Source organism: Mixophyes fleayi, chromosome 4, assembly GCF_038048845.1.
Source record: "Mixophyes fleayi isolate aMixFle1 chromosome 4, aMixFle1.hap1, whole genome shotgun sequence".
Taxonomy (NCBI): Eukaryota; Metazoa; Chordata; class Amphibia; order Anura; family Limnodynastidae; genus Mixophyes; species Mixophyes fleayi.
This window is the reverse complement of record NC_134405.1, coordinates 255,735,078-255,879,256: the sequence shown is the minus strand read 5'-3', so window position 1 is coordinate 255,879,256 and position 144,179 is coordinate 255,735,078. Positions and strand designations below refer to the sequence as shown.

The following is a 144,179-nucleotide window of genomic DNA, read 5'->3' as shown; positions in this document are numbered from 1 at the left end:
AAGGAAACTTGGATTCCTGAACTCTGAACAGGGAGATTGTGGGGAAATCTCCAGAGTGAAGGCTCAGATGAGAGAGGTGCAATATAACCGATTTGCTTCCTTAGTTCTGGAGAGGGATTACCAGAAGTACCACTCGCCTGACCCTTACCTTAACTGCAGGAAGTCTGTAGATATGAAAGAGGTGAGGGGCCTGTACGATGCGGAGGGTGTTCTCAGGGAAGATAAGGAGGGTATCCTTGGTGTTGTGCAGTCTTTCTTCTCTTATCTCTTGTCTGAGAAATCACTAGATAGAGAGAAGATTCACCATTTCCTGAGGGAGACACCTGGTCTTGATGATCTGAGCAGTTCATTTGAGTCTTTGGGCAACGAGGTAACGGTGGATGAAGTCAGAATGGCCATAGATGAGTTGTCTAAAAAGAAATCTCCAGGCCCGGATGGCTTAACCAACAGGTTCTTTAAGATCTTTGTGGACATACTGGCTCAACTCTTCATGGAGGTGTTTAATGAGAGCCTGGATAGAGGCTTACTACCTCTCTCCATGAGGGTTTCCGCACTTATTTTGCTGTCCAAAGGGAAGGATCAGTCGCGTATTAAGAACTGGTGCCCTATAGCCCTTCTCAATACTGACAGAAAGATTTTAGCAAAGGTGCTTTTTAATAAACTGATGCAGATCTCTGGTCAAATGCTTTCCCCCTCACGGCATTGAACTGTGAAAAGCTGAAGTACCTTCAGTGCTGTCCTGGGGGTCCGGGAGGCTATTGAGCGGTGTCAGGCTGAGAAGTGGGGAAAGTATTTTTTAGTTCTGGATCAGTCGAAGGCCTTTGACAGGGTGGATCACAAGTACCTGTGGGCTCTACTTCTGAGGTATGGTCTTCCAGTGCGGGTGGTGAATTGGCTTTGTACTATTTACAAACAGGCCGAGACCTTCCCTCTTGTGAATGGTTAGGTAGGTTTATCCTTTGTGGTCAACTCTGGAGTAAGGTAGGGTTGCCCCCTGAGCCCCCTCTTGTATGTGTTTGCAATAGATCCTTTCATTCCAAGGATTGAAGGCGGCTCAATAGGAGGGGTGCTGTTGGGTCCAGAATGTCCTTTGAAGGTGGTGGCCTACGTGGATGATGTCGCTGTCGTCTTATCGAGTCCTGCTGAAGCAATAGAGGTTGCAACTCTGGTCTGCAGGGACTCCGAGGCCAATGGCTCGAAAATAAACCAGGAAAAGAGTGACGTTTTCTGGATGGGGAGAAAGGTTGTCAGTTCCACCTTCCGGACAGCAAGATCAAAATTTTTGGAATTCAATTCGGACCTGGTGATTATGTCAAGCAAAACTGGGAGATAAAACTGGAGGAAGCTTCTCGGAAAGTGGAGAGCTTGAGGAGGTGGAAGATATCTCTTAGGGAAAGAGTAGACCTTGTGAAGACCTACCTGATCCCAGAGTTTCTGTGCATTAGCTACGTGTGCCTTTTGCCACAGTCGTTATGGTCTAGGGTTTATGCAGTTTTCTTCCTTTTACTTTGGGGGAATAGGCTTAACCTGATCAAGCGAACTGTGACCTACAGATCGAGGAGGGATGGTGGCCTGGGTATGGTTAACCCAGTGTTGTTCTTTATAACAACTTTTTTAAAGATGCACCTCAGTAGTCTCTTTCTTGAAACTCCTCCTCAATAGGTGGGTGGCTTTAGGGTCTGGGTGCATCTCTTTCTTAATGTTTGGATGGAGGGTGGCAGGGTGAGGACCTTCCGGATCCGTCATGGGTATCTCCCGACCTATATGTCTCTGGGATTGAAAGTGACAAGGTGTTGGGGCCTCGAGGTGGGAGAAGTCAGGAACTCCTCTAGGAGGGAGTTGGAGAGAAGAATCCCCTCTCACTTCTGGGTTCAGCTGTCACTGAGGGACTGCCCAGGTGATATGTATTCGGAGGGTCTTTCCTTGGTTTATTCCGGGAGAGTTCCTCTGAAGTTTTGGGACATTGCCTGGCTCTCATTCCATGGGAGGCTCTATGTGAGAGGGAACCTGAGGTATAGAAGTGCCGATGATCGTGATTGTCCATGGGAGGAGTGTCAGGGGAAGAGGAGACAATGACCACTTCTTGCTTGAGTGCCCCTTTAACATAGAAATTTACAGAAGAGTTTTCAGGACTTTGGGCACACCTTGCCTTTTGGGGCTCAGTTACCCTTAATGGGTCTATGGTGCTTTCACGGATAGGTGGCGGGATTTTGATCTTGACACCCTTTTTTTTAGTTTGTTTAGTTACTAGATACTTCACTTGGAATGCTAGGTGTCAGGTTTCCATCAGACAAAAGGTACTTCTCTGTGAAGTGGTGGAGGGTGACATTTTCCACGAGGTGTGGAAGTTAAGGGATATGGAGAAGTGCGGGATGAACAATGCAAACTGAGTCAGACTCTGTCGGGGTCTGAGGCCTATGTAATGGGGGTCACATTCCGGGGACTTTCTCTGTCTAAGGCTTTCTATCCTTTTACCCCACCTAGATTTTCTGAGTCAAATGTGACTTTTCAAATATGGCTTTTCATATGTCTTGGTTACTTCTTCTTTGCTTGAGTGGGAAATGTTTGGTATACGGGTTTGTATAGGTTTGATATGTTGTTATGATTTGGTTTCTGTTGTTTATTTGATGTAGGCACCCTTTTTGTTTTATGTTATGGTTTATTGATTATTTATTATGGACTTAAGCCGTGATTTTAAGGGGCATTTCCCCCTAATATATATTTATGTTTTATGCTTTGAGTGCCACACTTGGTTCAGATTGTTTATATAAGGTTGTAAGATTTAAATAAAAAAATATTTCCAGCCTCGCATAGTCCATGAGCATCCACCATTGTATTGGTTCCCAAGAAGGACAAGACAACGGGGTTTGCGTAGACTACTGCCAGTTGAACGAAGCGACCGCTTCTGTTGCCTATGCTCTGCCCCGAATTACTGGAGCAAAGTATATTTCCACTTTGACTTGAGCAAGGGGTATTGGCAGATAGGGCTGACCCCTGAGGCTCAGGAATGGTCTGCATTCATCACCCCATTTGGCCTGTTCGAGTTTAAGTCTATGCCATTTTTGGATGAAGAATGCGCTAGCCATCTTCCAGTGTGTGATTGATTACCTGCTGGAAGGGTGTAAAGGCTTTGCTCCTCGGACGTACTTGGATCACATTGCAATTTTCAGTAAATCCTGGGAGGATCATCTGAAACATGTAGGGCAAGTGTTGGAGAAAATTTACTGGGCAGGCCTGACCATCAGAGTAGACAAGTGTCAATTGGGTATGTCAGAAGTCCAATACCTGGGTCATCATGTGGGGGGAGGTAGGGTTAAGCCAGAACCAGCTAAGTTTGAGGCAATCTGAGACTGGCCCCAGCCAACAACCCAAAGACAAGCACTGGCCTTCTTAGGGACCTCAGGCTACTAAAGACATTTCATCCCAGACATTAGCAATGTAGCGATGCCCCTGACAGATCTCACTAAGAAGAAACTCCCCAAACTAGGTAACTGGACACCCGCTTGTTAGTTGGCATTTCAGTCATTAAAGGAAACCCTGATTAGTGCTCCAGTATTGTTGGCGCCCAATTATGAAAGGGACTTTATTGTGCAAACTGATGCGCAGTATGGACTGGGAGCAGTCCTTAGCCAGGTGGGACCAGATGGGCACGAGCACCCTGTGGCCTATTTGAGCAGAAAACTGACTGCTAAACCGGGTTGTGGGGTATGCCACAATTGAGATGGAATGTTTGGCCATAGTTTGGGCAGTGAAAAAACTTCAGCCTTATTTGTATGGACGACATTTTACTGTGGTGACTGATCATAATCCTTTAAAGTTGCTACAACACACCTCAGGGGAAAATGACCGTTTGTGATTATATATATCATCATCATTTATTTATATAGCGCCACTTCCGCAGCGCTGTACAGACAACTCATTCACATCAGTCCCTGCCCCATTGGAGCTTTCAGTCTACATTCCCTAACATACACACATATATACACTAACATATATATATATATATATATTTATATATATATATATATATATATATATATATATATATATATATATATATTGTGGAAAGAGCCCGCTACTGCAGAAGCACACGCGAACAACTTCTTCCTTTTTATGGTGCTTTATTGTCAGGATGGTAAATGTTTTCACACCGTATACTTGCACAGCAATCATGGAGACCCTAAACACTAGCTATACATAGTCCAGCTCTCTCTCAGGACCAGCCAGCTCACCCAGCGTTGGTCTCCGTGCACAAATGCTATAAACAAGCTTTTATACCTGATACTCCTCCCCCAGCCTTAGCTTGACGGACAGGTGACACACCCACCTTCTCTTTAAAAGGAAACGCTCATCACTGGCTCTGTAATTCAAACAGACACACCCTGTCTGTTTGCTGAAAGGAAGGATTTCAAGTCATGTAAGTTAAACCAAATTTAAACTATTACTTTTCATACATAGGTCTTTACATTCAATCTAGGTGCATTACTGCACAAATGTTTTACTCTACTTCCCTGCTTTCTCTGCATATTGCCAGCTAAATGCCTCCTTTTGTTACATATCCCTCCCCCTAGCGTCTCCAAGAAGAGGGACACAGACTTCGCGAGGAGCGCATATTTTCGTGACAGCGCATCTGCATTTTAGTGTAGAATCCCGGGTCTATGTTCTACTGAGAACTTGAAAGGTTGCAGTGCCAAGAACCAGCGGGTTACCTTGGCATTTACCTCCCGGTTGTTCTGCATCCATCTCAATGGTGCATGGTCTGTTATTAAGGTGAACTCTCTGCCTAGGAGATAATAGCGCAGAGCTTCTGTAGCCCATTTTATGGCGAGACATTTTTTCTCCACAGTGGCATAATTTTGTTCCCTTGGAAGCAACTTACGGCTTAGGTACAGGACAGGATTTTCTACTCCATTCTTCTCCTGTGACAGGACTGCACCTAAGCCAACACCAGAAGCATCAGTTTGGAGGAAGAACCTCTGGGTAAAATCCGGTGCTTGTAGAACTGGGGAGGAACAAAGAGCTAACCGAAGATCAGACCAGGCAGTTTCTGCAGAGTCAGACCAGGTTAAACTATATGGACAACTTTTTTTTAACATGTCCGTTAGTGGAGCAGCTCTAGTGGCGAATTGCCTTACAAACCGCCTGTAGTAACCTACTAAGCCTAAAAAGGTTCTTAACTGTGACTTTTTCTCTGGTCTTGCCCAATTTTTGACTGCCTCCACTTTGTCTAGCTGGGGTTTGACATGCCCTCGACCAACAACGTACCCCAAATATTTGGCTTCTCTCATGGCTATGGCACATTTTTCTGGGTTAGCTGTTAACCCTGCTGACCTTAATGAAGCTAAGACCGCCTCAACTTTGGCTAAATGTGATCCCCAGTCTGGGGTATAAATCACTATATCGTCCAGGTAAGCGGCTGCATAAGCTGTGTGAGGTCGTAGCAATTTATTCATGGCTCTTTGGAAGGTGGCAGGTGCCCCATGCAATCCAAAGGGTAGGACTTTATATTGATAGAGACCATCAGGGGTGGAAAATGCAGTCTTTGGCTTGGCCGTGGAAGTCAGGGGAACTTGCCAATAACCCTTTGTTAGATCAAGGGTTGTCAAATAATTGCTACCAGCAAGATTTTCCACTAGTTCCTCCACACGTGGCATTGGATAGGCATCAAACTGCGACATACTGTTTAGGCGCCTAAAGTCATTGCAGAACCTAATTGTCCCATTGGGTTTCGGGACAAGCACAATTGGACTATTCCACTCACTAGTGGACTCTTCAATCACATCTAATTGGAGCATCTTCTCGACCTCCTTCCAATGACTCCTGGCGCAGTGACAATGTCGTGTTCAATTAAGGTAATGCGCCCAGGAATGGAAGAGAAGACATCCCTGTTCCGGCGAATCATTTCTTCAGTCTGTTGTCTCTGCTGAATGGACAAAGCTGGCTCTATGGGCACTTCAGACTTTTCAATGGCAGTACTCACGACCTGAGGAGAGGTTTCCTCATCATGCCAAGGTTTAAGGAGGTTAACATGATATATTTGCTCCTCCCTTCTCCTACCTAACTGGTGGACTCTGTAAGTGACAGGACCGACAGCCTCTAGAACTTCATATGGACCCTGCCAATGGGCGAAAAATTTGCTTTCCTGAGTGGGAACCAGGACTAGGACCTTGTCCCCAGGCTTGAAAGATCGAACAACAGCACTTTTATCATAACTTTTTCTCTGTCGTTACTGAGCCTCTTTTACATGTTGCTGCACAATGGGCCCTATCTTCCTAGCCTCTCATACATTTGGGACACAAGTTGTACCAGATTTGGCTCCTTGGGATCTTGCTGCTCCCACCCTTCTTTTAACATATCCAAGATACCCCTGGGCTGTCTCCCAAACAATAACTCAAAGGGACTAAACCCTGTTGAAGCTAGAGGTACCGCACGGATGGCAAACATCAAATAGGGAATAAGAGTGTCACAATCTTTTTTCTCTTGAGCCACTGCTTTCCTGAGCATGTGCTTTAATGTGCGGTTAAAGCGTTACACCAAGCCATCTGTTTGTGGATGGTATACAGAGGTGTGAAACGCCATAACCCCTAGCAACTGGCACATGTCCTTCATCAGTTTAGACATGAATGGAGTACCCTGATCTGTGAGAATTTCTTTGGGTATTCCCAAGCGTGTAAACATCAATACAAGTTCTCTAGCTATGGTGCTAGACTTTATGTTTCGTAGGGGAATTGCCTCTGGATACCTGGTTGCATAGTCAAGCACCACTAGTATATATTGGTGCCCACGTGCGGATTTTTCTAGTGGCCCCACAAGGTCCATAGCTATCCGTTCAAAGGGAACTTGTACTATTGGTATTGGAATGAGAGGTGCCCTGTACATGGATTTGGGACAGGTTCTCTGACAAATGGGACAGGACCGTCAATACTTTTTCACTGCCATGTGTACACCGGGCCAGTAAAACCTAAGCAGAACTCGTTCCCGTGTTTTATCTTCCCCTAGGTGTCCCCCACAGACATGTGTGTGTGCTGCTTTTAACACTAGGGGTACATGGACCTAAGGAACCATTAATTGTTCTAATTTTTCCCCCTGTACATTAGCAACTCTATACAGGAAATTATTTTTAACAATAAAATATGGTATACCTTCTGCAGGCTGGGTGGCTTTCGCTACCCCATTTACCTCAGTCACACTTTTAAAAGCATGTTCCAAAGTGCCATCATTAAGTTGGTCCCGAGCAAAGTCCTGCAGAGGAAACAAAATTGGTATTGCGGACCAGTCCGTATCCTCACCGACAGGCTGGGTGGGCTCATCTGGGACATCACCGACCAGTGCTAGTTTGGACTGTCCATGTTTCCCCGCAGGTGGATGCTTTTGTGGAACTCCTGCTGTGACTCCCAGGATGGCATTCTGGTTTGGCGGTATCCAAAGATCGATGTCAAGATGTTGTGGATTCTTAGGCAGTTCCTTTAAGACCGGGCTTCCGACCGTTGCATCAGTTGCCGGCATGTCCGGCCGGATCCGCTCAGCGAGGACATCATTAAACAGTGGGAAGTCTCGCCCCAAAATGAGTGGATATGGGAGTTTAGGTGCTATGGCAGCTACCACCATAACAATTTTGTCTTTAAATGTGACTGGTAGTATTGTTCTTTCATACTCCTCTGTCGTGCCATGTACGTAAAGAACCTTCACCTTGGGCAATCGAGAAGTTATGGTTTCAGGTAAGGCAGAGCTGGAAACCAATGAGAGTTCACTCCCCGAGTCAACCAACGCCAGAACAAGGTTTTGGTTGATTAGCACAGTCACCCGGAACAAACAAGGACTTCCTGATGTGGGACTCATGGTAAAACAGCTTGGAAATGCAGGCCCAATATGTGCCACGGAACAGTCCATGGGTTCATGTAGTTTAGGACACTCTGCCTTAAAGTGGCCTGGCTCACCACATTTGAAACACTTCAGATTAGACAGCTTTGCACCTGGCCCTCTGTCCGTAGCAGTTTTGCCATTGGGCCCTGTAGCAAGGATTGTCAAACCTGGTTTTTGGCGTGGCAGCGGCTTTGGCACAAATGCAGGTTCTTTAGTCATTTGCTGTAGCGCACAAAACCGTTCTACCACGGTGGCAAGCTCTTCATAAGTTTGTGGGTCTGATTGCAGAACCCACCTTTGCAAATCGCGGTTCAGCCCCTGGAAGCCAGGACTTCAATAATCCGAGAAGCCGAATTCTCCTCAGGCTGCAGCCATTTCTTTAAAATTTTAGAAAGCTCAGCCACTTGCGCTCTGACCGGTTTTTCTTTATCATAGCGCCATTGGTGATAGCGCTGGGCTCGGCCTGGCCCGGAAACTCCAATGTGAGCCAATATCTCAGACTTTAGGCACAAATAATCAGAGGCCCGTTCCTCATCTAGATCCATATAAGCTCGCTGAGCTTCACCAGTCAGATATGGCGCCAGTCTCTCAGCCCAATCTTTAGGAGGCCATTTTGCCCTTTTTGCAAGTCTCTCAAAGGACACCAGATATGCTTCTACGTCATCAGCTGGTGATATTTTTTTGCAGAACCGGACCAGGTGGCTCATTTCTGTCATGCCTCACCTGGCTTAACTCTTCCCTTAAGAGCCTTGTGTTTTCCACCTGTGCCTCGGCAACTCGTAGCATCTGAGCTTGCTGCGGTTGCTGCGCAGCGGCCACATTGACGAGGGTTTTCAGTACTTCCTCCATGTTGACGTCTACGCGGGTTGGGTAGCGGAAACTTGCTTCCAGCAGCATCCCACTCCTGACACCACTTGTGGCAGGAGCCCGCTACTGTAGAAGCACACGCGAACAACTTCTTCCTTTTTATGTAGTTTTATTGTCAGGATGGTAAATGTTTTGATACCGTACAGATTTCACAGCAATTCTTGGAGACCCTAAACGTTAGCTAGACATAGCTCAGCTCTCTCAAGACCAGCCAGCTTCCCCAGCGTTGGTCTTAGTGCACAAATGACACAAACAAGGTTTTATACCGGATACTCCTCCCCCAACCTTAGCTTGATGGACAGATGACACACCCATCTTCTCTTTAAAAGGAAACACCCATCACTGGCTCTGTTTGCACTAACAGACACACCCTGTCTGTTTGCTGAGAGGAAGGATTTCAAATCATGTAAGTTAACCAAACTTAAACTAATACTTTTCATACATAAGTCTTTGCCTTCAATCTAGGTGCATTACTGCACAAATGTTTTACTCTACTTCCCTGCTTTCTCTGCATATTGCCAGCTAAATGCCTCCTTTTGTTACAATATATATATATGGAAGAAATGGGTGTGTGGATCCGCGCTCCCAAGATATGTAGTGTGTAGCAGGTAAAGCTAGAGGAGGGAGGAAGAGGGATGCACTGGACAAATAGATAATGAAGTATGAGCTGCAGTCAGGACAGGGGTAACCAATCCCCTAAAGTTGTGTAGTCTGGATAGTCCAGATGCGCTCAAATACTAGTATCAGTATGAGGGTGCAGTGCAACCCTAAATGGGTAAATATGTCTGGTTGTTTATAATGGGAATGTGGTACAATAAGAAACCATGCAAGACAATATTATGAATCAACAGATGCACATAAATGCAATGAAAAGGATGAGTCTGTTGCAGTCTTGGACAAACCACAAGTAGATGTGGTGTGGAGGAAAAGTTCTAAAGCTATGCTTGACTGTAGCATAGCACAGTCAAGCATAGCTTTAGAACTTTTCCTCCACACCACATCTACTTGTGGTTTGTCCAAGACTGCAACAGACTCATCCTTTTCATTGCATTTATGTGCATCTGTTGTTCTAGCAGGTAAAGCTGCCTGAGGGGACAGATAGTGTAAAGGGAAGATAATCCCCTTGGTGCTAAGATGATCAAACTATTGTATACATACATACAAACAAATGAATTGTGCAATTTTATTGCTGGCATAAACAAATGTGTTATTTTATAGAAATAGGTTGCAACCTTAAGCGGAGGTAATGTTAAACCTTTTCAGTAGTGAGACATATCATATGTCAAACAACAACAAGGGTCGTCAATAATCAATATAGTAGTCCTTGGGTCAGACCCAGAATGTATGTGGTAAAACAGAGTATCCTCCATAGGTGATGGATATATCAGTTTTATAAGTAAGAGGCAGTGTGCACCAATAGGTTTTCCCAAAAGAATCAGGTGTTAGGTACCTGATGTTCAATCTTTCAGTCTTGGCATAGACAAACCAACAGGCGTAGTTTCCGCAGTTCTCAAAAGATAGCAATGTCCAGAATGCAGATATAATGTCAATATAGTTAATAAGGATCGGTGTCAAAAGCGCTTCCTCCGTCCATAAGCTGGAATGATAAGCAGGTATAGTCAATCTGGATAAAGTGGTCTCAGGACGTTAAACTTACCCTGATTAGGGCTAAGATGACGTTCCTCTTCCGTGGTCCCTCTTGTCTGTGCCGCCGCAGTGAAATGCTGAATGAATGGAAAAACTGCCTGACTTCGTCCGGTCTGCGCATGTGGTCGATGAAAGAATAATACTGGTTCTTCGTGAGCTCCAACCCGGAGCTTGTAGTTTAAACAGATGAAACTGGTTTGCAGTGGTTATCCAACAGTAGGTTTCCTCAGGGATATAGGAGGTCTGCAGGGGAGATGAAGAATTTATAAAGGCGCCTTGTTATACAATTGTCCTCCATGATTGGTCAGAGGAATGGATGCTTCCCATTGGTTCTAACTGTGACTGACAGTCCCCATATCTAATTACACTCGTGGCCTCTAAGTTGTATACTGGATTTCAGGCCTGCCCACCCATTCAGTAAATACAGGACTGAATGATAGTAGTTGCGGGCTATCAAATGAGCTCATAGTCCATTTGTTTATACCAGCAAAAAATTGTGTATAATGTATAAAGAAAACTTTGTGGGCCCTTCATGCTTGAACGCAACCTGCACAAAACTTGTGTTTAAAAAACGAGCACGGAACTTGAGCGTAGTTCCGACTGTATACAACTTCAAGCGGATCTCAATATACGTTTATGTTTGATTCTGAGTATGGGCTCTGACTAAATAGCACTTTCCATATATTAACAGACAGAACAAGTGCAGGATATGAGCAACATAAAGTCACTTCAGAGTGTATGCAAGTAAAATTTTAAAATAAAGTAACAACTCATAATAATATAATCATTAATAAACAATATGTATTTAAAAACTGTTACGAGCCGCGGCGGTGCCCAGCCACCGCGACTCTCCTACCTGCGTCCCGGCCGTCGCTATGGCGACCGGGACATCACTTCCGCCTATGACCCGGCCGTTGCCAGGGCAACGGAGGGACGCTTCAGCGCTGCGTCCCGGCAATGAGAAGCCGGGCGCATGCGCCCATCAATATTACTAGCCTGCGGGCTAATGAATTTAGGTGCAGGGGGCTGGATATTATCAGAGCCAGGCTCTGATTGGCTGTCCTCACTATTTAAGGCAATGAGGTCTGCTACCTCATTGCCGGTTATAGCTTCTGTGCTCCAATCTGCTGACCTGCTAGTTCCTGCTCCTGTATTCTGATACCACTACTGACTCCCCGTGTATGACCCTTGGCTTTGAATTGGACTTCGCTCGTGTTTCCTGTGACCCTGATCTCTGGCCTGTTTACCGGTTCTGCTATTCACCTGTGACCCCTGACCTCAGCTTGTTTACCGATACTGTTGTCTGCTGCCGGCCCTTGACCTCTGCGTGGACCTGACTCTTCTTGCCTGGGTTCTCCCCAGCCGGTACACACTTCACGACCCTCTGTCAGTCTGCGGCCTAGTCTGTCCCCACCATCAGGGGCTCCAGTGAACACCTGATTGGCAGAGTAGATTCCGGGTTGTGTTGTGCCAGCTGGAGGGGTTCCTAACATTATAACCGGCCCACTCACGGAGACGAGGTTGGAATGGATGCAAGTGGATCCACACCGTCTCCGGCACAAGCCCTAGCAGCCCATGTTGAGTCCTTGTATCAGATGATCCAGGGATTGGCTGAGCGTCTGTCTGTTCAAGAAGAAGCCGCAAAAATTTCACAACCCACTCCAGGTTCCGTCTGTGAACCTAAGATGAACTTGCCGGATCGCTTCTCTGGAAATAGGTCCCTGTTTCGGAATTTCAGGGAGAGCTGCAAGCTCTATTTCTGGTTGAGACCCCGCTCCTCCGGGTCAGAGCATCAAAGAGTCGGGATTATCATTTCCCTTCTACAAGGTGACCCCCAGTCCTGGGCCTTTTCTTTGCCACAGACAAGTCCTGCGTTGCAGTCCGTAGACGCTTTCTTTGAGGTATTGGGTCTACTATATGATGACCCAGATCGAATGGCCTCCGCGGAAGCTCATCTACGGGCCTTGAAACAAGGCCGGCGGTCGACAGAAGAATACTGCGCTGAATTCCGTAGATGGTCACCTGATAGTGGATGGAATGATCCCGCCTTACGTAGTCAGTTCCGTCTCGGCTTATCAGAACAGATCAAGGACACTTTGGTGCAATACCCATCTCCTACATCTCTGGAGGATCTGATGCACCTCTCCATTAAAATCGACAGGAGGTTTAAAGAGCGGAAAACCGAAAAGAAGACATCATCATCTCCATCCGCCTCCGTTCCTGTTTCCACGGATGGTGAGGAACCGATGCAATTAGGGGCATATCGTCTTTCCCCTGAGGAAAGAGTCAGGAGACAATCACAAGGCCTATGTCTCTATTGTGGCACAAAAGGCCACTTCTCCCGTTCCTGCCCAAATAAGCCGGGAAAGAGCATGCCTAGGGAACAAGGGGAGAGTTCACCTAGGTCTGTTTCCCTGAAAAATGGTGTTTTGATTCCTGCACAGCTCACCTTCAGTGCCCGTTCTGTGAAACTATCGGCCTTCATCGATAGTGGAGCTGCTGGCAATTTCCTTGACATCGAGTTTGCCCGTTCTGCTGGAATTCCGCGGATTAAACTCCAATCTGCCATTACGGTATGTGGTTTAGACGGTAGTCTGTTGCCAGGCGGCAAGATTACTTGGGAGAGCAGGTGATGAGTGGAAGACGGCATTCAACATGCTCTCGGGCCACTACGAATATCTGGTCATGCCGTTTGGCCTTAGTAATGCTCCTGCTGTATTCCAGGATTTGATTAATGAGGTGTTACGTGAGTTCCTGGGACACTTTGTTGTTGTCTACTTAGATGACATTCTCATATATTCCAAATCATTGTCTGTGCACCAGGGTCATGTCAGACAAGTCTTACAGAAATTGCGGGAACATCACCTCTACGCTAAACTCGAGAAACGCGAGTTCGAGGTTCAGAAGGTATCCTTCTTGGGCTATATAAACTCCTCAGAAGGTTTCTCCATGGACCCAACCAAGCTCCAGGCAATCCTGGATTGGGTACAACCCAATAACCTCAAGGCGGTCCAGAGATTCCTGGGATTCGCCAATTATTACAGGTGTTTTATTGGCGGTTTCGCTGACATCGTGGCTCCTATCGTCACCTTGACCCGCAAAGGAGGTGATCCAGCTGTTTGGTCACAACAGGCAATAACTGCATTCAAAACCCTGAAGAAAGCTTTTGTGTCCGCTCAGGTCCTCAGACACCCGGACCCTAAGGTACCGTTTATTCTTGAGGTAGATGCCTCTGACGTCGGTGCTGGAGCCATCTTGTCACAAAAAGATCCTCAGACCCACCGCTTGCATCCATGTGCCTTTTTTTTCCATCAGTTCTCCTCAGCGGAAACCAACTACGACATGGAAAACCGAGAATTGTTGGCAATTAAATGGGCCTTTGAGGAATGGCGACACTGGTTGGAAGGCGCTGCACACCAGATCTTCGTCATAACGGATCATAAGAATCTGCAGTATATACAGTCAGCCAAACGTCTGAACCCCCGAAAGGCTCGTTGGTCGCTATTCTTCACTCGGTTTAACTTTATCACCTATCGTCCTGGTTCTAAAAATATTCAAGCGGACGCCCTGTCCAGAAGTTTCCTGGCACATCATGCTCCGGTCACTAGCCCAGAACCTATTGTTCCTGTGTCTATGATCCACGCCGGATTAACTCAAGATTTGAGCTGTACCTTACAAAGGTTCCAGAGGTTGGCTCCTGATAATACTCCTGTAGGATGCTTGTTTGTTCCTGTTCATCTAAGAAAGGCAGTCCTTACTAAAGCACACAATAGTCAGTCTGCTGGACATCCTGGAGTCTTCAAAACATTGGAAATCCTTTCCCGTACTGTATGGTGGCCATCACTGTCTGCCGACGTCAAGAGTCACGTCTTGTCGTGTGAAGTTTGTGCCAGGAACAAAGTTCCCAGGACTTGCCCGGTAGGTCAGTTGGTTCCGTTGGCCGCTCCTGCAAAGCCTTGGACACATTTGTCCATGGACTTTATCGTTGATTTACCACCTTCTGCGGGACACAATACCATTTGGGTCATGGTAGATCGCTTCAGCAAAATGGCACATTTCATTCCATTAACCCGACTTCCTACTGCTCGAGATCTAGCCACTCTCTTCATACAGCATATTTTCCGTCTCCATGGACTTCCTTCTGATATTGTTTCTGATCGTGGATCACAATTCATTGCACAGTTCTGGAAATCCTTCTGAACCCTACTCGGAATTAAAATCAGTTTGTCATCCGCATACCACCCTCAGTCAAACGGTCAAACCGAAAGGGTTAACCAGGCCTTAGAGCAATTTTTAAGATGCTACACATCAGAATTCCATGATAACTGGTCCTCCTTGTTACCCTGGGCGGAATTTGCTTGTAATAACTCATGTCATTCATCCACCAAAGTCTCTCCGTTTTTTTGCAATTATGGCTTTCACCCCAGATCCAACTCCTTATACTCACTCAAATCTGCTGGTATCCAGGAGATCCGCTCCACTGCCAGGGACCTCAGACTTATCTGGACGAAGGTACACTCATCTTTGAGGCGAGCTTCATTTGCTGCAAAAAAAAATTCTGACCGCCACCGTAGCATCTGCTCTCTCAAGGTGGGTCAGAAGGTATGGCTCTCTACAAAAAATATCAGGCTCAGACAGCCTTGCAAAAAGTTGGGCCCTAAGTTCATTGGGCCATTCTCCATTATCAAGAAAGTTAATTCCGTAGCATTCAGGTTAAAAATTCCGGTTTCGTTAAGGATCTCCAACACATTTCATTGTTCATTGTTGAAGCCTGTACTGTATCCGAGCCAATCTCCAAGTGTGCCTGGGAGAAATTTGAATGGACCACGGAGATATGTGGTCCAAAGGATCCTGGATTCCAAAAGAGTGCAAGGGCAGGTGCACTTCCTGGTACAGTGGAGGAACCGCGGGTTAGAAGAGCGGTCTTGGGTTCCGCGGAGACAACTCCATGCCCCTAAGCAATTGAAGGAGTTTTTCAAGAGATTCCCAAGAAAACCTGGATGTCGGGGTCCCTCGACCCCTCCTCAAGGGGGGTACTGTTACGAGCCGCGGCGGTACCCAGCCGCCGCGACTCTCCTACCTGCGTCCCGGTTGTCGCTCTGGCGACCGGGACATCACTTCCGCCTATGACCCGGCCGTTGCCAGGGCAACGGAGGGACGCTTCAGAGCTGCGTCCCGGCAATGAGAAGCCGGGCGCATGCGCCCATCAATATTACTAGCCTACGGGCTAATGAATTTAGGTGCAGGGGGCTGGATATTATCAGAGCCAGGCTCTGATTGGCTGTCCTCACTATTTAAGGCAATGAGGTCTGCTACCTCATTGCCGGTTATAGCTTCTGTGCTCCAGTCTGCTGACCTGCTAGTTCCTGTTCCTGTATTCTGATACCACTACTGACTCCCCGTGTATGACCCTTGGCTTTGAATTGGACTTCGCTCGTGTTTCTTGTGACCCTGATCTCTGGCCTGTTTACCGGTTCTGCTATTCGCCTGTGACCCCTGACCTCAGCTTGTTTACCGATACTGTTGTCTGCTGCCGGCCCTTGACCTCTGCGTGGACCTGACTCTTCTTGCCTGGGTTCTCCCCAGCCGGTACACACTTCACGACCCTCTGTCAGTCTGAGGCCCAGTCTGTCCCCACCATCAGGGGCTCCAGTGAACACCTGATTGGCAGAGTAGATTCCGGGTTGTGTTGTGCCGGCTGGAGGGGTTCCTAACAAAAACCCAGGACTTAAATGGGTAAACCTACGTTGACACATCCTATGCACGAACTTACTGTACGTTACCTGTGTTTGTCCATTCCTTTTCTCGACCATTCCGCTTTTCAAGTCTTAGGCAGTCAAAAGTGTCATTTGCGTTCACACATGACCGCATTACATTGCGTTCATTGGCATAAGGTTCCTTTCTGAGCATACGCAGAGCTATTTCACGCAAGATACAGCATGCAAAAGGATGTCCGAACATGAACAGGCCCTTTATGTAGACACTAAATTACATAAATTTGTTATATGATTCTATGAAAACATAAATTTGTTATATGATTCTATGAACACACAATTTAGGATACACTTTTGGAGACACCTGTAATACAGATTGTTACAAACAATATAGCCTTAACTTTTTAAACATTTCTTTATCTAGCATGGTACATAGAAGCATTAGTGATCCCAGAGGCACCAGCATGATTGCTAGAGGCACAATGAAATCATTCATGCTTGACACTTTCCTGGTCCATGTTCTCAAATGTCATTGTAATGAGCACTTGCAAATGCATTTCCTGGCACAGGTCGCATATTCTCTGGCTGTGCTCCCCTCTGCTTTACTCTCTTTAACACAATGTGACACAGCACAGCAAGTGTACTTGCTGTCTGAACCATAGAAATGTGCCTTATCCAGTGACTTTCTGAGGGAAAGTTGGGTGTTATCATACGCTGTGGATTCAGTCCTGCAATCTATTATTTAGGTGCTTGAATATATTTGTCAAACCATTTTATTTTATTTTAGATAAGGAACAGATTTTGATGCTAAAAACTATTGTCAATGCCAAATTAAAGTATATCTAAAGGAAGTATTATCAAAGAATGGCATAATATAATAATAATTCTTGTTAGATAAAAGGGATAGATCACCCTTAAAATAACTTGCTTGTCCTGTTATGCACGTTTTGTCGCTATCCAATAACGATTGTCGAATCTCGATTTGTGTTTCTAACGCACAAATATTTATTCTCAAAAAGTAGCAGAATAATTCAAGCGAAATAATAATAAGTACGGCCGTTACTTATCGCAGGCACTCTGGATCCAGTGAACAGTCATTCAGGTCTGAAGTCTGTGGTCAATGTGACTGAACACTAGATGAGAGCTAATGCTTATATGCAAACAGAAATACAGTAAAACAATGCAGATGTTATGGCTTGCTTCTATTGGTCCAGGCTTCAGGAAGGTCCAGGGGGTTGCAGATCATAGGCTAGTTCAAACTAAAGAATCCAAAGGTGGGGGTCATCTCTCCAGGGGATGTGCTCCTTTCTTCCTGCCAAGACTCCAATTACAACTAGTCTATTAGCATTTTATAGTCAGCATCATATTAAAGGTTTATTCCCTAACATCAATAACTAAAGTATGCAATGTGCGATCTCCTCGCCGAATGCACCGGACAGCTGCTGATGTAAAGGGGATTAATATGATATCAGACATGACACATTTCTCTTAACCTGAACCATATGTATCACTAATATGCATATATGCATATAACTTATAATATTACACATAAACACTACTATATTTTGACATAAATAACTATGTGTTGCAACTACGATTAATGTGTACTATTTACAAATGTGTGTGTTTGTGTGAATGTATACAAAAGTGTAAAAACTGTTATTGCCATGTGTTGCGGCTGGATACGCCCTTCCACGCCGTAGCGTGCTCTACGCATAATTTTAGACAAAGACGATCAAGTTTGCTCGATATTAATTGAAACGACTTTATCCAATTTGCTGACTTCGACAGTCCTATGGTCCATGCTCATTTACATTTGAATTACAAATGGAGTATTAGTTTTCTAAAAATCTGTTGGAGTGCCACACTCTGATTTTTCCATTGAATACAGGAGAGAGCAGAACAGTCTGTGAAATGTTGCGATTCTAGTGGGACAATCCCAATTTTTAGTGAGTGTTCTGCCCAATGTAAGGGGCAGGCCAAGACTGTGAACTCTTTATGTACACACAGCATTATTTATATACTACACTATGGTGCTAGATGTCCTGAAAGTCAGGAGTGTTGGTACATATGTCACGCTCCGGCGAGTGGGCACTGCACCATTGTGCCAATGGTGTAGCCCCAATGATGCATAGCCATGCGCCAATTGTATGAACACACCCACTACCACTTTTAAAAAATGTTTTCAGTGCTCAACTATAAGGGGAGCCCATGATGTTGTTGTACCTCTTGGAAGCCCTGAGCATTGTTTACAAAGATGGCGTTCAACTCTTTTGCCAAATTAACACATCTGCCACTTTAATATTATAAATGTCCGTAAGGTAATGTAAGCATGTTGCCTTAGTGGGTAGCACTTCTGCATCCCAGCACCGGGGTCATGAGTTTTAATCCAAAACATGGCTTAATGGTCTGGAGTTTGGCCTTTAATCATTAAGGAAAGTAAATGTTCCACCATAATATGATACAGGGGCCTAAGTATGTGGCATTGGGGGGGGGAGTTACATTTCTAATCTGAAGACAGATTTATATTATGGGTAGGGCACCTCCTTGGAAAGCTTTGAAGCTAAAGTTTGAAACTATTCATAAAAATCAAGCAAAAATAAAGCAAGTGTTTATATTACAGTTTTTTTTTATCTGATTAATAGAGAACTCACATCTTATTATCTCCTCCCTGAGCTCCGCCAAAGGCTGGGGCTGGCGTCGGCGTAGGTCACTCCAGTGCCGCTGGAGCTGTACAATGCTCCACCAGTGGTTAAAACAGCACCAGATTTAGCGGCACACCCTCTCCTTAGATACTTTGCCCCTTTGTTCAAAATATTATATTTGGATTTTTGGTGCTCCAGCCCAGGATTTGGATATTGGTCAGTACTCTGTGCCATAAACAATGCAGATGAAGTAGCTATAGGAATGGAATCTGTCTGCTTTTCTTTCATTTATCAGGTCCTCAGAAGGGGGTTGAGGGCCGGTACTGATGGATGAGAAGTGAATAGCACTATTTGCAATTAGTACTGATGCTGTATAGGTTATTCTCTCCTTTCCTATTTGGTGATGTTGCATTTGCCAATATATAAGTATTGAATTTTCAACTATCTGGGGGTGGATTACAATGTAAGGTAGTTCAAAATGTTTTTTGTTGTGCTTGTAAAAAGGTGAATCTCTGACTTTTGAAAATCCACTTTTGGACACTTTACAGGTCTATAATTAAAATGCATAAACATTTATATACTAATTTTCATGTACTTGCAAACTATGTAAGAGCCCGAGGAATGCATTGTTTTTCTTAAGAATGCAATAAATTAGAGTTGGGGGGGGATTAAACAATGTAAACATTTTACATTTGTTGTTGTCTGATGCTGGCCAAAGCACTCATGGGGCAAGGACCAGACGGCAACATAATTTTAGCGGGCGTGAAATAGAAATCTTGGTGGAAATGACCATTGATATATTCCATTTGCTCACTAGGTGTGTGTCGGCCTTAGAAAAAAGCCGTCATTGGAAAGAAATCACTCAACAAGTGAACGCCATCGCTCCTTGTCAGTGGACGTCCAATGAAGTAAATAAACGGTAAAATTAGGCTGTCAAAAACCAAAAATAATTTGGAATTACTCTAAACATAGTACAAGACTGACGACTGTTACCTTGAAACATGTTTTACCAGTGTAAGTCATTTGTATTTGAATGCCAGATTTGTACCATTGTAGTGTCAAAGAGTAGTTGCACAAATTTACATGTTACTTTCAGACAATTATCCACTCAGGCCAAGGAACACACATTTAGCAGTGTGTGTGTGTGTGTGTGTGTGTGTGTGTGTGTGTGTGTGTGTTTTTTTGTGTGTAAATTGAAACAGAACAATGTTATGTTTCCTGGTCTTTAATAAAAAAAAGTATTTAAATTAATCTATTTATGTCTTTTGAAAAGCTGGTAAGACTATAAACAAAATTTTAATAGAGACAAGGAGGCACAAGGAACAGGTGGCCCACCACAGGACCGCATCTTATCCACACTTGCGACCCACCCCAACCAGAGGAGTCTCTGGTTGGGGTGGGTCGAATTGATACCGGCAGCGACACACCCCTAATACAGCTGTTATCTCCCTTAGGTACATTTGGACTATGTACAATTGGTATCTGTTAATGTTTATGGAATATGTGGCACCTCTATCAGTATGCACATCATACTGACTCTAATTTCATTAATGATTCTCAAATGTGTTAATCTTTTGTTACAATCTAATTCTAAACCTAAAATCAGAATCATCTTAATTGATGCATCACTATTGACATAAATTAAAAGTTTTTTTAAAATAAAAATTAAACCTAAACATCTTTTTTTAACATTTTTTACAGAGCCGGTGGCGGAGCATGAAAGTCAGGCTGCAAACAGAGACGTACAGCAAGTGGAGGCGGCTGCCCATGATGTTGAGTCCCCTCAGAGGGAGCCTGCAGAACTCGAGGCAGCAGACACTTTCGCACATAAGCCAACACTTTGAATCTGCCACTCAGTCCATTGACTTTAAAGTTTGTAATATGTCCAAAACCCTCACCCGTCTACAGCAAAAATTTGATGCACATGACCACTTTAAATTCAACCCTCTTGTCTCAAATCGTCATCATTTAGCAAACTTCACAACGCCCTCCACTAAATGTCACTCCTTCACCTACTCCAGACTCTCAGCTCACTAATCCTAATAACACAGGTCTGCAAAAAAAAAATTTTTGGACAGCTGTTTTGGTTTAGTTGACTGATTCTTATGTTTTTTTGGTGCGCTGAATCCAAAAATGACAGCTTTTTTGTCCTGGGACATCAGGTTTTCAAACAAACGGGTGGTCAACGTTTAAAAAAATCTCTTTACGCAAATATTTTATTTACATGAAAAATATTAACTCATTTGCACAGGTGACGACAAAATTAACACAACACTCAAGCAGATTTCTTGTGAAATCGTCTTTTTTTTAAACTCTAAACTTCTTTTTGAGCTTTTCCTCTTGTAGGTGGCTTCCGGAAGATCCCTGTACAACATCCAGCAGTAGTCAGCCATCATCGTAACACTCCATTTCCCTTGATACCTTCTTTCCATTTTTTTTATATCTTGATGGAAACGTTCTCCCTGCTCTTCACTCACTGCTCCCAAATTTTCAGGAAAATAGTCAAGGTGTGAGTGGAGAAAATGGACTTTTAAGCTCATGGAGCAACCAAGCTTGTAGAACGCTTTCAACATTGTTTCCACCATTTCCTTGTAATTTGGGTCCTTTTGGTTTCCCAAAATGTTTTTTATGACCACAATAAAGGCAACCCACGCTTCGTTTTGAGTTGGAGTCATTGAACTGATGAAGTCTTTGTCGGATATGAGTTTTCTAATATTCGGGCCAACAAAAACCCCCTCTTTCAGTTTTGCCTCCGTTAAACCTGGAAACTTGGATCCCAAGTACTTGAAGCATTCGCTATCTTTGGGAAGTGCCTTAACAAATTGCTTCATTAATCCTAATTTTATATGGAGTGGTGGTAATAAAACCTTCTCAGGGGGTACCAATGTATCTCTGAGAACATTGTTTTCACCAACAACTGGACTTCTTGGTGGCCAATTTTTTTGCTGCCAGTGATTTTGTCGGTCTCTACTGTCCCATAAACATAGAAAACAAGGGTATTTGGTGTACCCAGCCTGTTGTCCCAGCAGCATACACAATACTTTTAAATCCTCACATACCAACCAGTTTTGGTTTTGATAACCCACTTTCTTGAGTATCAACTCCAAGTTCTCATAAGTCTCCTTCAAGTACACCGAATGAACAACAAGAATGGACGCATAACGGCCACCATTGTGAAGTAAAACGGCTTTTAAGCTTCTTTTGAAAGAGTCAATGAAAAGCCTCCATTCAGAAGAATCATACTGAATGTGGAACTGAGCCAGCAACCCCTCTAAATCACCATGAACTCTGAACATATGAAACAGAAACTGTCAGGTGAATTTACACACTTTCTTGGAGGCATTGCACTAATTTTGAACCACACAGACGATAGCAGGATGACGACTGAAATGAAATACAAGATTGTGGAGGAATCAGAGAACAAGTTAATGCATGAAAGAACATGTTTGGGCAGACCCTAACAAGCACATTCAACAATGCAGTGATCACCATCAGGACCAATAAACATGTATTTTCATGTTTTTGGGAGCACTGGCAGTGAAAATAAATTTGTTTTTCCATGTTCAGTTTTTTTCCCCCAAGTATGATAAATTTGAAATTTAGCGATTTCCAGCTACCTGTTTGACCAAGGCACATTTCGATTGTGAAAAAAACTGACGTCCCAGGAAAAAACGGTGGTCATTTTCAAATTCAGCGCACCAAAAAACATAAGAATCAGATAAAATTATGAAAACAGCTTTTTAGTTGCAGACCTGTGTAATTTACCCCTTTCTGTTTCTCTGCCTCCTGTCCCTTCCCCTTCTCATCCTCCTGTCCCTGGCCCTTCTCATCCTCCTAGCCTTTCTCATTGTCCCGGCCCTTCCCATCCTTCCACACACCTCTCGGCACACCCCGCATATCCCCCTGCCTACCCCCATGCCTACTCCCCTGCCTACCCCTTTGCCCATCCCCCTGCCCCTTTGTCACGCCGTTGGTCCCACCCTGCTGACCAAGAGAGTTCTGATGCTTCCTCTGAGCCCACAATATCATGGGTGACTAGAAGTCAAACTCATGTTTCCGCATCAAAAAGGGGGAAAAAAACTTTTAAAAAATGATTTATTTTTTTTTAAAAAAAAATAATTTAATTTTAAAAATTGACATTGTCTAATGAAAATAAAATTAAACATTTATTTGAAAATGTTTGTTTGTAGTTTTTTCGTAAAATTATGCAGTGAGTACACTGTAAAATCAGTACACTGACTCAACATAACTTAAACACTAATATTCAAACCACAACACTACTGTTTACTATACAAGTAGGGATGTGCACCGGCGACTTTTGAGGTCTCGTGTTTTGTGTTTTGGATCCGGATTTTCGTTATTTTTGAGGTTCGGATTTGTCTCGCAAAACACTTGACGAAAGGTCTCGGTTCGGATTTAAGGTATTGGATTCGGATTTTTTTTGAAAAAAACATAAAAAGTTTAAAAATCAAGTTTTTGGGCTTATTTTCACTCCTAGGCTATTATTAACCTCAATAACATTCAATAACAAGCATTTCCACTAATTTACAGTGTATTCTGAACACCTCACAATATAGTTATTAGTCCAAAACGTTGCAACAAGGTATCTTTCTGGACTGCGTAGAGGAGTGGGTCACCACAATATATATTAAAAACCCTGAACTTTTATGATTCGCACCAATAAATGTACCTGGACTGTGTAGAGGAGTGGGTCACCACAATATATATTAAAAACCCTGAACTTTTATGATTCGCACCAATAAATGTACCTGGACTGCGTAGAGGAGTGGGTCACCACAATATATTAAAAACCCTGAACTTTTATGAATCGCACCAATAATTGTACCTGGACTGCGTAGAGGAGTGGGTCACCACAATATATATTAAAAACCCTGAACTTTTATGATTCGCACCAATAAATGTACCTGGACTGCGTAGAGGAGTGGGTCACCACAATATCTTAAAAACCCCGAACTTTTATGAATCGCACCAATAAATGTACCTGGACTGCGTAGAGGAGTGGGTCACCACAATATCTTAAAAACCCTGAACTTTTATGATTCGCACCAATAAATGTACCTGGACTGCGTAGAGGAGTGGGTCACCACAATATCTTAAAAACCCCGAACTTTTATGATGCGCACCAATAAATGTACCTGGACTGCGTAGAGGAGTGGGTCACCACAATATCTTAAAAACCCCGAACTTTTACGAATCGCACCAATAAATGTACCTGGACTGCGTAGAGGAGTGGGTCACCACAATATCTTAAAAACCCTGAACTTTTATGAATCGCACCAATAAATGTACCTGGACTGTGTAGAGGAGTGGGTCACCACAATATCTTAAAAACCCCGAACTTTTATGAATCGCACCAATAAATGTACCTGGACTGCGTAGAGAAGTGGGTCACCACAATATATTAAAAACCCTGAACTTTTATGATTCGCACCAATAAATGTACCTGGACTGCGTAGAGGAGTGGGGTCACCACAATATCTTAAAAACCCCGAACTTTTATGATTCGCACCAATAAATGTACCTGGACTGCGTAGAGGAGTGGGTCACCACAATATCTTAAAAACCCCGAACTTTTATGAATCGCACCAATAAATGTACCTGGACTGCGTAGAGGAGTGGGTCACCACAATATCTTAAAAACCCTGAACTTTTATGAATCGCACCAATAAATGTACCTGGACTGCGTAGAGGAGTGGGTCACCACAATATCTTAAAAACCCCGAACTTTTATGAATCGCACCAATAAATGTACCTGGACTGCGTAGAGGAGTGGGTCCCCACAATATATTAAAAACCCTGAACTTTTATGATTCGCACCAATAAATGTACCTGGACTGCGTAGAGGAGTGGGTCACCACAATATATATTAAAAACCCTGAACTTTTATGATTCGCACCAATAAATGTACCTGGACTGCGTAGAGGAGTGGGTCACCACAATATATTAAAAACCCTGAACTTTTATGAATCGCACCAATAATTGTACCTGGACTGCGTAGAGGAGTGGGTCACCACAATATATATTAAAAACCCCGAACTTTTATGAATCGCACCAATAAATGTACCTGGACTGCGTAGAGGAGTGGGTCACCACAATATCTTAAAAACCCCGAACTTTTATGAATCGCACCAATAAATGTACCTGGACTGCGTAGAGGAGTGGGTCACCACAATATCTTAAAAACCCTGAACTTTTATGATTCGCACCAATAAATGTACCTGGACTGCGTAGAGGAGTGGGTCACCACAATATCTTAAAAACCCCGAACTTTTATGATTCGCACCAATAAATGTACCTGGACTGCGTAGAGGAGTGGGTCACCACAATATCTTAAAAACCCCGAACTTTTATGAATCGCACCAATAAATGTACCTGGACTGCGTAGAGGAGTGGGTCACCACAATATCTTAAAAACCCTGAACTTTTATGAATCGCACCAATAAATGTACCTGGACTGCTTAGAGGAGTGGGTCACCACAATATCTTAAAAACCCCGAACTTTTATGAATCGCACCAATAAATGTACCTGGACTGCGTAGAGGAGTGGGTCACCACAATATATTAAAAACCCTGAACTTTTATGATTCGCACCAATAATTGTACCTGGACTGCGTAGAGGAGTGGGTCACCACAATATATTAAAAACCCTGAACTTTTATGAATCGCACCAATAATTGTACCTGGACTGCGTAGAGGAGTGGGTCACCACAATATATTAAAAACCCTGAACTTTTATGATTCGCACCAATAATTGTACCTGGACTGCGTAGAGGAGTGGGTCACCACAATATATTAAAAACCCTGAACTTTTATGATTCGCACCAATAAATGTACCTGGACTGCGTAGAGGAGTGGGCACTGGGCACCACAATAAAATATATAAAAAACCTTCAACAGATCTGCATTACACTACACATACGGCTGCTCCTCCATCCTCTCCATCATATACATGTTGGAGTTTTAGCGTGTGACAACCTCTTGTTTTTGATAATGTCAGTGCATTTTGAATATTTTTCAATTTGCCCCACACCACTGAATGTACTTTATCTATGATACGCAATACGCATCTATCTATCTTGACTGCGTAGTGTGGTGGCCCCGGTACACAATTTGGTACCGAGGCCACAATATAATTAAAAAACCCTCCACGTGTCAGAATTCCACCAAACAAGTATCTGGACTGCATAGTGGGGTGGCCCCGGTACCCAATTTGATACCGGGGCCACAATACCTCCTCCAAACATGGTACAGACAATTCGTCATTGAGATCCCAGACAGACAGAGTCAAAGTGTTATTGTTTGACTTTGTAAACCCAAAAAACTGTCCCTGTTGCACATAGTCGTGCAATGAAGACTGACTTTTTCATTTAAAGGCACGATCTTTCAAGTGTAGTGTTTGTAAGTCTAAGTCATAATATACTTTTGGTAAAATTGGTTTATTTTGTTCCTCTTTATGGTAATTAGTAATAGAATTAAAGTATGAAATAGAATTAAAGTATGAAATAGAATTAAAGTATGAAATAGAATTAAAGTATTAAATAGAATTAAAGTATGAAATAGAATTAAAGTATGAAATAGAGTGGTATATAGAGTTGTAGTGTGGTATAGATAGAGTGGTCCACACAATATAATAATAATAAAACCCTCAACTGGTCTGAATTCCACCAAACAAGTATCTGGACTGCATAGTGGGGTGGCCCCGGTACACAATTTGGTACCGAGGCCACAATATAATTAAAAAATTGGGCATCAACTGTCACCGTTGTTTAATATCTGATACACCTAAATATGGACTGCACAGTGGAGTGGCCCCGGTAGTAAATTTGGTGCCGGGGCCACAATACCTCCATCAACCCTCTAAATCCCACTCCACTGATGGCGGACACCGGGCGCACGTCTAACACCAACATTGCAGTTACAGCCGCAGTTATACGCTTTGCAATAGGGTGACTACTATCGTATTTTGTGGTCATGGCAAACGACTGTTGGACGGTCAATTGTTTTGTGAAAGACTTAGCGGTCTTACGACTTCCCCTCTGGGAAGATGACCGACTAACAGCAGCAACAGCAGCAGTGGCAGTAGTAGGCGTACCGCTGCAGGATTCCTCGGATGAATCCCGTATTGAGGAGGACTCAGTCTGGCTGCTGACTTGGGCTGCAGGACTGAATCTGATGGAGATTGTGGAGGAAGTTGACGAGGAGGGTGTTGCTGGTGTGTATCCAACTGGACCACGGGATTTAGGTGTCCCTGTACCGATGAGGGTCCTAGCCCCAGTTCCTGAACTAACCACTGAACTATGAAGGTTATTCAGGTGACGTATAAGGGAGGATGTTCCTAGGTGGGCAAGATCCTTACCCCTGCTTATTTGAGCTTTACATAAGCTACATATGGCCATACATTGGTTGTCTGGATTTGGATAAAAATAACTCCAGACCGAAGAGGTGCATTTTTTGGTCTTCTGACCAGGCATGACGATGGGCTTTTTCATCCCATGGACATCAGCTGTTTCCCCCCCTGGTGCCTCATTTACAATAACTACATCACCATCCTCATCATCAAGTTCCTCCACAGCGCCAGCTACATCATCAATAGCCTCCTCCCGAGCCACCTCTTCCCGTACAGTGATGGGAAGGTCAGGCTTGACAACCACCAACACCCTTGGACTCGCCTTGGGGATTTGTGATAATTTCTCTTTAGAAGGCAGAGTTGTTTGCTGTTTTGTTGCTGACAGCATAACTCTCTTCAATTTTTTGTAGGGGGGGGGAGGAGGAGGAGGGCTAAGATCCGTGGGTGAAGCTGAACCACTAGTCATGAACACGGGCCAGGGCCTAAGCCGTTCCTTGCCACTCCGTGTCGTAAATGGCATATTGGCAACTTTACGTTGCTCCTCAGATGATTTAAAGTTTCTCTTTTTGCTACTTTTTCTTAACTTGGGCTTTTTGGATTTTACATGCCCGGTACTACGAGATTGGGCATCGGGCTTGGAAGACGACGTTGATGGCATTTCATCGTCTATGTCATGACTAGTGGCAGCAGCTTCAGCATTAGGAGGAAGTGGGTCTTGATCTTTCCCTACTTTATCCTCCAAATTTTTGGTCTCCATTATATGTAGCACAAGATACTGCAGAATGTGTGAACTTGGTAATATTGCAGTACCAATGGACTTATACTGCTGGATTGGTTTTGCAAATTTGGTTATAATTATTATATATTTTTTTTTTTTTTAATTTTTTATTTTTTTTTACTTTTTTTTTATTTTTAAAAAACTTGGGAATAGTGGGGAAATAACTATGCCCTTAGAAGCACAGAGCACAGGACACAGCACCACTGGACTGAACAGGACACGGCACAGGACCCAGCAGCACTACGGAACTCAGCAGGACAGAGCACAGGACACAGCACCACTGGACTGATACTGCAGAATGTGTGAACTTGGTAATATTGCAGTAAGAAATGGACTTATACTGCTGGATTGGTTTTGCAAATTTGGTTATAATTATTATATATATTTTTTTTTTTTTTACTTTTTTTTTATTTTTTAAAAACTTGGGAATAATGGGGAAATAACTATGCCCTTAGAAGCACAGAGCACAGGACACAGCACCACTGGACTGAACAGGACACGGCACAGGACCCAGCAGCACTACGGAACTCAGCAGGACAGAGCACAGGACACAGCACCACTGGACTGATACTGCAGAATGTGTAAACTTTGTAATATTGCAGTACCACTGGACTTTTACTGCTGAATGTGTGAACTTGGTAATATTGCAGTACCAATGGGCTTATACTGCAGGATTGGTTGTGCAAATTTTGTGGTAATTAAAAAAAATTAAAGTAGTTTTTGGTATTTTTTTAAAAAACTTTTTTTTATTTTTTTAAACACAGGGGAATATTGGGGAAATAACTATGCCCTTAGAAGCACAGAGCACAGGACACAGCACCACTGGACTGAACAGGACACAGCACAGGACCCAGCAGCACCACTGACCTCAGAAGGACAGAGCACAGCACACAGCACCACTGGACTGAAACTGCAGAACACAGCACAGCACAGCACAGCACTAAACAGCACTAAACAGCACTAAACAGCACAGCACAGCACTAAACAGCACAGCACAGCACTAAACAGCACAGCACTAAACAGCACAGCACTAAACAGCACAGAACTAAACAGCACAGAGGACCACCTAACACACCCTCCCTCTACCCTGATCAATGCCCGAGTGAAGATGGCGGCGACTAGCGGGGAATTTATAGGATCCGAGTATCGCGAGATCCGACAACGGGATTATGAGTCAGAGCCTCAGTTTCACTTTTGAATTTGGCGCCAATACCCGGATCTGTCTCGGATCCGACTCGGATCCGCAACGTTCGGGTGGGCTCGGATTTCATAAATCCGAGTGCGCTCATCCCTATATACAAGTGGCCCAGCAATGTGTTTCCAAAGTTGCAATCAAATGATGATTGTTGTCAAATTGAGTGTAAACAAAACATACACAAGCATCCCCCCTCCCCCCCAAAAAAAACAAAAAACAATACAAAATCCAAGGTACATTTTAAATGCAAATCACTAATTTAGTTGTTTAAAATTGTTTCAGGCACAAGAACAGGTGTGTAACCTAAGAGTACACTTGAACTGTGAAAAGTGATAAGCATGGATGCTTAATTGTTGCATTTTTTACAAATAAAGATACATTTAGAGCTGTCTGCTCCTTATTGTGGGGTCTATAAATATGTGTGTACCTCTTAATGTAGAACAAGCAAAGGTTTTATTGACCTGGGGTCTGTGTTGTATGTACAGGTTTTTTTTAGTGTCCTTATGTGGCTAATTAAGGGAAGAAATGATTGATTATACAGTTTAGGCAAAACATGTTGTATTGTAGTGCACTTTAAATTTACTATGTGAAGTGCAAATGCTTTAAACATTACATGAATTGGGGAAAAAAACATACTGTAATTTATAAACAAAAGAGAGTACTCATTGGCGCCACTTGCAGTGTAGTGTGGTTTGATTTTTAAATTTACTTGGAGTAGAATAGTTTTTAATAAAAAAAACCGTAGGTAATCCAGGGAAGATTTTAAGTAGGGTTAAGACTTGTTCTAGTATAACTGAACCTATCATAGTTAGGTGTTTTGGGTGGCCCACGTGTTTTTTTTTTTGTTTGTTTTAGATTTAAATTTTAAATAGTTTATTGTATTCACCCTTTCTTTGTGACATTTTACATTGTCAGTTTGATAGTGTTTCCCTTTCCTTTACAACTCAGTCCCTCTAGGTCACAGCATGCCATGCAGCCAGGGCATATTCCTGACCTAGTAGTACTAGTGTTACTTAGGTAAAACCTGCCCATCCTTAGACCCACATTGCACCATTATGAAGTTATATTATTACATTATTTTACCACACACACACACTGCTTAGTGAAGGTAAATATGTTAAAATGCACATGGTTGTAAAGCCCTATATGTAGGAGAGGTGGAGGCAGTGTCGGACTGGGGCATGAAGGGCCCCCAAGGGACTGCTATGCTAGAAGCCCACCAGCGGGGCTGTGGCTAGCCATCAAAGAGGTGAGACCACAGACTAGAGGGGGAACTGGTCAGCCCATGAAGGACAACTAGCCCCATAGTGTAGTAGATAAAGAATGCAGTGTGTATATAAAGAGTACACAGTCTTGACCTGCCCCTTACAGTAGGCAGAACACTCACCAAAAATCGTGATTGTCCCACTAGACTGTCCTACATGTTCTTGTCACCACCTGTGGCTGCTGGTTTCTTTAGTTGCGGCTTGTCTGGATGCTGGAATATTGGGGGCCCTATTTGGAAAAAAATGGGTACATTTAGAAAATTTCAACCAGCCCTGGCGTTAAATCAATAGGACCTACAATACTTAGGCCTTCCTCCAGCCCCAACATTAAAGTAATAGTATTCCCATTTAATAAATAAACTTATTCCAGACAACTTACTCACTCCAGACAACCCCAGAAATAAATTAATAGCATTTACGTATAATAAATATACCTATTTCCCACAACCGTCACGGCCATTAAATAATTTATATTCACATTTAATAAATAGACCTCAGGCTCCTCAAACTCATCCCCACATTCAAATAATAGCCCCCAAACCATCCCATCTTAAATTAATAGTCCCCACTATAAAATTAAATTGCCCCACCATCACCCTACAAACAAAATAGCACACATTAGTTAGCGACCACCTACCATACACACACATTACATTGCCACAAGCCCACTGTGCCATCACACACACATTACTGTGCCCCTTAATCACCATGCTGTGCCTCCTTATGATCACACTGCGCCCTCCATGCTGCTTTTGCCCCCCCCTTTCTCCTGCCCCCCACTTCTCCGAGCCTTTCATCACCTTATGCCATGCTGCTTTGGCCCCCCTTCATCACCCTATGCCATGCTGCTTTGGCCCCCCTTCACATTCTGCCATGCTGCTTTGGTCCCCTTCACACTCTGCCATGCTGTCTTTACCCCTTCTCACTATCTGCCATGCTGTCTGTGCTCCCCCTTCACTCTCTGCCATGCTGCCTTTACTCCCCCTTGCTTCCGTTCTTGCACTTGCCTTTTCTATCGGCTTCTTTCTTCTCTTCTTATGTCTTCTCTCTTCTTGCCGACTCCTCTCTGCGCCGCTCCTCACTGAATGTCATGCTGCTTTTGTTCCCCCCTTCTACGGGCCCCCCTTGATCACCCTATGCCATGCTGCTTTGGCTGCCCATCATCACCCAATGCCATGCTGCTTTGGTCCCCCTTCATCACCCAATGCCATGCTGCTTTGGCCCCCTTCACATTCTGCCATGCTGCTTTGGCCCCCCCTTCACACTCTGCCATGCTGTTTTGGCCCCTCTTCACATTCTGCCATACTGCTCTGGCCCCCCTTCACACTCTGCCATGCTGCTCTGGCCCCTCTTCACATTCTGCCAAACTGCTCTGGCCCCCCTTCACACTCTGCCATGCTGCTTTGGCCCCTCTTCACATTCTGCCATACTGCTCTGGCCCCCCTTCACACTCTGCCATGCTGCTTTGGCCCCCCTTCACACTCTGCCATGCTGCTCTGGCCCCCTTCACACTCTGCCATGCTGCTTTGGCCCCTCTTCACATTCTGCCATGCTGCTTTGGCTCCCTTTCACATTCTGCCATGCTGCTTTGGCCCCCCTTCACACTCTGCCATGCTGCCTTTGCCCCTTCTCACTCTTTGCCATGCTGCCTTTGCCCCTTCTCCCTCTCTGCCTTTACTCCCCCTTGATTACGTTCTTGCACTTACCTTTTCTATCGGCTTCTTTCTTCTCTTCTTCTGTCAGCTTGCCGACTCCTCTCTGCGCCGCTCATCACTGAATGTCGGGTGGGATGACGTCATGCCCGACATTCTGTGAAAACGGAGCAGAGAGGATGGGGCGCCGGCGCCGCGGTCACGTGAGTATTTTTTTATATATATATATATATATATTTATTTTTAAGTTACCCGCTCCCCCCATCAATGAAGAGAGGAGTGATCAGGGGCCTACCAAGGGGTAGCACGGCCCCCCGTCAGCACAGTTTCCCATCTCCATAGGGAATGTATTGCAGTGGGGAGTACTCAGGGCTTGTTTGCCATTCTGGAGGGTGGACAGTATGCTGGGTGAGGACACTTAAATTGTTGTATGATAGCGTAATAATGTATAAACAATTTGCAAGTTGCTTCCAAACTAAAATTTGGAACACATGTTGAAGGTTGGTTTGGTTTTCCAATTGTAACATGTGCCCCAACGATTATTTACAAAGTTTCAGCTGGTGCTTGCAAATATTACCATCCAGATTCTGCATTGAGTGTAATGCAATGATATTTCCCTGATCAATCTCTTTGTTAATTTGTAATAAGATTAATTTCCACTAGTGTTACAAATATCCTATATAACAGCTGTGTTTATTTACATTCAGCATGTCCTAATAAACTGGTCATGTGATCCAGTTTAAACGTTAACACTGTATATTCTGGCTGGTAAAATCCTTTCCACTCTTAAATACAAATTAAATAAACACATACAAGGTACACCTAATACAAGCAGACCAGACAATAATTGCCGTTAACCATGTGGATAATTATATATAATAATAATTTAATACGTGTAAGAGACAAAGTGCAGTTTGGTTGTGCTTTCATGTGGTTTACTGTGACAAGATTCACCAAAATGCTAAGGTTACCTGTAACACAGACTTTTTTACACCAAAATACAGTTAAACAAATGACTGGTGTGTGCAAGTGGTCACAGATAACGATTTGTCTACGGCCACCATTTAGTATCTTTTGAATTGTGTATATATGTGTGGCATGAATGGAACATTGTCTGAGCGTACATAATTGCAGATGTTGAGAATTAGCAAATAATTTTATGAAGCAGGTAAAATTCCAAAATGGTGGATAGTGTCAGTGCTTTACTAGTGGACTCAACTGGACTGGGAGAAAATCTTGGTGTGAGGAATAAAGCAGAGGATGGTCTTGCATATGACACCAAGGTTTGGAACTTAATTGTGTGTAGTTTGTGTTTTGGGTTGGCTCGTGCGCAAGTTTGTTAGCAAAGTGCTGATTGTAGCAGGACCTTCAAAATTTAAACATGGTTTTAACATTTCCTGACCTAGGGAGCTTTGAAACATACAATTCTAACCTTTAATAATCCTACTTTGTCCACATTTACAGAAGTCAGGGGAAGATATATAGATTTTACTACTATCAGCTAATATGTGGGAGTAGCGACAAATTCAACTAACGCATGGCCCAAGAGAAGAGGGGTTAAATACTAACATCAAAAATATACCTACTATAAGCGAAATTTGTACCACTAAATATAGTGTGAGTTAAGAGGTGTATGTTGGTCAGGGCAAACCAATAAAGGATGTGTAAGAGAGATAGCAAGTGTAAATGTATCCCAAAGGACAATGGAGTTAATGGTGTGTATGAGAAGAGGATGTACAGCAGTGTACTAAGCAGCAGAGAGATAATTAGGAATGTTTGCTGAGACTACTGCCTCAAATTTTTAATGTATATGATACATTAGTAAACAATTAAATCACAATACATAGAAACTAAGACAATCCTATTTGATTTTTTGGTCCTTGGATGATGACCAAACAATAATGGCTAATTGAAGAAAAACATAGGCAGGGTTGTTTGGTTTTCAAGGTAGTTCAACGTGTGATAATCCAGGATTCTAAACTGTTTTACATCTTTTGCTGTTGGGAATAAAAAAACAAAAACAAAAAATGAGCTCAGAGATTACTTTAAGACATGTACTTTCTATACCCATTTGTACAGAAGAAGGTGCCCAGTGTAAAATAACATATAAAGTCTTGGGTTATGCTCTACACAGTAGTATTCAGAATAGTGGCTGGTGACTTCCATGTTTTTTTTTGTGTAGTGTTGACTGTGGTGGATTTTCAGAAAAATTTAAATTTGTGTCATCATGAATTAAACCCGTGGATTGCCTAACGTTGGCTAGGTGGAGAGACCAACGTCTGAATCCTACAAAATTTGAAAATTCCACTTGAATGCTGGACCCACACTTTAAATTATGATTAAATCTTAAATGTAAACAAACAATAGATACTTACATTCTTAAAATGGCTCCTAGTCCATGGCCACCTCCTCAGACTCCAACTGTCAGTGCTCCGGGCCCTTCTCCCTGCTAGCACCTTCCTGGTGGTGCTTGTGGGTGATAGACATAGAAGCTGGTCACACATTAGTTCTTTGACTTATGTTGCATGGTTCTCATTTACATCAAAACACTCTCAATATGTTTTAAATTTGGCATTTCTAACACTGTCGTCATTGTGTTTGGTAAAAAGTTTTAGCAAATAATTTGTTAAACATGTTATTGCCATTGCCTGCCAATAAAAATCTGAGATTTAATCAACTGATATTATTAACCCAGCATATGGGTCATGAAATAAGATTTGCAAGCTAAGCGTGAGATTTTAAACATCAAGCCGTTTTATAGTAAAACATTCAACATTAGTGAGATCATAGGTTGAAAAAAATATGTTATTTGGTTTGTTTTTTGGCCAAAATGCTTGTAATAAATAACTAAACTAAGAAATTGCCAAACATGTTTGAGTTGGGTAGTAAATCTTGTCTTGTCTTACACTCTATTTTGATTACATTTATTATGGATTCCCTTACTTTCGGACAATAACACAAGTATGATTTGCTAAATTTTTGAGTCCAAAATCAGTTTTTAAAAAAAATTTACTTGGGTCATTTAAAACTCAAAGAGCATTTGTGTATTACACATTTGACATGTGAAATTAAACACATATGCTAAATTATGTGCAGTACCGCAAACAGTTTGGTCAAAGTCGGTACTGTTGTCTGGATGTGGACCATTGGCTCCAGGCTACTCTGCACAATGCGCAGGGTGTCCAAGATGACATGAGGAGTGAGCCGATAGTGAAGGACAACCTCAGCATCTGACATCCCAAAGAGGCTGACACGTGGCCTGAAGACACGCTCTCTAGGACGGCGATGTTGTACCAGTTGCTGGTAAGGACGGTGTGGAGGATGATGTTCCGCGAGAAACAGATTCTCATCCAACACCAGAATCTCCTGTATGTGTGACAAAAGGATTAATTTAAAATCAAGCAAAATAATTAGCTGGGGCCTTTACAGCTTGGTATTTCCTACGTAGACTAAAAAATGCAAATCTACGCATCATTTTGAGGCTTCATTTATTAAAGTACAGTCAAATATGATGGGAAAAATAGAAAAAACTTGAGTCAATGCATTTAAAGTGCCAAAACACCACATCAGAAACATCACCATAAAAATACAGAAAGAAGAAACACAACAGACAGAAAAGTAGGTGGGAGTGGATACTTACCACACAGGAGATCCAAAAGTGGAGCCTTGAAAATGTAACCAAAATAATTGCACTGCAGGTGTCAATACCAAAATCATATCTGCAAATCTGGTTGGGGGTCCAGGTTAGAAAGAGAGACAAGAAAAAGGAATAAAAAACCCAGAGTCAATACTCAGACCGCAGTCAAAGTGACAAGACACAGTGCAAGAAGATTGTCAACGCCAAATAGTTTACAATACTTTACTGCCACGACACAAAACATACAAAAAGTGCAAAATCTAAACACATTACATTGAAATGTAGAGATGAGTATTGTTCTAATCGTCCAAATAATGCTTAGAAAATCATTTAACAGTTTGTTAAAGATATTGGCACAAATGCCTCTAGCCAACACTCTTCCGATAACACTACAGTACGCCTAAACTCCCAAAAAATAACAAGTGCAGCAAATGGTGTTTTGAACCGATTCATAATTAAAGAAGTGTCTGCAAGTTGACACGCTGCCGTGGATCTAATGACGACAGATGCAGGTGCGGTAAGAAAACAAAGCTCCCTTGTATGTTTGAAAAGTACCAAACTCATAGCTTGTATTCCGATTACTAAGAATGAAGTTGTAGTAAGTGTCTGTGTTCATTTGTGTTGTATTTATGGTAACAATATTTATGTGTTCCTTATGTGAAATGTAACAGTTGTCTCACTTGCAGACATTTTTTTTTTTGCCTTGGTCTAGTCTATATAGTGCAGAGCCGTAACTACGGCGGTGCGGGTGGTGCGACCACCCCGGGCACAAGCCCAAGGGGGCGCAGCCGCCTGATACCTGCCTCTGTGCCTACAATTCATTCAGGGCATCAAAAGCAGTGCCGTTCCACCGAAAGTTCGGCATTTGGAACGCATTTGCGTTCCAAATGCCGAGGTGACCTGGAAGAAAGTTGGTTTCATCCCCGCTGACGAGCGGGTCATATCCAGAGCCATGCGCTATCACGCTTACTACAGGAGCGTTTAGGAGATCCTCATAAGCAGGTCTGTGTTTTGAATTTTTCACGTGCTGTCTATTGTGATTCCCTCCGGAGGGTGAAGACAACATTGGGTAAGAAGCACGTTGTTTAGTTTGAACTAATTTAGTTTTAATTTCTGATCTATACTGGATTTGACCCAGAAGTGGTATAATTTGGAGTTACAGTCCTTTCAAACAAGACGTTTTTTGATTATATATTTTTATTTTTTACACTTTATTTTTTACTTTTTATTTATTTTTATTTTATTTTTCTACCTGTTTTTGATCTGTGACTGCGAGTTTTCTATCCACTTGTATGAGACTAGAGCAATTATTACAATCCATCTGTTACCTCAGTACTGAAGGTTTGTCTGTATACCGGATCCACTGGACCTAAATGCTGGCTGGTTATATGTTTTTTATACACTCTGTTTTTTATATATTCTATTTGTGTATAGATTCCTCCAATTGTACTGTCCGTAAATAAAACACTGTTCCTTTTGGATTGCCTATGTTTCCAATATTCTCCGTTGGTTCTTGACAGATTATCCAGTTATATTGATATAAACACCAGTGATAGAGGCTTTTCGCAGCGCAACCTGTTTTGTTTGTTAGGATCTTTACGAAGTCCTTGCAGGACAGATCAATAACCTTTATAATCAAGTTAGCAATGGTCTGTGAGAGGCAGCTTGACCCTTCCTGTCTGCTGAAAGGATGACAAATTCTGTTTTTCTCCACTGTTCTGTAACATCCAGAACCATAACTAGGCAGGTGCGGGCAGTGCTGTCACCCAGGGCGCAAGCCCAAGGGGGTGCAGTTGCCCGATACCTGCCTCTGTGCCCAGGCGAACCACAGCTCTAATCTCGGCAGCTTTCCCCACAAGCAACAATTCATTCCCGGCATCAGAAGCAGTGGAACGCATGTACATTCTGGGGTAAATGCATGGTCCTCTAAGGAACCCACAGACCGCAAGTGCAAATACTAGTTAACCACTGTGTTTGACATGTGGTGCCACTGGTATTTAACCCAGTGCCATATATCTATATAGATATAAATATATATACATGCATTTGGCTTTTCATGCATTTGCAAATATGTGTAACAGAATTTTTTCAGTAAAGTGCCAACCACACCCCCACATTAGGTTGGCCACACCCACTCGGCAAATGTCACGCCCACTTAGATGGGGGGCGCCGGTGCCCTGTCTCGCCCAGGGCACTAAAATGTCTAGTTACGGCACTGATATAGTGTATATAAATTTAAATCTGGATGTTGCCATAGTGGTTAGGCATTCAACCTACCAACATTAGAGTACTGCGTTTAAATCCAGTCGTGCCCATATCTGTGTGGACTTTGCATATCCCCATGTTTCAATGAGTTTACTTGAATGTGTCACTAATAGAAAAGTTCGCTAGTATATGTTTTGGTGACAGCTATGTCTACATAGCTGTGTTGTACCGTGTATGTATATTTATGATTGCGAAATATTAGCCGTTGATTTCACAAACACAATATGTGTGCATTTTTTAATTGTTTATCCTTAAACCTTCATGTTGTCAGTTAGTGCCTGTGTTGTCTTGTATGATTTTTCAGAGCAGTATTACCTTGCTTTCTGACTTTTGCACTCACATGTTATTATTTTACCTAATAGAACATGGTGGTTGTCATTCAAGTCTTTGTGGATTCAAATGTATGTAATGCTCAATCTGTGCGCTGGGTTAGTGGTTAGACAATCCACTTTTTATCAGTGGGTTCCTGAGTTCGATTCCTGACCTGTTTTGTGAAATGTGGGTAAATTGCATGCTGAAAGTTGTGTGCAGCTGCAACACGAAAATGCAGCTGTTCAATTTAACTTGATTCCAAAGAAATAGCAAATATCCACAGATAAAAGCAAAAAACATCTAAGTAGCCAAGAATAATTAAAATTAGACAAAAAATGTCAAACATTTTCAAGTCCTTATTAATATTATTATTATTATTATTATTATTATTAATATTACTATACTATACATGATTGATTTTACCTAGTAAATTATTTAAACTGTGCATGTACCACAAATTTAGGGCTATAATATTTCATTGTATAATGATTCACATTTATAAAAATTATAAAAGTAAAAATGTCTTTTCCTTCTAGTCTACATAATGCACATATTAGTTCCACTTGCATGCTGGCTTAGTGGTTAGGCAATCCACCTTTCAACAGTGGAGACCTGAGTTTGAATCCTCACCCATGCCCTTATCTCTCTGGAGTTTGTATATCCTCCCCATGTTTGTGTGAATTTCCTATGTGTCCTTTATGCAAGTTGGTTTAAGTTTGCACAATTTATCTGAACAAATTAAGCTGTTATGCTTTTGTATTATTATTAGCCGTTTTTAACAAATATCAACACCTGTTACACACATCAACCATTTTACATTGCAATTTATTACAACTGTGGTTGCAATAAAAAAAAAGATTGTTTTTAGAAAAAAGTACATTGTTAAATGTTTGATATAAATATAAAATTAAATGTAAAAAAAAATGTTTTTTTGAGTGGTGTATTCAGATGTATGTTGTGCGTATTTAGCTGGGAATGTTTTGAACGAACAATATTTTTTGATCAGTTTAGTGTTGTTATTCAGTGCTGCTCCTACAGCTGCTTTTTACTTAAACATGACCCCGATCTTCCTTAACTTGAAGCAGGAAGTTAAAATAAAACTCTTAACTCTGTACAGATCTCTGCCCATTCCCCTCTCATTCCCAACCCTTTTTTCTGAAGTGTTTGGAGAACTTCTTAAGTGCAGTTAAGAAGGATTATCAGTTTAAGAAATTCCTAGCATACGCAACAGATCTTCCTTCTTAAATTCCTTTTCTGGGCATGCACAGAGAAGATTTTCGCAAGATCCGCAAAAAACGGCAGATAAGTTCAGTAATGAATCCGGCACTTTGTTTTAACTTCCAACTAGAAAATTTTTTGAACAACAACCTCAATTACCATTATGTACTTTTTATAATACTATTTCTAAGTTATTTAAGAGTGACTCCTCTAAATGGATTTAGAGATGAGCAAACATTTGCTTATAGGGACTCAATGAGGCTCTGCAAACAATGTGAGTACACAGCAAACAATGTGCGCAAAAAAAAGCATACTTACATCCAAGGCCAGCTCTATTTGGGGCTTCACTGCACATGTGAATCTCCCCTGTACCCAGCCGCTTATTCTGATCCCTGCTCTGTTCAGAGTGCAAACTCGGAGGCTAAGGGGGAAGGCTCTTTTCATGTTCCACAGGCACTGCTTGCATAAATAGTAACCAACTTTTTAAAATGATTGGGGGTGCTCATATTAAACTTCCCTCTGTATGTGCTGATATTAGTAACAGTTCTCCAGTACTTACCAGGCATACACCTCCTGACAGGTGTATCTGCATCTTCGCTCACGTCTAATTGTCACTCAATGAGCACTTGGCCATGGAGAGAAATTTGGAGGCTGCATTAGTTCTCCTCTCTGGAGGTTTTATTATTATTTCCCAGCCACCCAATGCACCAATAAGGACTGTGAAAAGTGCTCAGACACATGGCAGAGCATGGATTATTAAGCCCAAGTCTCTAGCATATAGAAAATGCTCTTTCATCTGCTGTCAACCTTCTTCATTGCATTATTGTCAAAAACTTGCAGTATAATGCACTTTTAAATTTGAAATAAAGTGTTCTTTTCAAATTTTCTGAAGTTAATAGAATCTGCAGTTTAATGCTATTATATTCCTAGGGACGTAGTTCCATCATTACTTATGTTGTGACATTTGAAATTGTCTCTGATTTATGAATCACTATTTTGCTTTACCTGGAAATGTGAGCAGTCTTGTCTGTCAGAGTACTGGCCAGAACTCATCCTTCCGACCTTTTGTTGGGCTGCAATTCATAACCTTAACTTTTCAGTAATCACAGAGAGCTTGATTCGTTAAGTAAAACATTGAGTCTTACTCAAGTTTTCTGGACAAAACCATGTTGCAATGCAAGGGGTGCAAATTTGTTTATTATTTTGCACATACGGAAATACTGTCTCTTTTTTTCATGTAGCACACAAATACTTGATAGCTTATTTATACACTGAAATTTAAAGTTGATCTAGGACATGCCCTACCCCAACTATAAATCTACCATCATATTTAAAATTTACCTCCCCCTCCAATATAACATGGTTTTGCCTTACTTGCTTACTTTTGCTTAACTTTCCTTAATGATTCAGGCCCAGAGTCATTAATTATTCAGTGTGGACAATGAATATAATCTAAATCAGTCACCCATGCTATCAGTGGTGTTGGTATAATTTCAGACTCACAATTTATGGGTAATGCAGACCACATCTCCGTCCTGATTCAGAGTGAGATGTATGTCTGTTCGCATAGCGTATATATATATATATATATATGCATTTTTTCACGTTTGCTCCGGAAGTGAACATATGCAACTGAGGCTATTCAGACCTTTTAAGCACTTACAACTTCTTACATCTGAAGAGGTATGACAGGGAAGGTAAAGGTTTTTTACCGTTAGCATTCTGTATACTGTCTTTTTAATAATCATTGATAGGAAGTGCCCTTGTGGTGCAAACAAACCCAAGATGCTGGGGCCTTAATTGCCACTATTTATTTATTGAACACTAACATCACATTATACACTTTTCGCACATTTTTTTCTATGTTTCTGTGTGGCACATCTTGTGTTCTCGGGTTTGGGTACAGACTCTTATGGGCGACCCTCTACACTATTCATCAGAGGCTCCCTCCTTCTGGGGAGAACTGAAGAACCAGTTACCCTGGGAAAGCTTTGGTCTACCTGGGGGTGAAAGGGGCCTGCCCAAGCCTTGCGGTAGAGGTGCCTGCAGACCCTTGACTCCTAAGGTTGGGGATGTAAAGAGGTCATCCCTAGCATCCCTAGTTTCGGTGAAGGGGGCCTGAAAATTCTCTCTGGGGCCTTTTGGCTCCTGGGGATGGGAAGGAATGGGGTCCTTTAACTTTAGGGAAATTTCCAAAGTTCCAAGCCTCCAGCACTGGCTTTTTGCACAGCATTGTGTGATTGGAAACACTAAACCTCGGGCTTCAATAAAAAAATAAAAATCTGTTGCAAACATACAATCACATTAGTTTTCACATACTGATTATTGTTCTGTGTTTTGATAAACCTGTAACAAAACATAATTATTGTGTATGGCTATGATGGGCAACAGGCGGCCTTAGAGCCAAATGCGGACCTCCAACCCTTCAACTTCGCACCCCTTCCCTCCCCTGACTCACTATTGGTCCTTTTTAAAGCTTTATGTCCCGCTTAACCCATATCCCCAACCCAAATAAGGTTTATTGTGATAAAGAAATTAGTAAAACCATGGAGGGGAGGTGATTTTACAGCATCAATCTCGAAGAAGCAAAATGGATTTTTATTCTTGATACTTTGACACCTATGGGTCTAAACATCGATTTTGACCTAGGCTGCTTTTTAAAGACCTAGACTATTTTTAGTATTTTTTCACCCTTTAGTGGCCTCCGCACGTTTTCAGAAAGTAAATATGATACATCTGTACGTCACATATTCGACCCTAATTTTATCGGTGACATATATTATCTTTACTGTTATAGAGGTTTTATATACGCTGGCAATAACACTAATAACACTAATGAATAGATAATATTTTACTTCATTACATTATCAACTATTCCACTATACCTATTATTCATGCTATTTTACGTCTACACATTGATAGGTTCATACCTGGGGTTATGGACTAATAAGATGAAATGAGAACGGTCTTTGGGGGTTGTTCCCCATTCACATAAATACCGCCCCATTCAAACTGACTCTCTCTTTGCCTTCTATCCTGAGGATGTCCTGACTGAGAGCTGAAATGCGTTGAAAGAAATGCGAATATACATTGAACTTACTGATTTTATTGCAACTATTAACTGAGGAATAGATCTTTTCAATTTAATCTTTCTACTGTGAAATGCAAGAGAGAGTGTGCGTTACACATGTTGGAGCCGAAAAACCGAAAGTTCGGCTTTTGGAACGCAGGGTGCGTTCCAAACTACAGGAAGCCATGGAAGTCTATTGAAAGGGCACAAGCCGGCAGTGCATCGCACCAGCCAGGGCAGAGCTCACTACACAGAGTCCGTAGATGTTTGGAATGATCCTGCGCTACCGAAACCACTACTAGAGACTATGTTATGAGCATAATTACATATGTGAGTACTTGATTTTCATATTTTGTGCATGCACACATCGGACTTTATTTTTGGACTATACTTTGTGTTTGTCATTTCCACACACCACCGAGTGGGAGTACGGATTACGATTTACCCTAGAAGTATAACCTGGACCATTGGATATAGACTTTTAGGTATTGAACTATTGATTTATTTTTACCTAACAGAAGGCACCAATTTGATGAGACCATGCTCTATATATTATTCATCGTAATACCTCATTGTTTGATACACTAAATATTCTTTTATATATTACTGCTCAATTGAAATGGTTTATATTAATGGGGTTCGTTTTGTACAACATCAAATAGTGAGTTTTTCAGACCTATATTAGGTTTACAACAAAAAATAAGTTTCCAGTTGTTACATGCAATACATTTGCGCCGTGGGATGAGGATTGTTTTTGCTTTATATATATATTGGGGAAATTTCTGGAATTCGTCCCCCACAGTCCCACATTGGCAGCCACATATACTGTACACTTCAGAGGAGTGCTGTTGTCACTAATTCCACTTGCTACTAAAAACTATTGATATTTCGTAGCCATGTGAATGATATTTGCGCGTCATTGGTGTGATTCCTTTAAAATAACATTAATTTTAACAACTGTAAACTACAGTATAACTGTTGTTCATATGAAACTGTCAAATTACGAGTTTTCTGTTGAATACGATGTTGTGGGAAAGGGGGTTCATGAAGTCGGTTCAATATTGAAATTTTAATACCTTGTTTATGAACGGGTGTATTTGTAAAAAAAAGTCAATATCGACAAGTAGTTATTTACCTCCTAGCTGCATAGGTATATATACATAATTTGTCTTAAGGAAAGTATTCCCCCCACCGATATAGAATCCATGTTCACTGCTCAGATGCCATTTACCGCTGCATCAATAGCCGCCGGAAATGGGCGCAGGCCAAAATTCATGAACTTGCGCCAGATGCAAAATAATGACAGCTTTAAACTGGAAGTAGAGCAAAGTTTTCAATCTTTTATATATTAATAATCTTTGGGCAGTTCTTTCTCAGCTTTTGACAATGGGGTACTGTTTCTGTTTGTAGTGGATTTTGTGAATATTTGCACAGCGTGACAGTATTTTTTATTATCTCTGCTTAACAGCCCATCAAGTCAAAAAAGACCAATAGAACACTGAAGGAAGAAAATAGATTTTTTTTTAATGATTAGGAATTGCAATATTATCTTGTTTATGCTAAAAATAAGATTATTTGCTTGCTTTGTGATATTGCAATATTAACATTGAAGAAATGCAATCAGCATTATAAAACTCATAAGGACCATAAATATTTCAAATTAGAAAGAGAGGCGCAAAAGGTTGTATTGCAGAAATTCATAGATGAAAAGCAAAAACAATCCTTTCCAGCATCAATAAGATCTGGAAATAGTGTCACTGAAGCAACTTATGAAGTAGCTTATATATTCGAGTAAAAAAGGGAAGCCATTCAGTGATGTAGAAACTGTGAAAGCATTGTAGAAGGTTTAGACCCCGATAATGTTTCAAATTACAAACAACTGCCTCTTTCAAGGAGAACCAGCATGAATTAGGCTAAGTACACACATGTGGACATCTATACCAAGGCGGTTACTCAATGTGACAGGAATGAATGAATGCATATTGTGCTGTCATTCTCTACAAATATAGGACCAGTTAAAGAGCACAGAACTGAAGGTGTCACGGGCACTAGGAGTCTTTACCCAGTATCACCCGCTGATGGTCTTATCAGAGCAGTAGAGTTGGTATATGATACTCTGGTGGCAGGGTGATAATGGAACTGGAAACAGCAGATGGTTAGAGAATGCTCAGAAAGTCTATGACTAGCAGCACTGGTAAACAATAGGTAACTGAACACGAGGATCTGGATGGACAAGGACACGTGAGGGTAGTCAGTGGTCTGCGCACGGCAAGTTGTACCACTGCTATAGTGAGAAGAATGTCCAGGAGGAATAAGGAGGTGGAAGTCAGCGGTCTGCGTATAGCAAGTTGTACCGCTGTCTGTAGTGAAGGAATGGAATCCAGGTGAAGGTAACGGGGAAGTCAGTGGTCTGCGTGTAGCAAGTTGTACCACTGCTTATGTGAGAGGATATATGCAACTGGTGACACAGGGAAACAGGAATCAGTGGTCTGCCTTTAGCAAGTTGTACCACTGAATGTATATGTGAGGAAGGACACGAGGAGATAAATGCAATGCAGAGTCTACACGGGTACACTGAACTTGATCCCACGTTGAACTGCACACAATAATAATAATGAATGAACAGCACTGCACAGATAAACAAAGTCACTAGAATAGTCCAGCAAAAGGAAACACAGTCAATAATAGCAATAGTCTCAGAGGATGGAAACTCCGGAGGAGAACAACTCAGTCCAGATGGATATGCAATATACCAGCACAGTCAATGAGAAGTATGCATACCGTGGTTCAGATGAGCAGGCTGTTAGAGATAGGTGCAGGGATACCTGAGTGGCAGGGAACTGACGAGATGAGAAGTCCTTGCAGAATGGAAGCGGCAGGTAGGTGCAGCGCACTGTAGGTAGGCCAGCAAGGATGACAAATACTCAGGAAGCAGTAGTATATCGAATTGAACAGCAGGAGACCACGGGAGAGCTGAAGCGATGTAGCAGAGCTGGAAGCCGAGGAGCGTAGACTCGATGCTAACAGGCAAGTTGACACAAATGGACACACTGTAGAAGCAGTAGGCAGCGGGTCAGCAGACGGCAGGTAGAATGCAGACTGGAGCGCTGAGACGAGCAGGACTCTGTAGACACGCTGAAGTAGCTAACAGGAATCAGCTGGAACAGTAGCGATGTAACACAGGAGAGTTGGAGAGATCTGTAACTTGTTAGACACACGGAGGCAGCGGGTAGGAATCAGCTGCTGGAGTCACGATGAAACACAGGAGAGTTTGAAGTAATCTGTAACTGTAGATATACGGAGGCAGCGGATAGGAATCGGCTGCTGGAGTCACGATGAAACACAGGAGATTTTGCAGTAATCTGTAACTGTAGATATACGGAGGCAGCGGATAGGAATCAGCTGCTGAAGTCACTAGGAACACGAGGAGTAGAAGTGGTCTGGAAACCACAAACGGCAAACAGGAATCAGCATAAACTGAACACACGAGCAGGCACTGGAACACCTTCAGAGACTCATGAGGAATGAGACTCCAAGATCAGGCCACGTGGTATTGACCACAGGTGCTTAATATAGGGAGTGTTGCCTGATCAGCCAATTAAGTTAAAGGAACAGAACTGAAGGTTAAAAGGGACTGCACATGCGCAGTACCTCATAATAATGGACGGACACGGTTCCTAGCTACCTTAGAAGTAGCACTCACAGTCCGGTGAGTGACAGAAGGTAAATCATATGGAGTGTGTATGCATGAATTGCCCGACCGGTGATTGTAGGTACAATCATTGTAGATAAAAGATCGGTCTGAAAATTATCCAGTGTGTACCTAGTCTTAGTCTTCAACATAACAGAACAACTTCATGCAATACTCATAAAGGAAAATATATATTATTCAAACGCTTTGGATGAATCAACTGATACTAATGACTTGGTGCAAATTTTATACTTCATTGGGGCCATAACAGAAGATTTCCTTTGCTATGAAGAGTTGCTCTCTTTGGGCACTCTTGCCAGCAAAACACTGGGAATAGATATATTCAACAGCTTTCAAGATAAATATTGTGAACTAGGACTGAGTTTGGTAACTTTAATGAGATTATGTACAGACGGTGCACCTTGCATAACAGAAAAACATGAAGGGTTTATTGCACAGATAAAAAAAATTAGAGAATTATACTCACGTTAATTTTTTTTCCTTGAAATACTCCATGGCAGTCCTCACAATGGGTTAATACCCTACTGAGCTGAGTTGTAGACAGGAAAATTTTTGCCCACTTGGAGGGTATATAAGGTGGCTCCTTCTCCATCCTGGTGTCTTTAGTAACTTCCCAAGCTGTTCTTCAACGTCACTATAGAACACGGGTGGGAAATAAAGGGCTGCTATGGAGTATTTCAAGGAACAGAAATTAACGTCTGTAATTATCTAATTTTCTTTTTCTACTCCATGGCAGTCCTCACAATGGGATATACCGAAGCAGTAAAGAATAGTAGGAAGGGGGGGGGGGGCAAAAAATAGTCAACACATCAATAACACCCAAAATAATATTTAAAGTTTGTTGGAGGACATTCCTTCCAAACTGTGCATCAGCAGAGACTGATACATCCAGTGAATAACGTTTAGAAAAGGTATGCATTGATGTCCACCCGGGTGCCTTGCATATGTCAGTTGCTTATGTCTGGACCCTGTGCGCCCAGGAGGTAGCCACCACCCTTGTTCAGTGCACCTTCAGCAGTTCTGGTATTTCACGACCATTCCCGCTGTAATTGTGTCAGGCGCCGCCCGCGATCTCCGGGACGGCCGCCTGTATCGCGTCTGGTTGCCTAGCAACCAGACGCATCAGCCGAAGAGATCAGCCGAATCCTGGATTCCCGTATCCGCTATGGTCGACAATAGTTCCTTGTCCACTGGAAGGGGTTTGGTCCGAAGGTGGCATTCATGATCTCCCTCCTGAGCGGTCAAGCACTAGCCTAGGCCTCGCCCTTGTGGGAAAATGGAGACCCTCTTCTTAATAACACCGACTCCTTTATTGAAGCCTTCAGGAGAGTCTTCGATGACCCTAGGAGAGTAGCCTCTGCTGCCACCAGTTTGCTGAGTCGACAAGGCAACTTATCTGTCGGGCAATATGCCATCCAGTTCTGGACCTTAGCGTCAGAGTTTCTCGGGATCTTCCCTCTGACCTTGATACCCTGATTGCGCTATGTATTAAAGTAGATCTACGTTATCAAGAACGCACCCAAGAACGTCCTGTCTCTAAGCGGGTTGTCCCTCGTCTGGCTCCACAATTCCAAAACCTGGTGCTGCCTATGGCCGAACCCATGCAAGTAGGACGCTCTCGCCTATCTCCAGAAGAAAGAGAGAGGCGCTTCAGGCAATGCCTCTGCCTTTACTGTGGCGATTCTGGACATCTTCTCAAGGTCTGCCCTAAGAGACCGGGAAACCCGTCCTCCTAAACGGTAGCAGGGAGGCCGGTTTAGGAGAATCCACAGTTGCTCCCTACTCTAAACACACTCCAGAGCTTCTTATGGCAGTCACCCTGAGCACCCCTAGAGGTCCTTTCTCCACCACGGCCTTTGTGGATTCCGGCTCCTCCCCTGGGAACTTAATTTCTGCTACTCTCGTTGCTGGGCTTCAAATTCCAACACTCGCTTTGCCTCAACCATTATCGTTAATGGCAGTGGATGGAAACCGTGTCATCAGCGGCTCCATCTCCTCCGTCACCTCTCCCATTCGGTCGACGGTAGGAGCACTTCATAGCGAGATGATTCAGTTCTTGGTGTTGCCAAAATCCATTAACCCCCTTATCTTGGGGCTACCTTGGCTACGAAAACATTCTCCGCAGATGGATTGGGATCGTGCTCAGGTTACCCGTTGGGGTACAGGATGTCATCATAGATGTCTGTCTAGTGTTCAGCCTCCCGGTTCTCAAGTTATTACTCAGTCCACTGTTACGGAATCAGTCCTTCCAGCAGCATACGCCAAGTTTCAGGATGTATTCAGTAAGACAGAGGCCGAGTCGTTACCTTCCCACCGTCCCTGGGACTGCTCCATTACTTTGCTTCCCAATCAACCTATACCCAAGGGGCGAGCTTATCCTCTTTCTCGCCCAGAGACCTTGGCAATGTCTCAATATATCACGGAGAATTTTAAACATGGGTTCATTCGCAAGTCTACCTCTCCTGCTGGGGCTGGATTCTTCTTTGTCAAGAAAAGACGGGTCCCTTCGCCCGTGCATTGACTATAGACCCCTGAATCGTATTACTATCAAAAATCGGTACCCGTTACCTCTTATCTCTTTGACAGGATCAGTGGGGCTCAAGTATTTACCAAACTTGACCTGCGAGGGGCCTACAACCTCATTCGTATAAAGAAGGGCGAAGAGTGGAAGGCCGCCTTCAATACTAGGGATGGTCATTTCGATTACCTGGTAATGCCCTTCGGTCTTTGCAATGCCCCTGCCATCTTTCAGACTTTCGTTAATGACATCTTTCAAGATCTGTTGTACACCTCTGTAGTTGTTTATCTAGATGACATTCTAGTGTTTTCTAAAGACCTGAGTTCTCAGCAAGAACAAGTGAGGGAGGACTGTGCAAATACTATCTTTATTGCAAGTTGGAAAAATGTGTTTTTGAAGTTCTCCAAGTGTCCTTCCTTGGGTTTATCGTATCCGGCTCAGGACTACAGATGGATCCCACCAAGGTGTCTGCCATCTTGGACTGGCCTCAACCGCAGGGCCTTAAAGCAATCCAAAGATTCATCGGGTTCGCTAACTATTATCGGCAGTTCATACAAGATTTTTCTTCCATTATCGCTCCAATCACAGCGTTAACCAAGAGATCTGTCAACCCGAAGATATGGTCTCCTGAAGCTATTTCTGCCTTTGCTACCCTTAAGAAAGCCTTTTCCTCGGCCTCTGTTCTCTCCCAGCCGGATCAACAGCGACCTTTCTTTGTGGAAGTGGACGCCTCTTCTATAGGCATCGGAGCCGTGTTATTCCAAAAGACACCTTTGGGTACTCATTCTCCATGCGGGTTCTTCTCTAGACGATTCCTTCCTAATGAGATTAACTATGGAATCGGAGATAAAGAGCTTCTCGCTATCAAAGCAGCTCTGGAGGAGTGGCGACACTTACTAGAAGGCGCTTTATATCCTGTTACCATATTCACAGACCATCAAAATTTAACATTAATTTGTGAAGCTCGCTGTTTGAATCCTCAGCAGGCCCGCTGGGCATCATTTTTTGCTCGCTTCAATATGACTCTTACTTTCTGTCCATGGGCTAAAAATGGGCGAGCAGACGCTCTATCCCGCTCTTTTGATGATATAGACCGCCTGAATCCATTGATTCCTCAATGCATCATCGACCCTTCTAACATTGTGGCAGTTACCAATACTGTTAAGGCTGTTCCCCCTACAGGACGATCGTTCGTGGAACCACAGCTACGACTCAAGGTGTTGCGATGGGCTCATTCTTCTTGTATCGCGGGTCACGCTGGAATAAAGAAGACCACATTCCTTCTCTGTTGTCGTTTTTGGTGGCCCACTATACGTGCTGATATACGTGATTTTATTGCAGCCTGTACCATCTGTGCCCAACACAAGACTTCCAGGAAGGTTCATGCTGGATTGCTTCGACCGTTGCCCACGCCTATTGCTCTCTGGGAAAGTATAGCCATGGATTTTATCACTGACCTTCCCTGCAGTTCGGGATTCAATACCATCTGGATCCATTACCGAATACCATCTGGATCCATTTCCGAATACCTGCTCCTTAGTTCCAGCGGTGGACTCTCTCTATTGAGAATTCTCCATCATTTGGGCCAAAACCAGGGCAGCCCTGCAGAAGGGGACTCAGCACCACAAAACATTTGCGGATCGTCACCGAAGACCTACTCCTTTATTAAAGGAGGGGGACCAAGTATGGTTATCCACGAAAGACTTAAAACTAACGGTACCATCTATGAATATGGCCCCACGTTTCATTGGTCCCTACACCATCTCACAGGTCATCAACCCTGTCTGTGTCAAGTTAAAGCTACCCGCTTCATTGCGATGTCACAATACCTTTCATGTGTCCTTACTTCGACCATTGGTGATTAACAAATTCTTTGTACCTCCTTCTCGACCTCCTCCAGTTCAAACTTCCTCAGGAACAGAGTTTGAGATCAGCCGAATCCGGGATTCCCGTATCCGCTATGGTCGACAACAGTTGCTTGTCCACTGGAAGGGGTTTGGTCCTGAAGAAAGATCTTGGGTGGACAAACCAGATTTTCATGCCCCCCTGCTGCTCAAGAGATTTTTCCAACAGAGGGGAGGAGGAGGAGGGCATACTGTCAGGCGCCGCCCGCGATCTCCGGGACGGCCGTCTGTATCCGCTGTATCGTGTCTGGTTGCCTAACAACCAGACGCATCACTTCCGGCCGCCCGGCCGCCAGTTACTGCCCACAGAGCGTTCCCGTTGCCTAGCAACGGGACGCTATGCTAAGCGCGCTAGGTGCTAATCATGACAGCGCTCAGCGCTGGGTTCCCATTGGTCAATGGGACTATATAAGCCTTCCTAGTGCTCCCTTCCAGTGCCAGAGTTTCAGGTCTACCTGTCCTCCAGCGTTTCCAGCGTACCTGTGATAACTTGTCTCCTGACCTTTGCCTGCCTCCTGATTATCTGCCGTTTGCCTGTGACCCTTGTGACCCGGATTGCCTTGACTACCCTTTTGGATCTCCCTTCTGTACCACGCTGCCAGAACGCTACCGACCCGGCTTGACTCACTACCCCTTTGGATTCTCCTTGTGTACCTGCCTTGCCCTCACCATTGCTGAACCGGCCTGTCTGACATTTCTCTCGTGCTTCGCTATCTGACTCGTGGAAGGACCGCGACCTGCGTGTTCCCTGCAGCTGAGTCCATACCTCCTTGCGGGGTCCCTGGTGAACACCAGGGGCACGTTAGACTCTGCACCTTCCTTCGAGTAGTGCCAACGATAGCAGGTACGCTATACTCAGTCGTGACAAATTGATTCTTTGATCCACCTTGCTAACTTGGGCTTGAAAGAAGCACAACCTCTGCAAGACCACTCTGGAAGTACAAATAGTTGTTTTGTCTTTCTGAGACTCTATGTTCTAGTAATATATATAGATATTGCTTTGACCATGTCCAGAGTATGAAGCTGTTTTTCTTCTTCATTAGTTGTGCGCAGAGTGATGGCAGAACTATCAAGCAGAATGCTAAGACCAGATATCTGTACCTTCAATGTGGAGGGAGCTAATCCCTTAGCAAAGCCGTCTTTCAAGAACTCTAAGATCACCAGAACACTGGCTATCATGGGATCACCCATCCTGTTCTTTACCCAGAAAATGAATCTTTCCCAGACCCTGTAGTAAATTGTAAAGGAGTTCTTTTTCCTTGCTTGAACTAATATGTCTACCACTTCGTCCGAAACACCTTTGAGTCTTAAGAGCGACTGCTCAGTTGCCAGACCAATTGAAGGGAGTCTGGTTCTCAATGTAATAATAGGCCCTGATATATGAGGTCTGGTCTGCTTGGCAATGGCCATGGTTGCCCCTAGAGCATTCTCCTTGCTACCGGGAACCAGGGGCGACGAGGCCAACATAGGAGGACTGCTATCACTTCCGCCGGTTCCTTCTTCATTTTCCTCAGTAGCTGAGAGATGATTGGAAAGGAGGGACACGTACCGTAGATTTAAGTACCATGCTATCGAAAGGGTGTCTATCCTTGCTGTCCTTGTACCAGGAGTGAAACTGGGGTATCTTGTCCCCTGTTGCCATAAGATCTATTTCTGGAATCCCAAACTTTTGACTTATTAACTGAAAAACTTCCTTGTGTAAAGTCCATTCTCCTGGATGTATTTGGTGCCTGCTTAGGGAGTCCGCAATGACATTGTCCTTGCCCACCACATGGAGGGCTGAGAGCAATTTAATGCCCCTTTCTGCCCATCACATTAGGGTGATCACTTCTGCTGTCATTGCTCTGCTTATGGTTCCTCCTTGTCTGTTTATAAAAGTCACTACTGTTTTGTTGTCCGAGAATATTCTTAGATGCTAGGACTGGCCTCATTTCCAGGATGTCAACCTGGAGATGTCTCTCCTCCTCCAGTCAGGTGCCCTGCTTTATCTTTGTATACATGTGAGCTCCCCAGCCCATGGAACTGGCATCCGTTGTGACAATCGTTCACTCTGACTCTGAGAGAGTTACACCCTGATTTCTTAGGCCCAGATGCTGCCACCAATAGAGGGATCGTCTTGCCTTCTTTGGAAGGTTGAGCATAAAATCTAGTGATCCTACCGTCTGATCCCATTTGGCATAAGGACTTGACTGAAGGCTCCTCATGTGCCACCTTGCCCAGAAGGATGCCTATAATCAAGGAGAACATTCCCGGAAGGCAGAGGCAGTTTTGTGCTGAAACTCATGTTCCAGGTTGAACTTGATGTGCTTGAGACTTAATTTTGATCAGTCTTTCTTATGTGAGGCATACTGTCACGAAAGTCAGATAGTTGGAATAGTTTTGATCTCTGCTTGAGTGACAGCTACCCTCAGAGAGGTGCGGAATCTAACGGAGAGGTATTCACCAGGAGTTCCCGCAAGGGAATACCATCTTAGCTGTCCTCAACCGCAGTTCGCAGTCCTCTAGGGGGCGCAGAGCAAATAATACAGAGAACCACAAAGTAACTGTAAGGCAGAATGAAATGTAGCCTCAGGTGTATAGAATTGTGGAACAGGACGAATGCTGTGCGATGATCAGCAGTATAGCCACAAATCTCGATAATAGGATAGGCTGAGCAGGTTGTACTGTGAAGCCATGAGCTGCCGGACGGAAGAACTGAGGAATAGACTAGTGTAGAAATTCAGGAACAGGACAGATACTGAGCGATGCAGTATAGTCACAGGTTTTACCAGCGGAATAAGCTGAACAGGTATAGCTGTGAAGCGATGCACTGCAATGAGCACAAGTACTGAGATCCACACAGGTGTTAGAGCTCTGGAACAAAACTGATGATGAACGATACTCGGCAGTGAGGCCACAGGTCTTGATTGTAGAATAAGCTGAACAGGTAATGCTGTGAAGCGTTGAACTGCGAAGAGCAAAAGCACGGAGATCCACACATGTGTTATAACTCTGGAACAGGACCAATGATGAGAGAAGCCGTAGCCGAAATCGGGAAGACAAGAACAAAGGCAAGTATGAACACGAACGGGAGTCAGAGGAGATGCTTCCTATCAGGTAGGGAGACCTGCTGATCTGACACCCATAGAAAGGAGGAGGAACCTTATAAAAGGAACTAGCTGGTGATCCTCTTATCATCGTGGAGCAGAGGTTTTAAAAGGCTCCTGGGGTTGTGCATGTGCAGAATACTAGGCAAGATGGCGTCCGAGGATAGAGAAACGCCAGGCTGTACAACAGATAGGAGTAACCATGGAAAACTCATGTATACAAGGATCAGAATGGAACTAAACCGGTGAGATGCGTGATACATACTTTCTCCTGCTCTGTACCAATTCGTACCCCTAGAAACAGGAGTTGCTGTGAGGCTACGAGATGACTTTTTGATGTGTTGATTTGACAGCCATGTTGTTGTAGAACGAGAACTACATGAGCAGTAGCCTTTTGGGCCAACTTCTCTGACTTTGCTGTGACCAGAATGTCATCCAGGTACAGCCATAAAGCTATGTCTCACTCTCTGAGTGCTGCTACCAGAACTATCGGGACCTTTGTAAAGGTTCGTGGGGACGTGGCAAGCCCGAACCGGAGGCAAGTAAACTGAAAGTGCTTTCCAGGTATACAGAATCTTCGAAATTGTTGGTGCTGGCTTGTAATGGGGATATGAAATATGCATCTTTCAGATCTATTGCGGTCAAGAAGTCTCTTTTCTCTATCCCTTTGAGAATGGAACTGACTGATTCCATTCGGAAATGTCTTGCTTGTACAAACTGATTGAGGGACCGTAAGTCCAACACAGTCCTGAAAGACCCTGATGCCTTTTGAACTAAAAACAGCTATGAGTAGAATCCCATGCCTTCCTAGCCTGCCGGGACGGAGACAATAGTTTCTGCTTCTATTCTGCTTCCACCAGACTTCTGAGGCTGTCTGTTAGGGGTTGTTGTTCTATGAAAGATGTTGCACTCCGCGATTGGATAAATCTGTTTTCTTGTGGCCAAGTGTGAATTTGTATGGCGTAGCCCCTAACCACAATCTCTTGGACCCACCGATGTTTGATGGTCTGTTTCCAAATCACTGCAAAGCGCGCAATCCTGCCCCAGACTGGAATTTGCAGAGACTGGATCTGAAGACAGCCATTGGGTTCTCAGCTGTCCTTGTTTACCCTTTCTTGTTTTAAAGCGCCCAAAGGACTATCTTGCCATGGTATTCGGCTGTCTAAAATACTGTCTTCCAAGCCTATAGGCACGAGCTTCTCTAAATTATTGTCTAGAGGAACTATAAGGGAAACATTTTCTCCTGTTGTCTTGGGGTAGGCAATTAGCCATACCACTTGCTAGCCTTTGCATCATATTATCCAGCTTCTCACCAAACAGAAAATTACCTTTGAATGGAAGAGTTTCCAGATGGCTTTTTGCCTGCCATCCATGGACGTAGCCAAAGAGCCCTTTTTGCTACCACCGCCAAAGACATGCTCCTCTAAGAAAAGGCAATAGTATCTAAAGAAGCATTACACAAAAAAATCAATGCTAATAATTTCTAGGGATACAATCTGCTGATTTTATCCTCAATATCTGTATGCAAGGTGCTGATCCACAGTCTGAGGGTTCTGGCTACTGAGGCCATAGCTACCCCTCATTTAAGTGTGATCCCAAAGGATATGTGTAACCTTTTGAAAGAGCTTTCCATTCTCCTGTCCATGATGTCTTGCAATGGACCTCCATCATCCAAAGGGAGAGTGACGCTTGCTGAGAGACCGGCTATGGCTGAATCAACTTTAGGCACTGAGCACCATTTTAACACATCCTCATCCTGAAAGGGATACTTCCGATTTAACCTTTTCATATTAAGGCAACTTTTATCCATGGTTTGCCATTCTTTACAAATCAATTCCTTTACAACCTTATGGGCATGGAACACCCTAGATTTCTCTTTATGATCTAAGAATAGTGCATCCTGCAGTCTAGCGGGGGTTGGTACATCTTCGATACCCAAAGACTTATTTATGTGTTTCAGGATAACATTAGCTGCATTCAGATGAATAGTCCTAGGATCTTCTTCAATTTCATCCTTACTATCAGATATGGATTCTACGTTCCATAATGAGCTGACAGACTCAGTGGATGGGCCGAGTAACTCGTCCTCAATGTCCTCCCCCCTTGGTGCTCTACTCCTCTTTGTCCCCTGTTCTTGGGGCTGAATTTCCTGCATTGCTCTCATCATCCATGAGAAGAATTGTTTAAACTGCTCTGGAGGTTGAGGATCTTCCACAGTTTTAGGGGCACATGACACACATAAAGTCCCAACATAATTTTTATTTAAATTGACATCACAGGCTGTACAGACAATTTGTTAGCCTTGCTTGATCTATTTCCTTGCACAGGTTCCATAGGGGTACTGTACAAAACAAATCCAAGAACTTATTAAGCACCTAACTGCCTAAAGCAACCGCAAATAAACACCCATACTAAGGGCTTACCTTAGGGTGTCCTTCAGCTTTTTTGGGGCCTCTTTTGCGCCTAGTCCATCTGTGCAGGTATATCCAGCTTCTGGATGAGGTATGCCTGCAGCTGAAGACAACAATAAGCCCCTTGTTATGGGTGTGAACTGTTTATAAGGCTTGCTGGCAGTGACGTCATCATTGTGAGTCAAATCTGCAGTCGTCATTTAGTGTATATAAACAGTATAGATATACCCTATTTAAGTGCCTCTCTCCAGTAAGTCAAACTTTATTTTCCTCAGAAAAAGAAAAATCATGTTTCTTAAACACCGGCGCTTTTACCGCAAAGGGAGCGCACTGCGCATGCACCTGCACAGGAGCGTACTAGCATGCGCCCGCACAGGAGCGCACCACTACCAGCTTCCGACAACCACACTGTTGACATTCCAGCACTCGGGCCTAGTATTCCAGCATTCTCCTTGTTCACAGTTCCATTGCTGCTCTTTGATCCAGAGAGGGGGGCGACCACCATCAGGCTCCAGCACTGCACAGGCCCCCGCTACTGCTACTTCACTTGTAGTCAGGAAAGCGTCCCAGGAAAAGCCAGACCTATGCAGGTAAGCCTTGAGACAAAAAACACTACACTACACTACGCTTCACTGTTTAACTCACTGAGACAGGAAAAAAAAGATACCAGGGGGTAGATGTTCCGATTTTTGCAAGTCGCCGGAAATCAGTGACCTGTTAGGGGAAATTTAAAGCGGCGATGCCTTGTAAAGGCAAAACTTACCTTTACAAGGCATCGTCGCTTTAAATTTCCCCTGCAAATTTGCCGATTTCCAGTATCAGAACTTGATACATTTACCCCCAGGATGAAGGAGCCACAATATATACCCTCCAGGTGGTGAAAAATGTTACTGTCTACAATTCAGCTGAGTAGGATTTTAACCCATTGTAAGGGCTGCCATGGCGTAGGAAAAAGTAAAAAGTATTAAGAGATCCAGATGCTCTAATTTTTTTTCATTGCATTGCATCAGCAAAATCTGTGTGATAAGGTTACTATTTTAAGTGACACTTTGCAACATTGTGCACATGCAACACGGCATTGTCAGTTTCGTAACATGCTAAAGGTGGATGATGAGGTATTCAGTGCGGATTTGCCTTATCATTCTAAAGTGTGTTGGCTATCACAGGGACAGGTGTTAGACAAAATTTTATCTCTGCGAGAACAGATAGTTCAATTTTATGAAGGACAGCCAGGGCTGGTGCAAGGGTTCTCGGCACCCTAGGCAAAATGTCAAAATACCGCATGAACACACCATATACCCGCTTCACAGACCCTCACATGCTTGACTTTGTGCTTTTGTGCTTAAAAAAAATAGAAAAAAAGGCAAGCCTTACCTCCTCCAGTGGTCCAGATGCAGTGATGTTTGATGCAAAACGCTGTCCAGACTCCACTACAGACACAGGATTTCTAGAGGGGAGGTATCCAGGTGTTAGATTTCGGAACAAAAAACTTGACACAATAAGCCTAGGAATTATGCACTTGTTAAAGGCATGGGCCTCTTCTTTCCTTTATTGGTCCACATGGAAATAACAAGTAATCCAAATAGATGGCCCTAACATGTCCCTTCATCACACCACTTACGCCCCTCTGCATCACACCACTTACCCCCCTCTGCATCACACCACTGCCCCCCCTGCATCACACCACTGCCCCCCCTGCATCACACCACTGCCCCCCCCTGCATCACACCACTGCCCCCCCCTGCATCACACCACTTACCCCCCCTCTGCATCACACCACTGCCCCCCCTGCATCACACCACTGCCCCCCCCTGCATCACACTACTGCCCCCCCCCTGCATCACACCACTTACCCCCCTCTGCATCACACCACTGCTCCCCCTGCATCACACCACTGCCCCACCCTCTGCATAACCCAACTGTCCCCTCTCAAGCACACTGCTGGGACTCAATGTGCCCCCCCTGGGTCTCAATATCCCCTCCCTGGATCTCAATGTCCCACCTCTAGATCTCAGTCACCACTCCCTGGATCTCAATGTGTCCCCCCTGCATCACACCACTGCCCCCCCTCCCTGCATCACACCACTGCCCCCCCTTTGCATCACACCACTACCCCCCCACCACCCCCCCCATGGGACTCAATGTGCCCCACCGAGTCTCAATATCCCCTCCCTGGATCTCAATGTCCCATCTCTAGATCTCAATGTCCCATCTCCAGATCTCAGTCACCCCTCCCTGGATCTTAATATCCCCCCCCCTGTAGCCTACCAATGCCCCCCTCCCCTCTTTCCTTACCTGAAACTTGTCTCCATGAAGCTGCTCCTCTCTGCCGGGCTCCTGACACTGTCGGGACGTGATGATGATGTCACGCCCGACAGTCAGTGAGGGGACGGTGTGCCCCATCGGCTGTTGGAGGGGAGGGCGGCGATGGCGATCAATAGTCCCTTCCCCCTCCTTGTAGATTTATCTCAAGCTGTGCGGCGGCCCTGAAAGCTATGCTCAGCAGTCGCCGCACAGTATTACTCAATGTATTTAACCTCTGTGGTGCCCACCAGAGCCCAGCGACTTAGGCAGATGCCTAACGCTGCCTAATGGGAGCGTCAGGCCTGTGGACAAGATCAGCAATGTGTATAATTGAAAGATGATTTCTATAGGAATGCTGCATTTCTGTGTGATATTGTTAAATCAAAATTATGTTAATATTTCTTTACAAGATAAAACTAAGTATATATATATAATATGTGGCAAAAAATCCAAGTATTTCGAAAAAGCTATCTTTTTTCAAAACACTTCATCTTCACAAGGAAATTTAGGATGGACATATTCCCCAGTTAGCAAAGGTCACTGATGAGCAGGATGATATATGCAACTCCTTTGAAGAATAAGCAGCTGTTATAGACTTATTAATTTGAGAATACAATGAAAGGTTCACTGACTTTGAGGATCATGACATCACACTCAAATTACCATTTCAGCCTCACCTAGTTGATGTCCCCTAGGCACCTAAAGAAGTAGAGATGGAATTGATTGAGCTCTCAGTAGAAGGCATTCTAAAGCATACTTGCCAACTCTCCCGGAATGTCCGCCCTCTAGACATGCCCCCGTCCCGGATACAACTTGCCAAAAGTAGGCAAGTATTTTCTAAAGTCATTATTTGATGCTAAGAAAGATCCAATTGAAATACGGAAAAATGCAGTAGAAAACCCATGCTTTCGGCAAGCCCAAAAATACTTTTCAACCACTTATTGCTGCAAATCTACATTTTCCTACCTACCCCTTAAACAAGACACACTTAAGGATCAGCTGAAACTGTGGATCTCCATGCTGAGCCCAAATATTCAAATGCTTTCCAACAAAAAAACAGACATAACAAAGTCATTAAAAGCTTAGTTAACTTTAGATTTAAGTTAGTTTTACAAAATAATGGTAATTTTTAAGTATACTTAATTGAAGTTTCTTGAATGCAGCCTTATTTGTTTACAGCTAAATTAATGCGGAAATCCAACAAAAAAAGGTTCTCCATATCTGATTTAGCTGGTCAACACTATCGAAAGTGACAACAACTACTCAGCTGCTGTGGAATAGTAAATCAAAGACATGGGGCATATGCCCGTACTAGGGCCCAGCGGTTGTGCATTCTGCGCATGCGCCCCACATCCGCCAGTAGGAGGCGCTGGTGTCTCTCTCCACCTCGCTGTGCGTTTGTTGGCCTTCCTCTACAGGAAATTGTCACTCACAGTACCCGGAACCAACATTGACTGACATGTCCTTCAGCCAATAGCACCAGGGGTATGTCAGTCAGGTGGTCAGTGTGTGGGTGGAGCAGTCGTGAAGCGGTCGGTTGTTCCTGTAATGGCGGAACGCGGGGACTCCGATGTCGAGAGATACAATAGTGAGATTAGGTATGTGACGGCGGGTACACCGCTGCGGCTGTATGTGTAAGGGGCGGATGTGTGTGCTGGGTGGCTCGGCCACAGCACAGCCCGCGCACTGATACTGCTATATGTAACGTGTCCAGCAGTGCACATGTCTGTTATTGGGACACTGATTCTATTGGGGTGTGTGTAGGTCCGATGACCGGGTGTAATGTAGACAGTATGGGGGGAGGGATCCCAACAGTACCATCATTTATTACTAGATCGCCCTGTACATCTGTTCCTTTCACTTCTTACATGTTTGTTGTTGCTGATTTTGCGTCTTACTATAATCACACAACTCCTATTCATATGTGGGTTGTTGCATAGATTGCCCCTCCTCCCATAGTGGAGCAAGTACAGGAATTGTTCTTTGCTAGCATGGGAGGATCACACTGCCATAGCTCTGATATTATGGCTTTTAAACTCTGTGTGTGTATATGTGTGTATATATATATATATATATATATAATATATTTTGTAATCTCCACGTACAAGGCAGCTATCTCTTACACCTGAAAGTGGTAAATGAATGCATTAATTTAGCATTTTAAGCTAAGGTAGGTTTCAAAGGTGGTGTTTAATGTAAAAAAAATATTGCTAAAGGTTTCTATTGCAGTGGAGCTTATTTATTGGTTTATGGCTAGCAAATAAAGCTGTGTCCACATACTTTTTTTTTCTTTAACTACAGTTTGATAGTTTCATAGAGGGCCTCATTTATAGGTCTGTTAATTAAAGGACAAACAGTCCTATCTCCAGCGAAAATGGGTGTCTTTTGCTGGAGATAGGGCATCGCCCTGCCGGCAGTAAAATTCTGCAGGTCTCGCCGGAGATAGTTTTCCCATGCAAATCTGTACCTCTTCAAACTGGTCTGGTGAAGTGATAAGTAATTCATACCACTCTGGGCCAGTGGCGCTCAGGTGCCTCATCAAGATTTTAATGGTAAATTATGACGATATGCGATTTTCTTTCCGCGGCCATAGAAAATCTCATCGCTGCATTTTCATTAATAGACTGCAGAGAGTGAATTTAGATTTTACAGCAAATCCTGCCAAATGTTAGACTTACACTTGGACAAACCATGTTGCAATGTTTGCATGCAGTGAAAAAACTGCATGTAGCACCCACATACTGGACACTGCCATTTAGATTTGCGCTAGGATGTGCCTACTCCCAACTCTAATCTGTCCACACTTTTTAACCCAGCCTCACTCTTTCTTGCAGCTGAATGTGACTTTGTCAAGTTACAAAATTGCACACTTTAGCCGTTTTTTCTCAAAACTCTAAATGAGTCTTGGGGCTAGATTTACTAAGCTGCGGGTTTGAAAAAGTGGGGAAGTTGCCTAACCAATCACATTCTAGCTGTCATTTTGTAGAAAGCACTAAATAAATGATAGCTAGAATCTGATTGGTTGCTATAGGCAACATCCCTACTTTTTCAAACCCGCAGCTTAGTAAATCTTGCCCTTAGTGTGTGTTTCTTATAAAGGAAGGGATCCGGATTTCATTAGCAAACATGGCACACAGTCTAGTTATTCTAAATGCATAGTTGTCTGCTGAAGTTCACCATTCATGTCCTTGATTAGGAAACTTAATAAATATTGCAGCATGTAGTAAGTACCCCTTCATTAATTGTCTGATTGTCCAGAGCTGTGTTAATTAAATACTTCTGAACACTAGTGGGTATGTTGACATTGGTCTCATTGTCCGACCCGTTTAAATGCATTGGACTAGTGTTAAAAATCCTAGTAAAACCATGTCATTTAATGGCAGCGGGTAATACTTATTTACACTGTCATTTCATATTCTGTAGTTAACCACAGCAAGATACTCTTGTTACAGTTTACAGGTAGAATTGTTACAAATTAAGGCTACTTCTAAGTACTCTGTAGTCTCTTGCTTTTTTTCTAACATACTATTATTTTGTTACTACCCACCTATAAAATGTAAATTAGAAAAAAATAAACAGCTTTAGGTGTTATGTTTATTGTTTGTAAATATTTTAACAGTATTTTACATTTACTAATGTTTATTAGATACATTAACTATTAACTACTAATTACTATAGCATTATATGTATAGTTGTATCCACAAAATGCTTTCCAAATGCAATAAAAATATAAACAAAAATAAACAACTCTGAAACAACTCTGAATAGATATAAATGCTTTGATAGAGAACAACAAGGCACAAATATAAAGCACTTAATTTAACAATAGTTTGAAGGGTGCACAAACCAATAAATAAAAAATAAACATTTCAAAGAGTAACTAAACTTGAAACAATATATTGATATGCTGTAGAGTAGACTATACTGTCTTGTGTCTCCTTGTAGGTTGCTCACTACATGCTGCCAAGTCTGTCCCACATCATGCAGGTATCCATGTATACTGCAATTTTAGCATCCAATTTAGCTTTGTTTTTCTCTAAAGACATAAGTAGCTTAAATCTCAATGTGTGGGCCTCAAAATGCCATCAATCTGGATAACACATGGGGGTAAATGTATCATACTCCGGTTTGTACAAGTCGCCGTAAATCGGCTAGTCGACAGCTAAAATTTAAAGCGGCGCTGCCTTGTAAAGGGAAACTTCCGATTTCCGGCGACTTGTACAAACCGGAGTATGATACATTTACCCCATCGTCTGAGTTTAGCAGCTTTCCATCAGGATGCACAGAAACTGAAGTTGGATTCTTTGTCAGGTATGCCAGTGGTGTCCTGTTGGATCTCCATGTTTGGCCTGGCACTGAATGGGCAGAACTTTTGGATTTGGCCACACTTATCTGTGGGGCCATTTTTTACAGATATTTGATTGCCTGCTCTAACTTGCAAGAGTGTATATACTTTCAACTTTTGGTCATTACTCTTGGCGGTTTACATATTACTTTTCTAAAAAATAAATGAAAGATAATTAGAGCATAGCATTGCCATGGTTAGGAAATTATATATGAAAATACCACCTATGTTGAGAGAGTGAAACTTCTAGTCAGTTTAGGCAGTTTGTAAAGCTGATTTATGTCTGTATAAAACACATATTTATCTTGCATGGCATTTTAAAATAAGTGCATTCATGTTTTCTTTCACTTTTTTGTTTCTGTTATAACGAACATTTCCATATAACTTTGCCCTTAATTGTAAAGTATATTCTTTTCACAAATAGGCTTTCATAAAGTATCCCTAATATATGTAGTTTTATAAAATGACTGTAATCTGTTTAAAATGTTTTTTTTATTTCTTTCGATGTAGCAGTTTCACGTGCGTCACTCCACTGGACTCCTCCCCCCTTCCTCCAGCATTACCTTCATATCTTTGCCAGTCCTCGCTGTATACTGACTGCTGGGAGACGGCAGACCTGGAGCCTCGGGGACTCCACACATGGTGAAATATTCATTCTGTTTTGATCCGATGGTGTGTAGTGAAGGCATTCCTTGAGTTAATATCCATGACATCTGTCCAATCTGGTTGTTCTTTCACTAGACTCCAATCAGCCCCAGAATAAATGTTTGGTCGCACAAGGAGTTCTCCAGTGTTCTTTATACAGTGGAGAACAATGGCGATATGAAGGTAGCAGTGGGGAGGGCAATACTAATGGACATTTTCTTTTAATCTTTGTATATTTACTTGACATGGCAAGTTAACAGTTCATACTAATGAAAAAATACTAAAGTCCTACTATGAACCTGCTGGTTTGCCAGATGTTTGTTAAAAATACAACCTATTAAAGAACTTCTCTTGATAGTCACTTTTGCACATAGAAATTTGAAGAATAGTGTTAGGGAATTAAGCCTGTAAGCTCCAGTGAAGCAGGGACTGATGTGAGTGATTGCATATTCTCTCTACAGCTCTGTTTAATATGATTGGCACTATATAAATAAATAATAAAACCTTGTTAAATTTATTTCAGGATGGCACAACAACAACAACAGCAGCAGCAGCAGCAAGCCCTGCGATTTCGTGGTCCTACACCTCCACCCACTGCTGTCTTGAGAGGTCCTCCTCCTCTTCTGCGTCCCCCTCCTCCGTTTGGAATGATGCGTGGACCTCCGCCACCACCACGTCCTCCATTTGGACGACCTCCTTTTGATCCAAATATGCCACCAATACCACCACCAAGTGGCATTCCTCCTCCAATAGGCCCTCCGCATCTTCAGGTAGAAATAGCACATTCACAGCCAACTATTCTAGTTTATTTAAAATGTCTACATTGCTTTTTAGAATATGCATTGCAAGATGATATAAACATTTTTTTTTCTTCATAGCTAGTTTTTGTGATGGATCATTAATATGTATCAGGCAGTTTAAAACAGTCTTTAGTGTTGTGTGTAAATCTTGTGTAGAGGTGATCTATGCTCAGTAAAACAATTTTTGTATCTAAAGAATATAGAAGTCTGTACTAGTATGTATGTGTGTGTGTGTGTATATAAATATATATATATATAATCTTAATATCATATCCCAATATCATATAGGGTTTAACGTTTAATCATCTGTTAACAATTTAGCACTGGACTGCATTAACCATACTCGGACTGCATTTAAACTGGAGAAGCAGAGTGGTCACTGGGGAATTTGTTCCCTATGAAAAACTTTCACATTGGAACACATGATAAAGTGCAGTGACTACAGTACACATTTTGTTTTCAGCACATTGAAGTTTAACACATGTTATGGTGTGAATAAACAGGAGAGTTTGGCATTGGAAACAATGTTGCCTGTGACTACTGTATTTTACGTCTAAGTGCACTTTGGCATTGGTTAACGTTAGTAAAATGAACATGTGTTGAAGATGTGTGAGGAAGCTTTTATGCTTCACTTCTCAAACACCACAGCACAGAATCTCTATACCCTTTTAAGCTGTCCCTTCAAGCTTGCCCTTAGTCCTTGTCTCTAATAAACCTCTAGTCCTTCATGCCCTAAATATTTCTGTGGTCTACATACCTATCCGGCTGTGCCCACCCCTGCAATATCTGATTAATATTCCTGACTTGTGTTTTGTGCCTAAAAGGTCAGCAGAACAATCAAGTCCTCAAACAATCATCATTTATTTATATAGTGCCACTAATTCTGCAGCGATGTACTCGCATCAGTCCCTGCCCCATTGGCGCTTACAGTCTAAATTCCCTAACATATACACACACACAGAGACTAGAGTCAATTTAATAGCAGACAATTAACCTATTAGTATACCAAAAACAGAACAGCAAAATGGGGTATTTCTGCGCAGTAAAACCAAAGGCAGCCCTTCACCTTACAGTACACAATTCCCAATTGTACTCTCTTATCACATGTAAACAACAAACATAAGGGAAAGATGGCGCTATTGGTAATATACTTCTAGTCCTTGGAACCAAATGTTGAATGTAAGTCAATGCATAAAATGTCCTGAATTCCAAATACTTTTTTGGAATTCAGGACATTTTATGCATTGACTTACATTCACCATTCACCATTTGGTTCCAAGGACTATAAGTATATTACCAATAGCGCCATCTTTCCCTTATGTTTGTTGTTTAACCTATTAGTATGTTTTTTTTAATGTGGGAGGAAACCCACAAACACGGGGAAAACATACAAACTCCACACAGATAAGGCCATGGTTGGGAATTGAACTCATGACCCCAGTGCTGTGATGCAGAAGTGCTAACCACTAAGCCAACATGCTACCATACTTAGGACAGGAATCCGCTCCTCACTGATGACCTCTGGAAAATTGCTGAACATTGAACTTTGAGTCTGCTAACTAGTTGTACGTTAAAATTTTGGATCATTGTGGCTTCTTAAAAATAATCTCTATTGCAATACTTTGTAATGTTTTTATTTTGTATCTATACATTTGTGATAATGTTTTATCTTTACACAGCGACCTCCCTTCATGCCCCCTCATATTGGAAGTATGCCACCTCCTGGAATGCTGTTTCCGCCAGGGATGCCACCAGTGTCTTCACCTGCAACAATGTCAAATCCCAGCCAAACTACTGCTCCTACACAGGCACCAACATTGCCACTAAATGAGGAAATCTGGGTAGAGAATAAGACTCCAGATGGCAAGGTTAGTAATGCAACCATTTGGAATATGAATTCTGCATATTATAGGTGCATGTAGAATAATACCCACTTCCTGGATATATTACATTAATAATAAGTGGTGGTTTTGTTTTTGGTGTTGCCATTGTTTTTACCATTCTTTGTGTATGCGCATGTTGACTTGAGTTGCTCTTCAGGCTTAGATGAGGACCTGTTGGAGTTGGCACTTAACTAGTTAACTTGTTTAATGTATCAAGATGACCGACCCCTCCCCTCTGCAACCCCTTGTAGCTCCTCAGTTTAGATTAAGTGCCCAGGGGAGTTGGGCTTACTTTTTGTGCTAGTAGTTTTATAATTTTATTTTTCCTTTATTTTTATTTTATTTGGATCTGAGGAGTGTGTTCTACAGATAGAGAGCACACTCCTATGGGGCAGCGGCACTAATCTGTCTTGTGATAGCTGAATAGCTCTCACTGACAGAGCTGGCAGTGTTTTAACAGTGTGGACAGGCGGCTGTCACACTGACAGCCTCCCGAAAAAAGGCGCTGCCTTTACAGGCATAGAGTGTCGGTACTCGGAGCGATGGCGACCACCATTTTGCTGGGGTATACCAGGCTCCCCCCTCAGAGGAAAGAGGGGGGAATCTTGGCTTAAGCTGCAGGATCCGTTTTTTTAGCCAGGACGGAGGATAGAACATGTGGTGGCCGCCACAGTAAGGGGAGAACACCGATTCAACGAGCAGCACCAGGACATGGGGGGGGGGGGGGGGGGAAGCTAAGGACTATAGAGCTCCCTCACCTCTTCCACATACATGGATGAACCCATCTGCGCACCAAAGCAATTGCCCGGGAAGACAGACTTACTCAGCCTAACACTATCTTCAGGGGACACTGCTGACTGACTCCTCTCCTGCATGTCGTGCTTAGCTGGAATGCGGAGTACCATGATTATATACCTTTCTATTCATATTAGATAGAGGGATATTTTGGTCTATGTTGGCAAATAGTAATAAAATCAGTTTGTATTCTGCCAAATTTCAAGATACAAGACACAACTTTTACTGTATAGATTAGTTGCTATACTTATATTTATTCAAGCTATATCTTGTGTGACTGTATTGCTATTGCTTAAGTGTGTTTTTCCTCTTAAAACAAATGTCAGACAAGGGAAAAGCACCACTTACAAAATATTTCACTTGTTCAAAATGTAAGGTTAAGTTGCCTATTGGACAAAAGGACCCGGGGGCACTTTGTACTGACTGTGACGCAGGGACGGTCACTACGCAGGCCCAGTCTAATGTACTACCACTACCGGAAGAACCAGCATGGGTATTTTCCATGGCGCAGTCTGTTAATTCTCTGGTCCAACAACTTACTAAGCCTACGGGTTTAACAGCGGTTTCTGCTGTTCTCCCCGCTGATTCAGTGCAAACTGCCCTTCCTGTGGCATTGGAGATGCCAGTGACCGCCGGGACATCAGAGGTGGCTGTGGCAGGTCCATCTGCTGTCACGAACCCTGGCCCTACCTCTGGAGAACCAACGTGGTCCTTATCCTTGGTCAGAGGCCTGGATAGATAAACCGTTTTCTAGGGGCTCCAAGATCTGGACTCTAGAAATAAGAGGCTTCGGTCTACAAATCCTCTCCTATCCCTCTCTGATTCTGAGAGGTCTTCAGAAGAGGAGGACGAGGCCATTTTTGACTTGGATTCTATGCAGATAATGGACTCGGAAGAATCCTCTAAATATCAGGGCATTTGCGATCTGGTCTTAGCAGTGAAGCAAGCCTTGGACTTTATGGATTTGGATGATCCCAAGTCTTCAGATCAGGGTCTTTTCATACTAATGAGAAGACACGTTATCCGTTTCACAATTAGTGCAATTAAGAAACATAGCAAAAGCAGCTTGGAAACAGCCAGACCGGAAGTTTACGATTCCAAGGAGATTCCTTACCCTGTACCCGCTACAGGAAGAGGACCTGGCCTGCTGGGAACAGATCCCAAAGGTTGACACTCCAGTAGCTCGTTTAGCTTGCCACACTACGCTTTCGGTGCCGGGTACAGCAGCCCTGCAAGATGCCACTGACCGCAAGGTCGAGGCTCAGTTAAAAGCTATCTTTCTTGCCAGAGCGATGGAAGCATGGGCAGATCAATTGGCCGAGGGACTGCAGGATTCAAAATTGCTTCCCCTTGCCTTGCATCTAAAGGAAGACTCTGGATACTAATGAGCCGGCTCAAAATGCAGCCTCTGTTTCCTCCTACATACAGGCTTCTGCTGTGGCAGCGAGAAGGACGCTATGGCTGATGTCCTGGGACATGGATACAGAATCTAAGAAATCACTTGAAACGTTACCATATTCAGGCGCAAGTTTGTTTGGCCCTGAATTGGACAATATGATTTGCCAGGTCACGGGTGGTAAAAGCACTTTTCTGCCAGTGAACGTTATGAAGACAAAACCTCTTCGATTTGGCTCCTTTCGGCAGCACTTTCGGGGGGACTTTTTTGCTAGAGGTAGGTCCTCCCTCGCTACGAGACGGCAATCCGCGAAAGCTACGGAAAAACCAGCATCCTGACTGCCATCCACCCCTTCTTGCGGCAGCAGAACTGGGGGGGACAATTGAGTCTGTTCAAAGAACAGTGGGATAGGATCCTCCCAAGACCTTTGGATTCATGGGATCCTGACGAGAGGGTATATGATAGACCTGTCAGGTCCAGCCTCTCGTCGCTTCTTTGCAACATCCTCACCCCGTGATCCAGAAAGGAGACGGGCGATGCGGCTCTGTGTCGCTTCTTTTCTTTCTGCAGGAGTCATTTGCACGGTACCAGACAACCAGAAATGACGGGTTCTATTCAAACCTGTCTCTGGTCCCGAAGTCGGATGGATCATTCCGACCGATCACCAAGCCTGCTCTAGCATGACAACTTATCACTGAGTAGGATATGTCTCAGTTGGTTAATTAACTAACCAGACCATGTTCTAATATAAAATCTTTAATATTTCAATATTAATATGTCTATATTGATGCTTGTTTATATGTGAGAACTTTTTTTGTGTGTTTTTTACTCATCCCTATTTTTTCTGGTTTTTTTCCTCTAGGCTTATTTTTACAATGCTCGAACCCGTGAATCTTCATGGAGTAAACCGGATGGAGTGAAGGTTATCCAGCAGTCCGAGCTGACTCCAATGATGGCAGCACAAGCGCAGGCCCAGGCTCAAGCCCAGGCCCAAGCAGTTCAGGCACAAGCTCAGGCAGCCCAAGTTCAGGGACAAGCTCAAGTGCAGAACCAGGCTGCTCATACACAGGCTGTCACAGGTGCCTCTCCAACAACAAGCAGCCCTTCAATAATGGTATCTACATCGGCTTCTTCAGTTAGTCAGTCGTCTTCAACTAATACTACCACATCGAATTCTGTTTCACAGGTGGTGCCTAGTAAGTATCAAAACGCTGTACATTGACTGTACAAAAAATGTTGTGCAATGACCTGAAATAGTGGGTAAAGTTGGTTCTGCTCAAGTGAGCTTACAGACATTTGGGGAATACTGAATACATAAGTAATTATAGTAGTTTGTAAGCTAACTACAGTAAAAGAGAAATATCCGCCATTAAAGCAGCCATTGGCGTCTGACATCTTGGTGCATCTTTTGGTGGTGTGTATACAGTTGGAATGAAGGGAGACAGAGAAAGGTGGATTCAAGTAGATATGTTTATGGTGTTCATAGCAATCAATGATGTTTCTTTAATTTCCTAAAGTGTACTCAAAACACTGCCACAAAGGGCACATTAAACTTAGTGGACAAGGTGCATGGTAACGTGTCAAAGATGCAGGACGGTAGGTTGATGTGATAAGGCAGGTAGAAAGGTGGTAAGAATATTGGGAAATGAGGAAGGGGGAAACGGGGGACAGGATTAGGTACGGTAGCATAGTAGGAAGGAGAGGATAATTGTACTGTCGGTGGTGGCTTGGAAATCAGTCAGTGTAATGCAGGTAGATCATGTTGCAAATAGCCACTAATAATGTTTGGACAGAAGTCTGGCTAGTCTGATAGTCAAGAAAAAGTACAAGTTGAAAAGTGGACAAGGTCCAGTTCAAACTCCAGGTAAAACTACATGCTTGAAATGACATGATTTAAATTGCAGCATTGAAGATGCAGGCCTCTGCCATAGCTGGCTGTTACAATACAGATCTTAAATAGGAGTCAGTGAATTAACTGTTGCATATAGATGACTAGACAATTGGCACAACAATCTAATTAATAGAAAGGAACAAATAAAAAGTTGTTGTGAAATGACTAGCTATTATAAAGCTTTACCCCTTTTTAAATAGAGAAATCGAAATACACTTTACTACTATGACACCATAACATTTGAATTTACTTTTTGTATCCACATTCTGAGGACAGCATCTGCACATGCAAACGATCTATTGTCTCAACAAATCCTTTTTCTACCACACAGGTTCATCTGCTCCTGAGCAATCCCAGAGTAATTCTGTTTCTGTGACAGCAGCATCCACGATCAGTGTTGCAACCTCTCTGCCCACAGTTTCTTCAGTGCAAACTCTTCCTCAGCCGCTGTGCCAGACATTGCCACCCACTGTTCCTCATGCGTTGCCACAACCCACAGCAGCAATTCCAGCCTTCCCTCCAGTTATGGTACCCCCATTTCGTGTTCCCCTTCCCGGCATGCCCATACCACTACCAGGTAATGTATCCAGACAGTTATTAATCACAGCACACTCAAGCTTTATTGCTAATTGATATTGTCATACACATGGACTAGAGTGTGTGCAAGTGGAACATTGAAGCTGCACACTATTTTATTTTTTATTTTATTTTTTCCCCCATCAATCCTTCCTTTAGCACAGTGATTAATGATTTCTATTTAATGTTTGCTTAAATGGCACACACATGGCCTCATAAAAGAAAATACATTGACAGCAATAAATAATGCAAACCTCTAAAATGATACCCTAAGTTTGACTTCATTGTAAACCTGGTGTTTAAAGCTTTTTTGTTTGCAAATGTGAGATTTGCTCTTTTTACAGCACATAGTTTAAAAACAATACATATTGGGGGGAAAATTGTTTTGGTCATATTTCCATTCAACATTACTGTTGATCAATGTGATCAGACAGTATAACAAGTGACCGCTCTCTTAATACAGTGTTTTGTAGAATCTTTTTTTTTTTTTTTCTTAGTCTTGTCATTTTGTGAAATGACTGGAGGTGGCAGTGTCGTATCATTGTACGATCATTATTGTAAAGATTGGGAAAATGTTTTAATAAATAATTATAGCACACTACTAAATGTTAAGAGGTAAAGGCACTCTGGCTCCATTTCATTTGAGAGCAGTTTCTTGCCTGTCGGCATTACAAAAGTATTTTGGTCTTGGTGACGAAAGAGAAAAAAAATAAATCTCATATAATTAACAACAACAAAAAAAAGATTGAAGAAGTCCTTAAAACATCAGAACAGAGTCTAATTATGAGATGTGAAATGCTTGGATTATCTTTTCCCACAATTTTACCTTTTCTGTCATTTTGAGTGCCATGCGTAACATTTATAAACTAAACCTTGGCACCCCCCTCCTTTACGGCATTGCTCCTTTCAGTAATTGTAGGAAAAGACAGATTGTTTGATGCCATCACCAAACAGTAGCAATATTATGCTTTTTACATTTTTTTTTTTTTCTGTATAACAGATCCTACTGTATATCTGTACAGCTTTTTAAGAAGAATTCTGGTGATAATATTAGAACTGTGTAACCAAATCAAGAAAGAATTGTTCTACCTTCAAATTACTTAATAATTTGTATATGCCCTCTAGCATATTTTAGTAAATACTGTTTTATTGCTCTTCCGTCCATGTTTTTCACAAAAACTTTATCACTTACACGCTTATTTAATATTCTTAGCTCCCTGCATTGGCTATAGTTGTCATCTGAGCAGTTTTGCATCACATATTTAGTAAAAGCATGAACTAATTTTATATTATGGAATATATTAAACACCCATTATTATAGTAAATTATATTCTTCTTGTGACTAATTTTGTAATCCAGTTTCTACCAGTTTCTACCACCATTGCTTGTCACATGACGATGTAGAAAACGTATCAGATGATCCTATTTTGCAGCTGGCAGCTTTTCATTATCCAACAGGTGCTCTTGCCCGTGACATTTCTTTTATTAAGATGTGCTTATTTTTCACAGCTATTTTGCAGAAAATCCTTGCAAAACATACATTTTATATTATATTTTTATTCTTATTAGATTCCAACATATGTTTTTTGGGGTTTTTTTTTTTCCCCGCTCTGAAATGTTTACATTGATCTAAAAAGGCTCTATAAAGCATTACATTAAATTGTTATAACCTCCCATTAAGGGAAGCATGTACATTTGCTTTTTATATGGGAAAAGTATGTTATTGACCAATTTTAGTTCCCTTGCTCCTTGGTTCTTGCTGGCAGGTAGTGTGCATAGTGCTTGGATGCCTTAGGCTGGCTCCATGTAAATCTGTACACGTTGGCACTCCCTTCAAACTGCATTTTTGTTGTTGCTGAAAACAGACTGGGCGTAGAGGCAGTTCTCTTTTCAGTTCATGTTGTCCATCCACTTTTCATAATTGTACTTCTATATGGACTTTGAGCCTCCAGCAAACAGTTAGTGATGCCTGCTTTTTAGATAAGTTATACTGCATCTTTGAAAACAAAATCGGTTTACAGTAAAACAGTCTAGCATAGATTAGACAATTACAGTAACTTCAGATCCCATTTCATGGATTCATACTACAAAGCAACTTTACTTTCACACTGCTCACAACTATGAAGATGTCTGAAATTAGTGGCAGTGTGGAGGTGAGTCAATAATATAATGACTGCAGTGTTAGTGTTCAGCCCCAGTGGTAGCAGACACAGTGACAGCCAGATTCAAACATGTTTGCATATCCATTTTACAGGTGTAGCAATGATGCAAATAGTCAGCTGCCCGTATGTAAAGACAGTCGCTACCACCAAAACCGGTAACTTTTTAATGTTTTTGTTTGAGTTGGCATGGTAGTGAATGCTGGTGTATTTTATACCCATACTTTCAAGTGCAGTGTTTTGCAACCTCCTTTCCTCCTGCCCCTTCGCAGCACAGCAGTATAGTTACCTGTATTTAGAAGGTAATTAGACATGCTTAGATATGTTTTATGTTTTACCTGACTTCAGCAGTCTTAAAGTTTTAACACGTTTACTTGTTATCCCAACACTGCTTAAGTTTTGTTTTTCTTTTAAGTGTTACTTTTTCTGCATGTGTATGTATGTGCTTTGTTGCCTTAAAGGACAGTTCTACTTTCTAAAATGAATTGTTCCCGTACCATACCTGAATAATTGTGGTCCTTTTCTATGTATACAGTCTGCCAAAGCTGCGCCCCCTCACACACACAGCAGTCTGCACTAGTAACAATTGAAAGTCCCAGTGCATTCCAAATGTTGCCACTAGAACTATAGTATGAGTGGATTGAAGCTGTGCATTGTTTATGGTGAGGTCTGATTTCATCATTTTCTTATAGAAAGTGGAATTGCCCTTTAAACAATGTCTTGATGGCTAATTGCACCACAAGTCTCAGACATTGTTTGTCATGGCTAGTATATGTCCTAATTAATTCTTGTCCTCAGTAATTATGTAACTTTTAAAATATACAAGGAACTGTTATATTGCTATACATTGCTGCCTCGATGGTCTTTGTCTATACTGTACCGGTACCTAGGGAAGCAGTATGCTTGTATACTTGCAACTGTTTCTTTCACTGCTGCTCTGTTTTGCTGCTTAGCTCTCAACTCCTATCCAACTGGCTGTATGAAGTCATCACAGTAAATAATTGATACATCCAACAAACCCTGTAGCAAAATAAGTTAATATCTCAGCCCTGCAGCAGCTTCAGGAGTACCAGTCTTTGCACCTTGGGAAGTGAGACTCTTGTTGTATAGCAGTTGGTCACCTTAAGAATGCAAAACAATTGCCATTCAATCGATAATGCTAAAATCTGACTTGGGCCAATCCATTTAGAAGTTGGTAATGTGTTTTTAAAAGGGACACTGATTGTTTATGTTTTTATATATACAGTAGCATCCTGTAATGTTACAAAAGACCAATATTCGTTTGGAATCACTAAGCAATCTGCTAGGCTTCACTTGCTGGTATCTCTCGCTCCTTTACTCATTTGGTCTGGTACAGCATAGCAGTGCTATAAACACAGATACCTGTACAGTGACAAGAGGAAGTCATTGAGGCAAACTGAGAAAGGTTAAACTCTGGCAAATATTCTAGTAATAAAGCCGTAAACATGTACACTGTTTATTGGCATAAAATGTGTAACAATACGTTCTGCTTTATTTATGCCTCATTGTGAGGGTGTTGTTGAACTGATTTTTTTTTTTCTTGTTAGTAATTTGTGCTTAAATATTGTCTTAAATTACCTGTATGTATTTATATGTAACAATTCCTTTAATTTTTAGAAACCCTAGTTTGTCATCATAGCAAATATGAATGTGTTTAATTCACACTTGTTACCATGCACAGTATCTAAAAAAGTGTAATTTTAATCTAGTGAAAATGTCTGTAGGTGTCTTGCCTGGAATTGCTTCTCCAATTGTCCCAATGATTCACCCTCAAGTGGCTCTTGCTGCTTCTCCTGCAACGTTAGCAGGAGCAACGATAATGTTAGAGTGGTCCGAATATAAAACTGCTGATGGCAAAACATACTATTATAATAACCGCACTCTGGAATCTACATGGGACAAACCTCAGGAACTGAAAGAAAAGGGTATGCATCTCCCTCCCCCTTTATTATTCCTTTGACTTGGTGTGCCAAATATTGTTTTCTTTTTTGTTTACATTGATCATTTATGTGGACTTGAGAGTAAATGAAACACAGGAGGATTATAAATTCATATAAAGTGTTTGACACTGCACATATAAATACTGTTTAGGATTAATAATGCATGCAAGTAAAGTCCCTTCATTTTAAAGCTAGATTGTTTGGCAACATTGTGTAATGTGTGTTTGAATGTATTGTAACCTTTGTTTATGCTTAGAACGCCTGTTTTTATTTCTCTTTGTTTAGGGAAAATATATTTCCTTTGCCCCTAGGGTGCTTTTATGCTCCCAAGCATTATTCTCCATATCTTGTGTTATGAATTGTCCCATTCCCTCCGTTCTTGTTTTACTCCACCTTACTCGGTAAAGTTATGTGCACTATAGCAGGGAAATCGGTACCGTTTTCCCTGGTTACTTGTTTTGCTGCATGTAGACTTGATATAATGCTTTACTCTTTACCTGTAGTGAGATTACATGCATTCATGCTGTAGATCCCACTTCAGTTTGTAGGTGCTTGCATGGTTTCAGTTTGTTTTTGTAACTAGCACTGCGATAAATTGGCTATCAATGCAGGTTTGTTTTTTTCTTTTGTTTTTGAGGTCTCCAGACCTTGTATCTTGTTCAACTGTACCACCACCTTTTTCTACAACTTTGAAGTTGATAAGGCCACAGTTTGCATTTGGCTCATTTATACTAGCTCAGCCAATATGTTTCAGTTAACCAGATCTTGGGTAGTTCATGGTCAAATATGATACAACCGTGTGTGGCTCATATCTATGGTTTTGACAGATACTGGAGGGAGACTAATGCTAGTTTTACCTATTTATTCTGTTATCGAAATAGTATACTTATGTGTCACCATTCCATTATGTTTTTATTATGAAACATGACCAGACCACTTGTGAGGAAGTTGTTTTCAGCAGTGTCTAATAACTCTCTTTAGATAAAGAAGTTGAGAAAGTAAAAGAACCTGTTAAGTCTGAGCCAATTGTGGAGGAACCCCAGCCAATGGAGGCCGAGGAAGAGGTGCCAAAGGAAGAACCTCCCAAGGAGATAAAGGAGGTAAAAGCCTGCAACCAAGTCGCTTGGTATTGTCCTTTTTGATTACTTTTTGGCAGGGAATGGGGGGTGTTGTGTGTGAGGTTACGCTACACTTAGTAGTATAGGAATAACCTCTTGGGGTAAACAGTTTTGCCCGCTTATGATATGTACGTGTTTTCAGAATCATATTACACCTTTACTGAACCACAGGCCCCAATCATTGGATTTCATAGTTGTTCATGAGTACACAATCTTAAAATATATTTGAAGATCAGTGTACATATACTGTTACAAATGGCTTATTACTTTAATTTCAAATTTAATCTGGTTACTAAAACAACTTTATGTCAAGTGCAGTTTTCTCTCAAATATATCTATACATATTGGTACAACATGGCTAATATGAACACTGAAACTACTTTTATGATGCAGATTGAGATTAATTGTAATAATAGTTCAGTCTGCCATTGAGTTTTTGTGCCCTCATTTTACTGTTTGCGTGGTTATCTACTTTATGTATTTCATTTTATGTTTTCCTTATTTGACTGTTCAATATAAATTGTAATAGAATCATGTGTTTGCTTTTCTATGATTGTCACTGTTTGACATTTAATATTAGACTGCTCCAACCTTTATATTATTAATAAATAAATAAAAAAACAAACTAAGCCATGCACAATAGATAGATGGATAGATCAACATTGCTACACAAATAAGACACTTGTGTTCTGGGGAGTTCTCTACTGAATTAATTGGCTGCATTGTGAGTAACATACAGCTACAAATGTAGGCCAGGAACTATTGCTAATTGTTCCTACCTGCATGACCATTGTTGCACAGCATTCAATATAACCCTGCACAGCATATACAGAATGTGATGATACTTTATTGTCATTACTAGTGTTTTTTTGTTTTCAAAGAATAATATAGATAAAATATGTGAAATAACTTTCCCAGTTCCTCACCCATATGTAAGTAGTGTAGTAATTGTCTATATGATCCCAGATCTGCTTGGTGATTTTTGAGATCTTCGTTATTTACCATTTGAGGGTAAATTGTCACCTATTTTGTGGCCATTTTTTCCATTGTAAGTTTATCTTAAATATCTGAGCTATATTCGTAGCCAGAGATTTATGTAGAGCAGCCCGCTCTGCTCACATATAAATGAGATTCTCATACTCTTGAGCTTGACAACTGGAGTGCTTTTATATGCCCAGGCCATAAAAAAACACAACACTCACTTTACTATTATCTATGTGTTTGAATTCTAGATAAATTAGCATTTCAAACTAGTGTTCCAATGGTAGAAAAACTAGAGGGGTGGGTGACAGCCATTATTCTGTTTAGAAAGAGTGGAAGCTTTTCTACATAACATATAGCGCCAATTTCATAGGAAGTAAACATGCTTAATGTCTTAGGGTTTTCTTTTTACGTTGTTTCTCACCCTATCAGTATCAGTTCTCTGCTAGGTGATTCCCCTAACAGGAGCCAGTGGTTCTTGTGACAGCCTGGCTAACTGGGATAATGAGCAGAAACACCAATCGGATGCCTGGTCCTCCACCTCACACACCTCTTTCCTCACCATATTAAAATGGTGAAAGAGATAATAAAAAAAAATATATGCTTCACAGAGGCTCCTGCTAGTGGAATCATTGATACTAAAATGTATACACCAGGTCAGGTGTTGTGAAAATACAAGCTTCAGAATGCTGTGCCAGACAATAGCCAGCCGTTTGTCAACAGGGTATGTGGGACTTGTAGTTTCACAACACCTGGCGAGCCACAGGTTGTCCAGGCCTGCACAAGGCATTAGTGCAGCTTTAAGCCAACTAGTCACTTTGTGTTTTAAGAAAATTCTTGTTAGCGATTCGTCTGACTAATAAAGTTTTCTTTGTGTCATACACAAAATATAAGGTATCTCCACAAAATGAAGAACAGGATGTTTTTGGTTTTTTTTTTTCTTCTTTTAAAAAAAATTATGCCTCAACCGTGCCTTATTTAGAAACTTATTGATTCTGGAAGCATTCATGAAAAAATAGTTTTAAAAAATTATGTTGCTGTATTTAAAAGGATCCTGTCCTAATTTCAAAATCTTCCAGTATTTAAAACAAACACTTATTAGACAATGGAAATCTTACTTTGTGAAAGTCTGAAATTGAAAGGTAAAATATGGGGGGTGAAGCTAAATAAATAAATCTGTTCACTGGAAGATACGTAAATCTGAAAAAAAATTAGTTTATTTTACCGTGGGATGTCGTCCAGAGGGGGAGAGGAGTGCAAGGGGTATGAAACCAGTCCACGGATTGTCCTAAAGAAAGTTGAATATGGCTCTTTTAGAGTCTCTATTTATGCAGTTATTGGACTGTTGTAGGATAAGAATTATAAAAAGGCTTTATCATGGATACAGAAGGATGATTGAAGAGTACTGTGATAAGCCAGCCAGAGATCTTGGCATAGCAATGTAGAATTAGCCCTAAGAGTTGGGCAGATGGGTATTTGCCTCATCCAGGATTCCCTCTTTTTTGCTTGACTTATGTATATGACATATACAGTCATGGGCAATAATATTGACACTTTTTTTTAATTATTTTTTTTTTTGCTATCAATGTCCAATATCTGACAGGTGTGTCCACATGTCCAATGATATTATCTTGTAGCCACATATATTTTACTGGAATTTGGTACTTGAGGCTATATAACTATAATAATCTTGCTTAAAATAAGCCTATAACCATCCGCTGGTAATTAGTTAGATAGTAATATGTTGTAGCCACATAGTAGTTGGGTTTTTCCACATGAATTGTCTCTAAATCTATGTTGTGATTAGTACCTGATTTGCAGATTATATGCTGCTCATACCCAGGGATTTTTGTGTGTGTGATCTTCTCACATTGGAATCATGTCAGTGTTTTGAGTTTGGCACTATATATATTGGGATAATCTCATTTACCATCCTTGAGTACCCATATATTCACAGGGATTGTCAATCCCGTTTATTAACAGTATTTCACTTGCACTACCAGTTGGGGGACACTGCTCACCTTGGAGTATAGAGGATGCTGTGTGCATTAAGGCACTAAAGATCTGTCTAGCCTGCTCCCCCTCCCATCTATAACCCCTCCGGCCAATATCTTTTATTTTTTTATTAATTTTTTTTTTTTTTTTAATAATGCTACAGGGTTGGGCAGGTTTTTACTTTAGCTACTAGGTCACAAACCTTGTAACAGCACTCCAATCTCTAAAGACTGTTAAATAATCTGCTAGTGAATACTTAAAACAGGCTTTCAATGGCAAAAACAAAAGGACATTTAACACAGAGGAACGATACCAGTCACTGGAGAGGCAGAAGAGAGGAGAAAAGCAGCATGCAGCTGGACGATTAATGAGATCGAATATGAGGAGGGGGCTTGCCGGTCAGTCTGTCGGCGGGGGTAGACGGATCCTTGTATCGCTGTGCCTCAGTTCTCTATTTATACTTCCTATGTGGGGCACCTAAAGCCCTAATGCCCAAAATGAATAAAAAAAGAATCCTGCTAAAAGCTCATCTTTAGGGGATGTACTGCCACCAAGAAGTGCAGGGTAAGTGGGCAGCAGCCGCTTCTTACCTTTCGCAGGGACCCAGAGTGAAGGAACCAGCCGGGCTGTTCACCCCTCTGGGTCCTAGGATCAATCCCTGCGAGGTACCTTAAGGAAAAAGGGGTAAAAATGTTAAATAAAAACATGTAAATATCTAACTACACTAGGTATAGGCAAGAGCATATACCAAAGAGACCGAACTCCTAAGGCACTTAAAAAAACAAAACAAAAAAACAAACAAACCCTGAGGTATCCACAGGAGAGGGGGGGCATAGTAGAGGAGGGGAGTAGAGATAAAAGAAGTTAAGAGCCTAAACTACCATACCCACTACTATACCCCATTGTCTCCCACAAGCAATACCTAGTGAGATGGTATGACATGCTTTTTCTGCCCCTCATAGTCCAGTCAAACACACAGGTTCCACGGTTGCAGTTCTCAACTTAGAAGCCGGATGTTAAACTGGAGGTATAGATGAGCAAAATGTTGAAAAATACTTGCCTCATTTGGCTGTGAAATATCACATGTTTAACTGTTTAAGTTTGCAGTACAAAACAGGACAGAATGATGTGATGGCCATCCCAAATCTAGACTGAATTCTGCAAAATTACAATTACAGCAGAAGCTTTGTACATCTGCAAAATGACCTGTTCTGTCATTTGTCATTTAGCAGGAAATCTCACCTCCACTCTGCTCTTCTCTCACTAGAGAACGTTTCTGAAAACTGGTGCAAAGAGATACGTTTGTTTTGGCCAATCAAATTTAAACTGTTGTTTTTGATAGTTCTGTTTAGAAAAGGAAAACAAACGCCTGACTATTTGCTTGCTTTTAGTTAATGCATCCTTTCTTAAATACCCCCACTGTAGTTTATCTACAGGCAGTACATAGTTCATCTCATGACCATTGCACAGTGGGTAAAATTGATGCTGGCATCATGTTGGCTGTGATAGACTTGGAAGTTAGTGATTTTGATTGAACATCTATTTCTTTATCCTATTTTTGTTTTCCTCATTATGACAGATTATTTCAATTTAATACCTAGAAACAAACCTAATGCCTATTAATAGTATTCACATGGTCTAGTATATTACACTTGTAAGTTTAGTTTTGGATCTTTTTATAGTTGAGACTTTGGCCTTTTTCTCAGAAAGATTGTGTTCTATTTATTAGACTACAACTTAAAATTTTAAATATTTTGGAGACGATTGCCAACCTATTATCATTTTCTTAAGCAGGAGCCAAAAGAAGAGGAAATGACGGAAGAAGAAAAAGCTGCCCAAAAAGCCCGGCCAGTGGCTACGACACCAATTCCTGGCACTCCATGGTACTTATGACCCAAAGCCTGTTTTCTTGCCAATGTTTGCAGGGACTTTTGTGTTAGTCCTGGAATTTACATCTATACAGGCAAGGGCTTTCATTTTGTTACATTATTTGCTTGTGTTTGGCAAGAAGCTTGTTTTCTCTGGGTGATAACACCTTTCCACAGATAAATGAATCCATCGCGATCTGTTTCTGGTACAAACACATGTTATGAAGTATTTTTTTTATCATTACTTCTGCCTGATAGACCACACAAATACAATTATAACATTGATTTTGCAGAGTTAGGTAATATTGCAAAAAAGAGCAAGCTAAAGTTTGAGAAAAATAATGAGGTTGAGGTTATTTCCTCTTTGAAACACTAACCTTAATGATTACTGTAATTTTTTATGCAAAATGACAATTTTTTTCCCAATCACCGAAACAAGCAGAATGGTAAGTTTTCCAAGCTGGTTGACCATTGCACATATATGGCCTATCCTAAATGATCATAATCCAATCCAGTTGGATCAGACAGCTCAGAAAGCCATGTAATCTATAGCCCACCTGGTCTATTTTTTTGGTGCTGACCCAGAAGGGGTAAGATAGCTCCCCCTGTGAACCCAACATTTTGCCTCAACTCCCAGATCTGTGCATTTTGTCCCTCAATCCATATGGTCATGTTTGTTGCTCACATATTCCTATTGTAATGTGTGGCCTAAACATCTGTCAATCTCTGCAGCTTTCATTACTTTAGACAGCAAAACGCATACATTAGGAAATAGGCCAGACTTCCCCAAAGCTGACATAAGTTGATGCCTCCTGTTTCAACTTATGCAGTATAATACAACTACATACATTTGACTGTTCCCTAAACATTTTTTGTAATATATTTAATTAGAATATAAAGAGAAGTGAAAATATATTGGTTCTCTGATTACTGTACATTAATTGATGTCAATACATTATGTGAAATATGCTGCAGATTCAGCAATAGAACTTTTTTTGTTTGAACTAAAATGCTGTCTAAATGTACTGCAATGAGTCACATGTATAATATCACCTTATGACTGATGTTAATATAGCATTAAACAAGGTCTGTGGAATGTTTGTTCAAACGTGTTCATTGCTAAAATGAAATCCGTTGATCCACCAGTAGATGTTTGTTTTTTTAAAATTATGTTTTTCCACCTTTAGGTGTGTGGTGTGGACTGGTGACGAGCGTGTCTTTTTCTACAATCCAACTACACGCCTCTCTATGTGGGACAGACCAGAAGATCTGATTGGAAGAGCTGATGTTGACAAAATCATTCAGGAGCCCCCACATAAGAGAGGACTAGAGGATGACAAAAAATATTGTAAGTTAATTAAACCTAGATGTTTAATGTAAATAGTGTGCACTGTATAGCAAATTAACATGTTTAAATAGTTCTTTGTAAAGTTCATATGCACTATTATCCTAGTAATCATATTAATACAGATTTACTTTTTTTTGAAAGGTTTTATATTCAGATCAAAGTTGTATAATATAATTTATCCTATTTAATAAATGTAAATTTATTAGTTGGTGTACAATTCATTTGTTCTTTCCAGAAAAGAAGTTTTCCATACATGAAAACACATTTCCTGACTGTACTGTCTGCTCAGTCACACAGATTTTTTTTTTGCTGTCCTAATTCATGGTTGCTTTTTCTTAAATGTTGTGTATGTTTAGTCAAAGAAGATCATGATTCCACAGAAGATGTTAATGATGATGAGCCTATAAAAGCAAAAAAGCGGAAGTAAGTTGTATTGACTGTAAAATGAAAGCTGTAGTTTGTGCAGTTTATGCAGCATTTTTTAATAGTCTTTTATATTCCTATGATATGCAGCTTCCCCCTATCACCTCAATGTACATATCATTTCTGTATGTATTGTGACTTCAGTGAACCTCTCCATCCACTAAATGTTTGTCCATAATAATTTTAGGGCGCATAAACTGCCCTACTGTTGCTGCTTAGGGGGAAGGGGGGTTGTATTTGTGGGGTGTTTTTTTTTGTGATTTTATCTGTTTAGTGTGTGTTTACTTTTCCTCTATGAATTTAAAACAAAAATAAATTGTAGCCAATGTGATTTATATTGTTATATTCAATATCTAATGTGTGCATATATAATATTTACATACTGTATATACCCTATCTATATATTTGTTTCATTTTAACAGGAAAGAGGAGGCGGAGTCTGATAAGGAAACCACGATGGAGGCTGAAATTAAAGCCGCTCGTGAGCGAGCCATCGTTCCCCTGGATGCTCGAATGAAACAGTTTAGAGATATGTTGCTGGAGAGAGGGGTTAGAAAACCATCTTTTGAGATGTATATAAATCTTTTCTGATTTTTTTGCACACACGAGTCACTAAATCCTTAGTTACACAACAGGGTTTTATTTCCAAGGTAACAGGTTCCTCCCTTGTGATAAACTTATGAACCGGTGTTGAAATTCCCTGCTTCATCATATCCATGTTTAAGAGGAAAATAACATTTCTATATTTGTTTGCTAGGAGTTAATGTTGGTTTGTCAAATGTCTTGTGCCTTTTCTTTTGCAACAATCATACTGCCAATTAACTTGCGTACCACACAGCAGCGGTGAATATGTATAGGAAAGCACAGGAAGTCATGTCTAGCAGCTTATTTATTTTTGTTTTTCTCTTTGTAGTGTATAATGAATTTTGTTCAGATAGGTGTGCAGCATTAAGTGGCACACCCTAAAAAAATCATGCTTGATGGTAAAATTAACTGTTTAGCTTTCCCTGGTATGAGTGTGTAATTTTTAGATATAAAATTTCCACTCCCATCACAAATATTTGTAGCATTTAGATAATGGGCGTTATGTACTTCAATCATTTTCTCTGAATCCATTGAGGGGCACTGGAACCATGGGGCTATATAGGCTCGGCAATGTCACTTTAAGAATCTGACAAAGTCTGAGTTCATCCCTCTTTATATTCATTATTTTACTAACCAAGCCCACGGCAAAGAGAAGACCTTTAGAGACCAAGCCGAAGGTTTGAAAACCTCCAGGCAGTTCCTCAGAACCCTGACAACCTCAAACAAGAGAAAGGATCTCTTCAGATCTACCATAACCTAAGGTCACAGTCCTGATTTAGGTGGAATTTCAACACTGGTTTAGGCTGAAAGGAGGGCTATATCCAAAGAACAGCTCTGTGTTCTTGAAAAATTACATGTGGAGATGTGCAAGACAGAGCCCCTAGTAAAGTCTTCCATGTGAGAAATTGCAACTGAAAAGGAGGATTTAATAAGGGGTGTTTAAGACTAAGTTTAGTTCCAATGAGCTATAGGAATAAGGTATGGAGACTGCACATAGATCTCTATGCAAAAACATTCTGTTCTGTCACAAATTTCTTTTGAAAGAAGACACAGGGCTGAGATGTGAATTTTTAAAGTACTTAAGTCTCAAGCTTAGTCTAAACAGTGCAAAAACACAATAAGTTGGGTAATTTAAAACAAGAAACCCCTTCTCACACTGACAAGATATAAATTCCATACATAATTTTTTACTGAAACTGGGCCTCTCTCCTTAAGCATTCTCTGAATCAAGCGGTCAACCTTAAGAATCATCGCTTTAACATTCATGCTGTTAAAAACCATCCAAGCTAAGTTTTGATGATACAACAGTCCTTTTGTTCAAGAGGTCCCATTTTAGAGGCAGACTTCACAACAGGTCTGCTGCTATCCTTAGAATAGCCAGTCTGGTGCCACTAGGATCTTGTGTATACCTTCTCATTTTACCTGGTTTAGAGCCTTTTGAAGCATCTTTGTCTGAGGGAATAGGTAAATTATTTGAAAATTCCTTGGGACTGACAAGACATCTACCAGAAACACCTTGAATCCCTTGTCCTTGAGCAGTACTGCTCTACTTTGTGGTTTTACCGAGGTGCCATCATATCTGGCTCACCCCATTTGTTCACATTCTGTGAAAACACCTCCAGGTGAAGACCAATATCTCCAGGGTGTAGGGTGTACCTGTTGAGCAAGCATGCTTCCTAGTTCTTGATCCCTGGAATGAAAACCCCTGCAAGCTGAGTAAGCACTACAGTAACCTGGGCAAATGACTGGTTCTGTCAGATCGGCTGCACCACCCATGATTTTGCAGGTCAGCCTGCCTTCAGTCCAAAATTGCTGAGCGCACAAGTCTGTTAGGCAATTTTGGGTACATACCCAAAATTGCCTAACAGACTTGTGCGCTCAGCAGTAAAGACTTCACTCTGGGACAACTATGCAAGACTTTGCTCTGAAACTTTTCCCTTTATCTGACATGACTGAAAAAGATGAGGAGACAGTGGAACAACTGTAGTACACAATCATAGTTTAGAGTTATACTACCAGTTATACTACCAAACAGACCAAGGAAATTCACAAATTCCCACTCTGACTTCCCTGCAGCGAAAGATAGACAAGAGGAGCAGCAGCTGTGGTCTTTGTGCTTGACTGCTTAATCAGAATTTCCACTTTCAGGATAAGCCTGCCAAGGAAGAGATTCAAATTTGAAAAGGGGCTAAGCTTTCCCACACACACAAACTGTCAACCATTGAAGAGGGTGGCCCCCTGTAAGGCCATAAGTCTCTAGGAGGGTCTGTTTTACCATATAGGACCTTACCTGACCCCCATCTGGACACCCTTTGTGCAACTCCCGGTTTTGTCAGCGTAGAATGCAACTTAAAACTCCCATCTCCTTGCTTGGGTTACGTAACTTAGCCTTGCCTCCAGTGTAGTGTATATGTGACCGGTTCACCCTCAACACCCTCAATTCTAAGCTGCCGTAGGCAGCACAGTACCATAGTGCCCTCTCCTGTGGGCCCTTAGAAGGAATATAGAGGGTGACGACTTAAGACTTAAAACGCCCAATTCCTGGCCGAGCTTTTTTATCCTCATGTTTCCAGTGCCCCCCAATTTGATGTATGAGAAAAATAGATGTGTTCTGGTGTAGACCAAAATGCTAAAACTGTTATGGCTCTTTTAGCTAGGAGATTGCCAGCACACAAAAATTGGATTTTGCACTGCTCCAGAGTAATGCAAGATTGAGAAACTCTGCTCTTCTGAGCAGATATTTAAAGACCTACGCTCTAGTTTAATAAACCATATCAGAAGACTTCTCAGCAGGTATAGATGTTTTCTGATAGTGACTTCAGTACATCTAAGAATAAAGTACAATTAGCAAAAACAAATATTTCGGTCTCCCGTGAAAGTCATTGACAGTCATGTAATCAATATGCAAGGTAAAGTCTGGATGCATTTCTACTTCTGGCTCCAAATTTAAGAGAATTAAAATTGAGTAAAGTGCTCTCTATTTCTTGTCACAAGGAGAATATAGAAACAGATTCTGTGGCTTTCAAGATATTACTTATCTGCAGCAACAGTAGATTCAGTCATCTTAATACAGTCCATCTTTCCCATTATACATTGTGTGCATTAGACTTGCTGTTACATTAAAGTCTCAATTATGTTTCAGTGAGTTATTTCACAAAGAAGCAAGGTTTTCTGTTTGAAATGACAAGTACCCATATTCTTTACTGAACATTTGCATAAACCTATTGTAAAGCTAGTTGTTGTTTTTTTTTCATTTCAATAACATCCTGACATTGAATAGTAATGGTGCAGCGACTTCAGAGTCCATAGATTATGCTTAGAGAAGGCTCGGTGTTTTTTTCTTTAGAATGTTGTTTGGGCCTAGACTATCACTTGTCATTAAATTCTATCACTATGTAGATACTTGGTGCTAATGGTGCTGTGAATTGGCATTCTTACGTGTGTATTTTTACAATATATATTTCAAAATTAATGGTCATTAACATTTTGCAATGGAGAATGGTTTTATTGCAGAAAGACATTTTAATCAGGTGTAACTTTTGATTTTAAATAAAAACCATGTAAAATGTTTCTTATGATCTTTGGGGAAAAAAGTGACCGTTTTTAAATTTGATCCTCCCAGAGTGTTCCTTTTCATGTCTTAGTGCAGCGTTAAACATACGCTAGAGAATACAGTTACAATTTTTAAAGTTCATCCATTATGTCATGTGCTCAAGCCAAAATTTATACTTTGTAGTGCAGTTGAAAAGCTTTTCTGCCAGAAATTTAATTTTTTAAAATGTTAATGATGGCTACTTGTGGACATTTTAAATAAAATAAAAGTTTAATTAGTTTTAGTCTTAAAAGGCTAGTTTTGGCATATGTTTGTAGTGCAAATTTACCTTTGTAACTTCCAGCCAGGAGAGACCTGCAATGAATAGTCTTGCTGTCTGGGCTTTTTTGGGCAATGAAAGGGTTATGTGTCTCCAACCTTCCCCAGGCACATTATTTCAACTTCAAGGATTGCTTTTGAAGAGTCTTCTAAATGTCGCTCAGTAGTGGTTATTTTAATGAGTTATTAGCAGTATGTTACCTCTGTATAATTATAGAGAAGTGTTCAAAGCCAATTAGTGTTGAAACTTTGCCATCCTAACCTCCCACTGGTCATCATTTATTAGTGATGAAAACATGAACGCATTATGCTCTGTCCTCCTCCTGCAGATGTTTTCTAGGTTTACATCCAAACCTTCCAGCCCGAGACTCCTACTATTTCATTATTGCAGAAATCAATCTTAATTCTTTGGCTCCTGTCTTCTTTTTTTTTTTTTTTTCTATAAAGGTGTCAGCATTTTCAACTTGGGAAAAGGAGCTCCACAAGATTGTGTTTGACCCTCGTTATTTACTGCTCAATCCCAAAGAAAGAAAGCAGGTAACACAGCCGTTTTGAGGAGGGTTTTGTGTCAAATCTCATCAGGTTTTAATCTTGCATAATACAAACGTTTAGTGTTCTACAATATTTTAGATTTTGGAAGCCCCCTAAGAAGAATAAATACTTGCTATCCATTTTATATAAAAAATTACATTTACAAACATGTTGAACAATAGCTGTTTTCTTATGTCATCCTCCATAAGATAGATACTGAATGGTTTTCTGTCATTTCTTTAAATACCCTCCCCCCCCCCCCCCCCCCCCCATGCTACAAATATGTTATACATTTGTAAGAACAACCTGAATTTTGTGTCCATCTGTGGCTGCGTGCTTGGGTATATACATGAACATGTTATGAATCCATTACTGCTATGGTAGGGGTTTTGTTAGCATAGATAAGTCACTGTAATTTGTTTGTTTTGTGATATGACAGATATCCTATGGGTAAAGAAGTAGGTCATTTAATAGTTGTAGTAAGCAATTTTCAACCTTGATTTGTAGCACCCTGCCAGTTTAGGTATGGGAATTTTACAGTAATTGTCCATACGTAACCACTTATCCCTCTGCCTACTGTTAAATAATTTCACTCTGAAGCAAATTCTTATATCCATAGGTGTTTGATCAGTATGTGAAAACGAGGGCAGAGGAGGAGAGGAGAGAAAAGAAAAACAAGATTATGCAATCAAAGGATGACTTCAAGAAAATGGTGGATGAAGGGAAGATTAATGCAAGGTTTGCCCAGTTTTTGAAAATGCTGTACACTTAGAATTTGATGCAATCACATGTTATACATGATGTAAAAAGAGCAATACTTACACAATTAAAAAGTCTGACAATTAACAAGTCCTATATTTTGTTGATATATAACTGGACCAACAAGGGCTCGTGAGCACAGGAGGTTTAAAAACAAAGTAAAAGCCACTACATAAAGCATAGACCAAAGCCTTTACTTTGTTATTGCTTTAGCATCATGTAAGAAGGGCCATACATTAAGGCATCGCAATGCTTACCTGCAGCATAGTGTACCATGTACTTGGTGCCGATTAACACCTGCACCTTGCTGATAATTTTTAAGTTGATGCTGAATGAATGCACAAGTTATTCCTTTGGACTGGCTGTGTGGAACATATTTACTAGGCGTTAAGAGCATATCTTACACTCTGAGATGCTATCTTTACACTAGATAAATGGGTGATAATTTTAGTAATATAGCTGGTGGTGCTTTACAATATTTACAACTCTTAGAAGCAACTTAAATACTGTAAAACAAATGATTATGTGCATTAAAACCTGCGTGTTTTATTTAGATTTAAAAGTGCACCATCTTGTACAATGTCAAACTTGGGAGTTTCCTTTTTGAATCCAAGATATTTTTACAGTTGCTTACAAATGTCATCGGAAAAGGGGCCTGACTGAAGGCATTGGCTACAGAGGTTATGGTGATATTATAGTTTTCACACACACAATGCCAGAAACGTGAAACAAAATAAGTCTACAGAATCAGACATAAAAACACCTCTTTCGTTGCCAGAGAAGCCCATATCAAACAGCGGTTAGGACAAAATGATGAGCTTCAAAAATTCAAGACCTGATAGACCCTATTTTTTTTTTTTTTATTATTATTATTATTTTTTTTTATTTAACCCAGAGACTAGCAAGAGCAATATAAATTGTCTTCCTGAATTGATAAGTCTCATATCCTGAGCCAGTTCCCTGGGATTCATTTAAATAAAGTGTTATACATGTTTATTCCTGTTTTTGATGGCGTGACATCATTTCAGCTGAATGTGATTTTAGCAATGGTAAGGCCTAATACACACCGGCATCAATTTTGCAACAATACAAGGCACAAGCAAGTCTAAAAATGGAAGCCACAGTCCTGTATTATGGTTATGAACATAAGCAATTGACCTCTCAGCAGGTTATTGGTTGAAAGAACCATTGGGCAGCACAGTGGCTAAGTGGTTAGCACGAATATAGGCATAGTTTTTGTGCATATAATCAGGGTGACTTAAAGCTGCTCAAACTTGTTTTTTCATTTTGTCCTATCCTGATCATGTCTGTCTTGATCAACTGTTTATAATAACATTTAGAATGATTTCCACACTTGGCCAGGTATGTTTTGTATTATAAGACATTGGACTTCACATTTTCCATGAAGACTAAACTACTGTATCATTTCATGCAGAACTACTTTTAGTGAATTTGCAGCCAAACATGCCAGAGATCCACGGTTCAAAGCCATTGAAAAAATGAAAGATCGTGAAACCTTATTTAATGAATTCATGATTGCAGCAAGAAAGAAAGAGAAAGAAGATTCCAAAAACAAAGGCGAAAAGGTAAAACTTGGTTACAATTGCCAGACTTGATTGATTTGAGACTTAATTTCCTAAAAAAATATAAATGTAGCGTCTCCTAACAAGTCTTCTCAATATAGTGCTGCTTTTTAGCCTGCAAATCTCAGTTTTAGTATTGTGTTGCATAAACATGAATATTTTTGGTATTGATGATCACAAATTTTTAACTTTCATACAAAATCACAATAGTTATCTAAAGTCAGTAATAAAGCTTAATGGCTGTTTCCTGAAAACTAGTTTGTTTCTGCCAGTAAATATCTATGTATACAGATTGACTATTATAGATGATAGTGTGATCTCACGTTTGGTTCTATATTACAGCATTGCATAGCCCCAAAAATGCATTGTTTTCTAGATTGTGATTTACTGGCCAAAAGCTGGTCTGAGTACTGCAGTTTTACTGACTGCTGCAATAGAAAAAAAATATCTGTTTAAAAAAATAAAATACAAAAAATTAAACATCTAAACCGTTCCTTTCTCCAGTATATCATTGGTAGCATTTCAGTTGCGTGTTTCTGATCTTTTTCACTAAACATACTTATAAGTATAAGTGTATAAATTACTGTTGTATCTGAACAAAAGGTCATGCATGAAAAATGAATGTGCTTAAATGTCACTTAAATTAGAAGTCAGCAGTGGGAAGCACAGATCACCACTGGAAATATTTAAATCTACAGCAAGTGTCGGCAATTGCAGCCACATTCTGCTACAAGGAGAAAATCTTTCCTAGTTGGAACTGTTATCTTTCGAAAGATTTATAATACGGTCTGGTGAGACAGCCATTAACTTCAATAAAGCATTTTCTTTGTTTACAAAAGCTGCTGGGGAATACTGACATTTTGGTTCAGATTTTGTTTTTCATTGTGTATGAAATAAGGCTGAATGGAGCTGGTGTGGTTTCGTGAAGCTTTTTCTTGGGGTGCCATTACACTAGCACACATTTATCAGAGAAGTCCACATTAGTCTAGGAAACTGTAGACTGTAAACTGTAGCATTAAAGTGTGTTTTTGATGTGAAAATTTACATGTCAATAGTTCAAACCAAATAGTATAAATTCAGTTTAAATTGCTTTAAAAATCAGTTTCATCCCAAAGTTGACCATAAAATGTAATTGGCCAGTTCCTAGTTCAGAGTATAGCTGTATCAACATGTGAGTAAGGTAGAGAAAGGTAGGTGTAGGTCAGGCATGTCAGACTCAAAACCCAAGTTGGGACAAATAATCAAAACATAAGATTGTGTAGTCCGCAAGAAAATTAAAGTCAGTTTTGTAAGGTTTATTAAGAAAAATACGAAAATAAAGTTTAATGTTTTCTTCACGATGCTTGCACTATGCCCGGCATGCTGCTTTTTCTCCTCTTCACTTACCTTTCTATTGCCACTTTCTCTTCTGTGTCTTTATCTTCTGTCTTCTTCTTGTGGCTCCTCCCTGGGTGATCCACACTGCAAATCTCAGGTGTGATGACATCACGCCCACCATTCAGTGTGAAGGGAGGAGGGCACAGGTTGAGAAGTCGGGGATGACAGGCTGGGGGAGCGCCTCTAAGTCAAGCTAATACTATTTATATTGGTAGTTTGCCTTTTAGGCGGACTGAGTTATGTAGTTTGACACAGATAAAAACTCCCAGTGCTACTATACTATTCTTTTAGACTAATCTCAAAATATCTCTCCAAGAGTTGGTGCCACAGTTTTAGATATCCAATGACCAATATGTTTACTACTTGCAAGCAAAATACTACCTGATAGTCTACTGTACACGCGATAAAAATAGTTTGTATGGATCATTTAGTTAGTTTTAACACCTACAAAGTTCCCTTCTCCTTGATTCTTTTTTCGAGCTAACCATGTTTGCAATAATGCTGTGTTAGAGAGAGGGAGACGAAACCCAAATTTTTCCTGTCATAACCCTATTTTTTAATAGATTAATTCACAATATTGGCATTCATATAATGTTCTCTCGTGTTTCTTTGTATTTCTAGGTGAAACTTGACTTCTTTGACTTGTTATCAAGTCACCATTTAGATGCACAGTCTCGTTGGAGCAAAATAAAAGACAAAATAGAGAGTGATCCTCGATACAAGGCTGTAGACAGCTCATCATCCCGGGAAGAACTTTTTAAGCATTACATTGAGAAGATAGTGAAAGTATGTTGGCACTTCCTTGTTCTGACTCTTAACATGATTCACTAATTATTGATGTATTCTGCATTGGCAGGTATATACAGCAGTACTTTCATTTGTCAGATTTTGTTTTTGGCAAAGTTTAAGTTTTTGGTTTATTAAGCAGATGAATACACATTGGGTTTGACAATTTCTAACAATTTCTCCACTTATATGCCACAGTTTAGTTACAAAATAGCATAGCACTTATTTATTAATCATGGTGATATTTTAGTGTGTGCCTATAAATGGAAATCTGAGACTGGAATGGCCCTTTTATGAAACAGCAGAATTGCAGCATTGTGTATCTGCAACTTAATTTAAATTTTATTTTTCTTGTTTGCTCCAACATCTAATTTCTCTTGGAGTCCAAGATGTTTCTAGACCTCGTCCCAGTTTCTTATTTACAACTACATAATGTAAAGAGAGATGGAAAAACGTGAAAGGTTAAAATGATTTGTTTCAGATATGGACATCCTGGAAACTGACATAAAAACTATGCTTTCTAAAGGGCTTATTTGGAGGAGAGAAATAGTTATAGTTCTTAAAACGTAGGTTATTATGCTGTGCTTGTTTGAAATGATGTGAACTCACATTTCTAACCCTAGAATTTAGATACTGAAAAAGAAAAGGAACTTGAGCGGCAAGCCCGGATTGAGGCCAGTTTACGTGAACGAGAGAGGGAAGTGCAGAAAGCACGATCTGAGCAAACCAAGGAGATTGACAGGGAGCGGGAGCAGCACAAGCGAGAAGAAGCAATTCAGAATTTCAAAGCTCTTCTGTCTGATATGGTAATGAATGCACTTATGTGCTGCCTTTTCTGCTTGTGAACCTCTTATTTGAATAGTAATTTATACTGTGATTGTTTCTTATGCCTGTAGTATAGCAACACATTATACAAGGAACATGAAAAGTACATCTTCAAATGTAACAACCTGAAGAATATCTGTATACAACTAAAGGAAATGTCACCACAATCTTATGACTTCTTAATTGTTTTTATTTTTTTTGTTTTTTTAAAGAAAGTCAATCCATTCTGTTTTATTTAAATTTTTTGTTAGGTTCGGTCTTCAGATGTTTCATGGTCTGATACCAGAAGGACGCTAAGAAAAGATCACAGGTGGGAGTCTGGCTCACTGTTGGAAAGGGAAGAAAAGGAAAAACTTTTCAATGAACACATTGACGCGCTTACTAAAAAGAAACGTGAACATTTCAGACAACTGCTGGATGAAACATATGCTGTAAGTATCCTCTTTTTTTTTTTTTTTTTTTTTTCTTTTCTTCTCTATAACAATTTACATATAAAAGGTCACAGGTACGAAATGAACATTGATACAAATGCAGTTGGAGAACTAACTTAATTAGTACAAAAATTAATGTTCAATGTGCCATCCCCGAGAGGACAACAAAGACAATAATTAAAAAAATAAATTAAGTGTATCCTTTCTGGCCTCCCTTGCTCCCATCTTGCTCCTCTTCAATCTATATGTAATGCTGCAGCCAGGGGCGGACCTAGACGTAATTTTTTTTTTTTGGGGGGTGGTGGGCATTTTGCATAATCACGCCCCTCCTTCTGATTGGCTGGCCCTGGAAAACTCCGCCCACACGTGATTGGCCCCTCCATCCGTTTTGATTGGTGCCTTGGATCCAAATTTAAAGGACTTGTGCTGCTAGGGGGAGCGATTGCCCCCCCCCCCCCGATCCGCCACTGACTGCAGCTAGACTTATCTTCCCCTCTCATCGCTCTACATCTTTCTCCCCTCTCTGCCATAGCTTACACTGGCTCCCCTTCCTCTACAGAGTTCTCTGCAAGCTCCTCACCATCACGTGCAAGTCCTTCAAGTCCAGTGCTCCCTACATCTCCAACCTTATCTCCATACATACTCTCTCCCGCCTTCTTCGGTCAGACAATGACCGTCATATTTCCTCCCATCTGGTCACTACATCTCACTCCTGTATCCACGATTTCTCCCATGCTGTCCCCCAGCACTAGAATGTTCTCCATCATTCGATCAGACTTTTCTCTAGTCTCTGTAACGTCAAACTATCATTTAAAATCCATCTGTTCTTAAAAGCCTACCAGTCCTCCACTTATTCATTTCACCATGTAGTATATCTCACTCTATCGCATCCTTCGTCTTTCTCTTGCTTCTTGCTCTATAACTATTGCTCACCAGCTACACTGCACACCTCCTTCTTGAGCTCTCTACCCCTTGACTCCACTCCTCCATTGTCTTTGCACCTTTTTCACAGGCTCTAAACCTGTTGATTGTGCCCATGCTATTGGGCACAAGTTTCAGCTTGCGCTGAATATACTCTTGCACCCCATTACCCTTCCGGCCAATCAGTGGCTGTGGTGAGTTGTAGTGTTTGTTCATTGTACGGTTATGCCTTGTTTGTTCACGTGTGGCACCCTGTAAATAAAGATAATATGAACATAACTGAAGACTTTACTGTAGAAAACCAGGAGCAGAAGACCATAGCTACTGGGGGTTGTGAGAAAAATACTTATTAATAACAATAGTTAATATGTACTAGTTGCACGGGTAGCTAGAAACAGCACATATGAAATAAAACATGTTTATACATTTATGGGCAAGTTAGAATTGTTGTATGAGTGCTATGGTCCCCAGATTGTTTTTGGTGGTTTTAAAATTTTTAATTGTGTAGTATTACCAGAGAGAGAATCCTTATAGGCGGAAAAATAAATTCCATAGATTACTGCATTTTTAGATGACAGCTATTTGGAATTTGGCCTCAATGTGTGTGTGTTGTATATATGTGTATATGTGTCTATGTAAATAGATATAGTTATATAGATAAATATAGAGAGAGAGATAAATATAGATAGACAGAGCCCTATGATTGGATCTTGGGGTGTCTGAACATTAGTTATTTGTGCTATTAAAGTAAAAATATCATGCCAATATCTAGAGATAAGGGGCATTCCCCCACCAAATGTGTAGAAATGTCCCTGTGTTAGCAAAATTTCTCTAGCATGTGTCAGATGTTTGGGGGAAAATGTGTTGGAATTTAAAGGGGACCAAATACCATCTGGTATATTTTAAACTTCTTTCCTTTGATAAATAGATTAATTGAGATTTTGTCAATGGGTTGTCGGATAAGCGGCCATCCCTCCAAAGGTATTCCAAACGTTTTGTTCTCACGCTTATTTAATTGATTCTGTGATGTTGGTGTCAGGGGAAGTTATAGTGCCGTATAATAGAGAGAGCGCTCCCCGTCTTCCGGCATGATATATAGAAATCTCTTGATCCCTACTGCCACCCAATGATGTGCATATTTCAAAGTGTGTCCTGTTGGAAATTGGATGTGTTTTCATAACTGAATAAGTGGGGAAGGGTATATTCTGCTAGTCTTAATTACTACTCTAATTTGTCATAAAGTAAGATTGAATGGTCATGGTGGAGTAAACAGAGGCTGGTGTAAGGCTCCCTCGAAGTCACAGATGATGCTAAACCCTTTGTTTTATTAAAAAAAAAAAAATTCTCTATGTCCACCCATTTCATACCTGGGCCAACACATCGTGACTTAATTGAGATGCATGATAGTATTACTCAAAGATAGGAAGAACCATTCCTCCATCTGAAGAGGATTTAGCCAAACATATTTTTTTTTTCTGTTTTAATATAAATTTACATTGAATAGATTGCAAAGCTCTCAAAAACAAGGACAGGACTCAAACTGTTTGAAACAGATGCAACAGCATGAGCAGAACATTAATTTTAATGGCACTGTTCTGCCAAAACATGAAATATAAAGACTCAAAGAATTTAGATGATAATGATCATGTGGTGTAGATGGCATGAAATAATTAATAACCAAGTAACAAATTAATAGGTGTCTCCATAGAAAATCAAAAGTTAAATTCCAATAATTGCATGGTGTGGGAAAGTAGATGAAAAGCTAATGCTTCTGATTTGATAATTTTCTGTTCTGGATCCATAGTTCTCCACTTCCATAAATATATTTGAAGGTAAAATTTGAGTGGATATGAGACAATAATACATAGTCTGCAAATAATTATATCTATTATTTTTAGTATTAATCTGTACTACCTTTATATCTGCTTTCAGTACATAGAGCATATATATTAAAGGAGCTAGGGCACAACTTTGTCTAGTACCATTGCTCAAACTGAAGCTAGATGTACTAAGCCCATTGGTCAGAACTGTGGATGGAAAATTTTGATATCAAAGCTTGGTTAGCCTGTAATTTTTTTTTACATAAAGTCAATTGTTTTTCAGGGTCATGAAGCATGAAAGGCCATTGTAACCTGTAAAGGCTTTTTCAGCATCTAGTGCTGATATTACTTAGGGAAGTTCTAGTTTTTTTTGGGGGGGGGGGGGGGTTGTTTTTTATTTGAGAAATGACACCTCCCACCCTGTATATCATGGTTAAAGACCTGAATCATTTGCAGGGTTAGATTTTCAGTAATGATTTTGCAAACAACAAAAAGCCATCAGGGTCGGGAGCTTAGACAGTTTTTGAGATTTAATCGACTATTTTATCTCTACTTCTGTTATGTCCGGATTATAGACTGCTCTATTTTTAGGAGTTTACAGGTTTCTAAATGTTTGCTTGAGTGTAAAGCAGTATTTCCACTAGTCCCCTTCATCTTTTTAAAAACGGTGTCTGAGTGCTGCATATAAAGCGGAGTATTTTTGTTTTGTCTGTATCCTGGATTATCCCCAACTTCAGAGTTTTTTGACCTCTTGCATAAAGTTAGCATGGTCATAATTTTGTTACATAACTCAATATTGCAATAAGTCAAGGTTTCACTTTTCAAGACCACATCCCCCAAGCAGTGAGATTTCTAGCATCAGATTGTTATTTTTTTAAGATATTTTAACATGTGTTTTTCTTTATAGTTTAACAATTCTTCTAAACACGGAACATTGTCTGTTTTCAGATTACTTTAACATCAACTTGGAAAGAAGTAAAGAAAATAATTAAAGAAGATCCTCGGTTCATTAAGTTTTCTTCTAGTGACAGGGTGAGCAATTTATTTTACTAATTTATAACTTGATATAATTTTTTTGTCTCAAGCCTATGCAGTCATTCAAATGGACCCTTTCACAACTGAAGAGTTACATTTTCATATACAAAATGAGACCAATGACCTTGTATCTTGCGTTGTATATCATTTTAGTTTCTCTTCCATCCCCAGAACTATAAGTGAATTTATTGCTTTCCAGCAAAGCCCCAGGCTTGAACTATTTTAGATTTCCAGTGGCATCGGCCTACATTCTGAGTACTTGTCTTGTATTCAGAGGTGTTTTCATTTAACAAGTAATAAAGTAGTACTTGAGAAATCTGTTTGTTGGAATACATATTGAACAAAGTTGTTTTTTTTTGTGTCTGTTTCTGTACCAAAGTGATTATAGAGGTTTTTCTAAATTTGTCCTTTAAATTTAATCCTTTGTGGTCACAGAAAAGACAACGGGAATTTGAAGAATATATCAGAGATAAACACATCACTGCCAAAGCTGACTTCAGGACACTCTTGAAGGAAACAAAATTTATCACGTACAGGTTTGTGATGGTACAGATGTATATTGTTTAATAGCCATCAGTTTGAGTTGATAGATGCCTTCTGTCCTAGATGTACTTTCCATTATATTCCTATTAAAACAAAACCTTTTTAAGCTTATTACTTTATATTGCATTATTTACTATATATAAGTTGGACTCTTAAGTCTGTCTGATGAAGGTCAGGAGCATAAAATTGTATGAAGTTTTTCTGCTTGGTTTACTAAAGATTTTAGTTTGTATAACAGTCTTTAACCTTTCCCATTACAGATCCAAAAAATTAGTTCAAGAATCTGACCAGCATCTGAAGGACGTTGAGAAGATTTTGCAGAATGACAAACGCTATCTAGTACTTGACTGCATTCCCGAGGAGAGGCGTAAACTTATTGTATCCTATGTAGATGATCTTGACCGTCGTGGCCCCCCACCTCCACCAACCGCCTCAGAGCCTGCACGAAGATCTACAAAATAAAGGGATGTTTCAGAGACAAGTGTATGTCCATTCATAACAGTTGCATGAGCCACCTGCAAGGTTTATATCTGGTCATTCTACTGAAACCAACTACTAAGTCAGCAAAAAGAAAATAAACTTCATGAACTAAAGGAGAAAAAAAAGTGAAGAGCAGTTGCGGCATTTATGCTACATAATGGTTATCTGTACAACACTCTAGAAATGTAACCTAGTGTTTATGTATCACAGCTGTCATATTTGCTTGATTAGCATCTCAAATCTGTCATGTCATTAACCAATGCCTGGCTTCTTCAGGTCCGTTTTTCTTAAAATTGTAGTGTGACTCCAGACACGCACAGTATTTTTATTGCATCATAATTTCCCAGCAAGACCAATTTGAAAATATTTTGAGACATTTCATACCAGCCAGGGGATTGACAATACATTGCTGGCATCCCAACAATGGAGCTCTTCGGTTGGTTCTTTATAGGGTTTTTTTTTTCTTCTCCAGAAAATGTCAACAACTTTACACTTTAGAATGAGGCCTTCATCTGTTGCTAAAAACAGATTTGGTAGTAAGCTTTGTTGTATAAATGTTCTTTACTTTGTTTTTCTTCATTTTTTTTTCTTAAAACCATGGTCTGACCTTCATTTTTTTGCAATAGATGGGGGAATTACTCGTCAAAGTAATTCTTGTAAAACTGTTTGCTCACGTTAAACTTGTCTAAAGTTTAATTTTGAAACAATGGATTTGCTCAGTTTAATGTATTTGAAGTACAATAAACCTTTTTTATATATATGGATTGTAAATGCTTGTATGAATGTAGTCATTATCTCCAGTTAAGATTTGCTAAAGTACTAGATTACTTTTTAGAATTTAAAGAGAAAAACACATTACAAAAAAAAAAAAAATTCTTCTTTGTTGGAGGATTACTAGCTCGACTGGAATTTTTATGTGAATTTGACACAAGTGTTGTGTTGCTGGAAAATGTTTTCAGCAGAACTTGGTTTGTTTAAAAAAGATGGATGCCCTTGGCTAAACCAAATTTTCTCATTCATTCCATTTGAGGGACACTACTCACCTTGGTGTATAGAGTGCTGTGCCAGGACTGAAGCAAAAAAATAATTTGTCTGGCCTGCTCCCTCCCCTGCATGCCCTCTGTATGGAGGTTATTCAGTTTTTATTTTAGTGCCCACTTAGTATGGCATCATTTAAAGAGTTTGTTTTATTTGTTTCTATGTTTATTAAAAGGCTGATTTCAGGGACCCGATAACCCCAACTGACAGGTCACATTACACCATGCCGAAGTCTGGGAAGCTGGGGCTATGACATAGATGTCACTCTGCCAGGGAAAAGACAGACTATTGGCGGTGAGCCAGGAGAATCGGTGCTGCACAACGCTTAAGGTATTGTATGGCAATTGGGGAATTGCAGAGGCATTTCCACATATGACTGATGACAGTTAAATGCCTCCCTCTTTGAAAAGGCGGGCTTTTACTTAGAACTGTCATTTCTTCAGACTGCTCACATCTGCGTTATCGGTTATACACTGGCTTTGCATGTGAATCTTCCTTTTTAATATGTGTGATCTGAGTGTGTGACTATTTGTATACTTTAACGCTTGGGTAATTAAAGCAGTGGAAAAATAGTCTAGCCAACTTGGTGACTGTATACAATCTGGGAGGCCTAGATATGAATTGACACAATTAGCAGACCAAGAAGCATCAAGGTATTTGGTTGAAGTGGACAAGATAATCTCTCAAGCTAGAGGAGGGAAGGGTTAATTACTTCACGTTAATTACCCAGAGGCAGAAAATTCTAATCCTTTCACTACATGAGTAGATCGGGACGGACTTCCATCAGGGTTCAATCTTTTGCCCCACATGGGAATTCTGAAAGTAAGCAGGCTTGGACGGGCAGACTTCCAGGTTCCAAGCCAGCTTAAAAACAAACTCTCTTGACTACCCTATTCCCCACCCAAAAAGTTACATGGTGGGAGCCCGTCTCCTGCTCTTTCAGGACCAGTGATCACATTACCAGGTCAGGGCACTACCCTTTGGTCTGGCTACGGCACCAAGGGTTTTTGCAAAAGTTATGGCGGTCATGGCAGCTAGTTTAAGAAAAAATGTAGTGACTGTTATAACGTACTTGGACAATCTCCTGATAAAGGCAAGCTCTGCCTCTTCTCATAACCCGTTTGAGCTTGACAGAAGAAACACTGGAGTTGCACGGCTGGGTAAAAAAACATCTAAATTCCAGTCTTGTCGCAGCCCAATACATGATTTTTCTGATTCTTCTCTTCGACTCCAGGTGTCACTGTTTTTACCAGAGGAGAGGGTTCAGTAAAGGTATTGTTGTCCCTCAAGCAAGTATTCATTCTCCATTGCTGATGGGAGAATATCTTGTTTTGAAGCCATGCATTTTGCATGCTTCCACACCAGGGCATTCCAGAACGAGATTCTAGCCAGGTGGTCAAGGCCCAATTCTCAATTGGCAACACAGTTTTTCAAACTTGCCACAAACATGTCAGTCCCTTCTGTGGTGGCTGATGAAAAAAAAATCTCAACCAGGGCTGACTCTTCTCTGTATGGGACGGGACCGTTGTGACAACTAAGTTTCCAATGATGGAGAACTGAAACACTAAACCTTCGTCTTCATGGGCTTTGGTCCAAAGAGGAAGAAAAGCTACACTAAGGGCAGTTCTCAATCCTATTGAGGACTCTGTCACTTTTGAGGTACAGACCGATCAAATTCAGTTGCACAATGCTACGGCTGTAACATATATAAATCATCAAGGAGGGACTAGAAGTCCTCAACCCGATGAGGGAGGCAGACAAGATTATGCACTGGGTGGAACGACATGTCCCAGAGATCGCTGCGGTCTTCATCCCAGGGGTGAAAAATTGGAATGTTAAGCTTTTGAGTGCATGAAATCAATCTCTGGGAATAGTCTATCTGAAGGGTTCAACCAGATTTTGGAAAGGTAGGGTCAGCTGGAGATTCACACAATGGCCTCTTGACTGAATAGCAAGGTAGCTCGGTACTGCGTAAGATCCATTGATCCACAAGCATTTCTAGTGAATGCTATGACTGTCCCCTGGCAGTATCGGCTAGTGTATCTTTTCCCTCCGAGTCTTATGTTTTATCTGGTACTGAAGCAGGCCAAAAGAGGGTGGATACCAATAATTGTAGTGGCACCACCTGGCCGAGAAGAGCATGGTACGCCAATCTTCTAAGCATGGTTACAGAACTACCATGGAGGCTACATCTCAGAACATCTTCTAAGCCAGTAACCATTTTGCCATAAGGACCTAGCTTGGCTGGCTTTGATAGCATGGCGGTTGAGGCCATGATTCTGCATAAAAAGGGTCTTTCTCGGTCATCCTTTGGGGGACACCAGGGACATTGGGGTATAGAGTAGGACAGGAAGAACTGGCACTTTAAACTTCTGTTTAACTAAGCCCTAGCTCCTCCCCCTCTATACCCCACTTCCTGTCTCAGCCTCAATTTAGTTTAAGTGCCCGGCGAACGGGCTGCGTCTGGGCTGATTAGCAGCCCACTCCTGTAATTTGTAATCTGTTTAGCTTTGTTTTTTATTTTTTTTTCTCCCTGCCTGTCAGCCGCAACTTGAGAAGCTAAGATGCGGCTGTCAATACCGCTTTCCCGCACTTGCCGGCTCTAATGGAAGGTGTTCGCATCGGTGGACCAGTGCAGCAGTTTCCCCCGTTTTGGCCTGTAGATTTTAATATTACAAAAAACAAAATCCTGCGGCTCATAGGCTTACTAGCCAGGGGTGACAGACGCAGGAGGTGGCTGTTTGCAGTGCGCTGTCTGAAGGGGGGGAATTGGAGGTACCGTGGAGGTGCCTCTTTTGCCAGCCCCCCTCACCCTACGTTCTCATGCCCTCCTAGGAGCTGGACACAGTCGCCGCAGGCTCTGTCTGTCCGTCCAGTTCGGAAAGCCAGCAGATTGCAGACACTGTGTGAGGAGGGATGGCAGCAGGTAAGTGAAACCCTCTCCCAGCACAGTGCTTGGAGAGGGGGAGTAGAAAATCGTAGTTTGTCCCCTAAATCAGGCTGCTTCTTACTAGGAGCAGTCATTTAAAAAAGAAAAAAAAAAAAAAGAATATTTCTCTTTCAGTCTGGGGGACACTGCTTACCATGGGGTTGTGGAGGGGAGCATGGGAGTTGGCACCTAGCTAGTTAATTTCCAGCACTGCTGACAGACCCCTCCCCTCTATAACTCTCCCCCCCTCTCTCCGGACCGCTGTCACTCTTGGGGCCTCACCGATAACCGACGCTGCCATTGCAGGCATGGAGGGCCGGTTATCGGAATGAAAAGAATGCCGGCGGCCATTTTAAATTCCGCGGAGGAGAGAAAACGAAAGGGGGCCATACCAAGATCCCCCCTCATACATAGGAGGGGGCATCGGGGTGAAAATCCTCAATTGAGGTCTCCACTACTCTGCCATGTATTTGGTTTTTTTTCTCCTCCCCGCTAATGGGGCAGGAAAAGCACTACAGAGAGCAGCATTATCTGAGGGGGGGGGGGGAGCTAAGATATAGAGCTCCCCTGCCCTCCAGGGAAAATTGGACTAGCCCGGCCTTTTGGCGCCAAATAAAAGCCTGGGAAAGGACGCAGGGCAGAGGGAGCAGGCACCCAGGCACGACTATTGGACTTCTCCCCTGTTTGGCCTGTGGCTAAGTATCTGATTTATTTAAACATATATTATTGTATTGCTGACTGCAAAGTGGGCTAGTGGGAGTTATATTATAGTTCTCCCACTTGCCAAGTTATTTTATTGTGGTTTAATAAATTACAAATACAACTTTTATGTCAGATTAGTTGATTACTTGTTTCTTTTTTCTTTTTCATATTTTCTCTGCTGTCTCTCGCTCTCTAACAGCTAAATTTAAGTCTGTGTGTTTAGTGTGCCTTCCTTTATAAAATGACAGATAAAGGAAAGGGCCCTAAAGTAAAGTATTTCACATGTTCAAAATGTAATGCAAAATTACCTAGTGGGCAGAAGGACCCGTTGGCACTATGTTCTGTCTGCGATGCAGGGGGTTCCCCTACGCAATCCCAGCTTGTTACAGCCCCACTGACGGAGGAACCGGCCTGGGTGGCCTCCCTGACAGTCGGTTTCCTCTTTAGCACAGATGGTGTCACAGTCCAATCAGTTGATGTCTAGGCAGCCGCGGTGGCTAATAATGCTAGTACGCCTTTGGGCCTCCCTGCTGCCACAGGTTCTATTGAAGCGTCTATGCCAGGACCTTCTTCATTGCTTACAGACCAGGCCCCTGTTCCCACAGAACCGGCATGGTCCGCAGCATTCATACAGGGTTTGGATACACTAAACCAGTTACTTGAATCCCCAAACATCCCGCCTGCTAAAAGGAAGAGGCCTAGATCCACTAATACCCTTATGGTCCTTTCAGACCCGGATGGGGTTTCAGAGGAGGGGGAAATATATTCTGATCCTGACCAGGTGCAACCTTTGGAACAGGAAGAAGACCCTAAAAGCCATTTTATTAATGATTTGGTTTTAGCGGTGAGAAAGGCGTTGGACCTCCCAGAACTGGAGGATCCTACTCCTAGAGACAGAAGTCTCTTTAAGAAGGCCAAAAGGAAGGCTATCCGTTTTCCCCCTTCTGTAGAACTCCGAGATATTGCAGAGGGAGCCTGGAAACAACCTGATAAAAGGTTCTCTGTTCCCAGAAAGTTCCCTTCCCTGTATCCATTACAGGAGGAAGACGTGGTCTGCTGGGAGAGTATTCCTAAGGTAGATATTCCAGTAGCCCGTTTGGCCAGACACACTTTACTACCAGTCCCAGGTTCAGCAACTCTGCAGGATGTCAATGATCACAGGGTGGAATCCCAGCTAAAATCTATATTTGTAGCTGTGGGTTCTTCCTTTAGACCCACATTTGCTTCAGCTTGGGTTGCTAGAGCCATGGAAACATGGGCAGACCAACTGGCAGAGGCCTTACAGGACTCGGATTTACTTCCCCTGGCTTTGCATCTGAAAGGCATCGGGGGTACCTTTATGAGGCGGCTCAGAACACAGCGCCTGTGTCCTCCTCTATTCAGGCTGCATCCATTTCAGCAAGAAGAATGTTATGGCTGAAATCCTGGGAAGGAGACTTGGAATCAAAAAAGTCTGTTGAATCCATTCCTTTTTCAGCAGCAGGTTTGTTCGGGCCGGAATTGGATACTATGATTTCCCAGGCAACAGGGGGCAAAAGCACTTATTTTCCGGTATTCTCAGGTAGGGGCAGGACTCCTCGGATCAGCTCCTTTCGTCAGCCCTTTAGAGGGAACTCCTGGCCTAGAGGACAGTCATTTAGATGTAGACAACCAAATGCTCGAGGCTCCTCTGTCAGGGGTAGATCCTCGTTTGCGGCTAGGCGCCAGGCCTCTAGGACACAGGAGAAGCCTGCGTCCTGACGACCACTCTACTGAGGTGGCGGGGGGAAGGGGAGACGTCTGTCTCTGCTCAGGAACAGTGGGCAGCGTCATCCCAAGACACTTGGATTCGGGGTATTATAGCAAGGGGGTACATGATAGACCTGCTGGGTCCGGTACCACATTGTTTCTTTGTAACACCGCTACCCCGAGAGCGATCAAGAAGTCAGGCAATACAGGTTTGTGTCGCCTCTCTTCTTTCACAAAGAGTCATCTGCAGCCTAAGATTCACAGTGGGGTCCTCCCATTATCAGAGAGGTTGGGGGGGCGGTAATCTTGCACCTCCGGCTCCGGGGACCTTGGTCGGTTCAGGAATCCGCCTTACCAATAAATGTGTTAGCCCTTCGGGGGGCCCAGTCCCTCCTTTAGGGCCACCCTGTCAGAATTCAGTCCGACAATGCCACGGCTGTGGCATATGTCAACAGGCAGGGAGGAACCAGGAGTGCAGCCGCAATGAAAATTGCAGCTCAAATTTTTTGTTGGACAGAACAGTATGTTCCGGAAATTTCGGCAGTATTCATTCCAAGAATAAGGAATTGGGAGGCCGACTACCTAAGTCGAAATCAAATGATGCCGGGGGAGTGGTCACTCCATCCGGAAGTATTTCAGTCTCTAGTTCAGAGGTGGGGTCTTCCGGATATAGATCTCATGGCCTCCAGACACAACAAGAAGGTTCACAGGTTTTGCGCAAGAGATTCCTTAGTGGTGGCAGTGGACGTAATGACGAGGTCATGGGAGCTCAGGTTGGGATACCTGTTTCCTTCGATTCCCACGCTTCCTCGCGTGCTCAGACGAGTAAGGCAAGGGGGTCTCCTGATAATACTAATAGCTCCCTCTATGGTGATAGGATAAGGATTTCGTCTTCTGTCACGAGGCGACCTCCTTCAAGGTCCCTTCCGTCACCAGAATTTACCTCCGCTCAGTTTAACGGCATGGCTGTTGAAGCCAGCTTCTGGAGGGCTAGGGGTTTTTCCTCCAGTGTAGTTAACACTATGATGCAAGTTCGAAAACCAGTTATGGCTCGCATCTATCAGCGGATTTGGAGAGCCTATATCAGATGGTGTGAAAATAGGTCATATCACACGTCTTCCTTCCATCTCCCTCGCTTATTGGCTTTTCTTCAGCGTGGGCTGGAAGCAGGTCTTCGTTTAGGTTCCCTAAAGGTTCAGGTATCGGCACTGTCAGTCTTTTTTCATCTGAAATTAGCGGATTTACCAGATATTAAGACTTTTCTTCAGGCAATCTTACATATTCAACCTCCCTATGTTCCACCTACAGCACCATGGGATCTTAACCTGGTACTGGACATGCTTAAAGGGCCTCCCTTTGAACCTTTACCTGAGGCAGATTTTAGGTGTTTGACCTGGAAGGTTGTTTTTATTTTTGGCAATTGCATCGGCATGTAGGGTATCGGAATTGGGAGCTCTGTCTTTCCGGGAACCATATCTGGTTTTTCATGAGGACAGAGTGGTTTTGAGAACACTCCCCTCTTTTGTTCCAAAAGTGGTGTCCTCCTTCCATTTGAACCAGGAAATTGTAGTTCCAGTTTTTTCATCTACTTCTCACTCTGATCGGCAGTCTATGAAAAAGTTAGATGTGATCAGGGCTCTCCGTATTTATGTCAAAAGAACATCTCAAATTAGACAAACCGATTCTCTGTTTGTCCTATATGATTCTAACAAAAGAGGCTGGCCAGCCTCTAAACAGTCCATTGCAAGATGGATTACGGCAACTATTAGGCAGGCTTATATAACAGCTAACCTGCCTGTGCCGGAGAGACTTACGGCCCATTCCACCAGATCGGTAGGGGCGTCATGGGCAGCAAGAAATGGGGCTTCTGCTGACCAGCTTTGCAGGGCAGCCAGCTCGTCTTCTGTCCACACATTTACCAAATTGTATCAATTTAATGTACCGTATATACTCGAGTATAAGTCGACCCGAATATAAGCCGAGGCACCTAATTTTACCACATAAAACTGGGAAAATTATTATTGACTCGAGTATAAGCCTAGGTTGGAAAACAGCGCTAATTTAACCACAAAAACCTAAATAAAAATGATAGGTTCCATCTATGAAATCATTTTTAGCTAAACCATAAATAACAGTACATGACAACATTCATAAATGATTATAAAATCATTGGGTACAACCTAACCTAAATAAATGAAAGATAATGTACGCAATACCCTAGGGTGCTCTTTTGTGATGTAAATTGATGGGTTTGTAAAAAACTGAAAAGTACAGTTTTGACAGGTGGCATCCCTGTATATATGAGAGAGAGTTGTAAAATGAAGTACAGTTTTCACAGGTGTAATTTTTTAATTTACATCTGTATTGGAAAGGTGTTTTAGGTTAAAAAAAAAAAGGAGAGAGAGAGAGAATATTTCAGCTGGATTACACACATGCTGCAGAGACATATCAAGTGCATACCTGCCTTGTATCTGGTTTTAAATGTCAGATTAACGAAAACGCAATTAACTGTCACAAACTTAGATAGATATATTTCAAACCTAAGGCATTTGATTGCTTCAGCCAGCCGTCCTTTCTTATTATAAGCCGCCCGAGAACCACGCTGTTTCGCAATGCTACTTGGAAAACGGAGTTCCATCCTTAATCAAAAGCTTAAGTAAACTACAAATCCGGGCGTGCACCGCGAACGCAAGGGTATGCTTCGCCCTCTCAGCCAAACCGAGTAATATGCAGTTGAGAAAGGAGGTATAGAGCCAATCAGGAAATAGATTGAGAGATGCTAGGCTTACCCCGCAGTGGAACGCACGTGCGTTCCAACAACAGGAAGTTCGGCATTTGGAACGCAAGTTTGCGTTCCAAATGCCGAACTTCCTGTTGTTGGAACGAATATGCGTTCCAATGCAGAAGTTGACAGCCGAGGGACCGGACACCAGGTAAGTTCACCCGTGTATAAGCCGAGTGGCCTTTTTCAGCATACAAAAATGTGCTGAAAAACTCGGCTTATACACGAGTATATACGGTATTCGCATCCGCGGATGCAGATTTCGCTCGCAGTGCTCTACAAGCAGGGTTTTTAGAGCGGTCCCACCCTTAGGGGGCTGCTTTAGAACGTCCCCATGGTAAGCAGTGTCCCCCAGACTGGATGAAAGAGAAAAGAGGATTTATATACTTACGTTAAATCCGTTTCTCTGATTACGTCTGGGGGACACTGCGATCCCTCCCTTCTGCTTTTCCTGTGTGCTCTTGTTTGATTGACCTTTTCTCCTTGGGGCTTTTTAAATTAACTGAGGAGGAAGAGGCAGGGGAGGGGGGAGTTATAGAGGGGAGGGCTCTGTCAGCAGTGCTAGAAATTAACTAGCTAGGTGCCAACTCCCATGCTCCCCTCCACAACCCCATGGTAAGCAGTGTCCCCCAGACGGAATCAGAAACGGATTTAATGTAAGTATATAAATCCTCTTTTTTAGCTTAGGGGAGTGGGTCAGGCTAGGGTCACTAAGATAGTGAGCCCTGCTAGGCACTGGATTGGTTGAGGGAGTTGTTCTTTTGGAAGTTTGCCAATCCAGTGCTGGGCCCTGGGGGAGTGGTGGTTCCTTTATTGCACTTCCTCCGTGGTGGTCTCTCACTCCTCGTGTGCAGATACCAGAATAGACAGCCATTTTATAGCTCCAGCTTCTCCCCTTTTCTGTCCTGAGTCCTGTATGGTAAGGAGTTGGGGGTGGTTGTTTTCAAAAGTTTGTCTTTTACTCTGTGGGGCTATTTGGCTGTATTGCAGGCTCACTTTCTGTTCAGATTTGTGGGCTGCTTGTCATTTATAGTGTGTTCACTATTATTACACTGTTTTGTGTGTGTTTTGTCCCATCTGTAAACATGTCAGATAGGGAAAAATTAATGCGTGGTAAGGCTGGTGTTTCACCTGTGTGGTCTGTCATGTGAAGTTACCATCAGGACAGTCAGGCGGGCAGGCTGACGCAGTCCTTAGAGAGCATACCGTGTAAAACAACGGCTGCTGGTTCAGATACCGCAGATCCTTCTTGGGCTCTGTCTCTCTAATACGGTGGCTGAACTTGCTCACTTGGTGCGGTTACAGCCTGTGGCCGCTTCATCTGCTAATTCCGCTTCCACTGTAGCGAATTAAATAGGTTTGCTAAGTCAGGGTTTGACTGTTTCTACACCCGGCGGAATCTGTAGAACCAGCTTTGGTACAGGGACTTACATCCTCTGTACAGGGTTTACTTTGGGTTACTACCTCTTTACAGAGGATGTTGCATTCTGCTGCACCGTATTCCCCACGTAAGCGTAAGAAAGTGGTGGCATCCCTTCAGGGAAATGAGTCAAATTCTAACTGTTGTTCCCAGAAGGAGGGTAATTTAGCGGTGGATTCTGACATGGATGCTCCGTCGGTGTTGGAGCAGGTTCTTTATGATTGTCAGAGGGTGGAGAAATGAATACAGGCTGTGCGTCGGGTACTTATTTTTCCTGAGGAAGAGGTTCCTGACACTGTAAAGGCTTCTCTCTTTCCGCGCCGGGAAAAATAAATCTTTCTCTTTCCCGGCTTCTTCCCAATTGGAAGATTTGTTGTCAGAGCCTTGGCTTTCCCTGATAAGAGCTTCCAAGTATCTCGGTGACTGCAGTCGTGTTATCCTTTTTCTCCTGAAGTTCTTGCTAAATGGGTAAGGCAGAGCCGTAACTAGGGTGGTGCGGGCGGTGCCATCGCCCCAGGCGCAAGCCCAAGAGGGCGCAGCAGCCGCCCGCTACCTTCCCCTACCCACCGGCATATTAAAAAAAAAAAAAAAAAAATTGCAGCCGTGTCAATAAAGTTAATACAAAAGGACAAAAAAAAAAAAAAGTCACCTGATCTCCCGGCGGCTCTCGGCAGTCTCCTCGCTCCCACTGAATGTACAGTATATTTTGTCAAAGACAAAAAATGGATTTCAGCACATCCCCCTGATGAAGAGACATGTAGGAACTCGAGTGCTGTTATTTGGTTCTCAACCTCTACTGCTCAAGATGTGTTATTCTTCCTGTCTCCCAATCATTCAAAGCAATTGTGAACTAGTGGCAGTCAATAGTTATGTCTGGCTCTAGGCTAGTGTATTAACTTCATTATTACCCTACAGCTGTTTTTGCAATCTTTTATTGTGTTTTGAATCAGTTTCTTGAAGAATAATACAGTTTTAAAATATACTGTTAACGCTCCATACTTTGTTCTGTTTTATGCCTGAGTTTATATACATGTCATCTTGATGTGCCATTAATGTACTACTGAGGCACTGTTAATCCTGAGGTATCACACATCTGAAATCCTTACATAACTATCGAAATACTGTAGGTCTTTATCGAAACTTCCATCCGTTATGTGCAGTAGTGGATCCACTTTATTTGACACGCTTCCCCATATGCGTGCTTCAGCTTTTATCTTTTCACCAAGTTTGTTGAAAGTGCTAGCCATGCTAGCGGGGTGCTAGCCATGAAAATGTCAATGAATGAGTCCTTTATAGGTAGATGTACATGAAAACCATCATAAGAGAAGTACAGATTTGGATTGCTAGAAATGATTGAATTATCACAAATAGAAAGAGTAGCAAAGAAAAATGCGGTCCTCTTTAGGTGACATTAATTATCTCTATATAAATCAGGACAATGAAACTAGTGACTAAGGAAGCCAATGTGTGTCTACAACTACAGTGAGAGAAGAAAAAAACTAGGAGAGTGCTGCAATACTTGATACTAATCTAATAGAACAAATATTATATCTAACATACCGATGAGGGAGACTTTAGGGAATAATGATCACAATATGATCACATTTGCATATAGATTGATAAAAACATTTTTTAAGGGAACTGCAAAAACTAGGAATTTTAGAAAAGCAATGTTTAATCAGCACAAAGAAAAACTACCATCTACCCACAAAACTGTTTTTTCAACTGTATTTAGGACTACATCCCAGTCCGAATCTGCACACAATTGCTCGACCACGTTACTGTCCAATGCCCATGTTAGAACACGCCTTCCCTCCCCATCACACCTTTTCATGCAAAAGGAATTCTAAGTGGCAGATGCAGAGCCGTAACTAGGGTGGTGCGGCTCTGCATATTCCCCTACCTGCCGGCATATTAAAAAAAAAAAAAAGAAAATTGCAGCCGTGTCAATAAAGTTAATAAAAAAGGAGAAAAAAAAAAAAAGAAAGTCACCTGATCTCCCGGCGGCTCCCGCCAGTCTCCTCGCTCCCACTGAATGTGACGTTGTATTCAGCGAGGAGCACTGCTGGGGCAGAGGCAGCGTAAAAGCACAGGACACAGGACGGGTAAGTAAAATTGTATTTATATTATGTGTGTGAGGGCAAGCTATGTATTTTTACTCAGCTCAGGAGGTCACTCAATATTCAAAAGCCAGCATTTTTTTGCAAAATGCCTTTTACAACAATCCAGTAACTGTTTTACTAAACAATTGATCTATAAGCGATCTGGAATGTACCCAAAGTGCTTATTTATTAACTTATCCAGCAAGTTAGTAGGTCAATTGTATTTTAGAAAAAAAAGTAAAATATAAAAAAAAAAAAAAAAATTTGTGTTCTGCAAAATTAAATATCCTTTTTGTTTGTGGGCGCTTGTGAGTGCTAAAGGAGGCACACTGGTGAACATTTATTTTCTTTACTACCCTCTGACCTATAAGATCTGTTTTGTTACTTGACCTAATATTCCCATCTTGCCTCTTTTTAGTGTATTATATTAAAATAGCAATGTATGTCATAGGGCTTCTCCTTTCTATATAAAAAAAAAGCTAGCTTAATGGAATCCCACCAGTGTGTGTGGGTGTGTGTGTGTGTATATATATATATATATATATATATATATTATTATATATTCTTTCAGTAAAGTGCTAGCCACACCCACACATTAGGTTGGCCACACCCACTTGTCAAATGCCACTCCCACTTAGATGGGGGGCGCCGGTGCCCTGTCTCGCCCAGGGCACTAAAATGTCTAGTTACGGCACTGGGGTAAGGCCACAACGTATGGATGCTGCTGTTGCAAGGTTAGCCAAGCTAACTACTATTCCTATTTCAAATGCAGCCACTCTTTAAGGATGATCTACTGTAAGGTTGAGCCCGTCTTTAAGTCCATTTTCGTGGCAGCAGATGCCTCTTTGAGGCATGCTTTGGCATCTGTGTGGGTTAACAAGAATGTAGAACGCTGGTCAGAACAGCAGTCTGCAGGTTTGTTGGCAGGCAGGCAGTCCTCTTAATTTACTCCACTAATGGAAGCAGTTCAGAGGGTGACAGATTATTTTTAAAAGGCTGCTATGGACGTGGGACTGATTGGTTCATGTATTTCTGCCGCTGCAGTTTCGGCTTAAGTCCTGGAAGGCTGATGTGGAAAAAGGCTCTTGAGACCATACTTTTTCTGGGGGTGTTTTCTTTGGACCTCAGCTTGACTCCTTTATCAGTCAAGCAACAGGAGGAAAGAGCACATTTCTCCCTGCTAATGCTCCCAAACAAAGAATAACCCAATTTCGGTCCTCAGGAAGGTTTTCGGGGTCTGAAGACAAGCAGTTCACATAACGGGCATTTTGCTCCTCCGCTGTTGTCAGTGGTAGGAGCCCGTCTTTTCCTCAGGAATCATGTGATTTCTGTCTCCCACCGATGTCAGGGTTCGGGGGGTGGTGGACCAGGGATACAAGATCGATTTTGCTCGGTCTTCCTCCCAGATGGGTCTTTTCCACAAGGCTTCCTTATTGTCCACGGAAACGACTGGCCTTACGACAAGTAATTCAATCACTCCTTTCTTTCGGAGTGATTATTCCGGTGCCAGATTCTAAAAGAGGTTTGGGTTCTTATTCCAAATTTTTTTCTCGTGCTAAAACCAAGACTGTTCATTCAGACCAATTCTGAATCTGAAATCTTAGAACACCCAGGTCAGAGTGCCCAGGTTCAAGATGGAGTATTTGCGCTTGGTCAGTCACGGCATGGAACAAGGAAAATTTATGGTGGCTATATCTCCATGTGCCTATCTGGAAGGGTCATCAGTCTCTTTTTGAGGTTTGCTGTTTTATCAGAGGTCTTCCAATTTCGGGCTCTTCTCTTTGGTTTGGCCACGGCCACACGTATCTTCACCAGGATCATGGTGGTCGTGGCTGCTCTGCTAAGGTCCAAGGGGATTAGAATCATCTCTTACCTGGACGATCTTCTCTTAAGGGCAGACTCTCCAGAGTTGCTTCTGTCGCAAATCCAAGTAGTAATCTAGACTCGAGTCTGACGGTTGGATTCTCAACTTTAACAAGTCGAAGTTGATCTCATCCTAGCGGATGTTCTTTTTGGGTCTTTTATTCGACACCCAACAACAACGAGTGTTCTTACTAACCAGGACAAGATTCTAGTCTTGCAGAACATTGTGAAATCTCTGTTGGCGGCAAGGCAGACTTCGGTGCATTTCGCCATGAGAGTTTTGGGCAAGATGGTATCTACTTTCGAGCTGGTCCAGTTTGCTCAGTTTCAGGCACGGTAGTTCCAGTTCGAACTTCTGTCGCAATTAAACAAATCACATCTGATTCTGGTGGGCCAGGTATTCCGCATGTCTTCGCAAACGAGTCAGTTGCTTCTTTGGTGGTTACAGAATCTCGCCAGGGGGCGCAAATTCTCAATTTGGAATTGGACTTTTATCACGAAGGATGCCAGCCTTTGAGGTTGGGGGGCCATCTGTCTTCACGCACGGTTTCAGTGTCTTTGTACTCAAAGACAATCCAAGCTTCCAATCAATGTCTTGAAACTGCGAGCAGTGTTTCATGCTCTTATATGCGCGAAACACTTGCTGCAGGCAATGCCAATGAAGATTTAGTCACACAATGCCAAGTTAGTGTCATACCTCAAGCATCAGGGCGGCACCAACAGTCCTTTGGCCATGCGGAAAATGTCTCTCCATCCGGAGATGTTTCATCAGTTGGTGGAATGGTGCGGTCACGCGGATGTCGACAGGATGGCATTCCGGTTCAACCACAAAGATTCCTCTTTTCTGCTCCCGCACAAGAGATCCCGTGGCTGTTGCGGTAGACGCCATGTCTGTCCCTTGGTGGTTCTGCTTTCAGGTCCCTTTTGTCATCTAAGTTTACAAGCCATGATTCGGAGAGCTAAGGGGTTTTCCGAACGTGTGGTGGAAACCTTGCTTCGGGCTTGGAAACCAGCTTCTGCAAAAGTCTATTAAGTTTAAAAGACATAAATTGGCTGGTGTGAAAAGAAGAAATATCCTACTTCTCTTCGCTTGGCCAGGTTACTTAGGTTCGTGCAGGACGGGTTGGATGCAGATTTCTGTCTCAGTTCTCTTAAGGGTCAGGTATCAGCAGTTTTCGGTCTTCTTTCAAACAAGACTTGCTGTCATACCTGATGAGCACACTTTCAGGGTGTACTCCATGTACATCCTCTCTATATTCCTACGGTAGCTCCATAGAATTTGAATTTGGTGTTGAATTCTTTACAGCATCTGCCTTTTAAACCTTTGAATACAGTGGAATTTAAATTTCTAACCTGGAAAACGGTTTTGACGATTTCTATGGCATGCAGAGTTTCAGAGCTGCTTTATCTTCCAAGTCTCCTTGTTTTTCATAAAAACAGGGAAGTTCTGTGAACCAAGCCCTCTTCTTCATAGGGTTTTGTCTGGATTTCATCTAGATCAGGACATTGTCATTCCGGCCCTGACTTATTTTATTTCTCCGGTTAACAATTATTCTATTTGTTATCTTGATGTGTTCTGAGCTTTGCCAATTTTGGTGTATAAGTCTCAAATGGTCCACAAGACTGAGGATCTTATGATTCCCTATCATGCTCACAACAGAGGCTAGACAGGTTTTAAAGTCTCTTTTGCTAGCTGGATTACGGCTGTTATCCGTCAAGCTTATAGTAAGGCTGGGGAGCCTATCCTAGATAATTTGAGCGTGCACTCTACAAGGTCTGTAAGTGATTCCTGGGCACCACGCCATGGTGCCTCCAGTGAACAGCTGTGTAAGAAGGCCACGTGGTTGTCTGTACACACATTCACTAAGTTTTACAAGTTTAATGTGTTTGCATCCAAGGATGCAAGTTTTAGAAGAAAAGTGCTTCGGGCCGTTTCTTCTGAGCGTTCCCTCCCGTGAGGCAGCTTTGGGATGTCCCCAATGTCCCTGGTGTCCCCCAAAGGATGACAGAAAATTGGATTTTTATACTTCCGTAAAATCCGTTTCTCTTAGTCCATTGGGGGACACCGGGCGCCCACCCTTAACGCTCTAGTTTCTCCTACTGTTTGACATGTTGTCTTGTTGTTAAAGAGAATGTTGTTGTTAATTTTATTCTCTTTTCCTGTTTGATCTCTATCTCCCCTTTCTGTGGGCTTGGTTAAACAAACTGAGGCTGAGACAGGAAGTGGGGTACAGAGGGGGCAGAGCTAGGGCTTAGTTAAACAGAAGTTTAAAGTTCCAGTTTGCCCTGTCCTACTCTATACCCCAATATCCCTGGTGTCCCCCAATGGACTAAGAGAAACGGATTTTACGTTCGTATAAAAATCCAGTTTTCTGAGAAGGTTATCCAGACTATGATCAGAACTAAGAAACCAACTTCTAAAAATTTTCAGTGTTGAAGCTGTACATAGACTGGTGTAAAAGACAAAGTGTTCACACTGCTTTCTTTAGATTGACTAGATTATTGTCATTCTTACAGGATGGTCTGGAAAAGGATTGATGTTTGCTTCTCTCGAGGTTCAGATATTGGCAATATCAATCTTCTTCCAGAGCAAACTGGCCACTATACCGGATGTCCAGACCCTTCTTCAGGGGGTTCTTTATGCACCCTTGTTATTACCTGTAGCCCTGTGGGATCTGAATTTTATTCCTCTCAGCACTACAATATTCACCCCTGCCTGAAATGTATCTTTTTATTATTTTTTTATTTCTGTAAGACGAGTGTCCAAATTGGCTGCCTTGTGATGCAAGTAACCATTTATTATATTTCACAGAGCTGTTCTGGGCACCAGGGCTTCTTTCCAGCCCAAGGTGGTTTCAGCATTCCATATCAATCAGGATATTATTATACTGGCAATAGGACAGGACCTAGCATCTACAAGAGAAGAATCGATTCGCCTGTTGGATGTCATTAGGGCTTTAAGTTCTATGTAGACCAATCCTCTTCCTTGTGAAGAACAATCTTGTCCGCTACGATGCACACAATAGGATGGCCAGCAAAGAAGCAAACCGTTGCTAGGTGAATCAAATCTACTATCCATCAGGCTTATATCTTAGAGGGAACTCCCAGTTCCTCAAGATATTACAGTATACTCTGCCGGGTCAGTAAGCGCCTCCTGGTCAGCGCGACATGGAGCCGTTGAACAATTGTGTCGGGCAGCAATCTGGTCCTCTTTACACATTTTCTCTAGATTTTACAAGTTCTACATCTTTGTTTAAAAACACGCTAGTTTGGGCATAAAGGTATTGCGACCCAACACTAGGGTCAGCTGTGGATCGTCCCCAAGGTGAGCCGTGTCCTCCAACTGGAACAAATGAGGAAAGTGGATTTTTTTGTACTCACTGGAAAATCCATTTCTTTGAATCCATTTGGGGGACACTGCGTTCCCACACTTATGTACTTTTGGTTTTGGTTCTACGGTTCTTGTTTGTGGTTTACTTAAGTCCTATCTGTAGGGCTTTGGGAGTGAAAAACTGAATAACCTTTGTACAGGGGACATAGATGGGTAGATGGGACAAAGTAGGCTATAGCTGATATTTTTTTAGTACCTTACTCCTAAGTGCCCACTATACCCCAAGGCAAGCAGTGTCGCTCAAATGGATTTTACAGTGAGTGCAAAAAAATCCTCCTTATATCGGCTTTCCCAGTAGCTCGGGATCAATGGGACGTGTCTGGCTGAAGAGGCATCATGTCATTGGATGTGAGCCAGTCCCATAAGTCTTGCTTTTAATCAAATGGCCCCTACTTCAGCCAGGTACCTCCCAACTGCTGCTGTGCTTCTCAGTCAGTTATGTATGTATGTTCTGATTCGGCCAGCAGTGTCCATGCCATTTAAACAGACTCTTCTGAAGGGACTGGATGATGTTTATTTGTTGCCAAGTTGGACCGATTTATTTATTTATTTTTTTGTGGATCACGGGCTAACTGCATTTGTTAATGGGCATAACTTCAGCCGCTGTTTTTGTTGGAAAGTTTTGTAAACCAAAAAATCTTTAGCCATATTTATGATACATTTCAATGAGGGATGGAAAGAAAGATAAAAAGATTCAACCAGAAAAAAATGTTAACTGAAACTATTGTCAGATGTAGATTTTCATTTTTGTTAAAAGTACTAGCTCTAGAATTTTTTTTTATTTTTTTATTTGCCTAATGCAAATGTTACTTAATAGCTAATTCACTTTGCTGGAGTTCTAAAAAATGTCACGCCTATTTGTAAAGTTTCCCCTTCACATAAGAGCCACTGGTTCAGTCTGAATGAAAACCCGCTGTGCTACCCAATGCATGTAATGGTTTATTTTATGCAATAGAGATACTTAAAATTCATTACATGTATATTTGGATACTGGTCTGAAAATTTAGATCAAATAATAAGGTATGCAATTACGAAACATTTAAATCGGTAATATATTCATTATTTTTATATAATATATATATGTATATATACTGTATAGCTATATTTTATGATCATATACACTGAAGTAAGATTCAAGACTACAGAGATTAAATCATTCTTACATGTTGTATTATCCTAAAAGTAAGTGCGCATTATAATCAATCATTTCATGTGTCATTTGCTTTTGCGATTGTTTCAAAATCACACTTTAAGGAAATAATGTTGTGCATGGGTAACGTTAGTCCTCTATGGTCCTCTTTTATAATGCAACTGCTTGGTAGGTAGCCTAGTGCTTGAGGCTGTTTGGGCCTAATTTGGGGTGTGGCCTGGTTTGTAGAACCAAAAATAACTGCAGGAAACATCAGCATCATTGTTTGTCACAAAAGTCTGCAGCACTGGAAGTTACAAATTATGCAAAATACAACAACATAAAAACGTATAGATTAGGTTGATGGAGATACAGGCAGGGCCGGTGCTAGGGTCCACGGCGCCCTAGGCATTTTTAAAAAAGCGGCTCCTCCCTCTTCTCCTTACCTTGTCTCACCACCGCCGCCTCTCTGCTCCGTCTCCTCCCCTCCACTCACTGACACTAGTAAGTGGAGGGGAGGAGACGGAGCAGAGAGGCGGCGGTAATGACAAAATAGCCTCTCCCCCCCCCTCCCCTCCCCGTGCATCTGAATGCTGTGCGGTGGCCGTGACAGGTATGGTCAGCGGTCGCCGCACAGTTTTTAAGTATTTTAGAATTCTGTGTCGCCCTCCAGAGCCCGGCGCCCTAGGCAAGTGCCTAACTGGAACGACCTCCCTCGCTCCATTCGTCTCTCACCCAATCTGTGCTCCATTAAGCGGGCTCTTAAAACTCACCTGTTCCTTAAGGCCTACCAACCATCCACTTAACCTCTCACCTCCTCTGGTTCTCCCCTGCCCCCTTTCTCTCTCCCCGTTGCTTCACTGGCTCCCTTATGTACCTGATTCTGTTTACCCTCCCTTAGGATGTAAGCTCGTATGAGCAGGGCCCATCTTCCCTCCTGTCTCCATACCTGTTCTTCCACTCCGTCTCTACTGTATCTGCCTGCCTGGAGTTTCTGAAGTACTGGTACTTTGTGTTTGTTGTTCTGTACTGTCTTACCCTGTATAGTCTACTGTTTGTACCATGTACGGCGCTGCGGAAACCTTGTGGCGCCTTACAAATAAACGATAATAATAATAATGGGAGCGCCGGGCCTGGATACAGGCATGAGACAGGGTAGTGAGGGGCCTGCATGTGAGAGTTTTCATCCTAGAAGGAGAGGTCAATGCTGAACCATAGGAGCTTGTGATGTGCTGAGTAGACATGAAACTTTAGCTTGTAGAACATGCAGAGGGAGAAGTGTTCAGGTGACGAGGCTAGGACAGGTTATATTGAAGAGGTGATATTTGAGAGAACGCTTGAATGTTAAAAGGGGGCTGAGGTCCGGTCAGGTGGGGGTAGAGTGTTCCATAAGTGGGGAGCAGCACTGGAGTTGTCTTGGGAATAAATTTATCAAGCTGCAAATCTAAAAAAATGGAGATGTTGCCTATAGCAACCAATCAAATTCTAGTCATCATTTATTTAGTACATTCTACAAAAGGACAGCTAGAATCTGATTGGTTGCTGCAGGTAACATCAGTTTTTTTTTTTGTTTTTTTTTAAACTGGTTGTTCCATCCTCTTTGACTTCAAAACTGGGGGCACACAAACATGCATGATATAAAGTTGTAAGAAAACCGTGCTCAGATTCTAGTCAATCCCACCATAAAGAAGTGATTGTATTAGTTGCAGTGTAACATGTCTCATTGTTCTGACAGCAGTATTTAGTTAGAAGTTTCTAAGGAGTTTCTTCACACACAAGAATGATACACCCTTACTTTGGAGGAACACTGTTCAACTGAAATATGTAAATTTGACATATAGTAGCTGTGTGTATAAGAATAGGGCTTTTTTGTTTCTTTGGTTTTTATAAAGTGCAGGGGTTTGATTACAGCAGTTTGTTAGGTACTGCTGCCAATGAGGAGGTTTAGTCTGATGCTAAAATCTCCTCAACATGCTTTAAAGTGCATTCAAACAGGACTCTATGGGCTAGATTTACTAAGCTGCGGGATTGAAAAAGTGGGGTTGTTGCCTATAGCAACCAATCAGATTCTAGCTGTCATTTTGTAGAAGGTACTAAATAAATGAAAGCTAGAATCTGATTGGTTGCTATAGGCAACATCCCCACTTTTTCAAACCCGCAGCTTAGTAAATCTGGCCCTAAATATAATTTTACAAAAATGTTCTGAATAGAGATTGCAATGTTCAATTATATCCGTATATCTGCTATCAATTTGCTCAAGGTGATTACACTAGTTATTGAAAGAATAGGTTCACATACTTTTTCCAACATCAATTTAATGTTGGATCACTTTTGACATTAAATTGATGAAGTATATCTTTTTGTGTTTTATTTATTGAGTTCTCTTTATTTTTATGACTTGAGGAAGAATTGAACACTTTTAGGGTCACATTTATGTTATTTTCTGACATCTAGCACCACCATTTGCACTTAATCGTTCGTACTGCTGTTGCTTCATTAGCAGTAGAAGCATAGTTTCAATACTTCAAATCAAATGTGGTTTAATGGAATACAACTTTTGTTCTCTGAGAATTGTTTGTTATTTTGACTAGTTTGATTTTCAATACTTTAAAAGTCTGACAGCACAATCCTTGTGTAGGAGTTGTGGGATGTTCTTGAATACCTTACATGGTACTGCCTTATTAAATGCTGGAACAAAAAACAAAATCTCACTGGTGCACTATTTTCTTATGGGGCATGTATTGCTGTTTAGTTTTACCATTGGGAATTTGGAGAATTTTTCAGAATATCTATTCTACTTACTTGCAGACATGGGTTCTATAGTAGCTTGTAGCGTGATAGTGTGTCTTTTAATCAATGGTGTCAATTATGTCAACTATTTTATAGCGGCATTTTGCAATTCACTTTTTACATTCATATATTCTGTCAAGCAGAATAGATGCCTAATGCTACAGTCATTTATGGACTTTACCAGTTATCATTCAATATAAAAACCAAGTTGGTTTATATGGAGCTACTAATGTTCAAAAATAAATTTACGATTTCCTGTTTGATAGCAAAGAAAAATTGCTATTCACAGTGGAATGTAAGCTAATATAAACACAATGTCAAATATATCAAGTTCTAATAAGATATGGGAACCTTTTACATATATGTTTGTGAAAGTTAACTGAATCTCTCTCTCAAATGGGAATTTCTATTTTTTCATTCACTATACGTAGCTTACATTAGCAAAGTTATTTATATTTTGACCGAATCATAATTAGGACTTATTTGTTTAGGTCAACTTGTTTAAATGAACTGACATCTCTGTATTAGGCTCTCTAGTCTCAAAATATTTTCCTTAATTGTGTCTATTAAATGGCTTTGTATATGCTAGACACAGTTTTATTTTATTATTTTATATATGCTGGGAACATACACCGCAAATTCTGTCATTTCCAAACCCTGTCACCGGACCAAGCCTACAAGTTGTACTGAGACGTTTGCCATATGAATAAGACTGACAGGAGGGCCTTGGCACTGCGCGAAAGTTTAAGAATACCTTTGCAGCAGCTAGAAGTCCTGCAACTAAACCATTTTATATGATCTTTTATATGTTTACATTACATAGCGCCAAAGAAATAATGAAAAAGTGGGTTGGAGTGCCTTTACAAAGTAACTACAAGAAGTAGACATTTATGGCTGTTCATGTGCATTTTATTTAGAATAACCTGGGCGAATGAAACACAAATTTTCATTTTTTTACAGGTATAATCCACAATTTCAGCAAACAAAACCATGAATTCATTAACTGCAAGTGCAAATTTCATACATGACAAATGTGAATACACTGCACTGCTGACTAGCAAAGGGACACAAAATACATTCAATGTATTTTTACAAATACTGCTGAATTATCAATATGTGCACATTTGTTCTACGGACCCCAGTTATGTGAGTTTACCAGGATAGGCCTGTTTTAGACATAGTGTCCTTATTCATGGTGCATATTCTCTCTGAATTCAGTGATTAGTGGAAATATGAGCAAACTTTATATCGGTTGCTTCTCCCAGTTTTCTATGTGTTTATCTTTTTCACAATCATTAAAGGGCGTCACTATAATACACACAATTTTTCACAATAAAGTCTTTTTAAGTAGCAAGAACTTTTTTTTTTTTTTTTTAAATTAAATAAACTACTGGAGAAGCTGTAAGTGGTTCCTTTTTAGGATGATCTTATGCTAAAGATCTGAAAATAATTATTTATGTTGCCCTCCTCAATGAATGAAACAAGGTGCTATCTGCATATATTTAAGTAAATATATAAAAATTAAGTAAAAATAAATCCATTTAAAATGGGTTACAATTTCTCTAACTAGTTGTTTGTTATAGAGTTAAGAACAATCAGTTGTTTACCATAAGCAAAAAGTACTGAGTCACATTTTTCAAATCATTTTAAATTCTTAAGGGAAATATATTGGAATTTTAAAGCCTAGCAGTTTGGTTTTAGTCTACCATTGTGTTACACAACGTCCCAAAGCAAGTTATGATTATATATTTTAACAGGTTATAACATTTACACAGTGCCTAGTTCACAAACTTGCAGTCAGTTGGTAATTACCTTATGTAATTGATTTTGGTTATAAATAGCCATACATTTGCTACATACATTGAGTACTGGGCAAACGGCTCTCAGTGTATGCAGCAAACATATTATTCTATGAACTAAATTCTCTTGTTGAGCTATGGGAGGGACTGGTTTTCGTCTACCATGACAGTATCCATTTAGCAATGAGGACATAAATGATTGAGTAAAAAGAAAAGTTCAGACAAGCAAGGTAAACTAATGAATAGCAGTTCCCTCTGTACTATAAAATAACGTTTTGTTTTGTTTATCGAGGACTTAGCATGTTAAACTGAAAACACTAAACTGTATTCAAAGTGACCCTCAAATGTGATACATACTGTGTTCTTACCATTACGCATCTGGATGCTTAATATACAATATAGCGGTTACCAGCCTTCTATATACATTTTTTGATAGCTCCCGAATTTGCCAGAGTCATTTAAATCCAGAGCCCATGGATAACCAATGATTGAAAAAGTCTGACTTGTACTAATTCACAATTAAATATAACTTCAACATTACAAGTGAGATATGAGAAGTGGGATCTTGATGCTTTCTTTTCGACCTGTCTCTCTTGCTTGAGAGAAGCAATTTATTTTCTTTATTTTTTTTAATAAACATGGTTAGTTATATTTTTGTGACCGATTTTTCAGAACTAACTGTATTTTGTTCCTGGTGCTCCCAGGGGATGGGATCATTGTCGTGATCAGATGGGTGGGCTTCTCTTTCATGCCAAAACTGTTCTACATCTGGCAGGACAGGGTTTTCTTTACTGTCTGGGCTTCCAATATTTTCCTGAGAATATGACTTCTCTACAAAGCCATTCGTTGGATGCTGTTCGGGATCAGGACCTGGAGATGGAGTAGAGTCTGGTAGGACCTCGGAATTCAATGCTCCCTGGTCTGGGCTATCATGCACAGCTAACGATTTTTTGGACGTCAAACGTTTCCAAACATCTTTGAAACCTTCTTTAAATTCTTCTGACATAACCAAAAAGATCAGAGGATTGATACAAGAGAGAGAGAACATAGAGATTTGAGCTAAGCTCACGAAAGCTTGTGGTGGAGGTAGAGCACCCGGGGGCTGATGCCAAATCCATAGCCATGATATCCACTCTGGGAGCCACATTATAGCAAACGTGACGCTAACACTCAGCAACATCATAGTCAGCCTTTTGGATCTGATTTGATTTCGTAGATTTTGCGTTTTTGTCCCTCGGCGTTGGCACTGTGCATGTGCTCTCCAGAAGTAGAAGAAAGCAATCGTGAAAGGGATGCAGTACACAACGATTGGATAAAGTTTAACGAAGATCGCCATCAGTTCCTGTGCCTGGACTGGTATGCTTATGAGGCAAACAATTGAGCCGTCGATTTGCTTTGCATCTGTGAAAAACCATTCGGGTAATGGCAGAATTGCAGCTACTAGCCAGGTGCACATCATGACTGCACATATCGCCAGTTGGCTGATGTTCACTTGTTTTGCAGGGTTGCTGGCATACAGAAAACAAGCACTGGCCACTATAGCGATGGTAATACTCTTGGCAGACATACAGCTATGTGTGAACCAATCTGCTGTTCTGCACACAAACCAGCCCAAATTTAAAGTAGACCTTGAGTATGCTGCGGCTCTAAATGGCACCGAGAACATCAGCAGGAGGAGGTCTGAGAAGCTTAAATTCAGGATCAACGAGTGGATCAAGGAAGGTTTCGCTTTTCTAGCATTGTGAAGGAGAATTGCGATCACACACAGGTTACCTACAAGTCCTATTAAACAGATCAAAACTAGTAAGGTGGGTATGACAAAAGTCCATTCATCTACTTGCAAGGGCTGGAATCCTCCAGCGTAATGCGTTTCTCTAGGCAGGGAGCTGTTCATGGTGCTGACATTGGCTGGTGTTTTCTCCATCTCCTGTTGAAGTGAAAGGAACAAGTCTGCGTAGACTGGAGCTGCCTCAATATTTCCACACCTTCAACTGGCAAATGGACTAAACACGAAACAGTCATTTAAGTGTGTGTTAGGGAGCGCATTCTGTTATATACCTGCTGAGGTTTTGATTGACAGTCTCCAGCCAAACCTCATTGGACTCTTAATATTAGCAATTGTTGTTTAACATGTCGCATTAATTAAGGGTCTTCCCTATCAATTATTTATAGTTCTATTTGGAAGTCCTTAAGGACAAGCGTGCTCACTCAAGGCTATTTTATGCTTGTATACTGAACATGCACTTAGCAGTCAGAATTGTTTCAAAATAGTAAACGTTTCTTTAACAACCTATTAGGTAACTAGTAGTAAAAGCCCAACAGCTGATTTCTCCTTCAACAGGAGAATAGAAAAGCAAGAATATGAATATCTACGGTTGTGTTACTAACACACTCTTGAAGTCACCTAGTAATACAATTCATGCAAATAACAGTTACAAATATAAAAAAAATCAAACATTGATGCTGAAGTGCATTGTAGGTATTTGCTTGTATATGAACTGTATATTATAGGGATGTATTATATGCACATAAATGTTTTCCCAAGTACTGCATATTAAAGGGTTGTATTATATGTATATAATAGCTCTTTCATGTAGTGTTGATTTAACAATATTTACTTGATCTAAAATATAAGTATTAGTAATAAGTGTAAATAAAGCTGCACTGGTTTTCTATTTAACGTTCAATGTCAGGACAGGTCTAATTAACCACTGAATGGTGTATTTATAATGACCTTTGATGCTACAGAAAGTGTGTAAAAGTCAATTCAACAAAAAGCACTGTGTCTATTTATCACTTAAGGTGTGTTTATCCACCCATCTCAGATTTTAACGAAATTTCTTTAGTTAATAGAGGATGTCCAAAAAACTATTTCTGCCAAATATTTCAACAGTCTGACCATTAGTTCCCAAAGCATTGATTTTTCAATGTATTCAACATTTTACTAATTGCGGCTTATTTATTCCAATTCATTTGAATCCTCATTTATTTATATAGCGCCAACATATTCCGTAGCGCTTTACAATTGGGAATAAACATTGTAAACTAATAAACAAACTGGGTAAAACAGACAAAGAGGTGAGAAGGGCCTGCTCACAAGCTTACAATCTATATTATCACTGGTGTTTATAAAGGAATTGCCATGAAATTTGAACCTATCACCAATCACATTATTTTTCCTTTGTTGGGAACCTGTTGTAACGGTCTGTAATTTTCCTTAAAGTGTCAGCAGACAGTGTATACTGCCTTCCAGTACTTCCTTGGAAAGTAGGCACTTCCGTTCCACAGAGGATGTGAATAAAATGAACAAAACACTTATCATCTCTTGAAGGCCAAGACAACGAATTTGTTGATTGGTTTCGTTTCATGAAGTGTACCAGCACATCTTGTTCCTCCTCATTATATTGAATAATATACCCAATAGTGCTGCTACGTATGTTTTAGGTTGCAGATCATTTTCTGTCTACAGTTTTTGTGACTGTGGTCGTAGTGACACTTCGGGGCATATTCAATTGTTGGCGGAAACGCCGAAAATCGCGCGGTCCGCGCATGATTACCGTAATTACGGTAATCGTGCATGGAAAAACAGTTAATACGGTAATTTAGTCGCTGGATTTCAGCTCGCAGCTCCCTGAGCCGCGAGCTGAAATCCAGCTACAAATTACAGTATTAACTTACTAGTTTTAACGCTGCGGGACTTCTAAAGAATTGAATATGCCCCTATCTCTGGTTCCTGCTGTCTTCATGTCACCTAATGACAAGCGGTATATGTGTAGCTCATTATTACTAATAGGCTGAAATCTGTGATGAGTACGTGTTCCTGCCACAGTCTTTGCTGTTTCTAGATGGCTATGGAGCTTGGTTTTACTGTCTTGTATTTCACTATGTGACACGTAGAAAAACTCAATGCCATGCACATTTTCATTTGTCCAGTTATACAGGTCCAAAAAAGGTGTCACGATTCTCTCTTAACTAAAAAAATTTCGTTAAAATCTGAGATGGGTGGTGGACATTTCATTTTTTGGGGGTGATCTGATGTGGAATGACCATTTAAAGAATTTACATACATTTCACTGAAGTTTTAGCAAAACACTACCTCAGACCAGGTGCAATCCACGATTTCCCAAGGAGCAAAATAACCAACATTGCCAATGTTACTGGTGGCTCAAAGAATTATATAAACCAATCAACAAACATGTCCATTTGGAAAAGTATGAGCCAAAGAGTGGTACTTTTGTCGGTTTTTTGTCTTTTTTTAATTTTTATTTTTTTATCCTTTTGCACTACAGTTGGTCAAGATTTTTTTTTTTACTTGGTCTATCACACATGCATTAGTTATTGGCTACCATTATTGTGCAGTGTCTAATGTGTACTGTATATTGCCTATATCTGTTTTCACATCTACTGTACAAGAAAAGTAAGTGCCATTTTGGTACAAATAGTGCTCAGAGCAGGCAGGAGCATATAGAATCATAGTAACTGGCCATACAAATATCATGATCATGACTTTTTAAGGATATGATTTTCCGCTTATAGCAAAATTTATGTGGGCATCAGCCATGGCAGTTGTAAATGGATATTACAGAAAACATATGGGTGATTTATATATAATTATTTTGTGTATGTGAATGTACAGTAATTTATGGTGATTATATTGATATTGTTGGTGAAATGTATATATATTTAGTAAGTCTTCTGTTTAAAGGGGTTGTCCCATTTAAATGGCAGATGACTTTATTTTGTTAATAAAATTTTATCTGGCTCTATTTTCCTTAGTTGATTGGTTTTTGAGGTGTGCATTCTCCTGTTCCAGGCTGTTACTGTTTATTTTTTTCAATACTTTCATAACTACTACTACAAACCTGAAATCCCATTATGTCTCAAGCTCTCTACAGCACATGTCATAAAGTGCGGTAGCAGACACACCCTTTCCTCATGTTGCAAACGGTTGGTTAGTTGTAGGTTGAATTACTTGAAAATGATGACTAATAATACTCCATTGGAAATTGATCAGATCAATATTGGGCAAGCTGAATACATGAACAAGAATACACAGAACATGCTAAGATCTTATCCACCTGAACAGTGTGACCTTTTCACTCAAAGCTCACCAATCGTCTGTGACCTGCTTAAGGAACAAAAAAAAAAAGAAGCATCAGAGTACACTGCAATGTCAAATTGTGCCTAGGGAATGACAAGGTATGAAAATCTGAGACCATGTGAGGAATTCAGGTTTTCTAATTAATTCTTTTTTTCTTTGAATTTTGGATTTTCTGGATTTGCAAAGTGAAGATATGTCTCTGAACATGGAATGGGAAATCATGAGAAAATTTCATGTGCATTGGGCTTTGTGATGGAACTGTTAGGGCTCACGACCACCAGGATGAGCTTTTAGAACGATAGTGTTGAGATCCCCACCTTTAGCAGCCGTCTTTCCCGTAGAGCTTTGTGTGCTCACAGGTACTTGGATGCCCCCAGGTCTTAAGCTCAGTGTAGTACAAGCTCATTTATGATGGCCGTAGCGCAGGTGGATCCGGAGGCGCTAGCCCGGGCTGGAGTGGGTGATCAGTGACAGGCCGAGGTCAGGAGTCGGTAGCAGATAGGCAAATGGGTATCCAAGCAGAGGTCAGGGTCACAAGCAAAAGAGTAGAGTCAGTATTCAAGCCAAGGATAAGGGCAACAGGCAAACAGGCAGGGGGCAGAGGAGAGCGAGCTGCGGCGGTTATGAGCACCGCTGCGGCTCATAACAGGAACGGACCATTTCACAAAGGTGTTCCAATTCTGTCTCATCATTTCACACTGTATTTGTGAAATCACATTTCATAGAATGTATAGTTTATAAAAAGAGCTAGAACAATGATGGTCAATACATAGTACTTTATGGTGTGGGTGGGGTGGGGTAGGGCAGGGAACACTTAAGCCCAATCTACAGAATCTCATGGCTAAATGTGGAATGAGAATATTTATCAGAATAGATTTGAAAATTTCTCTTCTAAGCAGTGTTTATCACACATCTCTATGCCTTGCAATAATGAATGTATAAATAACATTTAAGCAATACATAAAATGAACTCCATAAACTACACAAACAGGATATTATAGTCCAATTGCAGTGCATTAACCATTCATCACATCTGTCAATGTACGCTTGCAAGTTTGCTGGTGATGAGTGCAGACTAAAGTGGAAGAAGGTGATATTATCAAATGAATCATCCATCACCTTGTTCTCAAGAAACAAATGATTGCATGTGTGGTTCTGACCTAAGGAACTGTGCAGCCATGAGTGCTTGTTTCCAACATTAAAGGGTTCTGGTGGTTCCTTAATCTTCACCATTGTTTATTTGTATAGTTCAACATGACTCTTCAGGGCCAGACAGACAGTGTATAAAATCACACAAAATACAGATTGTACATAAAGACAAAACAAGCATATATGAGGTTGGCAGACATAAGCCAGAGACTAGAGAGAGCCCTGGTTGTGAGAGCTTACAGTCTTACAGAGGGAAAAGGCAGTGCTGGGAAAAAAAGGAGTTAGTGTGGCTCAGAGATGGGACAGTAGCTTGTAGAACATGCAGAGGGAGTAGTATCAGTTGGGGTTAGGATATGCTATAGTGAAGAGGTGGTTTTTGTGGGAATGCTTGAAAGTTTGAATGTTGGGGGATAATCTGGTCAGAGGGACTAGGAAGTTCTATAAGGAAGGAGCAATCTGGGATTAGTTTAGTAGGCTGCACTGAGATGTGATTCAAAGAGTAGATGAGGCGGAGATCAGAGGCAGATCTAAAAGTGTTAGTGTGATTATATCTCATGACAAGGTCAGAGATTTATAAAAGGAAGGAGTTGGGGAAGATTTTATACATGAGGGTGATTAGGTTAAGTTGAATTCTGGAGGTTATGGGGAGCCAGTGTAGAGATTTCCATAGTGATTTAGCAGTTATGGAGATCAGTCACACTGTGGTATTTAGGACAGATTTTGTAGGGGAAAGACTGGTAAGTAAATAAAGGTTGCAATAGTCAAGGTGGGAGATACAGGGCTTTGGTTACATCCGGAATGAGAAAGGGGTCTGTTTTGGAAATATTTTGGAGGTGGAGACAGCACAGAGGAATGGATGTGTGGAGGGAAGCTGAGGGCAGAGTTGAGGTTGACACAAGGACAGCGGGCTTGGAGACCTGGATGAATAGTAAGATGTTGATAACCAGGGCCTGATTAAGGGTTCCAGGTGCCCTAGGCTAACACACCCTTTGCCGCCGCCCCCCCCCCCCCCCCCCCCCCCCCAACCAAAATTAACGCACATTTTGAACTGTAAATCTGCAATTATGTCTAGATTTAGTACAAATTCAAATAATGATTGCTGGTACAAATTGTATTTTTATTTAAATTATATTTACTGCTTGCAGTAAATTAGAAATATCAAAGAATGGCAACAATAGAAAATTATAAATAATTATAAATTAAACAGTCAAACTCTCCAAATCTACAAATTACAAGTAAACGATAATAATAATAACGCACAAGGTAATGTTTTCTAAAGCACATAAAACGGCTAACAGGCTACATAAGTATATAAAAGAATTTAAACAAAACTTTTTTCATGTACAAAAGTGCAAAGAATTGTTGTAAATTGAATAATAATTTTACATCAAGCTCCTTTTTCTTGCTTTAGAAGTGGCAAACTTTTCTATTATATCCTCAAACTTCAAGTTCTGCAAGAAGTCACTTTCAATGAATAACAGAGCAAGAGCTGTGAGCTTTTCTTGATGTAAAGAAGACCGCAAGTAGTTTTTTACCCTCTTTAAAGCAGAAAAAGATCGTTCTCCACTACAGTTAGTGACTGCCATACTTAAAAAGAGGCGCAGTACTATTTCTACGTTTGGAAACATTGATTTTACATTACAGTTTTTTAGCAATGTCAAGAGTCTTGAGGCTTCTGAGCTATGTTTACTACTTTCTTGATGGTCGCTATTATGACCTTTCATAAAAGAGGCTAAATGGACACACTCCTCCGGAAGTACATTGTCCAAATCCGATTTGTATATTTGTAAGAGTTGCTTTGCTTTCGAATTTCGTCATTTTGCATATCACTTAAGTGCCATAAAAATCCAAACAGATTAAGTACCTCTGTATAAATTTCTCTCCTTTTCTCCAAATTAACCTTAAGTGCATCTATTGCGACATAATATTTCTCTACAATGAACGACTGCCTTCCATCAAATTCTGTGTTCCCACCAATACTTTCGTCAAATGGAACTTTCAGCTTCTTTTTCCTTCTCACATCTTTGTTGTACACATTTGACTCACATTTTTGTATTGCCTCTATTTCCAACCTCTTAAACTCCTCTTCATCACGAAGCATGATCAAAAAGGCGTCTAATGAATTATACAACCCAACAACTCTTGCCAAATCTGTACTTCTTCCTTGGATTTTTTCACTTACATCTTGAAACTTCCCCAAGACACTGTTCCAAAAAGAGATCATTATTGCCATTTCAAGGCTTTTAACTTTCTCCACCATTAGGTTAGCTTCATTTCGGACATCCTTTACTTGCCCTTCATCATTGCCTATCTCTTTTAATGCGGCAACGACTTCATGGTAGGATTTATGCAGAGCTTTACTTGCATCAGCACGGGCACTCCAACGTGTTTTTGACAGTGTTTTCAAAACAATCAAATCTGCTTTGAATTTGGCTAACAAAATCTCCCATCTGTGAGTGGAGGATGAAAAAAAATTGTAGAGCTGTTGTTGTAGTGCAAAGAAGGCAACGGACTCATTACTGCTTTCTGCAGCTGCGGAGCCTACAAGGTTTAAAGAATGTCCAGCACAAGGAATATAATTTGCTAAAGGATTCAGCTGTTTTATTCTAGATTGCAGTCCCTTATATGGTCCCGACATGTTATTGGCATTATCATAACTTTGGCCCCGATAATCACTCAAATTAAGGTGTAGTGATTCTATTGTAGACAGAACTGCTTTTTCCTTTTCCTCACCTTTGTGGCCACAATTAGGTATGAATGTAATGAAACGTTCAACTGGGGTGCCATCTGGCAAAACATATCTAACAACAAATGTTAGTTGGTCAGTGTGCGATACATCCGGTGTTGAATCAACGATTATGGAATAATATTTGGCCTGTTGTATTTCTGCAACGATATTATTTTTAACTTGCTCCGATAGTTGCAGAATAAACTCATCAACAATTGTGGAAGATAAGTAAGAAGGTACACCCCTTCCCTTATTCCCAAATCTAGCCAGATGATCAGCCATGAATGAATCAAATTTAGCTATCAATTCAAGACAACCCAGAAAATTTCCATTCTTTGAAGAACCAATAATCTCATTCTCTCCATGAAAAGGTAGTCCTCTGGAGGCTAAGAATTTAACAGTTTCAACAACACGTAGAAGTACATTGCGCCAATAGCTTACTTCTTCGTTGTATTGTTTAAATAACTGGATGTCCACTCTTTCGGAAAATTTACCTCTGTCAACATATTTTGCAAGACATTCTCGGTGTTCAGAAAGATTGTCATGGTCAGATATAGCATTATTGTTTTTCCAGTCATTAAATCCACTGGTAGCTAATAAAGTTGTGCCTCCATAAAGTTTGCAAGGAGCACAGAATACATGGCCAGTTGATATTGAATACACCAGCCAAGGTCGCTTAACAGTCTCGCCATTAGTAAGTTTTTTAGAAAAAGCAGCCTTAGATAAAAAATCGTTTCTGATTTAAATATTCCCTTTCAGATTTGGAAAAGTCTGCCTGATCGTTCTGCTTTATTCCATTGTGAGCAATAAAATCTCGTAGTTCATCACTCACCACCCAGAATGCTGGGTCATCAGAAGGATCAGAGAGCTTTAGAGCAGTTTCTGCTTGTTGAATATTAGTTACTGGGATGGGTGTCAGTGACTCACTTGGTGCACTGGAGCTGGAACCACAATAACTAGCTGAACTAGTTGAAGGTACTGACTGTGCAACAGCATCACCACCACATTTATCACCAATAGTTAAATCTTCAGCCACCTTTCCTGCAGAACGCCGGAAAAAAGATTCAAGTTTGGGAATCTTTTTCAATAAAGAACCCTCTCGTTCATCTCTCTCCTTTGCTCTTTTTCTAAACTCAGCTCCACTTGGATTTTTAAATGGTTCACGGGAATCTTTGTCAGTCATTTTGTTGTTACTAAAATCCCTAAAAAAGGGATTAAGGGAGGCATAAATTTACCAAACTTACGTATATCAGGAGCAAAGATGTACAAGACAAACAGATATAGCTATATCCTATGCTGTAAAATGAATTATTAAACTTATTGCAATCAATAAATGATAATCCTTCAATGCTGCTGTTCACAGAAGCCTTGCATACTACTCCATAAACTATACCAAAGAAACCACTAGAACCAACAGCGCTGTGAAAATACTCCAGATATGACTCAATACACAACTATAGATATAGCTACACATACATACACTATAATATCTATATCTCTCTCTCTATATCTCTCTCTCTCTCTCTCTATATATATATATATATATATATATATATATATATATATATATATATATATATATATATATATATATATATACATACACACACGCATGTGTATATATACACACACAGTTCTAAACTATTGATTAATACATTAAACACCCAGACCCTAAGTCATTAAGGAAAGGAAAGCCAAAAAGATAGTAACTTTGCACCTGGCCAGAACCATGTTGCATTGGAGGTAAATTTAAAATTTGGGGACATGTTTATTATTAGGGTAGGGCATGTCATAGATCACCTTTAAATTTCAGTGTAAACATAAAGCTAGCAAGTATTTGTGTGTAACATTAAAAAACAGCCAGTATTCAATTTTTACTTCAAAATAATAAACTAATATGTACCCCTTGCATTATAACATGGTTTTCTCCATATGAAAACTTCATTGTTTTTTAAATTCATTGCATTAATGAATCATGACCAACACTAGTTACAAAAAAAACATTAAAATGTCACTAAAGTAAAAATCCACATTCATTGTTAGACAGATTTTGCTGTTCTCTCTTACCTGATCTTGCAGTGTAGACCACCAGATGTTTACTCTTTTTTTTTCTTGAAGTATTGTTGTCAGTTGGCTTCTGGAACCTTAGGGCCCTAGATTGCAAATGTGCAAAAATGCAAAATGTTAACAAACCCAGAATGATTCAAACACAACACTCCATTATGACCAAATAAAACAACCCCTTAGTACAGGCATATATAGATAATAAAATATATGAAAATTATTTATAATCGCATACTAACATCTACCAACCACTGACAGTCAGTTAATTAACCCCCCAGCCCTTGGCCAATTTATAATTTTTAGGCCTCCTGCAGCTTATTAAACCCCCCCCCGAGTCATGATCGCACCTCTGGCCCCATATAGAGAAAAATATTTATCCCCCTGCAGCTTACCCCCCCTGCGTCATGATATGTGCCACTGCCCCACCCATAGAGAATAATAAGTAAAGCCACTGAGCCTATTATCCCACCCCCAGTCATGATCTGTGCCATTAATTATTTGGGCCTAAAAATATGATAATCCTTCAATGCTGCCAGCTCCAGTCCCCCCCCCCCATTGTGCCAGAAAATGCCAGGTTCTCAACCCCCATATTATAGATCAAAATGCTGTCCTGCTCCCCCCCCATATTATAGATCAAAATGCTGTCCTGCTCCCCCCCATATTATAGATTAAAATGCTCTCCTGCTCCCCCCCCATATTATAGATCAAAATGCTCTCCTGCTCCCCCCATATTATAGATCTAAATGCTCTCCTGCTCCCCCCCCCATATTATAGATCAAAATGCTGTCCTGCTTCCCCCCCATATTGTAGATCAAAATGCTCTCCTGCTCCCCCCCCATATTATAGATCAAAATGCTGTCCTGCTCCCCCCCATATTATAGATCAAAATGCTGTCCTGCTTCCCCCCCCCATATTGTAGATCAAAATGCTCTCCTGCTCCCTCCCATATTATAGATCAAAATGCTCTCCTGCTCCCCCCCCATATTATAGATCAAAATGCTCTCCTGCTCCCCCCCATATTATAGATCAAAATGCTGTCCTGCTTCCCCCCCATATTGTAGATCAAAATGCTCTCCTGCTCCCCCCCATATTATAGATCAAAATGCTGTCCTGCTTCCCCCCCCATATTGTAGATCAAAATGTTCTCCTGCTCCCCCCCCATATTATAGATTAAAATGCTCTCCTGCCCCCCCCCCCATATTATAGATCTAAATGCTCTCCTGCTCCTCCCCATATTATTGATCTTACCTGCCTCCTGTGAAATGCTCCTCTGTTGTTCTCCGTCGGCGGTGTTTGTCCTTTTCTTTCACTGCGGGCGCGGTGTGTCTGATTAGTGTGGTCTCGTGAGATGTTAACATCTCACGTGACCACACTGAACAGCGCACTGCGGCCGCAGTGACGGCAGCAGCTGACAGCCCCTTCAACATATACTATGGAGTATGGAGTCATAGGCGGACTCCATACACCACAGGCGGCCCCGGGACCCGTTAGGAAAGATTTTCGTTAGGGCGGGCGGGCGGGCGGGGTTTTTAAACGAAAAAAAAAAAAAAATTAAAAAATTAAAAAATCTTTAAAAAAAAAAGAAAAAAAGAAAAAATCTTTTTTTTTATTACCCAGCGCTGCTGCCCCCCCCCGACCCGGCGCCCCAGGCTGCAGCCTGGTCAGCCTGTTGGCTGATCAGGCCCTGTTGATAACAGTGAGGGGGGACTAGAGGAAGGGTAGTAACATTCGGAGGGAGAAGGTGATGAGATCTGTTTTAGACATGAGCTTTAAGGTATTATTATTATTATTATTATCATCATTTATTTGTTGGGCGCCACAGGGTTTTCGCAGCGCCTTACATAATACGAACAGTAGACCATACAGGGTAAAACATCACAGAACAAAAAACACTAAGTATCAATGCTTCGGAAACTCCGGGCAGACATATGGAGTGAGGGCGGAGCAGAAGAGTCGGTATGAAGACAGGAGGGGAGAGGGGCCCTGCTCATACGAGCTTACATCTTAAGGGAGGGTGGACAAAACAGGCACGAAGGGAGGCAGTGATGCAATGGAGAAAAAGGGACCAGGGGAGAGGAGGGAGAACAAGCAGAGTGGATGAGGGGTTAAGTGGATGGTTGGTAGGCTTTCAGGAACAGGTGAGTTTTGAGTGCCCGTTTGAAGGAGCACAGATTGGGAGCGAGACGGATGGAGCGAGGGAGGTCATTCCAGTGCAGGGGGGCAGCTCGGGAAAAGTCTTGGACTCGGGAGTGGGAAGAGGTAATGAGAGTAGAGGAGAGGCGACGGTCGTTTGCCGAGCGCAGGGAGCGAGCGGGAGTATGAATGGTAAGGAGGTTAGAGATGTAGGGAGCAGTAGACTGGGAGAGAGCTTTGTAAGTGGTAGTAAGGAGTTTAAAGAGGATTCTGTAAGGGAAAGGGAGCCAGTGTAAGGCCTGGTAGAGAGGGGAGGCAGAGGAGGAGCGACGTGAGAGAAAGATAAGTCTGGCAGCTGCATTGAGTACAGATCGGAGCGGGGCGAGATGGGAGAGAGGGAGGCCAGTGAGGAGGAGTAGTCCAGACGGGAGATGATGAGTGCATGGATGATGGTTTTGGTGGCGTCTTGTGAGAGGAAGGGTCGGATGCAGGCGATGTTGTGCAGTTGGAAGCGACAGGCTTGAGCAAGGGATTGGGCGTGGGGGGCAAAAGAGAGAGAGGAGTCAAGGGTGACACCCAGGCAACGGAGTTGGGTGACAGATGAGATGGTAGTGTTGTTAGCAACGATTGAGAGGTTGTGGTGAGAGGGGAGTCTGGAAGGAGGAAAGACTATGAGTTCCGTTTTGGAGAGGTAGTTTTGAGACATCCAGGTGGAGATGGCAGAGAGAAAGTTGGACACACAGGATAGGAGAGAAGTCAGGAGAGGATAGGTATATTTGGGTGTCATCTGCATAGAGGTGGTAGTGCAAGCCAAAGGAGCATATTAGTTTACTGACTAAAGCGAGAAGGGCGGAGGACAGAGCCTTGAAGGTTCCTAACAAACAGAGGAAGTGTATGGAAGGATGTTTCAGAAGTATAGGTTCTGAAGGAGTATTCAGAAAGGTAGGAGGTGAACCAGAAGAGAACAGTCTTGTGAAGGCAAGGGAATGAATGCTATAATAATAATAATAAAAAGGTGGTTAACTGTATCAAAAGCAGCAGAGATATCAAGGAGGATAAGTAGAGAGAAGCTGTGAGTTGATCATTGGTCACTGTAGTGAGTGCAAGCTTGATGGAGTGTAGAGAGCAGAAGCCCAATTGCAAAGGGTCAAGAAGAGTATAAGGGAAGGGAGAGTGGGTCAGGCAGTACAAAAGCTGTTCAAGTAGTTTAAAAACAAAAGAGAGGGGGTGGTAGCTAGAGAGACAGGAAGAGTTGAGACATGGGTCCTTGAAGATAGCATAGATCGGGATAAGAGGGAACTGAAACACATGTTTGAAGATGGAAGGGAAAGTTGCAGTGGAGAGGCTCAGGTTGAAGAGCTAAGTTAGGTCTAGGCAAGCATTGGGGGGAAGGGAGTAAAGGATTTGGGAGGGAATGGGGTAGAGGGGACAGGCTCAGTACCAGCAGATAAAAAATCAGGGCGGGTAGCTGAGTAGAGGAAAAGGTGTGTGTGTGGTGATGGATCTGGAAAGTTTTCTTGATGGATGGTGTAGGTTTTGCCTTTGAAGCAGGTGGCGAAGTTATGAACAGTGAAGGGAAGGAGTGCAGGGCGGTGAAGGAGCAGCTGTTGAAACACCGAAAATAAGGGGGTCAGGTCAGGGAAAAGTAAATGAGAAATCTAGATGGCAAATTTATTAAGGAATTGGGAAACTGGGCATGGAGGTGATAGATGACCACAACGCAGAAGTGGAAAGAAGAGACATATGGCATCTACTCCAAAGGAGGAGAAAGAGAGGGAGGGTTCTGGGATGATGCCATCGAATGTGCAGCCAGGGATAGTAGGAAGTCTAGTATACCACATTGTCAGTCACTGGGGCAAGGAGTGTGGGTGAAGGAGAGAACAGCAAGGAAAGCAGACAAATCTAGCATGCCCGACTGCCAGGGCTATCTTTTCCATTGGGCACGATGGGCAGGTGCCCGGCGGCCCCACAGGCAAGGGGGCCCCATAGACAGGGCTCTTTATTAGAATAAATAATCCTGCAAAAAAAAAACCTGCATAAAAAAACCTTCAAGGGTCACTGAGCAGGTACATCTATCTATCTCTATCTCTTTATATCTATATCTATATCTGTATCTCTATACATATATATATATATATATATATATATATATATATATATATATATATATATATATATATAGGGGCCCCGGTGCACTGCTTTGCCCGGGGGCGGCCCATACTGTTGTTAAGATGGCCCTGCCGACTGCGCAGGGAAAGTGGAGAGATGAGGTTTGAGGTATGTGGTGTTTGGGAGATTTTGTGGTGGGAGAGGAACATGAGCAGATAGTGGGGATTGCATGAGACCTGGGTTTGGGGAAAAGTTTTCTAGCAACATGCAGAAGAAAGTGGGTAAGAAATAGAACAATGGAGGGAGATATGGGGGTGAGAGAGTAGTTCCCGATAGTGTAGGCTTAGATAGTGAGGACGGCACAGAGAACATACAACTTGAAACTAATAGCAGGTGAAATAAGGAAGGGAATGGTAAAGCGGATATGATGGTGTAGAGGCAAGTAGAGGGGTGGAAATACATGTGCGTGGAGGAGTAGTGTGACAAGACGAACCTCCTACTCCTATGCCACTCTGTCGTTTTGCTGGTGACTGGCTGGACCTGTCCTGTCGCCGTTATCCTGAATGTGCCCCCTCTATATGCTGCTGTCTGCACCGGCACTTGGAATCATCTCCTTTTGGGTACACACTTGCTGCTAGTGCACACCCTTGCTGGGCCCTTGGGCTGGTACCCCTAACCTCTCCCTTTAGATCAGGTTTGCTGTGAATGCTTTCCTCTGGCCTCTCACATTGGCCAGAGCTGCAGGGTAGCAGATAGAACGTTGTTACTAGAAACTGGGGAGTATATTTACTAAACTGCGGGTTTGAAAAAGTGGAGATGTTGCCTATAGAAACCAATCAGATTCTATTTATCATTTATTTAGTATATTCTACAAAATGACAGCTAGAATCTGATTGGTTTCTATAGACAACATCTCCACTTTTTTAAACCTGCAGTTTAGTAAATATACCCCAGGGTCCCAAACCTCAGAACAGACGGATAACGGATTAGAGCACTCTAATCTGTAGGCCACAGGAATTACAGCAGGTGAATAGGCATAAAAGCAGGATATTTCCCCCCAAACATAATAAAAAAAAATCCAGATCTGCCCCTGCTTAGAGGTGCTAGTGATAATCCAGGAGTACAGATGGTATATGTCTTTTACATGGTCAACAGGGCTCTTTTCATACAGTTTTACACACATAACCTGGCAGAAGATAATCTAGCCTTCTGTCCCTTTAACCAGTCCAGGCTAATTCATGAAGCCTGCATGTGAATCAGCATGGAGGAGTTACACACCTTTAACATTGTTGCTAGTGGCAGGGGGAGAGTACTTCTCTGTCTGTCCACAAGCTGCCAGGGAGAGGGGGTGCTCATTCTCTTCTCCCCCCGTGTTGCCAGTAAGTCTAGGGCAGGACATTTATCTTTAAATAACTATCTAAAAATACTGGGAGCCCGCCTTGGGGTCTGACCCTCCCCCTCGGGTCGAATTATGCTCCAGGTAGAAGGCAGCTAGATCCTGGGGCAGCATTCCCCAGGAAGCCATTCCTGGAGCTCTCGAACTATGGATCCTTTCATTTGAATCCAGGAGGCGCTGCTGCAAGTCTCCTACAGCAACCACAGAGTTGCACATGCTGGTGGAGTTCACATTCATGCAGCTGCAGGACCACCAAGGAATGAGGGACCCTCCAGTACCACAGCGCCCCGATCCCATGTACAGGGACTGTAGTGGAGGCAGCAACCCGCCGGAGGAGCCCCACATCCCCACTGCGCCACCAGGAAATGGTAGGAACACTTTATTAAATACATTTTGTTTAAACACATACAAACATACATTTACGATCTCAGATTAACAGTGCCACAGCACCCATACATTAAAATACATTTTTAGAATAAAACATTTGAAAACACATTCTTACACTCACTGGCGCTCAGCGCCGGTGGTTACTCTCCCGGTGCACAGCACACACTTAGAATACATTTATTTTATTATTACACATATTTAATAATTTTGTACATGCGGCACCAAGTACTGTTAATTTAACCTCTCCAGTGCCAAATATTAACCCTACTGGAGTTGGAGCACATTTACAGATGGCAGCATCCCTCCTGCTCAAGATCACTGGATCCAGCCACAGGTAGTGTGACAGAAGAAGACATGACATTAGTGAGATGAGAGTAGAGGAATTGGATAAGGGTAGCTGAATCATCCAGTACAGGTCAGAGGAGAGATGGTTGTAAGTAAAGAGATTGCAACGCAAGGAGTGCCAGAGGGAATACTTGGAAACAGAGAGCATGCATTAGGAAAAGTAAAGGTAAGTAGATAGTATGAGTTGAAGATGTAATTGCAAAATGTATTAAGAATAAATGTAAGAACATTGTGGTGAAGCAGTTTTGGGAGACATGATTTGCAAACAGTTCAAAAGAGAGTATCTAGGTCAGTATATGTAGGGCATTGGGAACTCACAAGAGAGTGTTGGATTTGGTCTCCTGAAACAGTGGTTCCATGTAGAGTGTTCTTCTCTTCAGCCCTGTGTAACTTGACGGATACTAAATTCTATTACATGCCTGTAACAAACACATGATAAACACTAACTGCCTCATACACTAGGCTTGCAGACTACACAGACAGATTATGTTACGGTAACAGAGACATATGATCAGTGGCTGGATTCAACCCCCAATAGCTTCACAAAGGCCAGTAAAAATAGTCTTAAATAAACAAACAGTGTATAAATATCAGCATACCATTGATTTAATAAAAATAGCACGTCTGTGTCACGAGCCGCGGCGGTACTCACAGCCGCCGCGGCTCGCTTCCAGTGCACCCCGGCATCCTGGCCGTCACCATGACGACCGGGACGTCACTTCTGCCTAATGGCAGGACGCTCTGCAGGGTAGCGCCGCGTCCCGGCAACAAGGGGACAGCTGGGCACGTGCGCAGAGCACTTAATAGCCTGATGGCTATTAAGCTATAATTTATTAATCAGCCAGCCCCTTGGAATACTTACAGAGCTAGGCTCTGATTGGTCCACTTGTATATTTAAGGCAGTGAGGTCTGCAGCCTCACTGCCGGTTATAGCTTCTGATACCAGTCTGCTGACCTGCTCTGCTCCTTGCTCCTGTCCTTTGGATATTGTGTTGGATTGCCCGTGTATGACCCCTTGCCTGGATTTGGACCCTGCCTGTGTTTCTTGTGACCCCGACCTCTGGCGTGTTTACTGACTTCCCTGTTTGCTCGAGACCCTTGACCTTGGCTTGTCTATTGGATTCGTTGCCTGCTGCCGGCCCTTGACCTTTGCCTGGACTTCGCACAGCTTTCCTGGGTTTCTCCCCAGCCAGTACGCACTTCACGACCCTCTGTCAGTCTGCGGCCAAGTCTGTCCCCACAACTAGCTGACAACAGTGAACACCTGACTGGCAGAACAGACTCCGGGTTGTGCTGTTCCGGCTGGAGGGGTTCCTAACATTATAACCGGTCTAAACAGACGTTCCGGAGACGAAGTTGGGATGGATGAAAGCAGAACCAAATCGTCTCCTTTTCAAGCCCTAGCGGGTCATGTTGAGACCCTGTACCAGATGGTCCGGGGATTGTCCCAGTGTTTGTCCGCCCAAGAGGAGGACCCCTATACTACACTAGCCATTTCCGGTTCCACCAATGAACCCAAGTTAAATTTGCCGGATCGGTTCTCCGGAAATAGAGCCCTGTTCCGGAACTTTAAGGAAAGCTGCAAGCTCTACTTTTGGCTGAAACCTCGGTCTTCCGGTTCAGAACAACATAGAGTTGGGATTGTCATCTCCCTCCTGCAGGGTGACCCCCAGTCTTGGGCCTTCACCCTGCCGCAGTCTAGTCCTTTCTTGCAATCTTTGGAAGCCTTCTTTAATGCATTGGGTCTGCTCTACGATGACCCTGACCGAGTTGCCTCCGCTGAGGCTCATCTGCGGGCTCTTAAGCAAGGACGACGTCCTGCAGAAGAATACTCCGCTGAATTCCGCAGATGGTCACCTGACAGTGAATGGAATGATCCAGCGTTACGCAGCCAGTTTCGCCTAGGACTGTCAGAGCAGATCAAAGATTCACTTGTGCAGTATCCTTCCCTCACCTCGTTGGAAGGCCTTATGCAACTCGCCATTAAAATTGACAGAAGATTCAAGGTGAGGAAGACTGAGAAAGAGGCATCCTCCTTTTCATCTGCATTTATCCTGGTTCCCACGGAGGAGGAGGAGCCTAGGCACTCAGGGGTGTATCGCCTCTCTCCTGACGAAAGAGACAGAAGACGGTCACAAGGCCTATGCCTTTATTGTGGTAATAAAGGCCACTTCTCCTGCTCTTGCCCTTACAAACCTGAAAAAGGAGCATGTCTGGGAAAGGTCCACTTAGGTCTGCAAGTTTTTTCCCAAAAGAATGCTGTCCTGATTCCCGCACAAGTCACTTTCGGTACCAGTTCCGTGGCTCTGTCGGCCTTCATTGATAGTGGAGCTGCAGGCAACTTCCTCGACATCGGGTTTGTCCGCTCCGCGGGAATTCCGACTGTGAAGCTTAAATCTGCCATTACCGTCTGTGGCTTAGATGGGAGTCCATTGCCTGGTGGCAAGATTACTTGGGAGACCCCGTTACTGCAACTGAACATTGGAGCTCTCCATTCAGAGTCAATGACCTTCTTACTTACTGATTGTCCATCAGTTCCATTGATCCTGGGCCACCCTTGGCTTTCCCGTCATAACCCTGTCGTGGATTGGGCGAAAGGAGAAATTGTCCAGTGGAGCTCTTATTGTACACAGTCTTGCTTGACTCTGCCTCTGCGTGTGATTCAGTCTATTCCAGAGCATCTTCCCTCACAATATCATGAGTACTGGGATGTGTTCTCCAAAAAGGCTGCTGACACTTTACCACCTCATCGAGACTTTTACTGTGCTATTGAGCTTATTCCTGGTTCCAAATTGCCCAAGGGACGTTTGTACTCTCTCTCTGGTCCAGAGACCAAATCCATGCAGGAATATATTGATGAGAATTTGGAGAAAGGCTTTATCAGGCATCTAAATCTCCATTGGGTGCTGGATGTTTTTTTGTGTCCAAAACAGACGGCGGAATAAGACCCTGTATTGACTACAGAGGATTGAACCTCATCACAGTCAAAAACACCTATCCCCTTCCTCTCATCTCCGTATTGTTCGATCAATTAAGAGGTGCAACAGTCTTCACCAAAATCGATCTTCGTGGTGCATATAACCTCATCCGTATCAGAGAAGGAGATGAGTGGAAGACGACATTCAATACGCTTTCTGGCCACTACGAGTATCTGGTCATGCCGTTTGGTCTTAGTAACGCGCCTGCGGTGTTCCAAGATCTGATTAATGAGGTGTTACGGGAGTTCCTTGGTCATTTCGTGGTCGTCTATTTGGACGACATCCTTATATATTCTAAATCATTATCTGTACATCAGGATCATGTCAGACAAGTTCTACAGAAATTGCGAGAGCACCACCTCTACGCTAAATTAGAAAAATGTGAGTTTGAGGTGCAGAAAGTATCTTTTCTAGGTTATGTAATCTACTCTGAGGGATTCTCCATGGATCCAACCAAGGTCCAAGCTATCCTGGATTGGGTACAACCGAATAATCTCAAGGCGGTACAGAGGTTCCTGGGCTTCGCCAATTATTATAGAAGATTCATTTGCGGCTTTGCTGAGATTGTGGCTCCTAGTGTCACCTTGACACGCAAAGGAATGGATCCAACTAACTGGTCACCCCAGGCAATAACCGCGTTTGAGACCTTATAGAAAGCGTTTGTATCCGCTCAGGTCCTTAGATATCCAGATCCTGAAATACCGTTTGTTCTTGAAGTTGATGCCTCCGACGTTGGTGCTGGTGCCCTCTTATCTCAAAAAGATCCCCATACTCGCCACCTACACCCATGTGCCTACTTCTCCCGTCAGTTCTCTTCAGCAGAAGCCAACTATGATGTGGGTAACCGGGAACTATTGGCAATCAAATGGGCCTTTGAGGAGTGGCGACATTGGCTAGAAGGCGCTACACATCAGATCTCTGTTATAACTGATCACAAGAATCTACAATACATACAGTCGGCCAAACGCCTGAACCCCAGACAGGCTCGTTGGTCGCTGTTCTTCACCCGTTTTAACTTTGTGATCACCTACCGTCCAGGTTCTAAAAATGTCCGAGCAGATGCTCTGTCCAGAAGCTTCCTGGCACATCATGTTCTGGTTACTAGACCTGAGCCTATCATTACCTCTTCCATGATCCATGCTGGGCTAACCCAAGACCTGAGCTGCACCCTGCAAAGGTTTCAAAGGTTATCTCCTGATAAAACTCCGGTAGGATGCTTATTTGTCCCCGTTCATTTAAGGAAAGCAGTCCTGGCTGAGGCACATGATAGTCAAACTACTGGACATCCTGGAGTTTATAAAACTTTGGAAATCTTCTCCCGCACTGTGTGGTGGCCATCATTGTCTGCTGACGTCAAAAGTCATGTCCTCTCTTGTGAGGTTTGTGCCAGGAATAAGATCCCCAGGAATCGTCCGGTAGGCCAGTTGGTTCCTTTGGCTATTCCTGCAAAACCTTGGACACACTTGTCCATGGACTTTATAGTAGATCTGCCACCCTGTGCGGGACACAATACCATTTGGGTCGTGGTAGACCAGTTTAGCAAAATGTCACACTTTATACTGCTAACCAGGCTTCCTACCGCTCGAGATTTGGCCGTCTTGTTCATACAACACATTTTCCGTCTCCATGGACTCCCTACTGATATAGTTTCTGATCGTGGTTCCCAGTTCATAGCACAATTCTGGAAGTCTTTTTGTACCCTTGTAGTCTGTCGTCAGCATACCACCCTCAGTCTAATGGGCAAACTGAAGGGTTAGCCAGTCATTAGAACAGTTCTTACGGTGTTATACTTCAGAATTTCATGACAACTGGTCCTCCTTATTACCCTGGGCGGAGTTTGCCTACAATAACTCGTCCCATTCATCTACTCAAACCTCTCCCTTCTACTGTAATTTTGGTTTTCGCCCCAGGTCCAGTTCTCTATATTCCCTCAAATCTGCAGGTATTCCGGGGA

At 41.8% G+C, this 144,179-nt stretch overlaps 2 protein-coding genes across 10 annotated transcripts; one reads left to right on the top strand and one right to left on the bottom strand.

The window, feature by feature from the left end:
• The first annotated feature begins 59,919 nt into the window (after positions 1–59,919).
• Positions 59,920–98,922, top strand: TCERG1 (transcription elongation regulator 1). 9 transcript variants are annotated; one of them, XM_075209664.1, is made up of 22 exons: positions 59,925–60,029; positions 63,287–63,418; positions 63,945–64,191; positions 65,901–66,089; positions 69,158–69,491; positions 70,518–70,763; positions 73,017–73,079; positions 74,667–74,867; positions 75,864–75,982; positions 80,771–80,859; positions 82,032–82,192; positions 82,549–82,615; positions 83,038–83,164; positions 87,519–87,608; positions 88,222–88,340; positions 89,797–89,947; positions 91,943–92,107; positions 92,731–92,913; positions 93,184–93,363; positions 97,053–97,136; positions 97,575–97,675; positions 97,943–98,922. In XM_075209664.1, the coding sequence occupies exons 1-22, from the start codon at positions 59,980–59,982 to the stop codon at positions 98,142–98,144; spliced, it is 3,300 nt and encodes a 1,099-aa protein (XP_075065765.1). In that variant the 5' UTR covers positions 59,925–59,979; the 3' UTR covers positions 98,145–98,922. The 9 variants fall into 9 exon arrangements, with proteins under 9 accessions (XP_075065769.1, XP_075065768.1, XP_075065765.1 ...); XM_075209662.1 differs by having other exon boundaries at positions 74,652–74,867; XM_075209663.1 differs by having other exon boundaries at positions 59,949–60,029; positions 63,290–63,418; positions 74,652–74,867.
• Positions 98,923–122,481: 23,559 nt separating this feature from the next.
• Positions 122,482–123,810, bottom strand: GPR151 (G protein-coupled receptor 151). The gene has a single exon (XM_075205998.1). It carries the CDS (start codon positions 123,757–123,759, stop codon positions 122,482–122,484), a length of 1,278 nt encoding a protein of 425 aa, XP_075062099.1. The 5' UTR covers positions 123,760–123,810.
• Between the last annotated feature and the right edge of the window lie 20,369 nt (positions 123,811–144,179).

Excerpts from the sequence above, each read along its gene's own strand:
- TCERG1 (XM_075209662.1), top strand. The coding sequence starts at position 59,980 with ATGGCGGAACGCGGGGACTCCGATGTCGAGAGATACAATAGTGAGATT. Across the intron at positions 88,341-89,796 it reads GAAGGGAAGATTAATGCAAG|AACTACTTTTAGTGAATTTG; the intron begins GTTTGCCCAGTT and ends CATTTCATGCAG. Across the intron at positions 97,137-97,574 it reads AGTTTTCTTCTAGTGACAGG|AAAAGACAACGGGAATTTGA; the intron begins GTGAGCAATTTA and ends TTGTGGTCACAG.
- GPR151 (XM_075205998.1), bottom strand. The coding sequence starts at position 123,759 with ATGGAGAAAACACCAGCCAATGTCAGCACCATGAACAGCTCCCTGCCT.